The 102,416-nt window shown below is 39.8% G+C and overlaps 2 protein-coding genes across 6 annotated transcripts; both read left to right on the forward strand.

The window, feature by feature from the left end:
• The first annotated feature begins 14,327 nt into the window (after positions 1-14,327).
• ITPRID2 (ITPR interacting domain containing 2) lies at positions 14,328-55,097 on the forward strand. Of its 3 annotated transcripts, XM_065750939.1 has the most exons (19): positions 14,328-14,403; positions 14,541-14,833; positions 14,930-14,978; positions 19,960-20,009; positions 20,843-20,899; positions 23,559-23,595; positions 24,765-24,863; positions 25,376-25,584; positions 26,497-27,206; positions 29,885-29,957; positions 36,297-36,388; positions 39,321-40,565; positions 43,553-43,633; positions 44,043-44,170; positions 44,908-45,058; positions 46,212-46,277; positions 47,002-47,412; positions 53,080-53,204; positions 53,901-55,097. In XM_065750939.1, exons 2-18 carry the CDS (start codon positions 14,590-14,592, stop codon positions 53,188-53,190), a joined length of 3,813 nt encoding a protein of 1,270 aa, XP_065607011.1. In that variant the 5' UTR covers positions 14,328-14,403; positions 14,541-14,589; the 3' UTR covers positions 53,191-53,204; positions 53,901-55,097. The 3 variants fall into 3 exon arrangements, with proteins under 3 accessions (XP_065607011.1, XP_065607010.1, XP_065607012.1); XM_065750938.1 differs by having other exon boundaries at positions 14,541-14,978; XM_065750940.1 differs by lacking the exons at positions 14,328-14,403; positions 14,541-14,833; positions 14,930-14,978; positions 19,960-20,009; positions 20,843-20,899 and adding an exon at positions 20,909-21,055.
• A 2,901-nt stretch (positions 55,098-57,998) lies between these two features.
• PPP1R1C (protein phosphatase 1 regulatory inhibitor subunit 1C) lies at positions 57,999-102,023 on the forward strand. 3 transcript variants are annotated; one of them, XM_065750275.1, is made up of 6 exons: positions 57,999-58,087; positions 64,196-64,528; positions 66,693-66,753; positions 83,840-83,877; positions 85,650-85,710; positions 101,589-102,023. In XM_065750275.1, exons 2-6 carry the CDS (start codon positions 64,271-64,273, stop codon positions 101,675-101,677), a joined length of 507 nt encoding a protein of 168 aa, XP_065606347.1. In that variant the 5' UTR covers positions 57,999-58,087; positions 64,196-64,270; the 3' UTR covers positions 101,678-102,023. The 3 variants fall into 3 exon arrangements, with proteins under 3 accessions (XP_065606347.1, XP_065606346.1, XP_065606348.1); XM_065750274.1 differs by lacking the exon at positions 57,999-58,087 and having other exon boundaries at positions 64,136-64,528; XM_065750276.1 differs by lacking the exon at positions 57,999-58,087 and having other exon boundaries at positions 64,136-64,528; positions 85,650-85,721; positions 101,589-101,672.
• Positions 102,024-102,416: the final 393 nt, after the last annotated feature.

Here is a 102,416-nt window from a genome sequence, read left to right on the forward strand (position 1 = left end):
CAGAAACTGCGTTCATACTTTTTCGAACTTGAAGTGACCTGAGATTCTTTTCACTTCTCCCCCTTCTTTGCCACCCACTTGGATGCTTTCTTGGGGGGACTGAATGGTCCTGAGAACTGCCTGATCCATGAACAGTCCGAGGAGTTAAAAAAAAATTAAAAAAAAAATATATATATATATAGGGCTGGTGTTCTGCTGCTCAACATTTGCAAGGAATTGTCCTTGAACCTTTGATTGTTGCTGTTTCATGTTATAGTGATTATCTAGAAATGGGTGTTGGATATAACCTGTCAATGAATTTGCTTAATTCCATCACTCTGAAGTTAATAGCCTCATGCCAAGCGAGTCTGGTGTACAGTCTGCCTTTCTTAGTAGTGTCAGTCTTAGCATGACACTGGGAGACTATTCTGTGATGTCCTTCTAGCTGTCCTTTCCTGAAGTACCTTTACTTCTCTTGCGGAGAGAGCTGAAGGGTATTGTCCTTCTGTGAATGAAAAGAGGTGGAAGATGCCGTGCGTTCTTGCAATTGTTAACTGGCTGAAAGGCAAAGGCATGCTGTCTGCTATAGCTCTGCACATTTACTCAATCAGAGCCCAGTAGATGCTACTCAGACCCACTTGTATCCTCCCCGTACACCCATTAACCTAAGCTGCACACACAGCTTTGTACCTGCACTTTGTGTGCCTGTGATATGTTCCTCATTTAAAGTAATATAGAAGAACTCAAACTAGATTGCCTGAAGCCAAGCTGCAGCCTGAAGAATCATTTCACACATTTTCCTCCAGATTTTTCTCCTCTAAACTTTCTCAAAGTCAGAAGGAAGTATTATTCCAGCTTTCACAAGCAAAGCTTCTAAGAATTCTGTTAGGGCTTGCCTAAATGCACTGCTTTTTCCAGAAACAGGTAATCAGTTCCTGGTATTTTAATCATAATCCTGTCATATATATGTAGTTATAAAAATTCTAAAAATGAGGGGAGAAGGGGGGAACTGTCTGTAAGTATCAAAAAATGTTTTCAGATCTAAACATTTACTTGAAAATAATCTTGAAACCAACTCATAGAGACAGCAAGGTAGTCCCACTTGTGTTCCTTTGGTGCCTGCTAGTGCTGATTTTTATTTGTCCTAAGTATGTGAAATATAAAGATTTCAAAAACGTCTTTTCATGACTACCATAACAGTTATCTAAGTTGGATAACTGAAGGACTACAGGGCTCTGATTTTCATGCCTTTCATCCTTCACTCTCTGGTCTAAAGTACAGCAGAACTTTATTGAGCAGGAATTAAAGTGGGAGGCAGCATAGCTGGAATTTCTTCCAGTCTCCCACTACTTCAAGCTGTTTTCTGTTCAAGTGCATGTTCCGAACAACCATGGTGTTTCACTCAGAATTATATTGGACACATTAAGTGTACCTTAATGGATCTTGTGTAACTGATGGATCTGTAGAGGAAGGGAAGGCAAGGCCACTTTATCAGATTATGTACTACAGAATTTGTTTCTTGGAAAACTAAGTCATTAGGAGTAGAAATTATGCTGGAATATATTCCATATGGTATCTTCTCAGGTGCTGTGAAAGCTAACCCAAGTTAATGATTAAAATGTCCTTCTATTACGCTTCCCTTCTGAATGCTAAATAAATAAATAAATAAAGGAACTTTCCTTTTAATACCATGTCATCTCTTTCTGTAGCACTGCCATTGTCACCATAGCATGCTTGAATTTTTTGTTTGTGTACGTGTAATATTTCACCTTGGATACACAGTCAAAGCGGAGGATGATAGGTTCATTCTTTAAGATATACTTGTGTAAAAAAAAAAAAAAAACAAAAACAACAACAACAAAAAAAACCCACAATCAAACAAACAAAAAACAAAACAAAAAAACCCTAAAAACCAGTGATACTAGTGATTGACTGAGCATTAACAGAACTGACAGTTTTCTTTTCCAGAGTAACTCCAGAAAATAGCACCCACCTTTCTCCTTGCTGAACATCTTGATGTGCTGCAGCTTGGTCTGGGCAGCTGTGGTGTGTGCTGCCCTTATGATCAGCAATCATAGCAGGAGCTATTTTGGAATTTGGCCCCATCAGAGTGATTTTCAGAGACTGAAAGCATAACAGTAGCATGAAAGAAAGATTCATTTCAAAACCCTGTTTTGATACTCCTACACTCTTTGGCATGTTTAATGTCTTTGTTACAAAACAGGAGGTTTTCATTTGCCTTACTGACAGGATGCTGGGATCTCATGACCACTGAGTGGTCTATCCTCTGTATTAAGAAACCCAGAGAAGAGCCATCACCATTGCAAATACAAGAACCAGGTGTAAATACTCACTCTCTGAACTTAACAAATTAATGTATTTCAAGTTTGTTCATTTATTTTTTCCACCCCCGCAACCTTTTCTGCTAGGAAGAAAATGTCCTTGCGTAGCTCAAGAGATCATCCAGTGTCCTTCCCCACTATTACCAAACTAAGAGGAAAATCTCTGAGTTGACAGTTGCAGAAAATGTGAAAGGCAACAAAAAAATCAAAAGTAACTCTCCTCTGCCAGGCAGAACAGTTCTTCAGCCTCCTATCATGGGGTAAGGTAGAGCAGTGAAACTTTGCTTTCCTCTGAACTGCCACTCAGTGGCTCCAGGATGCTCCCACTCACCCAGATTATGAAGTTTCAGCTATTTGCCTTTGGCTTCCAAATGCCAAACATTTATTTTTACTAATTATCAAAGAACCATTGTAGAAGCAGGTAAGAAATTCCATAACATCTGTTTGCAGATGCTATCTGGAGTGGGATCCAGCCTGCTCCACATAGGCTGCTGGACTTCACAGTGTGCCGGAGATATTCATGTTCTGTACTTTGTCTGTTGCATGACTCAGATAGCTGTGGAGTTAATGGTGGGAGAACTTAGACCTAGAGCAGCTGTGCCTGCTGCTGGAGCAGCTGCTTTGTATCCCAGGCAGGTCACAGTGTAAGACAAAGTGCAGCTGTGCTGCCAGCCCATGAGTCTGAGAGCATCTGCCTTCTTGGGAGAAAAACTGTCAACTATGCCAATAGATTATATATCTTCGTTTCCAGAGTCGCTAAGGAGATGCTGAACAGTTCATTTTTAATTGGTGTTGTATAATGGTGTGATTTAGAATACCTCATAATGCTTTAAAGTGGGCAATAGTTTTGAATTACAGTATATTTTGCTTTCATTTTGTGCTTACATAAGAATAAGGAGCAAATTAAACAACTTCACTAATCCAACTTCACAGCTTCAGCAACTTATTACTGAAGATCTACCAATAAAGCAACTGAACCATGGAAAAATGCTTATTAAGGAAAACTGATCATGAACTTTTTTCTCTGATAATAATTGTTGATGGCATTATTTTGGTATGTGATAAAAGGGAGCAAATTGTTGTTGAGGTCTCAATATCTTTCTACTCTTCTGGCATAATTTTTTTAATATTAAAGAATGTTTCTAGTTGGAAACTCAGCTGTTATGGTTTTGTTTTATTTTAATGCTACAGCTATGTTGTCATAATACAAAAACAAAATCCTGAGCTGAAGAGACTGTGGATAGTCTGAAAAACATGGTGCATTCTTTCTTCATTTAGGTAGAAGAGATGTGGAAAGCTCGGAGAGGATGAGGGTGGAAGAAAATTTTGCCATTTACTTTTTTTCTGGAAACATGTGAGTCTGAAATATCACTGGCACTGAGATGACACCAATGATCCTTGATAGTTCAGATATGTTTTTAAGTATTTCTGTTGTCTTAACAGTTCCTGAAACCTCACGTGGTTTTGCCATGGATGAACTGGAGTTCAACTGAAATTGCTGAATGTATCTTCGTTGATTTTCCTTAGAACAGAAAGCTCAGTAGATGTGCTTACACTGTAACTCATACATAGATTCTCAATAACCGATTTATTAGGATACTCTGTAACATGCAATACTTGTAAGTGGCTACACTTTGAACGCTGTGAAAAAGCCATCTGTACTTAAAGCAATCTATTTCTTTTTCTAATTGAATTCCGTGGTGGTATTGCTTTATCAGCAGTTTGCTGCTGGCAGTGCAAGGACCTTTTGGGAAGCCGAAGGCCTCTTGTCCTGCAGCAGAAGGCAAGGAGGAGGCTCTGGGCTGCGGGACAATGCCAGTCTTTGGTACTGGGCGGGCTCCACTGCCCTTGAGGACAAGCAGAAAGCAAGCTCATGGAGCAGATTCAGAGTGTTTTTTTGGAAACACCACCCTTTGTCAGACAGCACTGATGCCCTAAGCACTGTGTGTGTTGGAAACAAACATGAACTCCTCCACTTTGCTTTTATTAATTGCTAATGTGCTTTGTGAAAACTAGCTAAAGGGTGTTACCAGCTTTAGCTTTGCCAAGGCAGTAAGGTGGAGCTGTGTGTGGGAATAGAGTCTTGTTTAATCAGGTTTTTTAATTACAGTTTTTGCTAAAGCATGTTGAGACAAGTAGTTCCAAGTTTAATACACTTACCGTTTAGTCTTAAGTTAGGTTTAAAAGGTATTGAATGCCTGCTCATTAAACATTCTTTACTATTGTGCATTGATCATCTACAAACATGCATGGTACCTCTGTTATATTTTTGTTCACTTTCACTTCTATAATTATCTTTAGGTATCAACTCTCCCCTGCAGTTCACTAATTTTTTAAATTAGGTTTTAACAGTGGCAACTCGAACTTATGAGAGAGCAGCAGCAGAGCTTTTCCCTCTCTCACATCATGGGTGCAGTTTGGTTTTAGTGTTTCCTTGATTGACCTGTCTGATATAGTGTGGATGTACACCCTCTGCAGTGAGACAGGAAGAGGTGATGTTGGAGAGAAACAGTACAGTGGTTTACAGGGGATTCATCTGTGAGCAGTAATTAAAGGTCTTTTGGCTAATATGTTTTGCGTTACAAAGCGGAGTTAACATTGCCCTGATTCTAGAGCAGGATTGACTCCATCTTGATGCAGCTGTGCATGAGACAAGTGCAGCAGGGCACCCTGGGGCAGACAGTGGCACTAGGCTGGGAGCAATAAGTGGTGGGCAGTGGGAAGTTTTCAGCTTTGTGTTTGTGACTGCGGGTGAGCAAACAAACAGCAAAACTGCATGTCCCCTTGTCCTCTTGGTACAGCAGTTAAGCCACTTGGTATTTTCCCGGTAGCATACCTGTGTTTTTGACTTTTGGTTTTAGCATCTCTAACCAAGATATTGCAGTAGTAGCTCTGAAAGATGGTGAGCTGTTTGTTTGGTTTTGCTATACTTTATGTAAGGTCTTAAAAATGTCACTTGAAGTGTTTTCTAGGGGAGAAAGAAGCACAAACCTTTCAAAAGTATTTTTTTCTCCTAAGAAAGGAACACCTCATAATTAGAAAAATCAAGAAACTTGTGTTTGTAACTAGAGAATTATGGTATACAACGTGACTTGACTTTTTTTCATATGAAAGCTTCTTTAGCAGCCTAAAATGGGCTTCATATGCTTAGACTATGATGAAGTTAATTGATGAAGGGTGAGCTATACTTACTTAAAAGGCACAGACATGGAAAGAAGTGCATTCTCCACAAGAGACTTAATGATTTCCTTTCAGAGGCTTTGAACACTATCTTAATTATACAGAAGCCTACGTAAAGGTACCATTGGATTAGATCCAATGAAAGCTAAAGCAAACAATATGACAGCAAAAAGGGCACATGCGTCATTTCACTTCAGCATTTATAATACAAACAATAACTGGCAAATAGAGAGCTTCTAAAGTGTGGTATGCTCAGTAGTGCCAGGATAATTATTCCTTCACATTTAATCATTAAAACAAAGAATGCCATAACTGAAAATACAGGGACAGTTTTCCTTCCTTCATCATTAGCCTGGATAAAAGCAAGGCCTCTTTCTGCAAGGAGGTGTGTTTCCTGTAGTGTCATGCTGCCTTAATGAGATTAATCACCTTTAAGTTATTAGCCAGTCTGTGTGTGATCTTGTCCTATGTTTGTGTGCGCATCCACCAACAGAAAGGTGTAGGAGAGGCTGGTCAATAATGCTGATGGTGAGATACAGCTGCCTCTAGCTTTGTGCAAGCTCTGAGTTATGAAAAGCGGCATATATAAGGTGGGATGAACATGAGGAAGTGCACAGGATTAACAGTTGTATGACCATTGATACTTGGAACATGTTGGATGTTAGCATACAACATATCTGGTCTCTATAGACACCAGAGTCCGAGACAGTAAAGGAATAATAGAATTGTAGAATTATTAAGGTTGGATTAGTCAGCTAAGATCATCTAGTCTAATTATCAACACATCACTGCCACCACTGAACCATGTCCATCAGTGGCATGTCTACAAGCTTCATGAACACCCCCAGGGATAGTAACTCTGCCACTTCCCTGGGCAGCCTGTTTTGGAATGTCTGCATTTTGGAAGCACTACAAATGGCAGGTTTCTATATACAAGGCAACTGCCTCAAACAGTGGATGGATCAAAACAGTTTTAAATGCTAACGCATTTTTTTTTAACATAACGTGCATGTTTTCCACTACTAGTAAAGCCTGGGAGATGTAAGAGCAGAGTTTGGAAGCTGCTTCTTGCTGGTGTCAGGGAGCCCTGGATGAAAATACTGTGACCCATTCTTCACTGGACTGAGGGTAGAAGCCTGTTGGAAAGAGGAACATGCTTTAAAAGAAGCCATCACAGTCCAGATCATCACTCTCTATCAGCAATAATTAGAGCCTCAGTAAAGATATATCATGTTCTTATCCCTTAGGTATTATGTTCTGTAGTATCAGCTCTAATCAAACTGACTTGACTTATTTACACAAATGGTAGAGTTCTTATCTTTAGTAGGGCAGTTTTTTTTCCCACCTTTTGTATCTACAGCCATTCCTGCAGTAAGTGACTGATTACTTAAAAAGAGGCATGGAAGTTAATGCATGTGCAGGAGTGCTCACTGGCTGAAGGGAAGTGGGAAGTAAGAGCTGCAGAAAGTAGGAGCACCCTGGGATTAGCCAGCCTCTTCAGGGGCATGCAGATATCAACTGTTTCCACTGCAAGAAAAGAAAGTCTTAGATAATTTTAAAGGAATTAGGTTTGTTTGTTTTTCCCTGCGTACTGCTGTTGGACTTACAGTTAATATTTTAATAATACAGTTAATATTACAATTGATTAGGTGGATGTGAAATTCTGTCCCAGTTCAGGGACTTGAGACACTTGAATTTTAATTACTTATTGATCCCAAAGACCGTATTAATTTAGTATCTAAATGGGCTGAACAGTTAAAGCCCTCTGTTTTAGCACCAGGAAGCTTGAACTTTGAAGCAATGGAGTAATTTCTCTGGGCAGCACAGATTTTGTCCCCATTTATTTTTGGCATTGCTTTTACCACTGCCAATTCTTTCTGTGCTTTTTAAGGAGCTATGTTTAAAGTTAATGATACCTTTGCACAAAGGGTTTGCCAGCCAGGGCTGCAGACGCCCATGAAGCATGTGATAAGTATAAAATACGATGCTTTCATGAGTTGAACTTCTGCCCAGTGGGAACCACTTCTGTTGACCACATCAAATGAATTCACATAAGTCACTAAAGAACTGCAGGCCAGGAGAGGCTGTTGGTCACTACTGTATCAAACTAGGCTCTGGCCAGTCTGATAGGGAAATATCTATTACTCTGAACACTGCAGAATTCATTTTTAAATGTTTAAAAGTACATGTAGCAAGATGGAGTTGTTATACTGGAATATCCTCTCTAGAATGATACTATCTGACCATTAGATGTCTACAAAAGGGATTTAAATGGCTTAGTGACTCATCAAGGAGATATTGAATTGGGAAAATCAATCTTCTAGATTTTTTTTATTGGTTTAGAAGAGCTCACGAAGGAAAATATGCCTCTTTAAGCGAATTCACAGAAAACTTCTGACCTTTATGGCTATTTTACTACCTTTGAGTTCAGAAGTGATGATTTTATGCATAAAAGAAGAAAACATGAATTTATTCTTATTACAACTTTGTATTAATGGAATCAGAGATTTATATTTTAAATGTAGATAACCTTTTTCTTTTGTTTCCTGCTTTAATATTGTTTAATTGATAATCTTTTGTAGTCCAAGTCTTAGTTCAAAGGAGTTTTGAAGGCTGGTTCTCTTCCACCCCTTCCTTCCCACCTTCACCACAGATGTAGGTTATACTCGGGCATTCTTCGAGCTATTGTTTATGCCAATGTCTCAGCACTGAGTGGACGCAACTTAATCTAAATAATATGAAAGCACCAAGACTGCCTATTGCAACCTACCTGTAGTTCTCTGTCAGCTCTCACTGTCTTTAATTTTGTTCAGTGTGTTTTGTCCTGCTGCTAGTTGCAACTGTAGAACAACTTGGACAGCACCTAAAAGTCAATACCATTATCGCTCTGGATTTTCTCATACATCCTAAGGAAAGAAAATGTGTTAATTTTAGAGCTGAGTCAAGCCCATGAATCATTGGGTGAATATATCTGACAGCATGCTTTTGTAACTGACTAGTCTTGAAAACCTGAGCAACTTAGGTCTGGGTGACAATCAAAAGGCACATTCTTCTGTGCTTGCTTATGCAGAGATGTTCTGTAAGCTTCTGATGAGGAACAACTACTAACTTCATATTTGGTGTTTCTTTCAATTTCCTAGGAAAAACAAACTATGGAGACTATTTTCCTCTTTCTCCAGTCTTAATTTATGAACTTGCTGAAATTTCAACTCTATTCTAGAGAGAATTTAATTTCAAGTTTCAGTATGTTTCATAAGGCAATTAGTTGAGAAGATGAATGGTGAAGGGTGCACTGTGAAGTCACTCATTAGACAACAAGAATCTACAGGAGGGATATTACAAATAGTCCAATGAGAAGATTTAATGGAAGCGACAGTATCAACCCACAAAATTTATATAGGACACTTGACATAATGGAGTTGATGTAACATTAACTGGTTCGTTGCAAAAAGAAAAAAATGAATAAAAATAAATTTGACTAGTGAGTTTTCTAAATGAATCTGCAAAGAAATATATGCTGTGCTGGTCTGGGTATGCTATGTTCCTTTGTTTCATTTTCCTCTGGATCATTGTTTGGCCAAAAGCACTGCAACAGCAACTCATGCTTCAATGTATGAGTATGTTGAAGAGTTACTTTTATTTAAATTGAGTTCTGCTAGGGATTCCAAGGAGAGATTCCATAGGACTCAAAATGCTAGTACGATTCTTCTGGATGTAGGTGGTAATATGAAGATTTTGTGAGTGCAGCTTTTTGTGTTTGTTTCTTTAGCCTGTTACACTAGGAGCACAACTACTGAAAATGATTAGGTAGAACTGTAATTATAAATAAAATGTCTTGTAGTTCTCAAAGTGTAAAAAGAGCACATACTACTGTAGCATAGGATACATGCATATATCGACGCTGTCTTATATGGATGTTGCTCAAAAGGGTATGAAAGTCTCTAAAATTAAATGCAGAAAGGAATGAGAAAATTCTGACTCAATTTTAAAACTAAAATGAAGCACACACTCAATATCCTAAATCTGTGCTATTTCTTTGATTAGTCTGCTTTCTTGGTGAAGATTAACATCTTCAAAAATTGCAGCTACCCACTAACATGTGTTCAGTGACAGGAATACATTTACATCTTGGACGATTTAACACTGCTTTTACTTTCCCCTCTTTATGGTGATTGTTTTCGTATGTTTATGTATAGTTGGGCCTAGCTGTCTCCATCTGATTTGGTGGCGCAGTTGTAATCCACTTCAGGACAGATATCCAGCTCTTCCTTCAGAAACTTCCTCTTGCTGTGCTGCAGTTCTTGTAAACGCCCTCACGGAAGTGGGTTTTTTCCTCCTTATTCATGCTGCAAGAAATTCTAGAAGTACAGGTCACTTTATAAGATAGGCAACGTTTGTTTTCAAGGGAGCCTAAAGTACTGGACTATTCCAAAATGTTGGATTTTGTATTTATATTAATGCATTTGTTTCTTACCTTATAGAAACATCATGCATATCATTCATATAAACAAAATGACTGGCAAAGCCATAGATGCTGTCTGAACATCTTAATTTATTAGAGTAAAACTGCCAGGTTACTTTCCATCCTTTCTATTCCAGATATTTGAGAAAGAGCATCTGTCTGGTAACAGTGATGGTTCCAAACATCCAGCATAGGATTTTCTTCTTTGTGAAGATAACTGAATGACACTCCAGTTTGCTTTAAATATGTAATTTAGAAAAAAATATATATTTAAAAAATGAAAAACAATATAGTTCTATGAACACATTTTTATTAGTATTTTATGGCATATATATATATATATATCACAGAGTGTGAGGAGAAGCTCTATTCTGCATTAGTGATGATAGCACCCATTAGCTGATTTAGGTTCCTGCAAGCCCTCATGGCATGGCAAAACAGTTGTTTCCTTTTGTAAATTTGTTGAGAAAAATCCTCAGAGATCTAAAATAGAAGATATTCTTGATGTGCTTTGTCAGCAGGAGAGGCAAGGCTTTTAGAATTCCTAAAATAATGTAAAGTGGCCTATGAGACCAGTGGAGGGGGATGAAGGGGGAAAGTGGGATTTCCACTGTCAAGGAAAAGGCCTGTAGATGCTCTATGGGAGAGAAAAGGGCTGCTCTGTCTCCTGCCGTTACTGGAACAGGAACTGGGTAGTGAGATGCACTTGGAAAACTGAGCATATAGGTATCTGCACCTCCCCCAAAAACATTGCCTCCAAGGAGCTCTTCAAATATCCATCTCCAGCCATTTGCTTTCATTTGCAGGGTTAGGATATGTAATGGAGAAGTCAGAAAAGCAAGCTGCTCATCTCTGCAGTGAGCCATCAGACTGAAAATGTCATGAGATAGTAAATAATCCTTCTCTTTCATACCCTATAGGTGTTTCTGATGTCTTGTCAGGTTGTTATTTTCATTTATAGTATAACAGATGCCCCTATAGACACTTTTTTCTTAATAATTTTTGCTCAGAAAGAAGTTGCTTAATTTAATGAAGTGCATTCCCTAGAATGGGGCTGTGGAAACTTTAAAAATGTATGTGACACTGGACTGTGTGTTTCTCCAGGCATTCTCTTGCTCTTAAAGTACACCCTGCCAAAGCAAACAACTGCACAGTATCACGGTTTTGTTACCATGTAGGAATATTTTCTGTTAGGATGTTTGCTAAGGTGACCTGTTTGTAAGCTCCTCCTTTCTTCTTTGTGGAAAAAAACCAGCACTGTGGAAATCCAATTACAGTCAGGATATATTACTGATCAGGAGCTGCTTGTCCCAAGATTGGACTTACACTAGGCAGCAGTATCAAGTTTCTCTTGTCATGAAGCCTGTTTTTGCTGCAGTTTAGAAGAGTGTTCTTCTTACAGGACCTCTTCTCTAAGGCATTTAATGGGCACAGAAGGCACAGTATTGGGACACACCAAACTTGTCCTTCAGGGGCGTATTGGGTTATGTCCTTGTGAACGTATCCCAGCATGAAAGTTCATGGAAACAAGGAATTCACAGCCAAAGATTTACCATTTCTAGTTAGCTGGAGAGTTTTGCTGGTGGATTTTATTGTTTCTATTTTGGGATATAAGCAGGTTCCTAATTACACTCTTTAGAATCTTCTGTATGTGTTATGTGATTATGGTGTCCTCACTATGGCAGGATTTCTGCCTGGACTTTGGGTGTTTGGTTGTCCCATGCATCCTGCTGAATGGCTGTCTTTGTAGGGTGGGCTTAGCTCTCTGCTGAGCTGGAAAACAGGAGAAACTGCTTCTAGATCTGGTCAGTGCAAACTGGCTCCTGCTTAACCCCTCCTCTGACACTGGGTGGCTGTGGTGATGGGGAGCCTTCTTTTGGATGCAACAGATGGAACAACATAGGTTTGTGACCTTGGTGCTGAGGGCCCATCTTGATGGCCTATAAATATAATTTTAACATCCAGTGGCTGAGGCATACTATATGTGAGGGTACAAATTGTGTAGCCCTACCTGAGCAGTTGAAGGGTCTCCTGATACTCAGACCCTTCAGGGAAGCAGTCTACTCTTGCTCAAATGACAGGAAACCCTCCAGCCACAGTGCTGTGCACAGAGAATATGGGTCCTGGGGTTAGTCTCCAGGGGATGCTGTGGAAGCATCTTGTTACCTCATTTATGTCTTCTTGATTATCATAGAAAATAATTTCATTTATTCATTAGTTCATTTTATTTATTTATTTATTTATTAGCTAATCCTGTATCTGAAAGAATACTATGGGGGGTGGGTGGGGATGAATTACATCTCTTTTAAACCTATTTGATTTGAAAATAACATAAATTTCACTCAGTGAGATTCTTCAGGTTAAGTTGTGTCTGTGTGTTCCTATGTATTTCTATAAAGATTTATATCTTCAGAGCTGATGCCCAGAAGATAAGAGTCCTTTTATTATTGTTTTAAAACATTTTGCTTTTTTACTGTGATGCCTGCTTATGGTGCTATGGTAATAAATGTGACTTTAGGAATCTGTAACATAGCTATTCCTTCTTACTTAGCTATAGTATTTTCAGAGTTAATAGTTTCAGAAGTAACTTGGAAAAAGCATGTTGGTCTAATTTCAGTGACAAGAAGAATTAATAGGATACTTTTTCCAGTTGCTTATTTCTGTGAAGTACAACTAACAAGTACCATCTGAAACAAGAGCTTTTGTTACAAAGCACTTTTTTTTTTCCTTCTCTACAAGTACTGAAAACAATACGCAGTCAGATACCTTTCCTTGGAAAAAGAACTACTTAGTATAGTGGTATGGTGGATATGCAATCCTTATTCATTTAGAGTTGTGAGAACTTTCTCGGGTGAGTTGAAGGTGCAAGGGTGCAAGTGAGAGCCCAGGCTGTATACAATAGGCACTGCAGGACTGCTCTGCAAATAGGTCCTGGCTGCTGTTTATATTTCAAACATTCTCTCATACGTGTTGTCACAACAGACAAGCAATTACAGGCAGTAATGTCAGTGATTTGCGGATTAAGAGCTCCTTAAGGATGCACTGGCACGGCAGACAGTAGCCTCTTTTAGCTTGCAACTGTTCAGCCGCTGCTGTGCCAATGAAACTGTTACTTCTCAGAAGCTTTTGTGTTTCCTGGGAAGGAGTAAAACAATGGCGCTGTGACATTCACTCCACCGCCCGTGGGATTCTGCTGCAGCCCTCGGCTGGGTGACTTAACCCCGTAGATTCATTTTCAACAGACACCTCTGCTGATGCACACACACAAACCAGGAATATTGCTATTGTGCTATGTGCTGGAGTGATGCTATGCTGGGTTCTTCGGACCAGACTCATAAAACTCTGTTTTTTAAGGCTCAGAAGCTGTAAATGCACCTGTGGTGACCTCAGATGAGCTCAAAGCTACATTGTGTCTGCTGGGAGGGCTGCATGCTGGCCTTGTAGCTCCCCTCGGCAGGGATGGAGGTGGCACGCAGGACATGGCCCAGATACAAGTGAGTGTATGTCTGCTGTGCAGGGAAAATGCTGATCACTTTGAGGATCATCAAGAAGGATTTAAGTGTTGTTTGCTCTTTTTCTAAGAAAATATCTGCATTTAAAAGGGCAGTCACAAAATACATATGGCAATTAACTCTTTTAGGGACAATTCAAATACAAATAAGCTTTCTTTGTGCTACTGTTTGACTGTTTTAATTTCAATATGACCAAACAGAAAATAGAAGTGTATTTAGGAAAACGGCCTATAAGCAGAGGAGAGGTTGTGTTTTATCTATCTATCTATCTATCTTGTGTGTGGGGGGGTAAACAAATAGCAAGAATTCCTTGAAGGGCTTGGGCTATATGGGCTATAAAGCTGTAAAATAAGAGAATAATACTGGAGTTCCTTATCCGCAGCAAGAAGAATCTAGTTATACACAAGATAGACTTCTAACCAGCAAGTATCCTGCATGCCTGCCTGCCAATGACAGCTGCACGTCTAGGAGGTCCTCTGCCTACCCAGTACCGTTCTGGGTGCAGGGGTACCTGGTGCGGGGTTCGTGAATGGCTGCTGGCACATCTCTAGTTTTAACTTGGTACTGCTGGTGCCCCCGTGCACATCTGCTTCTGCTGGAGCAGCGGTTTCTTGGTTTCAAACTCCCCCAACGCAGTCAGAAAGCTGTATGTTCCCAGTCGGGCTGTCTCCCTGCGCTTTCCCGCTCCAGAGCTTCGCTTCTCCGCGCAACAACAGTCCCGGCACCCTGCTGCTCCCCGGCCCGAGGACTGCAGGCGTCCACCCCGGGCCGTGCTGCCCCGCGCGCCCCGGCAGGAGGCGATGCCGCCAGCCCCGCTGCCATCACGTGGCCGCCTCGTTTTCTCCCCCAGCGGTATGAGGAAGTCGGATCCGCCGTCCGCAGCCCGGCCGGGCGCAGCCTCCGCCGCCGCCTGCCCGCGGCGCGCTATGTGAGTACGGCGGGACGGGGCGCTGGGAGCCGAGTGGGGCGGGACCGGGGCTGCCGAGCCGCGGGGCCGCCCGGGGGGAAGCTGGGGAACGAGTCGAGGAGGTGGTTGAGTGCCGGCATGGATCCGCTTTCCCGCAGGGTGGCAGAGCGCCGCGGCCGCTTCCCGGCGTGAAGTCCCTCCGGAGCGATGGAGGAGCCCGCGGCGGCGGAGGAGTGGCAGGGGGCGACCCAAAAAAGGAAAGCCTGGGCCAAGAGCCGGGACTCCTGGCAGGCGTCGGAAGCGGAGGATCTCTCGACGGCGGTGGCGGAGCTGGCCCGCGGCGACGACGAGGAGGAGGAGGAGGAAGACGACGACGAGGAGGAAGAGGAGGAGGAGGAGGAGGACCGGGACCACCTCGCTGGCGGCAAGTTGCCGCTGGCCGCAGAAGCAGGTCAGGGCGGGGGGCGGCGGGGCAGGGGACCCCGCGGGGCCGCCCCCGACAGCCGGACGGTGACTGACGGTCGGCTGTCTGCTGCTCTGCCCCCAGGCCACAGCGTGCCCAACGAGAAGATCGCGATATGGCTGAAGGACTGCAGGTGAGTCCCGACCTCGCGCTCCGGAGCGGCATGGTGCGGGCTGCGGGTGCGCGGGGAGCGGAGCTGAGTGCACGCACGGTAGGGGAGCGGGCTTTGCGCACCGTTGCTCACGTCGGTGTGTCCCGTAGCGAGGCTGAAGGCTTTCTTCGCTGGGAAGAACGCGGCTCGGGTGTAGGAAGTCAGCGTTGTTTTGGAAGCTGGTCTGTTTCTCGAAGAGGGGCTTCCGTTAATTAAGACCTCCTCTGTTGCCTGTTAGTGTTTTGTTTTGTTTTGTTTTGTTGCGAATTGAAAGGAACAGTGCCAATGCAGTGGCAGCCTCTTTGCTCAGAGGCCTTTAGGGAGCAATGACAGTGCGGGCTAACTTAGTTTATCTAAGCCCCTCAGAATTTGCTGCTGCATGAACTAATTTCCTTAACTTGAGATGGGGTATATATGATCTGTGACTGATCCTGCTTCAAAATGAACCGTGGGTGTTTGGAGCATGCTGACTGAGTTACTTTCTATTCAGCCTCAGTCGCATAAAAAGATAAATGCTTTTAAATCCAGTTGTGACTTTTGTCTCTTCCTCTATTCTGTCCTACTATCCTGCAAGGATGTTCTTCCCCCTGATGAGGGAAAGTGAACACTTAGCTTTCCCATAGTTAACAAAATATCAAGTTTTCTTTTTTTTGTGTGTGTGGAACTGCTTTAAGACAAAGATTTACCTCTAAGATTAGCTGTGCCTTTATGATCTTTTGATCTAGTAAGCAGTTGAGCTGAGCTTATTTCTGTGACTTCAGTCTGGACTGCTTTATAGCTACAGTGTTCACAGTGTAGTTTTCTTCATAATCTCTGCAGGCTCTGCCTTGGGAGGGGTGTTGGCAGCACTGGACTTGGAATCATACCACATCCCCAAAACGTGACAGCCAGCCATGACAGGCTGCTCTCCTAGAATGCCGAAATAAGTGATTTTTTCTGAGTTTCCCTGCAATTAGACCTGATAGAATATATCCTTAAAAGTTTAGTAGGAGAAAGATGTTACATATCTGGTGCTTTATTAAAAGCCTTTTCTTGAGTGGGGAGGGGAAAAATGGAGCAGTGAAGGGGAAGAGGTCTCTGAGGGAGAAGTGCTTTATAATGCTGCTGTAGCACTTCTCTCCGTGTCTGCAGGGTTTTATCTAGAACCTTCCCTGGCACTATCAGCCCTCTATTCTGGTGTGGAATTTAAGGAATAGCACAGAACTGCAAATTGTCAGCACAAACACCTTAATTGATGGTCACAGATCTTGAAGAATAATGCAAAGCTTGCTGTTTATTTCACGTCCTTCAGTAACTGTTGTTTAAAGGGGCTACTGGCACTTCTGTGGAATGTGTTTGCATCTGTGGCAGTGGATTCACAAAACATGGGAATCTCGTTCTGCGCTCTATTTCCATATTTTACATGTAAGGAAATAAAGTGCAACTTCATCCTTTTGCTAATGTGGAGGTGCAAACTTTAGTTAGTGCTTGTTTGTGAAACTCTTTGCAGCCCATTCATAGAGGGCTCTTGAAGTATAGCTCTACCATTGTAGAATATCAGGAAATTTTTGTTTTTCTCAGGAAAATGAAGCTTTTTTTTTTTTTTTTAAATCTCTTAAACCAAACTGATAAAGCTGGAGTTACACTCTGACTATACAGCATGCAGATACTGTCCACACCTGTGGGTGGTACCATCCCAGTTGCCTGAAATTGTACACAGTTTTTGTGTTTTAAGAGTGGGGAATGGATTAGTTTCTATGTATATAGCGCACATGGGGAGTGGCAGCTAGTTAAGTGCAGGGAAATGATTATTCAGCTTGCATTCTTACAAAGTGACTGAATGTATAGAAACCGTGAGCAGGCTGTATCTTGATAACATTGTATATAGGAAAAGAGAGTAGTTTAAAATGTAACAGAACAGTGCTACAAATGCTGTTTAAAAAAGAATGCTTGAAAACAACTGCAGATTCAAAAACTTGCAGTTGTCATCTCGGATAGTTATTGTTTAATAACACTGCTTTTGCTTTGGAGCTTTGCTATGAGGTGTGGGCAACATTCACAAACTGGTCTTCTGTTTTATTCGATCACGCAATGACTTTCTTACAAGTTCGCCCTGGTACAGAAATATAACTATTAATACAGATGTCTGACTTTATGTAAGCTTCTGTGAAATGTATATTGGAAAATAGGCACATCTTAAATCTCATTTTGAATTGGCAGTAGCAAAAATTAAAAAAAAAAAAAATCTACCCACTGAATAAATAGATCTGTTTATAAGATTTATTCCTTTGTTTGTTTCCAGAAGCATCAACAGTGTTTTAATCAGGATAAAAAGAATGACTGGCTGTCCCATGATGTTCATGTTAGTGATTTGGGGCTTTTATTGCTTGGCATATCTATTTCACATCTGCTTTGGAGAAGAGGGTACAGGGTTCCTAGTAGCCCATGCTCTTTGGTGGAGTCTTGGTTAAAAACAAACTAACGAATACAGCACAACAATACAACAACAAAACCAAAAAAGCGAGGATGTATCACACTGCTATGAGAATTATGGAGGCTTCAGAAATGCAAGACGTTACCCAGAGTTTCTGGTTTGCTCATGTTTTGGGAAGTGCATGCTTTTAAAAAAGGCATTACTTTCTTTCTCCTCGGAGGTTTGACAAGACTTCTTTAAGGATAGGAAAGCTCACAAAGGTTTTTAGTTTTAACTCCTGAAAAGTTAGAAGGGAAACAAAGTGTCTGTATTACACTGATAGAAGTGGAGAAACTTTGCTCAGCGTTATGGCGTGTGCTATTTTAATTCCATGTGTTTAAACTCCTCCAGTAGCACAGGAGGTGTCAGAGGTATTTAGGAACTATCTCCTGGAGATGTGCAGGAAATGAGTTCTTGAAATGCCTCAGAAATAAGAATATATTTTTTTCTTTGTTTAAAATAAACACTGCTCCTACCCGAGTCAGGCTGCTCAAAGCAGAGGGGTTTAAATGGCATTTATTCACCTCACAGAGCCCTGATCCTGCTGCTGCAGGCCTGTGGGGGCACACAGCCTGCATGGCACATCTCACCTGCACCCCAGCATTCATCCTGCTCTTGCGTGCACTGGTGCTGCGATAAGTCATTGTTCTAATATGATAATAAAGAGGTGACTCAGCTGTGTGGGAATGCAGATGAAAAACTGCAGGACTCATCACCCAAGCAGCCCCGTGGCTCTAGCCTCCCCGGGGCCCATGGTGCTCCCAGCCCTCCTTGTGCCCTCAGTGTGAAGGTGTTGGGGATGCTGCAGCATTTCCTCTGGAACTTCTGCATGCAGAGTGACCTCCAAACTGTCCCCTTTGCAGGGTGCCCAGCGAGAGGCCCCAGGGGCTGGCTTCTGGACCCTGCTGCTAGAAAACAGCCATACACCAAGAGGCAGAGCTGCTGCTGCCATTGTCCTCCAGTATTCAGGTGTCAGTGCTTATCTCTGTTTAAACTTGTATTACACCCGGTTCTTAAATGTGCTTTTCCCGAAGAAAAGCAATGCAAAGCAGCTGTGGAGCATGAGCAGAGAAGCAGACAGACTGCTGACAGAGCTGCTTTTCCTGTAGCTGCTGATGCACTGCAGTGCTAACGGGCTTCATTTCTCAAAGAAAGTGCCAACTTTGGTGCTTGCTTTCACCACTGTCTGCCAGTGTGTGCAGCCCTGAGCTTTGCTGACAGATTCACCACCAGTGAGTTTCTGTATGGAAAAGGTGGAGGTGCTGGGAGGGGTAAGAAGGGAATTGTGCCTGTCACAGCCTGCACGTGAGCAGCGGGCACAGGTGCTGTCACTGGGCTGGCTGGAGCTGGAGGGGCCGAGGCAACCTGCTCTAACTTCTTCGAGACCCTAAATGTGGAAGGTACACAGAAATTTTATCCCCACAAGCCTTGTTCTGTCACCTGCAGCATATGTGTGTACCTGGGTGATCCTGCTGCTGGAGCTGTACTCTTGCTGTGGCCTGGCTTTACTTTGCTTTACATATCAACATTAGCTTGCTCTCTATCAGCAGGTAGTGTGTGGAAACACTGTACTATTTTCAGAGGGGGAAAAAAACAATTGTAAAGTATGATGCCTGTGAGATGAGATGTGAGATGTCTGATGATGAGAAAGCAGGTGTAAACTTTCATTGCTTAATTTGGCTGAGACACCAAAACAAATACTGTATCAGAGCACTGTTTGCTCTAAGTTCCTTCATCAGGTTTATGTGTTTGTCTAATTAAAATCCCAAGTTAAATGTATGTAATATTGGCATATAAATTGTCTGCTTTTCTTTATGTGTATTATATTTCTGAGTTTGTTTTGGGTTTTGAGCATTATGGTGCCACTTAACAGTGACAGGTCTGTCTGGTTAGATATGTCTCGGGTACAAGGTGTAGAAATATCCAGAGAGTGTCAACAAATCTCATGTGAACATGGGCAAGGATTGGACCTGTTAGTTGTGTGATTTCTGCTGCTGATTCTGGACATGGTGAGATTTGCCAAATCTGCTAGAAGGAATACTTTCAAGAAATAGTGATAGCGGAGGTCATCCAAATCATAGCTGTAATGAGTCTATAAAATACCAGCACCCGGGACATGACAGCTAACATAGTTGTCAAGATTTTATCTTGTTTCTGATCAACAAGTACAACATTTCACCTCTTTTCACTCCATTCAGAACACCATACTCATGGTTTTAGGGTGTTCTTCTTGGAGGCTCATGATTTTCCTTGAGAGAGAGCTGCTGGTCCTGAAGATTTGCCACCAACTTGTGTTGCAGCATTACAGTTATCAACATATTTTGTTGTTTTTCCCTATTTGTTCAGAGGGCTGGGGATTGCTTGGGAAGTTATTGCCAGTCCTCATATGTTTGCGTTTTCTGGGGGCGGAGGGAGGGACAACTGCTGCTATCACAAGCTAGTTGCAGGCTGTAAGGAAGGACATGAAGCAGCAAGTTTTTAAGCTGGTATTAATCTCTTCTGTGGTTTCAGAACGCCTCTGGGAGCCTCCCTGGATGAGCAGAGCAACTCACTGTTGAAGGGTAAGGAAGGGCTTTACCTACTAAGATCTTCTTTTTTTTTTTTTTTTCCTGAGAAGCATGCTTTTGTGTATGTTCACATGAGACCTTGGCAACTTATCAGTGGTATGACAGCCTAGTCAGCACTGCTGGGTTATTCTCACTGTGAAGCAGCTGCCGATGAAACTTTAAATCTTTCAGGAGAGTTTAGTGAGTCTTTTAAAAAAGGACAAACAACAAGAACAACAAAAAAAAAAAAAGGGAAAATTTGTTAATTTTTCTCTCTAAGCTGGCAAGTGTTAGGTAGCCTCTGTGTCTAAACTCAGGTTGCCACACCTGAAAATTTTACTATCTGAGTAGGTCTGAATACTAAAGTTCAAAGTACAGTGAGAATTTGCAGGTAGTGACAGTGCAGAGGAGTTACTGACTTTGTCTAAAGTCTTTGCTTGAACTCTTAATCTGGGATAGAAAGAGAGAGAATGACTGAGCCGGACTCAGAATTCCCCTGGTAAGATGTCTGCAGGCTAATCCATCAGGAGAAGGATCAGATACAGTGGGTAGTGCCTCTAGGTTTGCACTCACAATTAGTTTGCTTGCAATCTGACTTGGGAATGCTTCTGAACACAAAAATAAAGCAGTGCTGGAGTTGTTCTCTTTCAAAAAAAAAAAAAAGTTCTTAAATGTGACTTCTAATTTCTTAGTGCATTTTTAGTGTATGAGTAATGCAGAGATTGTAGATATGGTCTAGTTATATCCTGTTGTATCAATTGAACTGTCTTGCTAGTATCTTTAGTTAAGCTGCTGAAAGAAAACACTACACCATGGTAATTGTTGAACTGCTAACTGTATGCTTTCAGGCATGCTGGTGAGAAATGGAGGAAGTTTTGAAGATGACTTATCCCTGGGAGCTGAAGGTGGGTGTGGCAGGATTATGACTTTTTCTATTGAAAAAAGAATTTTGTTCAGTCATCTGATTTTTATTTTGAAAGACAGCATTTCCCTTCTGGTCAAAGGCAGTTGGTAAAGCTGGCCAAAAAAACATTATGGAGCATGTAGGAAAATGCAAGAAGGTTTGCATTTGTTTTTTTTTTTATTAGGATATTGCCTTTGCTAAATGTGCTAGTCTAACCTGAAGGCCAGAGTCAACTCTGCGTTCTCTTCTGCCCTCACATTCTAATGCCCACAGTTGCAGCACAGCCCTGAGCACGAACTAGTGCTGTGTGGAAGTGCTTTCCCCTACTTGTTTGTCTTGTCCATGGGTTACTTTCGGCAGTTGTGCATGCCCCATTTCCACTGAAAGCCTTGGGAGTGGCAAGTGCAGGGTTTTGAAAGGAGGAATGGAATTCTGTCAGCCAAGAGGCAAACCCATTAAGAGCAAGAGCTTTTAAAAATGAAAATTACTAAAGCTGAGTAAGTGCTTTGAATCAGCCGTGTTATGTACTCTTCTGTCACTAGCTGCTTCCTTTCCTTTTCTTTCTCTTCCCTTTTTTAAAGGGAAGGAGATGTGGCTGTTAGTGCTGGACACATTTGTTTTCGCTAGTGCACTCTGTACTGAGGCAGATGAGTCCACAAACCAAGGAAGAGCTTTTAATCAGAGCATCCATAAATAAAATAGCATGAAACAGTCTCTCAAACTAGCTCCCAGTCATATCTGCAGGATAGAAGCTGTAAGAGCGTATCTATTATCAGCTATAAATAAATTCTAAAATACCCTTCAGTTTTCAGTGTTTTTTTAAACTACATTTTTCTGAGCATCATAATTTGCATAGTAGAAAGCCCTTTTGTGCACTGCTGTATTGCCTGTGATTTTGAAGTACTGTGACAGGGCTTGAAGAGATATCTCTAATTTTTAAGGACTTGAGCCTTCTGAGAAAACAGTTGATCTGATAATGACCTTAATCTGATAATCATGGAGAAGCAGTTCATTATTCACTTACTGCAACTAAAGAAGTAGAATCTTTTTATTTTTCATCAGTCTTTTTCACTTATTACCTTCTCTGCGGTATGAAGATTTCATAGGGGAAGTGTTTTTTTTTTTTTTTGTCATCCCAATTCTGAGCACATGACTAAGAATGCATTTTAGAAAATTGTATCACTTTTTGTTTAATTTTCTTTCTCTCTCATCATTCTTAAGGATTTCTGTTCTTGGGGAGCCTCTAGCACAATTCTGGCAGATGGTCATTTTCCTCCTGTTCAGGTGACCAAGTTCTCAGGGCTAGAATTGTTGGTTTATTTCCACTTGTAAGGACATGAGTGCTTCTGCAGGGCTTTACTTCCCATTAAATAACAACAGGTGACAGAACTGCTTGGAACAGTGCTGTGTGTCTCACTGTACAGACAACCTCTTTTGCTGTTATGAATGCCTCTTGTGCATCTCTGGCTGCCTGGCCCCAGAGACAAGCCAGAGCCCTGTGAGAATGGTACAGAGGGCACTGGACAGGATTCCGTAACCTCAGTGCCCTACTTAGCTGTTAGATCCCAAGGTTTAGCAGCTGGAACTAGTCAATGATTAATTCATGTAGATGGGCTTACTTTCATACTGTATGCAAATATATTAAAAAAAAAAAGATGCAGCTTCTGCATTTCGTATACATTTAAGTTCCTTTGTGATGTCTCTGAAGTTTATAAGGTCCCTATGTTTCCTTCCTTGTTGCTGACATTTTCTCTGAAAATATAGCAAATGAACATGCAAGGTTTTCCTGGCATTGTTTGACGCACCTTAGCTCGTTTTGTAGTTGATTCCAAGGCTTGCTATAACATATGTTTTCCTTGCCTGGCTCCTGCAGCAATTTGTTGATGTTGAGATGCCTCTTTAGGGGAACCCATAATTTAAGGTTGGGACTCAACTCCATGCTTTGGCAGGGAGTTGATATTCTGGAAGAATAATGCTGCCTCAGATGCTTGCATGTGGAGCTGACTTCCGCAGCTTCAGAAAGGGCCAAATTGCTGGCAGGACACAGGTGACCAGGTGCATGGCTTCTGTGGCTGGCCTCCCTTGAGTCCACTTGACTCCTTGCCTGGTGATGGGTCCTATCAGTTCCACAGGCTTGATGCAGCTTCTGTTTATGAATTGCATGGTTCAGAGAACTAGGGCATGGCCCTTTGTACAGAGCTAGCTGTGCTGGTTTAGAGGCTCATGTACACAGTATCAGTTACCTGGTCACGGGCACCAGCTGCTCTTCTCTTTGTAGCTGAGCAATCTTCATGTGACCTCATCTTTACTTTCTCCTTCTCCTTTCCATTATGACAAACCCTTCAGGTGGTTATTATGTCTTTGATTGTGAAGCAATAAATTATCTGTTTATACAACAATTACTAACTTACTGGAAGTGAAATTTCAAGTTTATATGATTCATTACGATATTGCATGGAGTATTTACTTTCTCTGTTTTAGACAAAGCCTGAGTAAACTGGACTGTCTTTATGTTAGTTGTTAGCTAGGAACACTTGACAATTGTATTTATATCGAAAGAGAGTATTCATAGAAGTGCTTATTGGCTGCCTTTTCATGTTGGTTGTGGGAAGTGTAGTTGTCAAAAGGTTTGTGCATAACATCATCTTGTTTCCCTACAGCTAATCATCTGCGGAGTGATACCCAAATGGAAACGTGGTAAACATCTTTTTTTTTCCTGTTTACTTTGGAGAAATATTTATGTTTGAGGGAGAGGGTACAGTGAAAGCCATGTACGCTACTTCAGAACTAGAGCTGTTCTGGACATGGGTATCTATGAAGGAGGGAAAGAGAAGATCTGGATAGCTCGGGAACAGTTAATGTGAATTGCAGAAAAAAATGTAGATTTTAATTCTTCCAGCAGATCTGAGGTAGATTTTTGAGATGATGGGTGAAAAGCAGAGAAGCGAGGAACTACAAGTAACTACAATATGATTTACCTTCTTTGTCTTGCTGGTCTGACTATTTCAGAAACTACAAGGCGAGACTGGCTTTACATTTTGCAGCAGATATCTTTGGGAATAGGGAAAAAAGATAGGAGAGGCTTCTGCTTCCTAAGCATAGCTTCTGAATGAAATGTGCTGTAGTTAAAAGCTGAAGGTTGGCTGGAACTCCATGGCCTGTGTGGGCAGCACCCTTGTTGCTCCTCCTGAGCCACTCTTAGGTGAATCCTCTGTCATCTTATCTTTCTTAGTAGTTGTTCCCACTGTGTGAATACTAGGATTTGCAAGATAAAATTCACATCTGGAAGATGGCTTACTCCCCAGATGTAAGTACAGATTTGTCTGTGCATGAGGTACCAGTGAGTATGGAGAAGCTAGCTAGTGTTCTTTCCAGATGTAGGAAAGAAATGGGTCTGCAGTCCCTCTTGAATATATCTCATTCTGTTTCCTCCAACTTGCAGCCTCTTCAGTTTCCCTAACCACCTGCTAGGTGCAGCAGGGGTGAGGCAGGGACATGATGTGATCAGATGGTCCTGCTGGAGTTAGCAATTGGCAGGAAGGAGAGGTCAGGGTGGCCTACCTGATGCTGGACTTCCTCCTGGTGCAAGAGTGGGATTGTGGAGGGAGGGTCACCTGGGGGCATTGGGGATTTATTTTCTCATTTTTCATTCACCTTAAAATCTTCAGTCTGTGTACATTTTTACTGAGATGTCTCAGGGGTCACTTCTGTCACTTTCAGTAGGTGACGTGGTTAATATAAACAAAATAATGCTGAATGGGGTAGCAGAAAATCAGCAGCATTGGAGACATGGCTCTACTCTGAGACAGAGGATCAAATCCTGAACAGAAGCTGTTTAATTGTAGTGGTCTCTGCTTTGTTGACAGCAATGGTATGCTGGCGAAGGAGAAAAGGCTTCAGTTTCACCAGAAGGGGAGAAGTATGAACTCTACGGGCTCTGGAAAAAGCAGTGCAACTGTTTCAAGGTAAAATAGTGCTATGCTTTGAAGGTCGTGGCACAGTTCTGTGGAATTTGGCTCTGTTTTGCTGGCAAAACTTAGTACTTCTGTTCCTCAGTTAAATGGACTTGGCTTGATTTATATGCATTGTTGCATTTAGTAGCTGAGAAGGGAATTTTCATTTGGTTGCTTGAAAAACTGTTATTTGTTTTCAATTGTGGTTTGCAGTAAACATGGATGAGCCTAAGCCTTAGAAATGTCTGAAATCTTAATAACATTTTAAGGTTGGAGCTTTGCAGTGCAACATCTTTATAAATAAATAACAGAATTGGATCTGAGCTGTGTCTGGGCTCGTGTCTCCGGTGGCATGAACCAAAACTTGAGATGCAGATATCTCCGGAATTATTTCCTTAAGTAGACTGAGCTGTAAGAGTCAAAAGTTCAATAGACAAAGCTGGCTAGTGGACTGAACTGAAGTTGGACAGAAGGCACTGTGTCCTAAAAGGAGATTCGTAGTAAACATCTTGTCGTTTGTCTAGTGTTTCTGAATTACTGGAGCTTTATGAGGAAGATCCTGAAGAAGTGCTCTATAACCTTGGATTCGGAAGAGATGAACCAGATATTGCTTCAAAAATTCCAGCAAGATTTTTTAATTCATCATCATTTGCCAGAGGGATAGATATCAAAGTGTTTTTGAATGCTCAAATGCAGCGCATGGAAGTGGAAAATCCAAATTTTGCTTTGACAAGTATGTATTTGATACAAAGTTTATTTTTAAGATTTTTAGCAATTTAAACGATCTCAAATGAAAAGTATCATATCTAGTGTTCTGGCAAAAAAAAAAAAACCAAAAAAAAAAACTTGTACCATCTAAAGGCCAAATTCCATTCAGCGTCTGTAATGAGACTCACGTGTGGTTTTTTAATATGGCAAGAGATGATTGCTTTTGTACACCTTGGGATTAGAGAAGATGATCTGTAATGAAGAAGAGAAATTAAAGGTATCCTGTAAGATGTGTATTCTATTGTCTTCTATTATATCTTTAGAGCATGGAAATGAATAGCAATATCTCTCCTTTTCATGTGTTCTTTAGAATTGAGTGGGAGTTGTGAAAGCTGTTGGCAGTGACCTACTTCTGTAGTTGTTGAAGTCTTTGCCACTATTGCTATTGACTTGTACAGGGTCTTTGTTAGGTCAGGAATAAGCATTTCTGAAACGAGGGCATAGCTGAAATGTCCTATTTTACTGGAACTGCTCTTTCCAACTACAAGCACACCTTTTCCTGATGGTACTTTGGAAATTAACTTGCAGTTGCATGTCTTTATTTCATTTTTACTTTGTGAAGGATTTCTGTGCTGTTGTGCATTTACTAAAGAGTTTTGCAAAGTTTTTTTTTTTTTTTCCCCATTTTTATGTACTGTGTGGTATTCCTTTCAGGTTACAGAATTCAGATAGCATTCATCTCTGTGCTTGATATCAGTAGAGAGAGATTTGATGAGATGGACATGTACAGGTTATAATGAGAGCTCCCTCTTCAAATATGAGGAAAAGAGCTATCACTGACAATTTGAACAACTATGTAGAGATGGATCAACAGTTCTGAGCTGTGATGACAACCAAGGTTCTCTTAAACTCTATCTCATATTTTGTTCTTGTGCAGGTCGTTTTCGCCAGATTGAAGTGCTTACTACTGTGGCCAATGCTTTTTCCTCTTTGTATTCTCAAGTCTCTGGGACTCCTCTGCAGAAAATTGGTAGTATGAATTCAGTGTCTTCCAGCAAAGAGGCATCCAGCCCTCCTCCCTTGAATCGCAGCAATACAGCCAGTCGTTTAATGAAGACCTTGTCTAAGCTTAATCTGTGCAGTGCACAGCAGACTGATAGTAGTGGTTGTTCAACACCTTCACCTGTTGAAAAAGGGAAGGGTCCAGCTGAGACAGAAAGTGAGGAAAATGATGCTAAAAATGACTCTAAGTTGCCAAAATTCTCCAAAAAAAAGGACTCTCCCTCTTTTTTGGCTACTGTAAAGGAGGAGATAGCCAATAGTCAGACAAATGATACAGACATTCACAGACTTGTGAATGTGCCTGCTGAAACTGATGATAAGCATGAGAATATTGTGGCTGGGGCTGATGTACAAAACAGCAGGCTGGTAAGCCCCCAGGACATACAATGTGAAGAGTCTGGTCTTTTGGACCCTTCTAGCCTCAGCAGCAGTTCCAACACAGCCAACAGCAGTCTGTCTGAAAGTGATGCCCCAGCACAAAGGCCACCTGTGGCATCAGTGTGGAGAGAACCCTGCACACGCCTTGCCAACCCCTCTGTAATGAATCTAATGCTTCAGCAGAAGGACTCCTTTGAGATGGAGGAGGTAGGTGGAAATATGACTGTTTTTGTGTGCAGTTTACATAGCTTGCTAACTGCCAGCAGAGGAATATTTTCTCCGTTGTAGTTGATAGTGTTTTTTCCAGGAATTCTTTACATTCTTTGAATGGTAGGACAGTTGTTGCTTTTTGTTTTTTAGGTTGCTCTAATTGCTCCTTTTATTGAAGTGTTGTTGATAATGATAATGTTGTTTCTGAGAGTCAGCATGAATTTTCTCATTCTTTTCATTGTCCCAAAGAGATTCTAATTCTCAGGTTTCTAGAAGTGGGTTGTTGACTACACTAGTAAATGTGCAGCTTACGAATCTGAAAATGCTTCTGTGTCTTAATTTTATTTTTGTGTAGGCTCACTGGTTGGATTGCAACATCTCACTTAAATTAGTGAATGGTTTTGTGGGCACTTCTTAACATGGCTGTTAACAATCCAAAAGCTAATACTTTTATGTATATGAAGTAGAAATGTAGATGAAGCACTGTTATTTATTTTAAATAAGTGAAGAAAGCAGGCAATAGGAAACTTGCAGAGTTTTACAGGAATAACAGACTGATAATTTAGAATATATTGTCTAGTGTTGTGCACTGCAGGCTTTTGAGTCTCTTCTAGATCAACTGATGCTATGGCTGAAGGTGCTCATTGAGGGTAAAGAAATAATCCAGCATCTTCTAGTTCCTGCCATTTGTTTTCAACCTACCTGTTGTGCAGCCATTTACTGAACAAGAACAAAGAACTGATCTAATTGAGAGGAAGAAGTGCAGTGTATCTTGATTTATTTTTCCTGGGGTAGTTTTCAGCTAGATTATTTTCTTGACGTCTTGTTGTGTAGCTGCATAGATACTTGTGCTGGCACAATGGGAGGGGATCTGAGTGGCAGTGCATTTTGCGTGTTCTTTATAGCTGGACTGGTTTTGCATATACTAGAGGAGAAATCTATATTTTGTCATCCTTAGGCAAAGTTGTAACAGCTTATAAAAGCAAACAAAAGGGCATATTTTTTTTTTTCTGAATAAGTTGGGCTATAAAGGATTATGAAATGAAGAACGCTTACCAAATTCTGCATAAGCCAAATGTAATGCATTTGCAAAGTTTTGGTTGACACACTTTGCAATGATGCCAGTCCATAAACACAGCTATTTTGGCATGATGACACATGATGTGAGATGGAGTTGTGGTGAATTTTTGTTTATACAGTCTAGGATATACATATCAACTGATGGAGGGATTCAGTTTTATTAAAAAAAAGCTCTAGAACAATGCCTGGCAGCTTGATTTTATTTTTGTGTGTCTCTTAAGTAACAACTAATGAACTGAATTAGCAATAGAAAATAACTCCTTCCAAAGTTTTCTCAGCTTGATATACGTAAGAAAGATGACAGATATATCAAGGAAGCTCTTTGCATGCTTATGAATGCACTGGAGGTTTGCGTGCCACTAGGAAGTCTGTTGCTGGGAAGATAGCTGGTGTGGAGTGAGTCAGGGCAGGATTTCCCCTAGACTCCCTCTCCTGAGATGACCAATTAGAGCATGAAGGTTGCTTACCAGTGTCGATACTGGCTGAAGGACGGGGCAGGACAAGTGCTTTGCACACTTGTTGGGGTGCTGTCTGTCAGCCAAGGACAGGAGGTGGAAGGTATTTTAGATGAGATGACACTTGGTGGGTTGGAGGTGGCAAATTTAGCCATCAGAAGCTAGAAGCTTTAAGAAAATCAAGATGTCTTTCCTGGAAGGCTAGTCTGATCAAAAGAGCTTGTTAGATTACTTACTGTTCCTACTATTGGTGTTGTATCTTTTTGGTTTTTGTTTGGTTGGTTTTACGTGTGTATGTGTGGTATTTGTGTGGGGTTTTTTTAATTAAAAAAGTACATATTTTTCCTGAACTTAAATGATGAACTCCTATACTCCACTGCTTTTGTCGAAATAATCGTTTAGCTCTTTCATTACACAGCCTTCATCTCATAAAGGAATAGAAGCTTTTTAGTTTTTTTTTATGTTGTTCTTTTTCTGTTTAAATAAGACTTATGCTGTTCACTTATTAACAGTGAAAAGTTCAGGCCAAGTACTTCTCAAGATCCCTGTCATTGAGAAAATGCACTTGTGTCTTCTGTACACATGATATTGATATAAATAGAGTTTCTCCTTTAGCCAGATACTTATTTGTGCTTCAAACCATTAGTATGCTAAGTTTGCATTTTTAATTTTATCAGAACTGGAAATGATAATGTCACTCTTTGTTAATTTTGAAAATAGATTGGGGGGGAGAGGGGGTTAGGGAGTAGTTGGATTGGGAGTTTTGTGCATGTAAACTTGCGTGTGAACCATGAGGATTTTTTCTGTTGTACCGACAACAGAAAACGTATGATAGCTTTTGAGTTAAACAAAGTCCTTCCTGTTGAAATGTTAAGCATATTCCTTTCATCATTTGAATGGCTGTCAAAGAGCTGCTTTCTTAATAATGCTGTTTCACAAAGTGATTAAGTAATGGGATTGATTTTCATGTAGTTTTAAGTTTCCCGGTTGAAATCTGCATGACTTTGCATATTATCTTTCTGTTTTGTAATGGAATACACAAGATGTATTTCCACAAGCAGTAATGTGGTGAAGCTTGGAATAGCACAGGAACATAATCCAGTTGGCCTGACAACAGTATTTCTCTCCTCTTCTCTATAGATCCAGAGTACAGAGGGGGATCTACCGCACATTCCAGCTTCTCACCAACTGGCAGTGACCAAGTCAAGGAAAGGTGAGTAGACTTCAACTTCCAGGAGACATCAGTCTGCTGAGATTCCTTTCCCAACTGAAATGTTGATTCATGTATTTAAAACTAAAAATTCTCTTTCAAAGGAAAAAAAAAAAACAAAACTGTGCTATCTTTTCAGTTAAATCACAGAACATTACTGCAAAGTGGCAACCAGATTACAGGCAAGATGACAGCACTGTAACCTCACTGCATGTTTGCACTTTTGTGCCGTTGATGATAGCTCAGAGAAACAGAAACATTTATTCAGATTGTATGGGATTTTTTCCCTAGCAAATCCTGCAATTTAAACTGAAATTATTTGTTTTAAACCTAAATTCCATGATATGTCTAGCTATTGCCAGTGTGCTACTGATCTATCTGCCTGCAGAGAAAGACTAGTATGCACATGGAAATTGTATTTGTTTGTGTGACAAAAGGTTCACTGGATGTTGTGGCTCACATGTGCTTTCATCTCTAATTGTTATTTATATTTTATTGTTTTGGAAGAGGGAAAAAGCTGATGTTTAATTTTGATTGTTACTGGCCCTTACCCAAAGTTGCAAAGTAAAATCTTCTCTCTAATATGTATGTCTAATTAAAGAACTAGAGCTTGTTGTGTTTACCAAGACACCTAGCTTTGGTGCAATGTCTTGGTGAAACTTTCAATGTAAGATGCTGGAGAGAGGGACAGAGAATTTTCTTAAGGCACAGAGATTATCTCATTTGCCTTTTCACAGATGAACTGAATCTTGTGAACTGTCAGCTGAATTGCATTATTATGGTTGAGCATGCTGTGGGCTTTTTGCTGAAGGTCGATGACTGGCTACTAGGGGTATGTTGTGCTACAAATTCAGCAGTGTTTTGTACAGCACAGCATTCCACACCACAATGATCTTCTGTTATCATAGAGTCAACAAGGTTGTAAAAGACCTCCTAGGCCATCCAGTCCAACTGTTCATTTGTCACATATATTTCCCTCTAAACCATGTCCCTTAGTTTAGTGTCTAAATATTTCTTGGGTGACTTCACCACCTCCCTGGGCAGCCCATTCCAGCACTTGACCACCCTCTGTCATGAATACAGGCTGGAAAGAAGGGTCACCAGAAACTGCATTTTTAACTGTTCCCAGCATTTCCCCCTTGGTGCTGTATTTTTAAGTTAATGATTACATGCTTTCAGGCAATTGTTTGCCTGTAGTTAAAGCCATCAGGTAACAGATTAGTGCAGGTAAAATGACAGAGATGCACTCTTTACAGATTAAGTCTCTTATTTCCTTGACCTTGGCAGTTATAGAAACAGTTTTTCCGAGAAGGGTGACTAATGGAACTAAGAGCTGCAGTCAAGGAGGATAAAAATACGTATTTTTCCTTCTTCTAAAATGTTAATTTTATATTTTTTGATTCCCTCTATATATCTTACCCTCTTCTTCCTCCATGCAAGAAAAAAACATTAGTTGAACCCATTTATGCCTGCTGAAATGTACTGAGCAGCTCTAGCTTTGGGGTTTCTAGTGTGTCAGGAGCAGGATGTGCTGGCTTCTATCTCCCAGCTAGTATATCCCATCTGTTTCTAATGTGCTTGGCAATGATTAGCTGTGAGAGTTTTTCCTCATGCTGGTATTGCCTATAGTTCTCAGATAACATACCTCACAAGAATGTCATTGTTGATGGTAAGCATGCATGTTTGCTAAAATCAGTTTGGCACCATTTTTTTTTTTTTTCACTTGGAAGATGTGAAAAGTGTATGATGTTGTTGTAGAAGGAATGTGTGTGGTGGAGAACTTATCTGAAACATGAAGGTAGTTATTTTTTTCAGGTTGTTCATGTGAATAGCATAGATTTCTGTTTTCTCAGAGAGCAGATGCTCAAATTTCAAGTAATCCAGTGTCAGTGGTCACTCTGAAAATGGTGGCTGTTGTGCCTGAATGTGAGGTTGTGCTCTTGCTAGCAGTCACTAGAGACGGGGTCAGCAAGAAACTGGAATGCAGGTTTTCATTTACATCAGATTTCAGCAGGCGATTCTCATGCAGACTTACCACTTCCAGTGCTATTGGTTCTACTGTAAGTAAGCATCCCTAACAAATGTTTGTTCCAGATAAATATTTCCTCTGTCAAAATAACTTTGTACCTTTTTCCCTTTAGAGGTACTTCTATGTTGATAAACATTGTTAGTTTATTGTTGGTCAGTACAGAATGTTACAAACCTTGCAGTGTGTAATTTTACTTCTACACAAAGGGCTGTGGGTGCTCTCTTTGGTGTTTGTAACACTTTGGAAGGCATTTTAAGTGTGTATGTACTAGGATATGAAGCATCTGAACTAAGAAAGGGGAGGGGGAAAAAAAAGAAAAAAATTCATAGAATCATAGATTGAGGTGGTAATACCTCCTTCAAGCATGTGGTAATACACCTTTTGGAGTGTATTACCACATGCTTGAACACCACTGTGGCTACTGTGGCTTAGGCTCTCCATTAGAGCATGTTTGTCATGTCAAGGTAGTTCTGGCTGTAATTTGTAGGCTTGTTGTTTCACAGTGGTTTCTAAATGGTTGCTTTGCTGTAGTAGTGTCTTTATTAAATACGTCACAGAGGTGCAAAAAATTCTGAATCATATTGATATACTTTTTATGTTATGTGTTCTGGATGGTGCTGAACTGGAGTAGTTTATTTATTATGCCCCAAACTGGCATTCCATTCTTTGTTGTTTCAGAATTCAAATGCATATATATATTCTTTTTGCTCACAGATTGTTTTGGGGCTTTTTTTAGGAACACAGCTTCTCATGCTTTGCACTGTAAATACACAGTGCTGCTGTTAAATGTCCAGCATTTAAGGGCAGTGGGGGAGCCTGGGAGAGAACCCTCACTCACCTCTTGCAAAGTTACCTGGAAGGAAGGCTTGTTAGTTAGAAAACAAATTTCTTCCTGACAAGACAAATATAGGAAGAAATTTGTATTCTAACTAAATATGTACAGAACTAAATATTCTCAGCTTTGTGATTTGTGAGTGTTCAGCTGCTGCCATCAGCAACAAATTATGGATTAACAGACCTATTTCATTTAAAGATTCTGACACATATAGTGAAAATCAGTAACTACTTTTGAAAGTGTAGTCCTTAAAAGTATAAAAAGAGGACCATTGGCACTTCCTTTCCTTCGCATATTATTGTATTTATGCCTTTTGGATTTTGTAGTTCCAGAGGTAGACTGTAGATGGGGGAGTGAGAAGAAAACATTTGGAACAGATTTACTATCTGAAGGAATCCATGTTTGTGTATCCAGAAGCTAAGAAATCCCTGGAGACTTTGAAGAGTTTCTGGTTTTGATGGTGCTGGGGTGCAATGTGTGATCAATACAAGGAAAAAAGAGTAGCAAGTCTTCAATCCTGGAATAGAATACTTGATAGCTATGTTGGGAGAGTCAGTTTATTAATAATTGCATGAAAATCAGAATGTATTTGGGCATTACCAATACTGTAGTTACAAGAAACGTAGATGCTGAAGAGCTTCACAGACGGTTTCCATGCATTTTTCCTCCTCTATCAGCAGCAGAGAGATGCAGAACAAAGGAGTATTTGATAAGACTGTTTGGATCTATGAAATTGTTGGTCTATAGGTAGCTGAGAATTATTTTATAACATACAGAAAATATAAATTAATCTATGTTTTCATGTTTTGTAAACAACAGACCTCTTCTTCATCATCTGCCTCTGCTTAGAACTTTGTCAGTGTATTTGCTGTATTTTTGAGTACCCACATTGCTCTGGCTTGCATTCAGTGCCTAAAAATATTTTGATGTTTTATGCAACTTAAAACAGTCATCCAAGGGGCATTTTCATCTCGTGCTCTGTTTAACTGCAGCATGAGTTTGATTCTTCCTTTTATTTTTTTCATCATGGATGGTTCATTTTCCCACACTTTTCTCCAGTTTTTTGCATTCAGGGTGAGGAGAGGGGAACATTGGCTGATTAACCACTTCTTTGTCTTAAGATTCTGTGCTGCTCGGGAGGGGCATTTTAATCAAAATCTTATTGTAAGTTTTTTAATTTAAAAATTATAAACTAAATGTTAATCTTTTCCCCTCGTGCTTGAGTCTGAGAGACATCCAAGTGATATGGAGCAGATCGTACTTCTGGGTCAAGAGTTGACAAGAAGGATGGATACCAGTATTTATCAGTGTATCTCAAATTAATAGTTGGTATTTCCAATTTTTGTGGAGCCAAACCTTATAATTTAACTTCTGAAGTAGTAGAGATTCCTATTTGTTAAAAGTTTTTACTTTTTACATGGTAGTGGTATCATGGAGAATTCTAAGAATTTGCAAGAGGCTAAGATATGGTAGAGGAAGGCTACTCATACAAACAACTGTCTTCTCTGATTATTTTAAACTGTTAAAAAAAAAATAATAGCACCTGTATAACAGGAAGGGATGGCTTCTGAGACAGAAAATTGCAGGTGTCAAAATTACAGGAATTGCAGGATACATTAAAGGAATGTATCAATAGATGGCACCAAGGCAGTTTGAATCTGTTGATGAAGTGCTAATTTATTACCATGGATAATGATGATGGGGCAGGTATGAGTGCCTGTAGTCTGGACTGGCCATTTTCATGGCACTATCTTTCAGGTAAGGTTGTCAAAGCATGCGCACAAGTTGCAAGCCCTGGGGAGAATGATATTAAGTACTGATTTTGACTTTAGTACACTCTTCCCTGGGAGAATAAGAATTATTAGATATATGTACATCTCCGTAAATTTTTCCTTCTTAGCTACATGTGTTTATGTACATATGTGAGTGTACGTATTTATAGATGTATGACTAAGAAAGAAATAGAAAGGCAAGTCAATATTTTTATTGAGTAATAATAGATTTCATGTATGTGAAACCAGATGCCAGTATATACACTTGTGCATTGTATTGAGTGCTTACTAAGAGCCAGGCCAGTTCAAGTGAAGTAATTCCTATTGTCTTTACTAGGAGCTGGGTGGAGATGGCTGCCTTGTGGTAAAAATTTGTTTATCATTGCAGGATACTGTGGCTACAATGATAACAGAGTAGCAGCACAATTTGAAAGGCACTCCCTAAAAGCTGTATGAAAACAGTGATGAAGAAGTTGAAAGGGCAGTTTCCCTGACCTGTTGTTCACCAGTTTCTGTGCCTACGTAGACTTCTGTTTCTGCACTGATAAAATATTCTTCAAAATTAATATTTTTTTCATATTAAAAATTAGTTCTGATCATCCAACAGCTTCAAAACAGTTTTCACAGTGCATTCCAATGTGTTGAGCTGTGAACTGGGCTTAATTATATGATGATAGTTGAGTGGTGGAAGGAATGTGGGGCAAAATCTTCTTTTCAGCTACAGAGAGTAGAACAGTGAGCTTCTATGAAGGGATGTGAAGGTGGTGAGGTCTGGAGGCCAAGGGCTCCTATAGCCAAACTCTTACAGGTTTTCTGAAGATTGGAGGTGAGATGGATTGCCATCTCCTGAGGAAGATGATCATGGTGGTATGAGGTAAACCCTGAACTTGAGAAATGCCACCTATGTCTAGTGGAGAACATATGCCATGTGGCACAGTACTGTGGTTCCTACTAAGATCTCCTGGCCAAGGCACTCTGTGGGACAGTGCCTGCACCAGAGGGCATCGCTCCTGGGTAGCTTCAAGGATTTGGGAGTCTTTTAGTCTGTTTAAACACTTCTCTACTGTAAGTAGAAAGGAGCAAGCAGGAGGATCTTCAGTGTACAAAATGAGTGCTGGGAATGTGTTTTGGCTGATTGCCATCAACGTGTTAGAGATATTTTGTATTTGACCACTAAACCAGGGAGGGACAGTCTCTAGCAGTTCTCAGGCCTGTGCATTGCTCTCTGCTCATCTCGTTCTCTTCCTCAGGATACATGAGATGGTGTGGGTTGGCAGTGAGCCCCTTAATCACTCTGATCAGGAGGGATAGCAGATCTGTACATGTAAATACAAAAGCAGCTGTTCCAATGAATGTATGTGAGTTAACCAGTGATTCAGTTTTGGTGGAAGAAAAACTGCCATAGTGACATCAATGAGTGTGTTTTTTCCACAGTACAGGAGAGAAAAGTATGAAAAAAGGTTCCTCTGCCAGTGCTGTTTAAAGTTTCACAAGCAGAGCTTTCCATGAGGAAAGGTTTTACTCTCAGTGTGATTGAAACCAACAGGTTGTTTTTATGAATAGTTCAAACATGAATTTGAAAAGGAGCAGGGTTATCTACTTAATGTTACTTTGATGTAAAAGGAAAGTATGTATTGAATGTGAATGACTTAAAGGGTGGTGATCTGTAAATGAACTGTAGTTGAATTTAACTTTGTTTTAAGCAGATCAGCTTTTACGGACTGCTAGTCAACACTCAGATAGCAGTGGCTTTGCTGAGGATTCTTCTACAGACTGTTCTCCATTTAATCAGCTTCAGGTAAGTCTTCCATGTTGCGGTTGACCTTGCACTGACTGTTGTGGCAGAACAGACATGGGGAGGGAAGAAGGTATACTGTGTTTGGCATTTTATTGTGACTGTTAGTCAAATTCTGATAAACTTCTCATTTTCAGAACTGGATCTGCTCAGTCCCTTATGCTGTGTTAAATTTTTAAAGCCTTTCTGATAGGAGAATATGAGTACACTTGGGCCTGGAATAAGCTCTAAATTCAGTATTTCCTGCACTATTTCTGGTGCATCTTTTATTACTGGCTGATGTTTCAGAATTGCAGTTCATTCCTCTTGTAACTGAAGTGAGATTAAGGTGATTAAATAATAAAACTCTCCTAGTGAAATTGTGAAATTAATTTTATTTTCTTGCATCATTTTTTTACTTCTTTTTTGGCATATTTTTTCTATATTATAGCTAGAAGCTGACAGAAGGAGAAAACAATTTCATACTAACTTTGCTGTGTAGGTATACTGATGTTTAGTCGATCTTCAGGCTCCCATGTTTTTCCCTGTTCAAGTTCCTTTGTTCTCAGTCCTGGAATTTACAACGGTACTGACCAGAGCTCTCATGTCTGAAGGGAAGCTTTTGTTCAGCTGGATGCTTATGTGACTATGCACATTTGCTCAGGAACTTTGTCAGATACTTAGGAAAGATGTTCTCTCCCTTTCCTAAGACATTCACTTAGTGATATGTCCAAGTTGGATCCCTACCTGAAGGCCATTGGGTAGCTTTTTGTGACCTGAATTGCTATGATACAAGAGTATACATAAGTGGGAGTTTGGAATATCGCCAGTAATTTCATTTCTGTGGCTTTCTGCTACTGAACTTTTTTTACACTACTGTGTTTGAGACCTCCCTTGTAGCACACGAAACAGATTCTAAAAGCTATTCAGTGCTTTCTAGGAGGAGGTTCCCATCCACCAAAGTTTGCTTCTCAGCTTTGGTACTGAAAATTGCGTGTTTTTATTTACTACTTTGTCAGTTGAGAAACAAAATGGAAGCAAAGAACAGTACTAGTCCTATTGTCTCCCTTAAGCATTGTTACATTTACCAAGGGTGACAGAGTGAATAATGGAAACTGTGAACATCAGTTTCTAGAATGAGAATAACCATCTGAGATACTGATTCTACTCTCAGCTGAACTTGAACTACATTGAAGTAAGTTGACCAACATGATAGAAGGAGTCTCAGGCTGGAGTTGCTCACTCCTGATCTTTATATTGGTTACAACTTGATTAAGTGTCCATTAAAAGTGTGTTGCGTCTAAACGCCTCTTCAGTGGAAGACTAGTGGAGTTTGTTTGTGTTGGTTGCAAAGAGATGAGATTTTTCTGCTTTCTATTATGCTGTTTTGAAAAGATGTATTGAGACTATGTGAGATTTGTGCCATGGAGTTGCTAGGCTCGCTTCTGCCACCACCACTCCTTTATTCAGGACAAGTACTGATCTGACTAGAAAATACAGTTGAATAATGAGGCTAGGAAAAAAGAACTTGGCAGCTAGTGAAGAGAACCTGTGAAAAGATGAAGGGAATACAGAAGGGTGTACATTTTGTTTTCTTAAAAGTATGGTAAGTTAGTGCCATCTACTGTTAAATTTACTCTAACAGCCTTAGAATTCCTCTGAAACTCAAGAGAAAGCTGGAAAAATGGAATTGCATTTCCTTTCATGCCCAATTTGACATTAAGTTTGGATATTCAGTAGGGAAGTTTCATGTTACCAAAGAAGTTAGGAAAATTCTCTATCCAAACACTTGAATTTTGCTTGCCTGACTTTATAAGTAAGCAGTGTGATGGATAATTAGATACACACACTTTTAACACATCTAATTTCACCCAACTTCTGGTCTTCTGTTCTTTCAATACATTTTACTTAAACATTATCTGAACATGTACATTATTGAATACTTATTTTAATGTAATCTTAAGTACATGATGACTTTCATGTCTGAAATTCAGTTCTAGATGGTGGAGATGGAAGTGTTGTGTAACATACACCATAAGTATTTACTCTAGAAGGAACTAATAGCAGAAAGAATAGCACAAGTTAGAAATGTGTAAAGCTTCTTTAAATTACCAGTTCATGTATCACCTATGGCAAATTTCCAAAACTGTACTCTATTTTTAGAAGTACATTTTCATCAGCCCATCATGCTGACCTACGGAATATGCTTTGCATTTTTTATATTGCTTTTTCTCCTTTCTCATGTGTGCATTTCCTGATGTTTATTCCCTATTAAATTAGAAGTCCACTTATACATATGCTCTAATCAAACATGTAGGGAAGCACGTCCTTTTGCAGTGTGGAATTTAAGCTGTAATTTTGAATGATAAAGCCAGGATGTATTAGGAAAAAGGAAAAGAGAAAAGAGTAGAAGTGCTGGATTCAGTCGTTAATGGAGATTAGCAGTTTAACATTAGATTCCCATTCTCAAACAATTCTACGACTGAAAATAAGATGAGCATATGGGCAGATTGTTCTTCCTATTCTTGGAGTCACGCTACAATCCAAAATTCTCCTCACTCCTCTATGTTGTTCCCTAATACCATCCTTGGTTTCAGTGCAGAGTATGAACCTTTCTGTATGGGAGGTGCCATGTACCACCCATCGGATAACCCTTCGCCATTGCTACCTAAAATTCATACTGTAATTTTATTGCTGCTGCATTTACTCTTTTGGCAATCATGTTTACTATCAAATGAAAAGAAGAGCGTGAATGGTTTGTCTGCTTCTTATTTTCCCTGCAAACCATCTCTGCAACTGGTCTCTTGGCTCTCTTTCATTTTCTCCTGTGTACTAACTGGATTATTTCACATTAATGCCAAATGAATATGAACTTGGACTGTTAGCCTGACTCCTGAGAAAGCAGTAGGTGGGTCTTCAGTATGTTCACTCATTTGCTGTCCTGAATCTTCCCTAGGTTCAGGAGTCTTTGCAAGGCATGGGAAGCAGTGCTGACAGCTGTGACAGTGAGACAACTGTCACATCACATAGTGAAGACCAGAAGACACCAATAGTGAAGGAACGGACATGTTTCAATAAGTTTGAGGAGGAAGATGATGAGGAGGAAGAGGAGGATGATGACAATGAAGAGGATGATATCTCTCAAGTAGAGAAAGGAAAGGTAGAGGTGTATTCTGAAAACATAAGGAGAGACGATAAAAATGTCGATTATGAAGCTGAACAAAATAATGAAGGAGAAAGTAAGTCATCTCGTGTATCTAAGATAGTTGGAGGAGAGGACAGCTCTAAAAATGAAGGTATTTCCAGTGAGCAGAAAGAATTAGAGCTTCTGGAGGAAGGCAGTGATGAAAGTGATCTTGACAATGACACTGCATTTGAGTTTCCTCAGTACCAAACACACCATATCCTCAAGTCACTGGATTCTCTGGAAGGTGACAGCTCTTGCCCATCGTCCTTGGACAGGGTTCATGTTGCTTTGCAAAGAGCCCGGTTGAGGATCATCGGCACATCTGACTCAAGGGCTGGGCGTTCTCTCCTGAAGTCGAAAGATCTCCTGAGGAAACAAAGACAGTGGTTGGCTGAATCAGGTTATCCTCTAAGGCGATCTCAATCTCTCCCAACTGCATTACTGAATCCAGTGAAAGTGGTGTCCTCAGTGAATGTCCAGTTAACTCCAGGAAAAGAGACTCTGTGTGGTCCTCCTTCTTTTACCTACAAGTACACACATGCGGAGGAAGATGAAAAACTGACTTCTGAGGATGACAAACAGGAAGATAAGGCAACTACCAACCAGCCTGTTTGCAAATCCACACTATTCATTGCAACTTCATCCTCTAAAAAAGAAGCGCCCCAGACTGACCTCAGGAGACTGTCTGAGGTGCCCAGCCCCACCAGGGGACAGAGCTGCCCATTACACACCCCAGCACACATGTCCCAGTCAACGTGCTCCCTGCATTCCCTTCCAGCTGAGTGGCTGGACAGACCGCTCTGTGAGCACATGAGGACGCTTAGCACCCACAGTGTCCCAAGCATCTCTGGTTCTTCCCTTGGTGCTTTGCTTTCACCCTTCAGCTGTCCCTTTTCTCCAAGGCACTCTGGATATCCTCATCGACCTCATGCCATCAACCCACCCTCCACTGTGGAAATGCAGCTTCGCAGAGTCCTACATGACATCAGAAATTCTCTACAGAACCTCTCACAGGTAGGAGAAAGCAAAGGGGCTTTATTATAAAAATAAAAAGTTAGTCTGGATATTCTTTTATGTAGCAGAGGAGATCAGGAAAAGTAACAACTAGTGCCTGTTTGGTTTGCTACTTCTTTCAGGAGCTTATGTTTAAAGTGGCAAGTGGTCATCTCTCTGGTGTACCACTGTTCTTGCATTTTAATATTTTTCATGTTGCCCTTGATCAAGATAATTAACTAACTGATTTTTTTTAACTTTTTGATGGTTATTCTTAGGTATGAGGGAGGAGCAGTTTATACCTCATCAGCTGTTATTTTAAAGTGATAGTCATTAGCTTTAGATATGAAGATACTTATTGCCTTTAATGGTACTCTAACCTGTTGCTTCTCTTTGATGTACTTCCCATACAACTGATATATATATTTTTTACACTGTGTATCCTGTGACTTCACTAATGATACTAGTGATGCTCATTCATTCTACCTACATTTCTGTGCTGTTTTATGCCAGTATTGTTCACATTCAACTCTGGGGCGGGGCTAGCTACATTATTTCAAAGCTATCAGCCTTTTATTAAGAGTCAGTTTTGTCACAATGTGTGAAATTTTGGTGAATGTCTGAGCCTCCTCAACAGTCAGAGAAGAAATATTTTAGAATGCAGGTGTATATATACACGGTTTGCTCCAAAAGTAATGCCTCCTATTTACTTCATGGAAATAGCACAGGTAAAAAAAGCACAATAATACTATTTGATAGAGAAAATTCTCAGCTGCAAAACACTGTTTTACAATGTAGTCACCAGTTAGTTATGTATTTTCAACTGTGGTGAACAAGAACCTGCATGCTGTGCTTGTAAAAAAAATCTGCACTGCCATCCAGAATGTGGCTTGTCTTTCACATCACTATCGCCACTGATGAAAAGTACCACCCACCACCTCACCATGCCAACATCCACTATTTGGCCTCCGTAAATGTTCAGCAAGTGTTGATGAATCTTTTTGGATGCATTTTTTTCCACATGGAGGAATTCACTGGCACACCTTTGCTTCATACCCACTTCCATGTCAGACACCATTTTGTCAGACTGCTCCTCTGCTGCTGTCTGTCACTTGGCAACAAAATGTAATGGAAAATGGGTGGAAGGTTCAAACTCTACTGCCCTATCACCAACTGCCACCTCTAATATTGTGGGCTGAAATAATAAAATAAGAAGCATTTCTTTCAGGGAAGCCCTTTTATATATATGTGTACATAAAATTTCATTTTATTTTATTTATTTATTTATTTTGCTGGCTTCTGTGATGCCATCTGGTCTTTTCCATTTGATTAGCAACCATCTCTGCTTCACCATCTCTGTACTGTTATTGTCTGAGGTGGTGATTCAACTTAGGAGCCTGGAAGCTGCTGCAGAACAGCCCTGTGGGCATAGCACGTGCAGACCCTGCCTGTTAATATACAAATACATGAAAACTATGCAGTTGTCAAACTTCAGAGTCTTCTGTGAGTTTTTAATCAAGGACAAACATCTGCTTTTCTGCACCCTATTGCTGGGGGTGGACTGTAGTGGGCTTTTTTAGGCATCCTTTTCATCTATTTGTGTTGTCCCTTGTCTAACACCTGAAGCTAATTGAGTCTGAATTTGGTTTTCTGAGCTGGTCCTGCTCAAGGTAGCTGACAGCATGCCCGGAAGTGAGTAGTTGCAGAATTTAACTTTGTAAAATTCAGTTGTGTGTATGAACTGCAGTCTTGCTGTGCGTAACAGTACACTTGCAGGATGCTATCTGAATCTGCGGATAAAGAAAACTCTGTATTAGTATTACATCCAGATCTCTTGTTCATGCTGGTTCAATAAAAATAAAATTGCTTTAATATTAGAGGGGCCAATAACATCTTGCCCACATGTTCTACTTCCAGAGTGATTTGTCTAGACCGATCTCATTCCTGGGGGATGTATTTCTTCTTGCTACAGAGTTTTCTGTGAAAAACTGTTGTTTTAAGTACATGATTCCTGGTGCTGTTTTCCTCTACAGACAAAATTGAATTTGTAACACAGTGTACTCAGCTTCCTGTAGAGAAATTTCAAATACTCAATCCAGTCCAGTGTTTTGGGGAGTGGTAAGGAAGAGTAGATTTGTTCCCAATGGAGCAGGGAACAAAGAAAACTGGGAGAGGAAAAACAAAGCCTTCCCTTGATGTGATCGTGTTTGAGCAAAGCTCCTCTAAGTGAATGGATATGCTTCAAATTTTTCATGGTGTGTCAATAATTCTTCTGAATTCTTTCAAAATTATATTGGACAAGCTGTCTTTTTCATGTTTGAAAAGGTTCATGTTTTTGCTTTTTCCACTGTTCTTCACTGTGCCACATCTCTACATGTAACAGCCTCTGTCTTTTATCTGTCACTCCAGATGTTGATACAACATGCAAATAGAAATTCTTCAACAATCTTGTTCTCATGGGAGATCATTAGCATGCAAGGGTCTTTGGATGTAGTTGGAAAATAAACAAAATCAGCATACAAAAAAAAACCAAACACCTAAATGCTGAGCAAAATCCCACAGCAAATGACTGTAATCATAATTGAAAATGAGCCACTTTAATTTACTCAGATCTATTTTCTGTGCTGTTCTTTCTGACTTTAGCTAAGGAAGTTGAGACTTCTGGATTTTCAGTAGTCTGTACCACACATTTTCTGCACCGATGTCTAGGGCAGAGAACCTTAGCTTTTATCTCTACTTATTCTATCCGACAGGGTTAATTTTTTTTTCCCCAGCTTAAACACATTTGCATTACAGAACATTGCATGTGCTTCTGTTAAGAGCTGGCACTCCCATTTTGTGAAGTTTCCTTTTCCTGTTGCAATACTGGCACTGAGAGCAGAAATCATAAGGCCAGGAAGTCTTTGCTTTAACACTGTCTGCTTTTGGACTATTTGAGCATTTGAGAAGATGAGTTCATGAAATAAACTGTTGACGTTTCTATTTCAAATGGTTTGTTTTTTCTCTAGTATCCAGTGATGAGAGGTCAGGATCTTTCAGCTGTCACTGGTTACACTACTCAGAGATCATCTATTCTACCTCTCTATGAAGTAAGTGACCCTTTACATACACTGGCAGTTAGTCAAAATAAAATAAAAGGAAACCTTATGTATGCGTTGTAGAGTGCTATCTTTGGGCAGTTCCCCATCTTTAAAAAGATAAGATGACTTTATTCTGAAAACAATTTTGGAAAGGAACCAGTCTAAATACATGGAAATACCTTCATGGATTTGTATGGTACACTTGAAAATTTTGTTTTCTTGAATTATTATGATACGATACATAACATCTGTATGCTGGAGTTACAGAGGCTCTGCTTCGCTCACAGGATACATTTCAGCCAATGTAGTTATAGACTCCACACTTAATTTAATTTTTTTTTTCATGTGCGTCTTTTCTTCTTCATTTTTTTAATTTCTTTTCTCTGCTTTTTTTTTTTTATTTATTTTTCTCCCTAAGAATACTTTCCAGGAGCTACAAGTGGTAAGGCGAAACCTAAATTTATTCAGAACTCAAATGATGGATTTGGAATTGGCTATGCTACGTCAACAGACAACAGTTTATCAGCACATGACAGAAGATGAAAGGTAAAATAATACTTCAAAAAAAGAGAAAAGTACTTTGAAGAAATCATCTGCTGTCTCTGAAATAAGAGGAAAAAAACTATTAGTTTCAATTTGAAGAGGGTTGGAGCTGAGTTTATTAAAAAAAACCAACAAAAAACAGAAACACTGTTTATTCTCATCCTTACACCTCTTTGTTCTAGAGTTCATTTTCCCTGTGCTTCTTATAATTCCATTGATTGGTATTTATTTCCTCACTTCTGCAAAGTGATTTTAGATTTGTGGGTTTTAAGGATTTTTTTATCATAGGATACTTGAGCACAGGGTATTGGAATGGAAAAATCTTAAATTCTTTCAACTTGGATTTTTCTCCTCCTCATCTGTGTAGATGTAAATAAATAAATAAATAGAACATTGCAGCATTCAGATACTTTTCCAAAGCACAGTGGCTGTGCAGCAGGTTACAGAAGACATTCGTTATTCTGGCTGTTCATTGACCATGGGTTGCAGCAGCAACTTATGTGGAACAATACGTGAAATTGCTGATTTATTTGCTTATGTTGAATCAGCTCATCACTAACTCACTTTAAAAGCAAATGTGGTTTAGATCTGTTGGCCTTCTTTGACCATTCTTCATGGATCAAACTGTAGCTGCTACTTGGGAATTCAGAACTATGTGAGAGAAGTAATGACATTATTGCACTGTTCTATGATTTTGGTTCTTTTTTGCCATTGTTCTTTATGTAATGGATTTTATGTAGGTATGAAGCTGATCAGCTACAGAGTTTGAGAAAATCTGTCCGCATGGAGCTGCAGGAGTTAGAGATGCAGTTAGAGGAACGTCTACTTGCCTTGGAAGACCAGCTGAGAAGTCTGCACATGTCTTCCCCTTACAGACCTCAGACACACATAGTATGTATTATTTTTTTCAATAGCACTGTAGCATTGTATACTTTCTCAGTGTAACATGCATCTGTGTAATGTTAATAACTCATAACTGTTAAAAATCTTACATTGGGATGGCATCTGGGAATCTAATGATGATTTGTGGATTATTTTAGTTTTCAGTTAGTGTCTTAGGAAAAAGATATGTGAATGGGGATTTTTTTTTTCCTATTAATACCTGTCAATATATATTTCTGGGGTCTCAAAGTTTGAGATTTCAGGCTTATTTTGGTAGTACTTTATTCTTTTTGTTCTGAATTTGTGTAGTTTTGGTAAGTAGTGCTCGTGTCTGAAATCTCTGTGGGGAAGTTATGATCTTTGTAGAGCTGTCCTATTCTGATTTTCTTACTAGTGAAAGGAGGGCAGTGAGAAGAAAGGCAGTGAGTTTCTCTCCCAAGAAACAGGGTGTGCTTCTCTCTTGCTCTGCTTACCCTTGGACCAATAAACAGGAAAATCCAGTTGTCATCTTCAGGTTTCTTCTTCCACTGCCTTTTGTAGCTCCTTCAGCTGAACGTGTGGCTCCCTGCCAGATGAGGAGTAGCTCTGCTTGTACAGACACTCCATTAGAAGCTCAAGCACAGTGGGGGATTGCTGGGCGGGAAGTAACTGGTGTCTGTTTATTGGTGGCGTGGCAATATACTTTCTCTTCTTTTTTCACTCAGCAGAAGACTGTACCTCTTTTATTTTTTCTGCTGCAACTCTGTCATCAGCCAAACAAAAGAAACGCAGACAGAAAGCGTCATATGTTTTTTATGGATCTTATTCCTCTTTCTTAGCCAGCTCTATTCTGTAGAAGCAGCACAGACCACATCTTCCTCTTCAGTATTTTGTCATGGGAAAAAAATTGAAATCCAAGAACAGGAAAATATGGTATTACTACAATTCCAAGCCAAACTTGCATTCTTTGAACCATATAAATATCTTTTTATTTGTAAATCCTTTTATAGAAGGAGGGACAGCTTTAAAAATGACTGAAATAAGCTTTCTCCAACCAGCTTTGCTTCCTTGTTCCAAGTTTCTGCTGTTACAGAAAGTAGTCTGAGACACAGCATGTTTATATATTAGATTATAACAGCTCTGAGAAGAATCCCCAGTGTATTAACCTGACTTAATTTTTTAGGGTATGTATGGCAGCAGAAGTGCTGATAACCTATCTTGCCCTTCTCCACTGAATGTCATTGAACCAGTAAGTAGTGTGCTGCATGTTTTATTAAGAAAATAAATAAATAAATTTCTGGTTGTTTTCTTAATGTGACCTTTTTTTAAAAAAAAAAAAGAGAGAGAGATGAGATTCATTTGACACACAGCCCTGGAAATAATCATTGAAGTAGTTCTTTAGAGAACTGTTGCATTTTCCTTAGAAGTTGATCATAGCTGTAAGGAGCTGTGGAGTGTTATTTGATTTTAAGAGGAATGTGAAGAAGTGGGACGTTTGCATTTAGTTGGTACAATGTCTATGTGGTGAGTTTTCTGGGGAAAATTTTATTTTTCTGTGAAGGTTATGCTAAGAGTCCAGAGTACACTCCTGAAACACTGAAAACAAGCAGTTCAAAGACTGCAGAGGGAAAAAAAAAAAGAACAAACTTGAATTGTTTTAGCAAAGAAAAAAAAATCAAACCTTTATGTGTGCCTCTGTCAGTGGCCCTGGCAGAGTGCATCTATGTTGCAAAAGTCAGTGGCTTGGGGAACTGCCACAAGTATTATTTATGTTGGCTTTCAAAAATACCCATTACTTTTTATGATCCTCTTTGTTGCAGTCATAAAGTTAAAGCATATATATACTTTATAGCCATATTTGTTACATGGAGGGAATGAGTAAGTGATTGAATAAATAACAAGAAAGCATAGCTATGTCTGTATGTGACTTTTTTATATGCTTATTCAGAACTGTTTCTTTTCTGAATCCCTAGGTCTCTGAACTTATGCGAGAGCAATCATTTCTGAAGTCTGAACTGGGTTTAGGACTGGGAGAACTTGGACTGGAAAATCTACCAGCAGAGGGTACAGAGTCTGTATTCTCGCATGGAAATTCTGATTCCTCCTCAGTGTGCTCCACTGCAAGTAGAAAAGCTGGTGTTGGATCCTCTGAGCTAACAGGAAAGTCTAGGAGTCAAAGCAAGAAATTATATAGAGCTTCTGTTGCCTTAACACCAACTCCGCCAGTGAGAGCAGCCACTGGACAGCAGGTGGAAAGCTCTGCAGAGTTTGTAGACTCCAAGCCAGAGATGGAGCGCAAACTTGAGAGAGTCCCTCTGGTGCCTTCAGTTGATGAAATCCACAAAAGCGTGGAGCAGGAAGAGCTGCAGCAAGTCATACGGGAGGTGAGGACAGAAGGGTTGAGATCTAAAATGTTTGAAGGGTGTTTACTGAAAATTAAAGATAAACCATAATTTGTTGCCACTGGAGTTTTCTATTCATTCCCAAAACAAGGCTCCACACTCTTACTGTCCTGTTTTTAAAGACTCAGAGCTTGTCATGGAACATCTGAGCCAGAGTTATATTCTCAAGTAATGCAGTAGAATTTTTGTTCAGTAACAGTGATTTTGCACGTAAATGAAGAGCAAGTAGCTTCTATAAGTCTGGGTGAGAAAAAAAATTACCTTCTCTACTTCTTGGTTAAGTATCAGTATTTCAGGTTCCTGAGAGAAAATTTCTGTCAGTTTTGCCTGCTAAAATGCCAGTTTGAATTTAATTTGATTGATGAAATACTTTTTCTTGAACAACTTTGCAGTAAATGTTAAAAATACTTTCCCAGTCCCTCTACTCCAAACCACTAATGACCACAGGAGTGTAAGTGAAGCAAGCTGAGCTGAGATGAAAAATTATTTCAGACATCAACTGATGTTTTTCGGATGCTGTTGGACCAGTTTCACTGGCAATCAATGAAAGTGGAGGGTGCTTGGATATTTCTCTTGTGGGACAAGATAATAAACAGTACTAAAATTGCCTACGTTGTTTCTCAGTGACATGATAAAAAGCCTTACGGCAAGTAGAATAAATGAGGAAAAGAAGTAAAAGAAACTTTTTCTCAAAAACAGTGCCCTTGAGGAAGTGGTGGTCTTTCCCTGATGGGAGTGCAGAAATGGGAATTGAGAACTTAGGACTTTTAGTCCTGTTCCTGCACTGGAGAAGGGTCACTTAGCCTTTACCTAGGGTTCCCTTAGCTTCTAGCGTATCCCTTGAAGCTTCAGTATGGTGCTGTTGTAAGCCCCTGTAAAAGAATCTGGGCATGCTGTGCTCAGGAATATTCAACGGGCCAAGTTGTAAAGCTGAGTTAATGCCCCAGTCTGCTTGCATTAAGGCTGTGAATAACTAGAACAAGTTTTACCTTTAAAACAAATGAGAAACAGGTGTATCCTGCAATAAAACAGAGGCTTTAATTCCAGAGGGATCTTTTGCCATTCCTTCAGCCCTCAGGTGCAGGAAAAGGCAGAGTATACTAGACCATGAGGTACCCTTTTCCTCATTATGTGACTGCAGGACTCTGTGGTATCTTGTCTGCAAAATGGGTGACTCGCGGTAGGCTTTACTACATGTAGGCACTTAATACTTGCACAGTAAGATTTGTGAAGCAGTGGAGCCTTACTAAGGGATGTTCTGAGTGAAGATGATGTCTGGAAGTATAACTTGCTTTGGATAACTCCATAATTAACCTGAGCTCAGACTGCAAGGAGTAATGCTTAGCCATAAGTATAACAGTGGGAAAACTGCTGGTGTTTGGCAGTGAGGTAGAAACCAGCTTTCAGTAAGTAACCTTGTATGGCTGAATAATACTTTTACCTACTGGTAGCCCCCTTGGAGTCAGTGGGATGAGCCACAGACAGTGGCATTATCCTGCAGAAGGAGGCCACTGGGCCTACAACCTCATAATTACTGTGCTCAGCACTGGGAATTGAATGTCTCCTGGCCATCACTCATCCTTATAGTGGAGCTTGTGATGCTGCTGTTTTACACCTCTGCTTTGACCCCCACCATCCTTGTGCTGTCATCTTCCCTTATGTAATCATTTTGGAAGAAGTCTTGGGAAAGGCCTTGTTTGTGAGATGTCATAAAATGCCCAGACTTCCCACATTTTCTTTCTGCTCCATTTAATTTCCTTTTACTCCTTTTTAAAATGATTTCTTACTTAATGTTCAAAGTAGACTCGGCATGAGTTGCTTGACATGCATTGTACTTTGCTGCTGAGCTGAAGCTAGGATGTTTCATTCGTATCATGTCCTTCTGTAACAGTCTGTATTTCACAAGTCATGGTGATGTGCTGCTAAACGAAAAACAGGTAGGAAAGAGAGAGCTATAATTCAAATGCAATGTAAGAGCAGTGAAGACAATAAGGGAACTGGAGTCAAAGTACAGTTATCTCAACTGATGTTTTATTTGAGGTTATCATATGTGAGAGTTCCTTTTTAATGTAATTGATAGCAAATAATGATGCATAGATTGTACTTATGATTTCATGGCTCTGAGAACTTTGTAATGCTAAAACCATCTGTGCTGAAACTGAGAGTCTATTATTCAGATACGAGTAGTCAGCAAATAACTGAGCTTGACACACTTTGTAAATGTTTGAGCACACTGAGTGATTGTTCCTCTGTTTAGCTTCATTGGCAGTCTGTTTCAGTTCATCTCTGATTCTGAACCTAATTTTTTTGTTGATTCTTAGCTCACTGTAGTTTTTGCAGAGCCGAAACTATTAAATACCAATCAGGAAAATCATCTGTAATTCATTAGAGCTAAGGCATAGCATAAACTGAAATGTCTTCCTTAAGTAGCTCTATTGTTAGCAAAGGAATTTCAGTTTTGTTGTCAAAAGAAAGAAGTCTGTCAGAAGGCATTCTTGATACACACACTCACAAATGTTAAACCGTTTCTTATTCCTCCCATTCTCTGTAGCCGTGTGACCTCATGCTGGGGAAAGAGAAGGCAGGCAGTGTTGCAGAATATGCCTGGGTGGTTGTAATGTATGTGAGCTTTGACCTACAACTACTTGCTGGCATTAAAAAAAACAACTTGATATTAACTTTTAGCATTAATGAACAAGGTCCCACAGAAAAGCATTTAACAATGTGAAATGTTAAATGCCAAACAGCAGCTCCTTGTTTCGTTGAAAATACAGTCTGACCTCCACTAGATTATCATCACGTGAGGTGCTTACTACTTGGCAAGCAGGTCACAGTGTGACTAGGAGCAAAGCCAGGCCCTTTCACTCCAGCCTTTTGAAATTTAGAAGATGCCATAGTTTTAAAAGCTTTCTGTTTAACAATAACATAGTTTTTATTCCATGAGCTGATGATCCCAATTATAAGTGACATTCAGTGAAATAATCCTTTAAAAACTGTATAATTTTCTTCTCTTTTCCATTTCCATCCAAAGCTGCATTAGCTCGGTGTAAATCAAAAAATATAAATATCTATTGATTGTTCACTGTTCCTGTTTGACTCCTCATCTTATTATAACAAGCCAGTGTTGCCATGAAAAGATGGCACAAGAAGAAAACTGAGTAGAAAATAGTACTGGAATGCATAGGTAAAGAGGAGTCTAAAAAGCCTTATGCTTATTTTATATCAATGACTGAAGACCCATCTCCAAAATAGCCACTGAGGTACATTTCACTTTCAAAGAGTTCATTATGAAGCAGTAACATAAGATTATGGTAATGGTAATTCTTTCATAGTGAGAAAGATTACTGATTTACTCTAGTAAAACTATACATGTGGAACTGTTATTAATAAAAAATTAGTGTTGAAGTAATGTAGTGTAAGTACCATAAATGAGTGGGTTTTCTCTCTTTCAAATGATCAATTTTTCATTCAGCTGCTAAAAATATGGCTGATGTGCTCAATGACTGCCTTTCGTCCTTTGTACAGAGGAAGCCTTGTGCCCTGTGCACCTTGCCCTAAATTGCTTGTAAGGAGGAAGACAAATACTGGCAATTATCATGACAGGCATATGGGACTGAGTCAGTGCAGGAATCGATACCGTGCCATGCAGGAATGACCTTGATGGGTCTCAAAAGGAGTGAGGAGCAGTGAAAAGCAGCAGCAGAGAGTGGTGACCTTGCCTGAGGAGGAAGGTGAGAGGCAGAGGGCTCAAGTGATTTACCAAGGTCAAGCAAAAAGTCTGAAAGAGCTGAGAGCAGAGCAGAAGTTGTTTCATTCCAGCCTCTGCCTCATCACGAGACTGTCTGTCATATTAGACCATTTACTTGCTAATTTGGGAAGCTTTTATTTGCTCATTCTGGAAAGTGATATTTATTTCTGTCTATCCGTTGAGAGGAGGGCATAGAATGCCAGCTTTTAGTGTCCTTGGAGACCCAGCCCTTTTGATGCTGGAGCAGAACAGAGATATGCAGAGCTTTACACGGCTGAGACATGGCTGGATAGCTGGGCTGTTGTGTGCTGTGGGCTCTCAAAACCCGCTCCACCTGCTGCAGCTGGTCATTCTGTATGATGTGTTTCCTTCTACCAGGGTTTCCAAGTCTGGGAGGCACTTACTGAACTGACAGTGGTCCTAAAGCTTTAGGCATGTGTGCGTACGTTGGCATAGATATCATCAGGAATTGTGGCTGTCAATAAAACAGGTCCTGTTGAACTGTTTTTTCTTTTTGTGTCTGATAAACACAAGCAGTCCAGCTTTAAACCTGCTTCAAAGCAGTGTTGTAGTGTTTGAATTTCATTTGATACAAAGTAGTAATGAAATGAGGAACATTGCCACTAATGGTTTAAAGATTGAATTGCTTGCCAATGAGGACGAGGGATAAATAACCCGTTGCTAATTCTGCTGCCACCCTTCTGACGTTGTTGCTTAATCCTTTTGACGCACCAGGAAAAAGACAGACAAGAATAATTGCAAGATGTTCACAGAGATGGTGAGAGCTACGCAAACGTGGCAAGGCCTTTGGGAAGGCTAGATCTGAGTAAATATTGTTCCGTGGTATTGGTGAGGCATCAGAACATGACAGGATTTGTTTCTAGTAAAACTGGGATTAGAAATTTGGGCTTTTACTTTATTATTTTTTTTTTTTTGGCATTGAGTTTCACATTCATTACAGCTCCTCAAGTACTTGAAAGCTACATCTGAAGTGACGCTGAATGGTATTTTCTTTAGTCTGAGAACAATTATTTGTGCCAGGAAATTATTTGCCCTTTATAATGAGGAAAAGAATACGGTGTTGCCTAGCTGGGCTGGTCAGTGCTTATGTGACTGGCCGTGGCTGCCAAGCTGTCACCTGCCTACATTATTCCACCATCTTTCTCCTCTTTCTCCTTTCTGGCACAATAAGCTGTCATAGAACTAGTTTTTTATTCTGCTTTATTTTCTTTTACTGTAGCTGCCAGTTTTCCGTTCCCTCTTTGTTATGGCCTCACTCACAATTAGGAATCTGCTTGTAGTAATTCCTATTTGTTTTATGTCAAATGTAAATTGTGTGGAAAGCAATCTTCATTGGCATGGGTAACATCCTGGTGACCAACAGATCTTGTGAGGAACTGCTGAAGTTCTCTGTTTTTGCTACTGCAAGTGTGGTTAGGATTAGCCTCCTCTTAATTTGTATGAGGACAGAAGCCTATCTTCATTGACTTGGACTTTTCTTGCTTTGTAATGCCTCTGTGAAGTAGATAGATTCCGCTTCCTTTTCAAGAGTTAATTCATGTTAAAAACAAAACAAAACAAAACAAAAACAAAACAAAAAAAACCCCACAACTGTATATTGCATAGAAGTAACCCTGAATGGAAAATTCAGGTATATCTACCATCTGGAAAAATAAAACTACTCTGTATTTATATGATTTGCAACAACTTTAAAATTGCTAACAGTTATACTTCCAAGGGGAGCCCTCTTATATTTTTCATTTTCTTTTTTTTTTTTGAAGTTCAATTTTTGGTGTTACATGTTTTCATATGTTGATAATGTCTGCAATATCAATTTGTTTCATCTGTTGCCTCTGTAACTTTAACTTACTGACCTGAAAAATTCCTCTAATCCCTTTCAGATCAAGGAATCTATTGTTGGTGAAATAAGACGAGAAATAGTAAGTGGATTGTTAGCAGCTGTATCGCCACAAAGCAGATCCACAACTGGAAGGCAAGATGCCCAGCTGTGAGATGGGTACTAAAGGTAATCTTTATGAGTTTGCTGGAACCCTTCAGTAGTTCACTGATTATTATTTTTTTTCTTTTATTTCTTATCATGTAGAATATCATTGTGAACTTAAACCTTGTTTTCTTGCATTTTTCCCTCTGAAAGAGAAGCGATCAGTACTAAAGTTTATCAAACAGGATGTTGATAATCCTGGATAGATTTAGAAAATCAGTTGTTTTGTAGTTTGGTCCATCCTACTATCAGTGTTCATGTACAGGTCCTGTGGTTTTTTTTTTTTTTTGTTTGATTTTATGTCCTCTGTGATGACTTCAAGCTCAAGGAGGGAAGGTTTAGATTAGATACTGGGAGAAGTTCTTCGCAGAGAGAGTGGTGAGGTGCTGTAATAGGGCCGCCCAAAGACACAGTGGATGTCCCATCCCTGGAGGTGTTCAAGACTAGGTTGGATGGGGCCCTGGGCAACCTGGTCTGGTATGAGATCTGGAGGGTGGTGGGCTTTCCTATGGCAGGGAGGAGGGGGTTGGAACTTGATGATCCTTGGAGTCCCTTCCAAACCAAGCCATTCTATGATTCACTTGTGAATACATCATGTGAGAAGATTTCTGCCTTTTGCCTGCCATAGACACGAATATAATCAAAATACATACTCAAGCATAGCAAGCAGACTTCCAAAAATCTAATTTAGATATTCATCTTGCTTTTCTTTTCTGTAAGGTTGGCTGTGGAATGCTTTGGGCGGCATACACTGGTGAAGTGTCAAGTTGGTTTTGCTTCAGGAGATGTTAAAGCTGCTAAGATAGGCTACTGTACTGAATACTGGGTTCTATGATGTGTTCCTTTCCTTGAGTTCATATATAAAGACTTAGATGTTTCAACTTGTTTATTACTTTTCATAAAGCATCAACAAAACTGTGTCTCTCTGAGAGGTTTTGTATTTATTTGTATTTCCTTGTAAATTTTTATGTTGCTAATTTCTTTTAGTGATGCATCATGAAACTTGAAAATTTGCAGACTTAACCAATTTATAAATAACCTGCTCACATTCAGCCTATCTTAAAAAAAAAAAAAAAACAAACCTACAGAAAACCACCACCAACAAAAAACAAAACAACAAAAAAACAAAACACTGACCTCTATGAGGTATTTATTGTGCAATAACTGATACACTTTGAGAGCTTGAAACAACCAATAATTGTTTCCACTGCTGTTACTTAGTGCCACTTCAAAAGAAGGAAAATTTCCTGTTGTAAAAATTGCTGTTAGTTCATGGAGCGGTTACTATTAGCAGAGTGGTTGGATGACATGAGGTTACTTAAAACTACTTAAAAGTTCTGACACTGAAGCCTTATCTTTATGTAAAAGCAACTTTTAATTAACTTTATTTGCTTCTTTACTGTTTGCCCATCCTTTAGAAATGTGCCTTATTTTAAGCACTGTTTTTTGTTTTTGTGTTGACTGCTCTCGGTCATTCCAAGTTCTCTTCTGCTTCATATTAACAAAATGCAATAAAAAATGCTGATATTCTGAAAGCAATTAGGACGTGTAACATGTAATGGACCTTGTTTGTGTTATGGGGAAAATGGAAAAAGATTTGTTTCCTTCCCTATCCCTCACATATTCTATTTTCAGTTAGCCTAGAGAACATGTGTTTGTTACAATGGAGAAAATTGGAAGTTGTTGGAGATTGTATGTGGTCAGATAGACATTTAGTGGATATGTAATATCCCATCGTGCTGTGCTAGGAATGTATTTATTCCTTTGCCACTTCCAGCAACTAATTCTTTATACTGTGTCAAGGTCTTTAATCAAGAATAGTTTGAATGTAACAATATTATATGATAAAGGTTATGATTTTTTAATTGTGTTAGGAAGACACACAAGGGCTGATTTCTTTAAAAAAAAACAAACAAACACCACCACCAACAACAAACAAAAACAAAAACAAAAATATGTATATTAAACCAATAAAATATTTATTTTGCCTATAATCTGTGTCAGTGTTTTCCTGTAATTTAGTGTGTATGTGTTCCTCTTAAGAGAATTAAGTTATATAGATTTGATCACATTCTATGTAGAATGCGGAATGGTAGAAAGCCTGGGACTTGGGTTTCAGAAAGCTTTCACGTGTTCATGGAACCTGTACTCTTTAGAAATGGGAGATATAAACTGGAGAGAAATATTGGCAGTTAAAAGCAGACTCTTGAAGTTGTTGGCTCCTGTTGTGCCTCTCAAGAATTTGCTTGGGCTCAGCTTCTCCTTAGAATTACTCTGAATAGCACCAGAACTTCCTTGAAAACCTCATGGTGAAAGTTAAAATATAAACTCCAGCAACACTTACACATGGTAATTTGTAGAGGGTTGCAAGTTGCAGTAGATTTCTGCTTTCCTTTGCAGCTTGTGTGAGCTTGTAGTTCTGCTACAAATGTCATCCAGAGAACCCCCAGCCAGACCCCAGTGCTGCAACAGAAGGTTGCATATACACAAAGCCAAAACATTCCCAAATAACTGGAGCTGCAGAAGCTCCCCTTGCCCCCCAGCCAGATTAGTTAACATACCCTGTGTTAAAATGAATCCTGTGCCCATCCACTACCTGGTGGCAATTCCAAGTAAAGTGATAGCTATGGCTCTGATGGAGAGTTGGAGGACAGCATTTCAGGAGCTGGTGACCATCAAGGAGGGGCTGCCAGCAGCATCTGCTGTGGGTGAGGCAGCCTGGTCTCTGCCTTGATGAGAGAAGTTGCTTATATACCAGATCCCAGAGTAGCTGGGACTCACTGGCTTAAAGCTCACAAGAATATTCAATTCTCAGCATCTTAGAGTCTAATGTTGAATATATTCTGAGATACAAAAGCTAGTGCCAATTTTTCATTCAGCTGATGGAAGACAGATTTGTGAAGTTCTGGCGTAATTTAAAATAAACATACTTCGTGCTTCAACCAATTGAATATGCAAGCATTTAATTTTCCATATTCCATAAGTAGTAGGTTTCTGCCACTCTTAAGGACACCACCATCTAATATTTTGAGAGGCATTTATGTAAATACAGGAATGCCTATTAACACCTATTTTAAAACAAAATTGTAATGCTCTCCTGTCACGTTAAGCTGAACTGATATCAAACTATTGATACTTAGTGCCTTAGGAATAGCTGTCATTATTATTGGACACGTGTCTAACCTGGATGCCCTGCCCTCTAGTAATGTTGATTCAGCTGTAATGATTTTCTGAGAAAAAAAAATGTTTTTTCTTCTGTTTAATGATTGAAACTGCTACTTTCCCTACAAATTAATGTTGTCTTTTTTTCTGCCAACCTGCAATTTGATATGAATTCATGTAGTTTGAAACAGCTGCTTCAGTGGCTGATAAATATTGCTCAGTCAAATTTGCTATGAATAAAACCAGCGGTAATGCCAGAGAAATTTTGGATGCCTTTCTAAACATTACTATGATGGCAGTCTTTGTGACTGTTGCTGGGTGCAGGAATGTAAGGCAAGGAAAATGCAAAAGCTAGCTGTTTTCTATGGGTACTGGACAACTCCATCACTATTGGTAGCACAGCAAATAGATTATTAGTCTGTTTGACCTCTGCTGAAACTGAGTGGTGACACCTTGGCATCCAGGAGCTGAGGTGAGCAGCTGGGGTCACAGACAGAGCCCCACACATTGCAGGCCCGTGAGCTGCTGTTGTGCCACACATAGCACTGCATGCAAGGCCTGGGATGGAAAGGACTGAGGATGGCAGGCAGCCTTATTATTTGGCTGGGTTTAGAGCAGGAAATGAGGCTTCTGCTGCTGGTAGATTCTGCAGCTCTGCTGTGAGAAAGGACTCAGCGTGCTCCTGCATCTACTAAAAGGGACTCCTGAAACTTTTGCAAATCTTTCTGCTGACAAAGACCTTCATAGAAAGGAGGCTGCCCTTCATCTTCTTTCTCTCAAAACATGTGGTGTGCAAACCAAGAGATGATCAAGATGCTCTGAGCTGCATACTTTCAAAAGAGTGTTTTGCTCCAAATGCAATCTCTTTTAAGGTGAGAATTAAGACCCTCATTGATACAATCCAACTGCTGGTGTTCACTGGTATTACTCTACTGGGTCTTGCAAAGGTGGTATTTGTACTGCCTCTGGATTTCATGTACTGCTGAAAAAATAACGGCTTACTCTTAAAATGTTGCATGGGTTAGAACATTTTGGTTCATCTATTTTCACAGATAAATCAATTTCAATTAAATTGGCCAAAGGAAGATACCGATGAGGGAGAGAAAACAGAATCTCAAATTAGAAATAAGTAATTCAAGACATAGCTTTCAATGCAAAACAATGTTGTGCCTAAACGTATGGAAAGTTCCTCTTTTGGAGGAGCTTCTTCAGTAGGAAACAAAACCCAAACTCATAGAAAGTGGATGATGTTGTGAAGTAGAATAACCGCTGGCTTTGGCCCAGTATGCTTTTTTTTTTTTTTTTAATTAACATGGCAGTGTTAAAATAAAACATCATTTGATTTTCAGAAAAACAAAAAACAGATAATTTTTGTACAATGCCTATTGACTTTGATATTTGACATGTGAATTTAGATGTGATAGTAATCCTTTATATTCAGGCTTTAGAATAAAAATGGTTACAATTGTTAGAAGAGAAATTGTAACAATGAGACCAATACCTTAATTTCTTTAAAAAACAAACAAAAAAAAAAGCTTGCTAATTCCAAATAAGCTGTATATCTTTCAGTTCTGTGTAGGTATTTGCTGAGTGATGCAGACCATGATATACAGAGACAGGTATTTTGTGGGGTTTTTTTTTAGGCATTGTAGAACAGGAAAGTCTGGACAATGATTAAGTGATTAAATTATAGCAATGTGAAGATGTGAAGACAGCATGGCATAAAGTAAGAACTGTCTGAGCAGGTGAGTGTGAGTGTGGTATAGACACCTACTTGTATAACAGTCTTTTGTAAATCTGTAAGTATTTATATAATTGCATAGAATTTATCTTTTTTCTGTTTTTAATTATTTGCTACTGCTCATTAGGGAGTTCTGGAGTCAACTATTTCAAAAAGAAACTACAGAAATTTCTGTTTGGCTTTAGTTTTACATTTTCTTATAAAACTATGAAGGCAAAATAAGTCATTTTGAAGACTGATGTCCCATGTCAATGTTCTGTCCACAGATTAAACAAAGCTTAGGGTGCAATTGCGTTTATTAGTATTTTTTTAAGATGTACTTAATTAAGTATTGCTGTTATTGGAGGTGTTGCAGGAAAATTTATATGTAGTCGTGTTTTCACACTGACATAAGCAATGGAAAAAAATCTTAGCAGTGCAGGCTCATGAGATGATTGGAGCTCAGTCACAGTTTACAACATAAGAGCAACCATAGCAGATGAAACTTGAATTCTGGCCTGTTCAGTGTCTTCACTCCCACAGTGACCAACATCAAATATTTGAGAAGAACCGAGCCTGAGGAGGTGTGAGGTGTGTTTCCACCCTTCCTGCTGTTAGCACTTTGTGGCTCTGGATTTCCTGGCTAGCAGTGGTATCCTTGATGGATTTCTTTGCAACTAATTGCCTTTTCTAGTACACATATAGTTTTGGTGTCCACAGCATCCTGTGTTGATGACTTTCAAAGTTTAAGTCCACCTTGTATGGAGAAATGATCATTGTCTGAAACAAGCTCTTAATAATTCCACAAGGTGCCCTCTTGTTCTGCTGCTATTTCAGGCCGTGTGGGGCTGCAACCTATTCGTGCTAGGATCACCTTTGATTTCTAGCTCATCCCCACTCATGGAGCTGCCATATTCCTTCTGCTCCTGGTGCTCATGTACAGAATAATGAATGATGGTTCCTCAGCTCCTGAGAGTTGTCCCAGCTGGATGTGTCTGGGTGATGCAGCTGCTGCCATGTGGGTGCTGTAGACATCACTTCCAAATGTCACTGTGACTTCTCTACATCTAAAACATCATCTAAAGTAGAGGAGAAGGCAATAAAAAACTAAAATATTAAGTATCTCAAATTCAAAAATAACAATTTTAAAAATACACGGTGAATTTGGCATACTGAGCTTTTGTAGCTCAACTGATGACTTTCTGTTGTCATTACAGCAGCCTGTGTTCATACAGTGAGTTTTCTAACCCAGACGCTGAAACTGTAAGAGCTCATTTCCTGTTCAGCTTCCCTGTCCTCTGTATTTTAACTTTTGCTTAATAATATAATGGTAGAAACATAGTTTTATATTTCAGTTGTTTAGTTCAGTGTTACAGTCAACTTTTGCTTCAAAGGCTTAATATGGAAAGCAGCTTATGTGATTTCATTGTAACATGTATGTAAGCTGTCCACAGTAGTTTTGTTTATTGAAAAAATGTGTTAGATTTACCCGCTCCTTGACAAGGAAGTGAACTCTGACATGACTTCCTTCTGAAGTTCCTCTGTAAACCCATTACCAGAATGTTAGTCTCTGCACTATTGAACTACAGTCTGTATTAGATATAGATCTTCAGACTGCTTAAACAGGTTATGTCCGTACCATTAATGCAGCCTGTTTCCTGTGCTTGAGATGGGCTGATTCTATGGACAGCACTGGAGAGCATCTACTAGTAAATGTACGTTTTTTGATAGCTAGGAGAGCAATGAGCCCTAGTGAAAGTCTTGCACAGGTAGTGTCATTTCTTTCTTCCTCAAGTAAAGGTACCTTTAAACTGGTAATGATTATAGTCACACTACTAAGGAGCTATCATCTCAAGTAAAGAGAAATTATAAATAAAATTAGCTGTATTTTTTACTTACTGGGCTTTACAAACCCATGAACACTGTTAGTGTTGACCAAAGCCTGGTGTTTGATGGGTGAGTACTGGCAATGGAAGTCTGTGTTAGGCTGTTAGTAGGCCAATAGCTCTTCTGGTTCTCCATCCTGACCTGCGTGCAGCAGCAATTGCTGCTCACAAGGCAAATGTGATCTCATACATTCACATTTTCTATATATGAGCATCAGACTGTTTCCAGCTGTTGAGTGGGAGCCACTCTGACAGCAAAACCTGCATTTAACTGTTTGAAAGGAAACTTTTGGATATGCTAGTGCTCATTCTTGAAAGACTTGCATCTGATTTTAGCAGGTTGACTTCAGATACAGCTCCAGGTCTCACTCATCTCCTGGTGGGTGCTGCAGTATTCCCTGACCACAGCAGAGAAGCTGAGACAGATGGCTGACACTGCTGAAATGGTGTGGAGTGTAGGACATTGCCCACCAAGTCCTCTTCCCAGCAGCCTGAGCCCTTGGCTATGAAACAATTAGAAGTGTGTCCTTACGCAGTAGGGAAAATAGGAGCTGAGTGCTATGGCAGCTCATCATGACAGCAGTCTATTAAAATGTTGTGATCCAGAACCTAGTGAATGACATAGAAGGGAAAGATTATGGACAGTTATTGCTTTTGTTTTTCCTTTTTTTTTTTTTTTTTTTTTTGTTCCGTGATAGTTTTAGCTGAATCATGAAGGAATTCAAAACATTGTGGAGAGTGCACTAAAAACAGAAGATGAGCTAAAAGGATTTGGCAGCACTTAAATGCATTTCATCTCTTCCCCAGACTGTGATGCAGTCTATAGAAAATGCAAGCGCACTTTGCCTGGAGACCATGCTGCAAATTAGGTGTAAGAGTGAGCTGATGCAGTAATCCTGAAATGCTATATCTGACTGCTCTCTGAAATATGCCTCTTCTACTATTTTAAAATTACTTTTATTGTTGTAGTGAGGATGTGCGGGCAGCCAGCTCCCAGGCAGCACAGAGAGGAGAATGGCTGAAGTTGGCACCTCTGTGCTGCACTGTACTCCTCTCCCTGCTAGGCAAGGCAACCCATCCCTTTGTCCTGTCCTGCCCTTGCTGTCTGCCTCACTTGTTTCTTGGACGCTGGTGCTAGCAACAGCTTTGGAATGCAGACAAGAGCTGAAATGCACCTTATTCAACTTTTCAGTCATTTAATGTTATAACATTCTTTTCAGTCTGAATGGGTGTTTTTTCACCTGAGTTTGTCATTAATGTAAGAAATTGTCTTCATGATGTAACAGTGCCATTGCACTGTCATTGTAGCATACTTTAATATACTGAGTTTCAGAGACATCTACAATAGATATATTTAGGGTGAAGAATCACCTCTGTTTGATGCTGACACTGAAATTAGTGTCATGTCTGCTCATGAGGGGTGCAAATAATTAGACCATCCTGCAAACCTTCCCTAACTCTTGGACTTGGTGAAAGCTGCCTGTGCCTCTCTTCCTTCACCACCATCTCTTAGCTGTACCAGCAGAACTGCCGCAGTTGCATTGTCTCTTATTGTCTATCTGTGGCAGTCTATGGAACAAGGGATTTGATTTAGTAGTTCAGTGGGTAGGGATGGTGATAGGAGGATGGTTGGACTAGATGATCTTGCAGGTCCTTTCCAACCTAATGAACCTATGAACAAATTGTGACTGGTCTTTGTAGAAGCAGCAAAGGCTTGATCAATTTTATGAAACACTGAATGTTCCTGTTCTGTGCATCTCTTCTGTTTGTTCTGGTAAGCAGAACTGAACATTTTGCCTTAACACTATAAATATTGCAAAATTAGCTGAGAGAGACCAGGCTAATCTGATCTCAGGTTCTTCCTCAAGAAGCAGGTGGGAACAAGTACCTGCAGAAGTCCCCTCCAAACAAGACTTTTCTGTGATTCTTCAATTCTGTTATAGCACATAAAATATCACATTCAATCTAATGGGAAAATCCCCAGCAATGATGCACACTCCCTGAGCTGTTCAGTCTCGTCTCTAGCCACCAAATACTTTCCATCCTATCAGATGAGTATGTTCTACCCATCAGAAAACTTGTGGATGTTACCTATCACACAGCTCAGTAATGAAAGTCTGTCTTTGTCACTGCAGTTACAGCTGTAAAGCTGTATTCATTCAGGCAAACCACTCAAGGGTTAGGGGTATGAGGGCAAAAGAAATGATTGTAGCCTGGGGACAAAATGTGGGAAGGTAGCATCAGTGCAAATTCATTACATTCTCTTTTATTCAGTCTCAGGAAAAAGGCAATTTTTTAGGATTTCAAATTTTATTAAATAAGTCCAAGGATATATTGTGAGAGGAGAAATAGAGCAGAATATAAAAGCAATTATTTTTGGTTAGATCTGCAGTGCTGAGCTCCATGATTGTGTTCTGCCCTCTAAACATCTACTGTAAGCTCCTAGCTCTCAGAAATGGCTTGTGCCAACCAAAACAGAGCATCAAGCAAGTTGTCAGTTAAGTTGCTGTCATTTTTTCCAGCTACTGGCCACCAACTGAAAAGCACTTTGGTACAAAGGAGTTCTGATTTGGATGAGAAGGGAAAATTCACTGTGTGTTGTATTTGAGTCAGCCAGGTCATTAGTTTTAGTGTGCTCTCTCCTCTTGGGTTTGACCTAGTTCTTCATAAACTAAATTACTTGTGTACTTGCCTCTGTTCAGGTACTTGTTGGTATTCCAACAATGTCTTAACAATTTTCATTTACATAAATTAAAGCCTTGATTTTCTGGTTTATTCTGTTGCATACAGCTTGTGCATTGTTCATGCACAGGATCCCCACTCCTTCCCCCACCTCCCACACTGGCACAGATGGGGAAATACTCAGTGGTTCTAGAATAAACCCGTGATGAACTGTGGAAATCCTTAACACTTTCAATGGCCTGAACCAGAAGTGCATTTTCAAAATCCTTTGAGTTTTGCTTATGCTCATCCTCAGCTCTGAATTCTACTGCTTCTCTGTTTGCTTACTGCAGCCTGTCAAGGGTAGGCTCAGGTTGTTATTCTTCTCCACGTGTTCCACCTGTTTGCTTTTCATCCTGGCTTGTTGATGATCAACTGAGAGTTTATAGGTCTCCCAAAAACCTGACAGAAGTTCACCTGATCTCTGCAGGTAGCCGTATCCCAGATGAAGCACATCCTGACATACCTGTTGGGTTTTCCTTCTGCACCTCATTTTCTCTTTTTTATTTCCAATGGATACCAGAAAATTGACCCAATGCTCTTTGGCTGTGGGCCTAGAGCTATGCTTACAACATAGTCCTTTGACCTTCCTCCAGCATTTTCTGTTTTCTGTTTTGGAACTAAGCATGATTTTGCTGCACAAGCTCTGCTGTACTGTCTTGTAATGGTTGTGAGCTCTAAGATCTCACTTTAAAGAGACTCTAAGAGACGCTTGTAATTAAGATGCAATAAAAAATGAAAATCAGGTACATTCAGAGAGCATTGTTTATATGATTGATCATATTATTTTTATGGTCTTAAAAGAAAGCACAGATTTTACCCTAAAGTGAGATCTAGATTTCTGAATTTTAGCCTGAGTCAGCTTTTTTTTTCCTAGGGTTGACAGAGGGAAAATATAATCTCCAGTAGATGCTGTATTCCTCTTAAGTGAAGCAGGGTGAAATGTGTTCTGATATATCAAGTAGGAGGGAGACCAGATTGCTGGTTTAGAAGTGGAACTTCTCAATATCTGAAGTTGCATGAGATGAATCCTAGCAGGAGAGATCACAGCCTAAATCTGAGCTAGCCTAAGGTGCAAACTGCACTTAGCGCACCAGATATGCTTTGTGAGAGTGTGGGTATCTATGTAGTGTCATCATAAAAAATCTTCCTGGAAGAAGTTTAGAAAAGGATTTGGAAGAGCAAAGGCAATTGTGTGATACGTGAGAAGAGGAGAGCAGTTCTGGCACAGTGTAACAGAGATGGAATTACTGCATCTACCCCTCCTGCTACCTCCACCCCCAAAAACTGAAAACTTCCTGATTTGCGTTCATCAATAATTAAGAGCCCATCAGCAATACTCAGAGGGAGCTTGCATTGCACTTCTGAGCAGCCAGTTAGTAATGTACAGCGGAGAGATCCTCTCTTTCAAATCCCAGGGCTCCAGGCCATGCAATGCTGGTATTGCATTTTCAATTAGCTTCTGAGTGAATGCTTGGCATATGCAGAAGTGAACTGGTACACAATTACCTTATTGTTCCTTTCAGCTTTGTGCTGAGAGGATCTGAAGGAGTGAAGAAGAGAGGGGGGAAAAAATAGCCAAGCCAGCGGCATCTCTATGCATGTGGAATAAGGGTGCTACTCGACTCACACAGATTCACTTGCTAAGTCGGGAATTACAGCTGTTATTGAGAAGCACGCGGCACGGCTCTCAGGAGGGCGCCGAGGGAGCTGCAGAATCAGGTTCTGTTCTCAGGCACTCCAGACTCTGCGCTCACCCACCTCACCTCAGCACTGCCATGGAGCCCAACAGCCCCAAAAAGATCCAGTTTGCTGTGCCGCTATTTCAGAGCCAAATAGACCCTGAAGCAGCCGAGCAGGTAAGGACAATGAGTTTCTATTGCTTATTTTTGAGAGAATGGGGTGCATGGAGGCAAGTATAGGGTGGTTACAGGTAATATGACCTAAAATTTTTCCTAACTTATATTAGTTTTGACTACAGACTAAATGCTTTGGAGATCATCGTGATATCTGTATACATGCAAAGAGAGGTGGGTACATACTCCAGGCAGAATAAACTTTCTTTGCCTCAGGAAGGTTTACCCAGTGTACATTTGCTGTACCTTCTCTGTAACTGGACTTCTGCTCTAATGTATACCCTCCACTTGAATATACATTCTCAATCAGCTAAAGAACAGTGTTTTTACAAAAAGCAAAACATGAAGTTGATAATTATATCAACTATATTTCACAGTCCAGTTAGAAGACAACTTATTTACCATTTATTTTACCTTGAGAAAATGAGAGTTACGTTTTCCGTACTGTCATCCCTTTAGATATCTCCATATTGCACATTATTATTACCATCTTCTTTATGTCATTCTTAACATGTTTTAAATATCTGAAATATATATATGGAAGCGTAAGAATGTTCCTGGATATAGAATTATGTATGTATGAAATTAATATGCATCCTATTTATGTTTTGAATCACGTATACACATAGACATAAAATATATATAGCAGTACAGCAGTCTGTGAAAGAAAAGATGTCTGGTATTCTGAACAGCTATGTACAGATGTACATAAAGAAGGACACACACAGGCTTAGAAGAAACACTGGAGAAGTCATAATTAGGTCACCCAGAATATTTCTCTCAATGCAAGTACTTTCTGACACTCACTGCTATTTTGGTAAGTCTCCTTTTAGTTGATACCAGGGGAATATTATAACCTTGACAGTTCTGTGTTAGTAGCTATAAAACTGTTTCCACCTTTAGGGCAGGTATCTTGTTTCTTGAATACTTGGATGTCATTTCTCTTTAAAGGCAGCTGCCTTTGCTGGTAGATGATGGATGAGTGACCAATAAATGAAGAAGTGCTGGAAGGGAGTAGGAGAGTATTGCTGCACGTCTTCATTTTGTCCATAGGTATTTCTGAGCTATAAAATGTCTGTGCTTGTGGAAAACTTCTGCAATGAATTCAAGCAGAATGTGTTCTGATATTTTTTCTGAAACCCGTGAGAATCTTAGGATTTGGATTTTGCTGCATACGCCCCAAATTTTGCTTGGTATTTAAGGACAAGATTGTTTGTTTTTCATTTAATGTTGAGAGATTAATTCCAAGTGCCATGGGCGTGTGAGGAAATTAAACTAGCAAATACTGCTGCCAGCTACATTTGCTCTAATCTGGAATAACCCTATTACACTCGATGATGTAATTTTCCATTTACCCCTTTGAAAGCAGAATTTGAACCCAGCTCACTACAGATGTTGGGTCAGCAACTGAAAAAGAACAAGTGCACTGACATTAGCATTTGTGTCAGGATGGTTTCTGGCTTGAATACTCCTGGTTGCTCTTTTAAATTCAATAGAATATTGATAGCCTGGAGGTTTTAGTGTAGCAACTTTCAATGTAAGTTTGTCCATTACCGGAAGATAGTCCAATATGATGTAGTTCAACCAGTGTTAATGGAACAAAAAAGCCTAACCAAATAAACTTTGAATAAGAAGAACTGCATACAGTCCCTATTCAGGATTATATATTGATAGGTAAGTATGGTAAAATGCTCTTTGGAAACGTTTTTTTGGCAGTCTTCAATTGAAGAAATCTACTCATTTTACTCATTTTAATAATTGCTTATAAGTGTTACACCACCAGTAGGAATTTGAACAAATAAAGCTCATCAGCTACTGCAGTTATTTTTGTGCAGCAAAGTTGAATGTCCAGATTTTAAGATATAATTGAAACACATCAGCAATACACATCCAAAAACTCATTCAAGGTGACTGCAAATCACAAATGTATTTTGGAGGGCTCTCCCTCATACTTGGCTTTCCATGCAGAAGTTTGCAGCATGACTTCAGTCACTGTCAGTCCAGAAGAGCAGTGAGAAAGACAGTGAGGTTTGCTGTTGTTGTTATTTCTGTTCTTAACTTGACCTGATTCACTCTCAGAATGACATGAGATGAATTGTTTGCTTTGCTTTGAGAGTGGAGTGGTTGGTGGTCCCTGATGGCTCTTCTTGGTTTGTGCATGCTACAGATCAGGAAAAGAAGACCTACACCAGCATCACTCGTCATCATGAATGAGCATGTGCCCCCGGGTAAGTGCCAGCGTACCATCTTAGCTATTGAATATGTATACTCTGTTCTCTGCAAATTGGTTGTATTAACTACATGATTTTAAAATCCACCATTAATTTCATAGCACTAAATATCAAATAACGGATCCTAGAACTATTTGGAGTAAAATCCATGAACCTCTGTGGATGCTGACTTCTATATGATATCAGTATTTTCAGGATTTCAGACTTCCTAATTTTCTACAGTCTGTATGAGAAGAGTAAACAGGACCCTGATGAAACACTTCTGTCCACAGCACTTTTCTTTCCCTAAGTGAAATCTGTGGAGATGCATGCAGTTGTAGTGTTGATTTTTCAGTCTCTGGAGATGCTAGCATGGATCCAAGGCTAATTCAACAGAGGAAATTTCTTTGTGGAATAGGTTGTTCTCCAGTTTTCTGATGAAGCATGTGATGTCTGTTCTCACTATTCCTTTACAAATACAAAATATATATATATATCTTCATCTGAGACTCTTCCCAGAAATTTTCCTGCCTTACCTCTTTATCACCTGACTTTTATTAAACAACAACAAATGCCTTGGGCTCTTTCTTACTGACATATTTCATAGATCATTACTATATGCACTGGCATCTCAGTAAAATTAAACCATCTTAGATCTATTGGGATCTCCACTTACTGAATCATGCTGACGGTCTCCTGTTCTGATTGATAATACCAGTAGCTGAAATCGTGAGGACTGTGCAGAAGGAAGCATTTAGAAAGCCCTGTTTTTCTGCTTGTAATCATAGCAGCATAGAGCAGGTTAGGGATGTTCAAGCGTGTCATATGGCTAACACTGTATTTTTTTGACAGTACAAGTGACTTGTACATTTGTTACAGGGCTAATGCTTGTCCTAGTTCAGAGAGTAGCACTGTGGCCCAAGTTTCAGGCAGTTCAACTCTCAGTTATGAAAGATTTGTCTCAGATTGTCTTTTCTTAGGTTAATGGGATCTATGATGCCCGTGTTGCTAGGACTTAATTTAAAGCAAATTCACCTTGACTGTTAATCTCTTTTGCAACTCACTTTGTACTGTCATATTTCCTTTTATAAACAGATACTTGGTACAGTACCAAATCAAAACAAAACAGAGAATAAGAACTCTTTTTAATTTGCAGGAAATAGTAGTGTAAACAAAGTGGTACATATCTGTTATCTCCTTTCCTGCAATGTTCATAATAAACCTTTAAATAAATCATTTTTATTATCACTTAGGATTGCTGCAAGTATCAGTCAATTTCCATGAAAACACAAGAGCTAATATTCACTCTCTTCCCTTGCATATATTTATTAATTTATATATTATCCCTCTAACTTAGGTACTGGGCAGTAGTATCAATGAAAGTGTGTTTAAATCTTGCCTTGTTGCTTTTTAAAATTTTCTACATAGTCAGAAGAAAATAAAAGCTTTGCAAGTACCTTCTTTTTCCTATACCACACCATGTGGTTTATGCATGAGCATGTGTGTACATGCTTCCACATGGTATGCTTGATATGGACAAGAGTTTTGAGAGGAAGGTGCACATGCAGCTGTGTAAACCCACTGAATACAAGATCTGCACTGCTAAATTGAAGAGGCAGACAATAGCTTTAGAATGAAAGTATGAATAGTAAAGTCACTAGGAGCATGATCTCAAAACATGCATGGCTACTTCCAGAATTATTGCATACCTTCAACATTTAGAGGAGTCAGCAAGTCCTAGAGGCTCTTGCCACCTGTCTGATTAAATCCCAACTGCTAGTCTGCTACTGGGTTTTGAATCAAGTTCAGTAGTATAATGAATAATGATTAATCTCCAAAAATGAGTAACTACATGTTTACAGACAATAAAATAATTACAATAGTAAGAGTGCAAATTTGACACTGACATAATTTTCATTAGAAGCATGATTTCCTGAATCACTGAGGAAATTGAGCAGTAGAAAATGGAGATGATATTGTCAAAGCCAACAGTTAAATCAGAGCTGGGCTACACTAAAATCTAGTCTCCTGAATTTGATGCACTGAAGTGCTCCAATTCCCTCATCAGTGCAAACAGTTAGAAAAAGATATGCTTCCAAGTCTTTGAAGTGTGTGTTTCAGTGCAATTCTAAATGTTTAGATGCAGTTGCGAAGTTTCCTCAAATTATCTAAACTTATTTTGTTTTATAAAACACAGAGAGATTTTCTAAGAAACTGACTTTTCTGTATTCTTCTTTGCATCTGCTCTTGATTTCAGCATGAAAAAAAAGCAGCATTTCTGTGGTATTCTGGTTTTCTGGATCCAGAGCCATCTGGAAACCAGAAGAGAGTAAAGTGTATTTGGAAGTATAATAAGTGCAGTTTGAGTTGTGCCATAGATAGATCTCAAAGTTGTTTTCTTGTAAATCTTCTCATCCATCCCTAATGTCTACAACAGATTTGACAGAAATCTGTCTTCATGAATGTAGATAAGAGCTGTTTTGCCATTAAGTGAAGATGGAGTGGCTACTAAAGACAAGTCATTTTAAGCCGATGACAGCTACTCCAAAACTGTAAGAAAAATCTGCTTGGCTTTCTTGTTTCCAGAGAGTCAGTTAAGTGCCAGACCACACTGAATGATTGGCATCCAGATGTGACTGCAGAGGCTAATATTCAGCCCAGTGTATTGGTGCATTCATTGGTGCATTTTCTCCTGCTCACTTTGGTTGAAATCATATATAATAATTGCAAAGTCAGCAAAAGAGAAATTTGAATAGCAGCAGGACTATAATTATTGCAGTGGACAAAATGAGCTTGTGAAGTAAACAAAATGATGAAAAAAACTTTTCCTCAGAGGTCTTTTCCAGCCTTAATGATTCTATGATCTGAACAGAGAAGCAGATTATGAAGTTACTTACCCCTATTGTGATTCAGTTGCTATCAACTGAGCTATCCGAGAATCTGATGTTTGATTTCATAATATCTAATTGGTTTTAATGTTATCTGAAATTACAGGATCCTTTTACTATCTATGAGAGCAAAGATAAATGTTAGTGGGAAAGAGTTAGTAGAGAAACATGCAGCATCTTTTCCTTTGCAGGGTGCCTGTACAGGCTACTGGGATAACTCAGTCACATCCTGCTATAACCACAGTTGCTTATCCCTATGCTTTAAAAAAGGGACATAAGCATGTGCTTAGTTTTAAAAGCACATTTGCCTATTATCCTGCAGAAGAGCTAAATCCAAATATTGCTAAAGCTCTCCTGCTTCCTCTTTCGCTTGGAGTATCACTGGAGCAAACCAGCCCTGCAGTCTTTTCTCAGGCAAAAGTTTCAATGAAACTTGAGTCTGCAGAGAATTCTTGGTCTCACAGTTCATGAAAATTGATATGTTTTTCAAAAGCATGAGATCCTGGTAGGACATACTGCTTACTTTGGTTCAGGAAATAGAAAGTGAGCAAGCCAAAGAGCAGCTGTTTTCAATTGCAAATTTAGACTTCAAACGTGGTAATAAAAAAACTGTCATTAACTTTTTTTAGTCTAAGTACTTGGCCATTCTATATGCTAAATTTGAATACCATTTATGCATATTGTTTTTATTGTAGTCTAGGACTTTGTGGATATATGGCAATAAGCAATGGCCACAGGACTGGTACAGCTCATTACCACTGGCACAAAGATGCTCAGAGATCAGGCTCTGCTGGTCAGGGCCATGCACACCTTTGTGTTCCTCAAGCCTGCACTGTGAAGGGCTGGCTGACACAGTGAGACAATGAAATACAGAGAGCAAACACTGCATGAGAGCTTGAAAGTGACAGAGGGACTCCTGAGCTGGAAAGAAAATGTCAATGCTTGAAAAAGCTTGTTGTTTGCAGGCTGATGTGGGATTGCAGATGTTCAGTGGCAAACTGCATCTCTTTTTCTTGCCCATTTGCACTGTACCTGTATGCTCCTTAGTTTGGGTTGGTTTGAATTTACTCTGGAGTTCAGGATCACAGAATCCCAGGGACAAGTCACAGCAAAAGTTCCTCACACATAGGCTGCATGAGTACAGACTCTGTGATATGACCCAGGAAAATAAAAGTTCATAGTCTTAAAATAAGTAAATGCATAAATAAATAAAGACAGGAAACTGTGCTTGAGTTGTTTTTAATGTGGCCCAGAAGAAACAGCTCATAGGTTCCAAACAGAAGCAATGAAATGTCTTTTTTATATTCTTATGGAAAAAAAAAAACAAAACCCTTTGCGTCTTTCAGAGGCAGAAACTCCTGCACAGGCATGGGCAGGAGGCATGCTCTGCTTTCAAGAGAGGGTGAAGATTTTATGACAGCCAAAGGAGTTGTTGTGCTGCCTGCAGTATGGTACAGACTGTATGCTGAGGAGCAGATTTTGTTTTGGCTAGGAGGAACTGAGAGCTGCTCTGCCTGAACTGGAGGTTATCACAGAGGCAAGCAGATGCATTTTTGCTGCTTTATTTTGAGGTCATGACCATATTGGTTCACAAGTATAAACATTACTGGGGAACAGTTTACACATTGTGTAATACATATAGTCAGGAACAGCGTGAAATCAGTGTTGTTCTAAACAATGCCCAAATAAGCTACACGGTGGAAAAGAGCTCTTAGGTTCAGGTCTTCTGTTGTTCCAAACTGTTTGATTTCAGGTGACCACCAGGACAGCTTAGCTGAACCAATGAGGACCTCAGGTCAGTGTCTTGCCTTCACTCTTCCTTTGGCTCTTGGAGTCATTCCTCCTAATAATAATATATTGTGCCTTTAAGAGTTACGGTAAGTAAAGCAGGCTTTGGATTGTTTTAATTTGCATGGAGGAGCTGCTATGGTACAATGACTACAAAGTGTTGCCATGCTTCATCTTTGGGTGTACCATGCAGTCCTCAGCTCCAGCTCAGGATGAGCCTCTGCCATTTGCAGCTGGCAGCCTAACCCCAAGCTCACAGTGCTGGCTGCAGTCTACTGGGCTGAATCAAGAAAGTTTCTAGTCAAACTGAGACAAGTTCTTGCCTTCCCTCCCCAAAAAGGAGAAGCACTGGATGAAAGCAAGGTCAAAGAAAGCTCTGGGTTATGGAAAGGATGGAGCCTGACTGCAGACAGGTGATGAAAGTTGGACATTTACAGCCAGAACTTAAATTTCATACCTAGATAGGAGGACAGGGGTAGCTGAGGGGACAGGAAGCTCATGCTTAGTTTGGACAGAATTCCAGGTCAGAATTCCATTTATCCATTAATCTTGTTCCTCAGATACCCAGCAGATGAATTTACTTTCTTTGTTATTTACCTGTGCATCTGTGCTGCTAATGTGCACTATGATGCTGCTTGTTGCTCCTGCCCCCCTACCTTCTGTTGGTTTTGCATTTGAGGGGTCAACGTCCATGGAGCTATCTGAAAGAGAAGGAGGTATTTTTAGATCTGAACCTTGTACTATTCATCTGTTTTCCTTGTTCCTTATACAAAAGCACCATAGAAACAGCCTTCTCCAATCCCAGAAGATTATTTGCAAATCATTTTTAACATACATGGTTTCATGTTACGGATCACCAGTTCCTTGGTTATTCAGTGTCATTACTGATAAGTTTTTGGACAGTTTGCTTCTGTTTTCTTGTGTACTGATGTGACAACAAGGTGTGCCATGGGTAGAGAATAGCAGTGTGGTGAATGACGGTGTTGTGAGAAAGTCAGTTTGAGAGCTTCCCACTTTCTAATATTCATAAAGCTTAATACATCTCTAGAGGAAGCCTAACAGACTTGCTTTGTACCAAATACTTTTATATTTCATTCAGCATTTTTTGGTGAGAAATGACAATATATGCTGAATTTGCTATTTAGAATATGAAATATCTAAGTATATTTAATGAATTCTTCCAGTCAATGTGCTTAAGCTGTCTTTAGTACAGCTACGTGACTCTACAATTATTATTAAATGTTGGTGGAATTTAGATAACTTTTTTAAAAAAACAAAATGGGTTCAGTTTAGCCTGTTGCAAGACATTCTGTTTGTATTTTGAGGGTTCTTTTTTAAAAGTAAAAAAAATAGAGATAATTTGAAATGTAGTCTGTTTAAACACAATGAGACAGAATGGCTTGAATAAGAATATAGAATGTTTTGGTTTAAGACTGTCTAAACTATAATTCAATCATTTGATATTACTAATGCTTTCTATTTAAACATGGGGTAGAAACTAAAATCCATTAATACATGTTTCAGCTCTGCTGAGGAGATAAAGCACCGCACAGTTTGCCTGACCACTACTATTTAGTACTTAATGCAGCACTCATTTACCATGGTGACGTATGCAGAATAAATAGATAATGCAGACAGATGAGAGAGAATCCAGCTTTTAGCACTAACCTCATTATGTTTAGAATATTGGGGAGGAGTTGCACTTAAAGCATCAATCGCCTCATTTATTGAGCTTCCAGAGGGGAAAAAAGACAATTAACTATTTATGTGAAGTAGCTGAAGTTAAAGGCTCACTTCAAAATCCACCAGAAGTAGGAATTCAATGAATCTGAACTGAAAACTAGTAGAGAGTGTAAGCAAAAAGCTGCTATCAGTTAGGGAATTTCTCATCAACTGCACGATGCTGGACTGATGAAAATTAGAGAGTATATGGGAAGTGCAGAGCTTGGCTTCCCTTTCCTTGGGCCACAGCTGTCTGTGTCACCAGCGATTAGGAGCAGCCTAATCTTCTTTTACAGCCATCAAAGCAGCTGTAGGGTAGAATTATACTGTATGTTTACTGGAAGGAGCTCTGTTTCCCTCTTCTCCTCCTCAAAGCCCTAATCGTATGTCTGTATTTAAAATCATAATTTCTAATATTTTTCTTAAATATCTTTACTGTAGGATCTGGAGAATAAGACACCAGCAGAGTGAAGTTGCATGCAGTCTTTCTTTGTGTTTTCCCTGAGATACCTGGGACACGAGCACTGCAGAGTGAATTTCTTGACATTTTTTTTTTTTATTTTGAAGGTCAAGCCACACATACAGAAGCCCAATAGCAGTACTGAGTGCACAAGTGTGCATTTTAAAGGCAGTTTTTTCCTGATTTCCATATCCTTCATTCTGACAACATATCAGAGGAGTCACACAGAACAGTGCAAGAGTTTGGCTTACCAGATGAAAAGTTTAGTTAAGCAGTAAGCTCTACTGCATCCTCCAGTGCTATTTATCCACATAATAGATGTCCAACAGCCTAAACATTTCAGCAGAGTCTCCATCGCTCAGAAGAGAAAAGTTTGTAGTGGTAGTGTTCCCTTCAAGTCCTTTGAAATCTTGAAGTCCTTTGCCTTAGCAGTGCCCTGGCAGTGACTAAAATCAAATGTGTAACCGAACATTTTCCTGCTTCTTCTCTGACCACTAGGAAGCAGTAACCTCTAGTACCAACCACCACGCACCTGCAGCATGTCCTCTGCCTTCTTCCTGTCATTCTGGGATCCACAGGCACAGAATAGGAGAGCAATGCAGCCCGAAAGATCATCTGATCTCATATTCTTCAGTGCTTTTTTTCTTTTCAGAGTGGAATTATACTGAAGAACTAAAAAGTGATAGGGTGGAGCATTGTGGAAAGAGAATGTAAGAACTTTATTTTTAAAGAATTGTGATCCAGATGTTTTGGTCCAGATCAACATTAGTTTTTTACTTTCTGTTTTTGAAATAAGGTAAGTAGACAGCAGAGCTGTAATTGTTCAGAAATGTGCTTTCAGACTTCCTAAAATGCTGATGCTAGTGAATGACTTGGGCCTTAATGTGTATAGCATATCCTGTAGGTGGGTGTGGAACAATTCATTCCACATGAATCACAGTCATATGCTGCAGTGATTGTGACAGTTCAGATGAAGATATACAACACAAGACACAGGATCCCCTATTACTCTGGTATTTAGTGAGGTTAGTAGAAATTCTGCTAAATGTCTTTGAAAATTAAAGGCTAACTTATTCCAAGTTAACAAATAATCACCCTGTCATTTCCATCCTGTCTAGCCATGTTCATGGTGAGAATGAGATTATGGAACATCATTTTGTTGACTCTGAAGAATTCCAGATAGTAAAACAAAAAATGAATCTACAAAACTGACATTTGCATAATCTTCTTGTAAAACAATGATAAACTCCAAGCAGCACTATTAATAGTAGTTCACTTGGTCTGAGCATAAACTGACACATGTATGTGAAGAGTTTTATGCGTGTGCAATCTCATCGTAGGAAAGCAGAGCACTTGGCAAGGACTAACTTTAAGACACATTTTTACTGAAATCCTTGAGATTAATCCAAAAGGAAGGAAACTGCAAAGACAGCAATAACAATCAGTGGCTAAGGAAGAGTTTTATTTTGTATTTTTTTGTTTGCCCTTGACAAATGTCACTTTCCAGGATGTACAATACACAACTGTCCAGGTATGAGTTTTTATTCTTTTATAGTTTCATGAGCTTTCACAGCAAAGAAATGTTTGGCTGTTTAGTTTTTAGTTTTGGCTATTGGTGATGGCTTTTATCTTAGAGCTTAAAATGCTCTTACAGCTCTTAGCAGAGAACTTAGGCAACTTCTCACAGAGGTAGCTATAGCAGCTGCCACTCCAATACAAAGACTGCCATTGGTGGATCATTCTCCTCTGCAATTGATTCCTCTATATGAAGCTTTTAGGAAATAGTTTAAATGCATATCAGAGGATTCTCTAATTATGTTATTTCTATTAATCATGGATTTTTCGTTAGGAGCTTTGCCTCAATTGTATTTAGATCTTCAACCTCTTTGCCATCTCATTTGAACATAGATTGAACATAAAGCAAGCCAGGAAGTAACACGTTATTGATACTATTCAGATTTTCGCTAGTGAATTCATAACTCATTGTCTCAATGTACTTAACCCTTTGTATTTGAAAATATTTAATGAACATGCTAAACCTCTTCACAGATTGACACATTGCCTTGAGTGCCTGAGTGTTTGAAACAATGCGCAATCTATTTGGGAAGTTTTTGTGAATGTGCTTTGGTAACACTTGGTAAAACATTAGCCTCTATTCACAAATATTTAACAGTTTGACAGTATATTTTGCTTGGACACGGTAATTTCAGAGGGAAGTTTCTGCTCTTTGATCCCATTTCTCTGAGTATTTGCTGGCAATCACTGAAGAGCTCTGGCCCTCCTCAAACCTCTTAGAAGCAGTCTTAATCTTCACTTCTCCCTTAGTGCCTTCATGCATATCTTCTATTTCTTTAACTGTTATGCTCCAGGCTAGGTATGGTTATTCTTTGAATCTGGAAATTGCCCTTAACCTATTCAGAAAAGGTGTAATCTTAGTTGACATCTTCTTTTATGTCAGAATAGGCCTGTTTTCAGTATAGCCTTATCATTAGGTAAATCTCCTACTTGTTGAGACAAATTCTGAGACAATGTCCATTTTCCAGTCCTTGTCCCTTGCCTTGTTCCATATCTCTGTGGCACTCTGTTTTTCCAAGGTCATCCTGTACTTCACTTTGACCCTCCAGCATCTCCCAGCACCCTGAAATGCTGGCTATCAGGTTCTCCTTACGCTGCAATGACCCGGAGCCACCAGAATTTGTGCCAGAAAATCAGTGTCACCCTGATTTACGTACATTTGCTCCACAAAGAAAGGTGTTTTTCTTATCTATATTTCAGTCTATAAGTGAGTTAAGTGATCATAAGGAAATACTCACAGAATAGAAGTGTGTGTAGGTCATCATGCATCTTTTTGGTATCACTTTATACACATTTGAGACTTGAGCTTACAACTAACCTTCATGCCATAGGCCAAGTAAATTAAGTTCTTCATCTCCAAACACAGCAGTTTGCTTTGTTTTGACTCTATTTTTATTTAGTTAAATGAATTAACCTGGGTCTTCAAAGATGTCGTGACTATCAATTTGGCTGTCATTATTTAGTTCAGGTATCAAATAACAGTTCAGAGTAGGAAGCCAGTTGAAATATGGCTGAAGCCCTTTCCTAGTTGCACTAACTAGGAAATAGTTAATTAAATTACAGAGTGATTCATTTGGTTTTTTGTTTGTTTGTTTTTTACCAAACTCATGCTATAAATCTTGGATAAAATCTTGACTTTGAAATCAATGGTAAAACTTCCTGTTGCTTATGACCTGAAGTCAGCAGTAATTTTTTTTTTTTTTTGTCTTTCACATCTCATAAATTCTCCTTTTCCTCTTTTGCTTTGCTGATGCAGACCTTAGATTTGACATAGTATCTACACTGAGCAGCATTTAACATGTTTTGAACTTCAGTGCTTGAATCGTTATATCTGGAGCACTGCTTGCTTCCCTCTATGCAAAGTTAAAGCAGGCACTGAAGTACCCCCCTTTTTCAAGTGGGCCAGTGTGTAATTGGTAGTGCAATGTGTGTACACATGACAAATAACAAAGATTTGGGATTAAACTTACCTCTGTTTTGCTATAAATGGGAAAAAAGTACTTTGTACTTAATTAGATGACATTCTTTCAGAAGGAAGGAATTTTCTAGAGCTCTGAAGCCAGGTGTGGGCCACCCCTGACCTGGTACTCCTGAACACAATGATACCTTGTGGCTTTGTTGGAGAGGTCTCTCAGCCTTAACGCCGTAAAGTCCACACTGGTTGGCTACAAAGTATATGGAAAATTTACCTCAGAGTAATTCCCAAGAATGCAATGAGATATTTATACTGGGACCAGAAAACGTATTATCTAAGAGACCAAGGGGAAAAACAAGACTTTGACTTTCCTCCTTTTTATTCCATTTATTTAGCCAGTCATTCTTTGAGAGCTCTTTCAGTTTTACTTAACCCAAGTCTGTGGTGCTTAGAAGGCAACTCCAGGAAAGTAGCTCCAAGCCTAGCACTGATGGAAAGCCAAGTCAGTTATTCCACCAGTCATCAGTTATTCAAGGAGAATCTCTTCCTCTGGAAAGAACTGCCAAGTCTGTAAGTGTCCCCATGTGACTGACAAGGAGCTTCTGGGCAGGACACTCTTCTCCAGCACTCGTTGCTCACTGGGCTCCTCAGAGTGGGGCCACACAAGAGGATACATGGGCACAAGAGCACTACCTTGTGCTAGAGGAATCTCTGTGAGGAGGGACTTTCTCATGCAAGGTTTTTCCACATAGCCTTCTTTGCCTTCTAGTAAAATCACAACAGGGCTGGCTAGTTAGTAAAGTAATGAAAAAATGTATAAACCAAACAAAAACACAGACAGCAAAACCTACTCACATAATACAAGATGCAAGCTGCAAGGAATGTGGCTGTGCTTTGCTTATTGCATGATCAGAGCATCCAAGAATGCAAAAAGACCGATTCAGTTGCTCTTTATTCATTACTATTTATTATTATAAATTATAAAGGAGAAGGCAAAAAATGAAATTTATATTATTTTTGAAGGTATATACGTATTTTTGGAATTTATATTTAAAAGGTTTGGACTATCATAGGGAGGGGAAAACAGAAGATTGACAGCAAAATGCTTAAGAGGAATTATTTTTTGCTGCTTGTTATTAACAATTCACAACTGCTCTCTGTAAGGCTGCAGAACTGATTTGTCACTGTTGCATTCTAGTTTAATGCCAGTGAAATTAGAATAATTTCCATGGGTCTGGCATGAAACTTGAACAAGAAGCTGGCAAGGAGGCACTGTAATTCCCTTCTGAGATTTGTGTGATGTGAACAAATGCGTTTAGTTTCACATTTGAGGTTTGTAATGTCTCCATTTTCTTTCAAATCAGATTACAGTATCAAAATGTGCATTTTAAAGAAATTTTGATCTGTGTAATTCATGAAGTAGTTTTATTTCACATTCTTATGGCTGTGCAGTTGTAGGTATGTCCTTGGATGCTGTCTGTGTGGTGCACAGTGATGCAGATACTGTCTGGGCCAGATGCTGTTGCACTGGTAGAAATATGATCATTCTCTTTGTACAGAGACTTCAAGCAATTACAGAATGCATTTGGACTAACTAAGGAGATTCCTGTCCATACTCAGTACTTGAATATTGACAGTGGGAAATACAAGTTATTTGAAGTTATTGAATTATACTAATTTACCTGGTAAGAAATTATACTGTGTTGAAACAGTTGATTTGTCTGGCCCATGGTATTTTAGTGAACTATGTAAGTCTGTTTACAGTTTGGTGCACTAGATAAACTTGGACAATGCTGAGCCAGCTTCGTGTAGGAGTCAGTATGAGCAAATACTCTTGAGCTGAAGTAGCTAACTGAGTTATAAACTCCTGCAAGGGCTCCCCATGAGCTCAAAACCAACCACAGCTGCCTCCTCACTCTATTCCACATGCATATTTCTGTCCAGCTTGTCCCCTCTAGTTCCATCAGTTCAATCGTTCTCTGTCCATTCAGCCAGGACAACATTTCTGTATTGTGCCAATATTTGGCATATGAAAGCCAAACACTACAGTGGTCTCTAAGCCAGGGTGGTTATCCAATATCCCCTGGTGCTGTCAGGGTAGCACAGGATCTTCCAGAGGATGCATGCCTGTGCTGCAGGCACCATACAGAACAACTTTGCAAAAGCTTGTGTTTGCAGCAAACTCCACTCTCCCCTGTTTCTATTAACAAATCTCTTTATTTGTGTTCCCTAAAGGAACAGACAGTAATTTAGATGCCGATTACTGTGTGAAATGCAGCAGAACTGTATTGAACATACTCTCCTGTCAGCATTTGATTGAGGTGGGAGAAGACCCTCTAGCTATTTTTATCGCAGTAGCTGCAATACTGGAGTTTAATGATATGTTTTTGCAATTAGAAGATTTTCAGAAACATACTCATGCCAGGAGGGCTTACCAGGATATTTTTTTGTAATTAAATATAATTACTTTCATACTCATAGTCAATTTTTCATGGATAGATACAGACAAATAGAAACCAACAAGTAAAAATCAAATAATTAACTACATGAGCATTTTTTGGTTGCCTTACTGGACTATTTTCTATCTCCTACCTCAGTGGCTAAAAGCTATGAAATTCTAGCTAATCCAGCAATGTGTGGTTAGTGTTCTGCCAGAAGTAGAGCATGAAATGTGTTTTGATTTTATTTTGTCTTCTGTAGGAAAGGAAAAGTAGTTTTGATAGCAGAAAAAAAAGACCACTAAGTAACATTACAACAAATGCTTTCTGAGTCAGATTTCAATGAGCTTGTTTTACAAATACCAGTGGCAAATGCAAGCTGTGATTTTTATCTGAAACTCCTCAGCTTTGTTTTCTTTAGGAATATTCCAAACTCTCTACATGAAGCTTTCTCCAACAATTATACCAGCCTCTTACTGAGTTTCCCTTGTGTAAAAGCCAGCTTCTGACCTGCTCTTTTTCTCCAGGGCCTGACTGAAACCCTACAGAAAAGGCTTTTATTTGCTCTTGACAGTGAGGAAGAGAGTGGGGTACTTAGCTAGATGAGACGAGCTTTTACCGGATGACTCCACTGCAGATTCCATGAGTGATGTCAGAGATGAAGTCTTTCAAAATACATCACCTCTTGCCCTGCATAGCTGCTCCAAGTGCATTAACATTGTCCAGTGGGAGACAAGAGATAGATGAATTTTGATCTTGAAAACAACCATCAGGTTTCCCCCAGCATGACCTTGCCATTTACTTCATAATGGGGATTTAGGGGAAAAGTGATAAGCTGCTTCTGTTGGGCATTATTCTGCATATAGACAGCTTTCATAGGCTGAAATCCTGTCAGACCTCAGAGAACAGCACCTTATTTCTGACTCTGTATAAGGATACCTTTGGAGTAGTTCAGTATATTCTTTCAGCTTTGTTGGGTGACAGTGCTAATTAATGTTAAAATGAGCTAAGCTAACATGAGTGTGTGGGAGACAAATCCCCACTTTGCAGAAATTTGGGTATGTACAAATGTGTTCTCAGCTCTTCTCATATGATTTTAAATACCACTTGAATAACAAAAACATAAAAAAACCATCAAGAAATGACTTGAGTATTTGATTCCTGTTAGCTAATTAAGCCAAGAGTCAAACTGGAAAAATGCCATGTGTTCAGATTTGTAGTATAATACAGTAGCACTGTGTAAGCTATGTTACAACCCGTGAGAAGAAAATAGAGCAGCACTAAACAGTCTTCTTCCCTCTCTGGCCTCAAAAGTAGTACTTGGAGAGAGAAGTTATCTATTGAGAGCAGGGGTTTTGTTTAGTGCATGAACAGAAATACCTGATCAATTAAGCTTATATTCTCTGCAATTGCCTGGTTATAAACAAGACAAGAAAAATTTTCATTCTTTAGGAATAGGAGTTTTTTATGAGTAGAATCCTGACCACACAGTCTCTGAGGACTGAAGGAAAGTGAGAAATCCAGGGGTTCCATTCTCCTTTGTGAATCAAGTCTATTTCAGGTCATTTCCTCACCCTTCTCAAGGGAACTTTACATTCAAAGAGTTTAGTAAAGAAATTTTGTTTTTCTAATTGTAAATGGATTTGACAGGGGTTTAAAGGTGGGAATTATTTGTCTTGTTTGATTTCAGTTGAGTGGATATGTTGCAGCAGCTGACTGATCACGTTCTTTCCTACCTTGTATCATCCATTCCCATCATAAATTTTGTTGTCTCAAAAATATCTCCTCATGCCAGATCTGAACTTTTGTGGTGAGAGCTTCAGTTTGGATCTGAGATGACTCTTATGGGCACTCTCTTATTAAGAACACATTTTCACAACATTATTTGAACTGCTTTCAAAGCAAAAAGGGTTACAATGGAAAAATGCTACTTATATCCAAGGGAGACTTATCACTCAAATATAAATGCAGTCCTCCAGTTAGATCAGTATGGCTCAAGGTATTTCCTTGGGCAGAGAGCTTGTAATCAAGCTTCAGCGCATGCTACACTCCTGCTCTGCTCTCTGTCTTCACTAAATATCTCCTCTAACTTCTGCTATAGCCCACCTACCTATGTCTCTCATCGCTACCTCAGCTATAAACACAAAAGCAGCACTGCTTTCATCTTTTTCTGTCTCCCTTGCTTTTCATCTTTTCACTTTCCTCTACAGACAGTGTTTTTTGTCTATTTTCTTTTCCCTGCCTTGTTCTATGGCAAGCAGTGATCTCAGCTTCTCTTCCTACTTCTTGTCACCTCTCTTTGAAGATCTATATTCTCTGTTGAGTCTTTTCTATCGAAATACCTTTCAAAAATAAACATGGAATGTTTTTTATGTCCTCAAAACAAACACCTACCAAAATGTACTGTTGACCGAAAGATATCTCCAGCCATCTCTGCCTTTCCTTTGATCTCACAATACGTATGAAACACTCCACACCTGCTGCTTCAGGTTTGTCTCCTTTGGTCATTTGTGCTTTTTTTCTGGATTTGAAAAAGTGTTGGTGTATTTTTGTATGTCATTCTTGAATTTCTGCATTGTTTTTTGCTATTTGTTGCCACTCTTTGCCCTGCGGATATAAATGATTTCTCTAACTTGACAGGACCGGTTTTGTCCACAAAGTTAACTTTACTTAAGGGCTGCTGAATGAAAGGAAAAACTGGAAATTTTCTGGATCTCATAAATTCAGTGTTGCCCTACTAAGAGGAATACTTAAATTCCAGGCCCAAAGGGTTAAAGAAATGTAAGTCCTTGGGAAGAAGAGCTGAAACTCAACAAGGCTGCCAACTGCAGCAAGACTGACTTCTTATGCAAGCCTCAAGCTGTTTTCAAAAAAAGTACTTTGAATCTGGACAAGCCTAGTGTTACAATATGGAATGGGACATAATTTATTTTCAATTGTTCTCTGCTGAAAGCTCTCAATCTATTCAGTTTTCAGTCTCCAAAGTAAATCCAATAACTTGATGTAAAAAATCCGGTGCTGAGTATTTGAAGTCTATGTCTCTCTGTCATACTTCTAATAAGATATATTACAAGGATTTAATAATCACCCATTTAGCTATTCAAAAATCTTTAAAAGGCTACTAGATTCTGCTATACTTATTTACAGGTAGGGAATTCAAGGAAGAGATTAGTCAGCTTCAAGGTCTTAAAAATGTCAATGGCAGGAACTGGCCTCCTGATTGTCTTGTCTAATTCCGTAGCTGTGGTACCACACTGAAGTAATCAGTGCTGTTTTGAACCACATTTTTCAACCCCGAGTTTAAATCATATGAAGGTCTCTCATTCAAAACCTATGTGAAATCCATGCTTCAAGAAAGCTCAGTAAGTCAGTATTTCGACATACATGGGCGTGAGAGTAAGGAAAACAATAGGAAATACAGGTAGTCTGCCTGGACTGGTTCTTCCTCTGACACACAACAAATTACAGGCAGCTGATACCTAGATACAGTGTTGGATTAAGTGATGTTACACAGACATACTTCGTCCTCCAGATCTTACACTCATCAATAGAAATTGCACAATTATATCTGCAAGTAGTGGCACAGTAAGACCATTAAACACAACAAGACAACACTAAAAAATAATTTTATCTCATGCACAAACTGATCTAGAGCAACAGTTAGGAAAATTTTCAGCTTCTCTGCTTCATGTCATTTGACTTAATTTTTCAGGTAGGTTTCCAGAAAGCTTATTTTCACTAGAAATTTCTATTATTGTCTATTATGTTTCTGTCATGCCTATGCTCCAAAACAAATAAAGGCAAAAAAGTAAGCAGTACCAGGAAATATTTCACAGCCTTTTCTAAGACTACAGTAGTGATATCATTAAACTTTTGAGATGAAAAAACAGACAATTGCACTTTAGTTTGCTGATTTTGCATGTTACTGTTAGTTGCTTTTGAGTGTCATTACTAGTGTATTAACAGCTGAACAGAGGTGGAGGACTTGGTGTCCACTGGAGCTGAGCAGAGCCCTAGATAAGCCTGCTGTGTGCCATTCTGCAGCCATGGCACAGAGATTAGGTATCACAAGTTGCTGGGGCATGGAGCCCTGCTGCCAGCCCAGCGGACAAAAAAATGGGAGCAAAGGTCTCCAGACACAATACTAAGGATTGTGGAGCCTCAGGTTTTCTGAGGGACACAAAGGAGATACTGCAGATCAGCAGAGTGACTTCTTATTTACAGGTATGTTCTAGGGCGCAGGGCAGAGCTGCAAGACTTTCCACTGAGAAACACTTTTGTACTAACTTTTCTCTTTTTGTATCTTTTCCTCCTCTAGAAAAAGATGAGAAGAGAACAAACATCTCACAGGCAGAAGTAAGTGAATTTTATTTTTTTTTCTTAAAATGTATTCACTGTTTGAATAGAACTACAGTTAAAAGTGCCTGCAAAACATCCTGGTTCATTATAGCGGTTGCCTACACTTACATGCTCACATGCGCCCAGTAGCACAACCAACCCAAAATCCAGCTCTGTCTCCTCACTCTCCTGCCTTGAGCAGGGAGCTGCAAGCAGCTGTGGGGCTGCAAGACCAATGCAGCCTCCCCTCCACCTGTCCTTTGCTAAGCCTGCAGTAGGCACAGGACTGAAAATGGCTCCCCGCTTCTCATCTTCTCTTGCATAGCTTCTGCAGTTCCCGACCACTTTCTCCTCCATGGACTGCCCAGAGAAGTCATCAAAGCTCTAAAATAGCAGCAGGAGGTATTGATTGTTTCAGATTTGGATTCGAACACAGACAAACACAGTGATTCACTGGGGTGAGGATCAACAGCCTATCCCACAGTGATTATAAATAGCTTTCACTTTCAAAAGAAGACAATCTTTTATTTATAAATGTCATCACTCCATCCATTGTGATATGGTAATAGGATTGGTGGCACTCGTGTGGCAGTGTTTTTCTTAAGAGTTGTCTCCCATGCTCTTTGACGAGATTAAAATTCACTGGTGATACACCAGAGGAAAAGTAGAAGGCAGCATCATTATGAGCAAATAAAACTAAAATTGATGAGAGAAAATAATACTTGCTCAGGCATAGCTTTTTTACATTCTTCTTGAGAATGTGTTATGTCTTCCAAACCTAGCCATGTGAGATATTAGGTGGTTTTAATATCTTCTGTATATGGAGATATTCCATGTTGGTACATATACCAATTGAACTTTTGCAGAAATTGCACTGCCTTAGCACTGGAATACGTTTCAGTTAGTATATGTTAATGTAGTCTTGTCACTCCATGTGTAATTTTACAGCTGTCATTTTAGAATAATTCATCTTTTGTGCACAGATGTGATTTTTGGTTCAAAAAGTAATACTGTCTCTAAAGGTATCCCCAGGCTCAGCTGAAGGCTGAGTTGCTGATGGAGCTGTTTAAGGAGTATTATAATCATTGAAAAATTGCAGGGAGATGGATTTTCCATTTGTTTCCATTAGAATGTATGTATTAATTAGTTCATTGTTAGCTTACTTATACATGAAGTCATCCTTTATACTGAGGTTAGTTGGAATATTCATTAAAGTAACTCCTGTAATATTTTAATATATATAAGTATTTATTTGCCTTCCAAGAGTCAGTTACACAAGCTGTTAAAAACACAGGCTGCCTTAACTTTATGTTTAATAATATCTTTTATAGTTAAGGGTAATTTTCAGTGGTATTGTCTCTGTTTTGCCTGGAAGCTATAAATGTTATCCATTAAGCATATTTTGTCTATTTAATTTTTCCCTGTGTTCATGAAAGCCCATGAGCTGGCATCAGATTCACACAATATCATTTCCAAAGATGTTTCTCATCACTCCTGAACTAGGAGCAATGCAGAGCATTGCTGAAGTATATCCCAAACCTGCCTATAATTGGTGCCTGTATTCAGGGCTCTCAATCCAGCCTTCCTGAAGCCATAAGGAAGTACCACTTAGTCTGAGAAGCACCCAGGGTAATTTTGAGTATGAAACAAGTATTTGCATTGGGGCAAGCTACCTCAGAGAGTTTTCAGGTACAGAGAGAGAAGAGCTGTGCAGTATGACCCTGAGCTGCCATGCACAGAAATCTTTCCGCCTGTGTCTTACCATCTCTGTCTCTTTTTTCAATCCCCAGTCCCAGAGCTCATCGCCAAAGCAGCGGAAGCAGAGTGTGTACACCCCTCCTGCACTCAAAGGTACTGTCCAGGTACTGTCTCTGCCCTGGGAGCACCCTGGTCCCCCTGTGCACAGGGAACACCCAGCACAAGCCATAGCTCTGTGCACCCACAAGCAGAGTGCAGGGGCTGTGAGAAGCTGGTGCTTATCTGTCTCTGGTCTCTCACATAGGAGTTGCTGCTTGGCAATCGCTCTTTTCCTGATACCGGGCTGCTATTGGGCCTCATGACAGTTTAACAACAGTGGGAAATCTGTTAAAGGTCTTGTTTCTCCAGAGTCTTGCTCATGCTCACCAGTAGGCAAAATCTATGGGGACACATCAGCTCCTCAGACTGGCACTTGTCAATACAGGACAAAGCAAAGTGTCTCCTGGTAGATTATGTGTATCTTCAATTTCCATTCTTTCTACTCATAACAGTTTACTACCTGGCAAAATATAGGAAGTAGAATATTTGTAGAGCGGACCACAACCTCTATTGTTAGGTAGTTTACCATAACAGTCAGCTCTACTAATATCTAATATCTATCAATAACTTCAGTTCTCCAGCACTTAGCAACACTGAACACATCACCTAGGTGCTGCTATTTGTAAAAACTGACTAAAGTTTGTTTACTGGATAGTAGAAATAATCTTCCTATCATCAGTTTTAATAATTTATGATATAAAGTTTTGCGTGGGTAGCAATAGCTCTTATGTCACTTCTGTGTAATTTCCCTGTAGAAGTCTAAATTAAACATTGTAAATGGAGAGCTCTGTGAAAAAAAAAATCCTCATAGTCCTAAGGCTACATCCTACTCAGTGCTACCCCTGCAGGGATCTGGGGAAGTTCCTGGCATAGTTTGCTCCTAAGTCAACTTAATTCTGAAAGGAAGAGACTTCCTAGCAGGAAAGACAGCTCACAGATGATCAGAAATAGCTTGTAAAGAGAAGAATGCAAAGTGGAAAATGCTTCTCCTTTACACCTTAACTTCCTAATGAGTGTGATATTCCTGATGCACAGGTAGGCACCTGAAAGTTGATAACTGCACTGTAAACAGGCTGGATTGCCTCTGTAGAAGTCATAAATAGAAATCTTTTTATTAAGAAAACTATCCTGGAGCAGAAAATTCATTATTCCTTCCACTTCATTGCTATGAAAACATTAATGTTATTTTGTTTGGACTGAGATTAGGAGGCATATGTAGCAATCCAAAATACACAGAGCTATGAAAAGCATTACTGTGAAATAGAGAATTTTGTAAAAATTCTTTCATGATTAAAATAATTCTCTTTTTATATTTAGTTTGGATTTTTTTTCCCAATATTTCAGAATATTAGACTTCCTGATTTCTCATTATTCTCTCAGCTTTGCATGTGTTTTCCCTGTGGGCTGTTTCTCCCTCTGTACTTACAGTGTACGCATCAATATATAGAAAAGCATGAGATTCTGGGCAATGAATATTTTTCAGTAAAGTATCAGGACAATAGTTCTTGTTACATTAAGTATTCAAATACATGAAAATATTTGAAATGAAATAAATGAATGAAAATGCAGCACTACTGATGTACCTGTCATGGGAAACAGACGGAGAGTAGCTTCTAAGTTAAATGTAGATATAGTTTCCCACTCTGTCATAGTAACAATCTAAACTGGAAAACAAGGCTATTATTTTCTAACATTGCTCCCATATGCTTTGGTTCCACCCTTAAAATGGCTTGCTCTTTTCTCAAGGTGGGTTTGCAGTTGCTATAGCAAGCTCTAGCAAAGCCATGTGTTCTGCAGAGTCAGTGTCTAGTTAAAGTGCAACAGGTAGTTTTTAATTCCTATATATGTGTGTGTGTACTTTGGTTTCTGCTTTTATTTTCTTAAATGAAAATGCAGCAGCATCTCTGCAGACATAGAAAGCAGCTGACGCATCTCACAGTATTGTTCTTTTTACTGGAATGGTGCGCTGGAAAAATCAATGTGAGAGCTATTGATTTAGGTGGTAATCTAGAGAGCAGATCAGACAGCAAAACAGATAACAGCTCAGTGCAGAGTTCTTCCTAGTATTATATTACTATGTCTGATGGATGGCAAAGAGGTATTTTGCTCTCAGAAACATATTTTTGCTAATGTTGCCACACTACATTTTGTTAGTTCCACAACCTTACACAGTATACAATGTTGGCTAAAGTCAGAACCTGAAGATTGACACCAAATTCGTAAGATTTTCAGTATATTATAATTTACCTCATCACGTACCTTGTCCACACTTCTTACTGAGGATAGTAATGATAACTAATGAAGGACTGAACATAAGGAGGGCAGAAATTTCTTTCTGTGTTTCAGGGCTGCCCTAATGTCAGAGTCTGAACTCTCAACTCTACTAAGCTTATACCAGCCCAGATCAGTTATACGTTTATCCCATGCACTTTATAATCTAGTAATTTTTCTACTGTGTTCTGAGTTCATCATCTCTGTTTTGAGTGTTCGCATCCCCTTTCTTCCCTTTCTCTTGGGTTTTTATATGGGAGCTTCAAGTTCTCCCTTCCTTCCCTAACTTCCACTGAAATGGAATAACCTTCCCAGGCAGAGAGGTGTGGTTCAGACTGTGCTTATCCCTGTTAAAGGTACTTCCTTGGCACCTCATCACCACCTGAAAATTAAAAGAGCATATTTTAGACTCAGAGCTACAGTGGCAGCTTTCAATCTAAAGACATACTTTGTACCAAAGCAGTTTTCCTTTTACCTAGATACAATGTTTTGTTTCAGCTCATTCTTGAAAGGAAGCACATACTGGAGCGACAGGAAACAAGGTTTACAAAGATAAACAGAAGACAGTCTGAGCTGTTCCCAAATCTGCATTGCTCCCCAGAGTTCCCTAGTCTCCACATTATCTACCAGCCCCTCTGCTATTAATACTAGCAGCTATTTAAATACCATCAAGGTCTTCCCTTGAGAAGGAAATGCTCGTTCCTGAGTGGTTTGAAGACTTCATTAGTAGTGATTTCACTGGTGTGGGTGTGCTCGAGGTCAGGGAAATAGGAAACCTTCCCTCATCTGAGTTTGCCCTCCAGGAGGCTGCTGGGGCCAGCATCAAGATCCTACCAATCCCAGTGGGCTTTAAAGAAAACTCTTGCTACTTTCTGTGTTCTCTGGACCACCTTTGCAATTAGCTGTCATCAGATCATAATTGAAGTCCCTACAGAAGTGAAATGTATCTTTTACTCTGTTTTCCCTCTACCCTCTGGGAGAGCGCATCCTTGAAATTCCCCTCTTAAAGTTTTTTCTTTGCATAGAAGCCAAGATTTTTTCTCCCAGCGACAACATTTGAAATGGGATCAATTCTGAGTTGTTATAATCCTAAGGAACATTTAAAGAAATCTTTTTGGTTTGATTCATTAAAACAACCAGAACTCAATGGCTGTTCCCAGAGTGTTCAGATCCAAGGAACTGATACATGTGTAATTCTGGTATTTACAATGATGGCTGATATTAAATGAGCTCTTTCTAGTTTCAGCCATGAATTTCAGATGCTTCTGGGCTTGTTTAGTACCTGCTCATTCTCTTCTCCAAAGGAAACAAAATGCAGAATAAATTATTAAAATCGTGATGTCCCTCCTGAAATATGTAATTTATTAGAAGCAATTAGTTCAGTATATGGCCCCCATCCAAATTTGTAACCCCTTAGGCCAGCTTGACGATGTCTGGTGCATCTCATTACTTTGTGACTGAAGGTTAACAAGGAACACAGATAGAATCTGGAGACATAAATAGCTATTGTTACTGCGGTAGGTATTGAGTTCAAAGCTCACGAGAATCATCACAGAGCAGAAATCTGAGGTTAAATTTATTTCAAGTGGCAGAGAAGTGAAGTTTGTGAGACTCAGGCAGCCACTACAGCAAACTGTGTTGTTTTATGGCTTGCCTTCTTATATGGCAAACTGACTAGCCTCTGTCATTAACTAAATACATCAGGGTAAAAAATAGAAATATTATGCTAAAAAGAAAAATACTTTGCGTGATTTGTGCTTCATAAACTGTCTTAGATTTAATTTTTAGATAATTAATATTACCCACAATCTTTTACATATCTTGTACCGCCTTCTGAACATCATGGTAGATTTGTCAGAATTCACCAACTAAGCTGGTGTTGTTCATATGCTTTTCTTGTGTGGATCAGGGTATTACATCTTTCCATTTCTACAATTATGACAAAGTACCTATTACTTTTTAAATGTGATTGTAATACATATGAGCCATGAGATTAAAAAAAAAAAAGCATCCAAGAATCTAGTTTTCCACTATTCTCTCAGACCTGAATGCATATTCCAGGCTTCTTTGCTTTTCCAGTGAGCCAAGGGGCTGAGATAAATTCTGGACAGTTGGCTATGACTGTCCAGATTGGCTCACAATGAAGGCTCAGGTCAGAACTTGAAGTGATCACCAAGGGTGGGACCAAGTCCTTCTCAGATCCCTTAGCACAGATGCAGTATTCTGGTGCCCATTCTTCAATCCCTTCTTTTTAGGTAGAAGATCTATCTCAATAGTTATTTCTTGGAAGAAGAGGGCAAAGGCCTGCTTCATTAATTCTGCATGTTGCTCATGTTTGTCAATGTGTTGTGATGTGACATAGCACCATGAGTGTGTTTTGTTTATGGAGTGGAAGCCCCACAACTGACTTGGCTTCCTGAAGCAATGGTTAGAGAAAATTCATTCTTCAATCTTGTACAATTACATCATTTTTCTTTTGCATAATTAGATCACAAAAGAAAAGTGAAGCTTTGGTTTCCAAATTGTTCTTTATTTATTTATTTATGTACATATTTCCATTCTTATCCACATTTTAGTTACAAAAGCACCTTGATACAACCACATCACTTTATATAGTATGACCTTGAACAAATTTCCTGGCTCCACTTCATCTAATGTATCAGACCTAGTTACAGCAGTGGTATTATGAAATTCTGAAATATATACTTCTGCAAGAAAGAACTGGAATATATGTTTTTGCTGTTCTTTCTCAGGATGCTACCTTCCACTGCTTGGTCTCTTTCTCACTCTCTCTATTATACTTCTCTTCTGCCTCAGACTTGTACAGTAGTATGATGACAGTAGATATAATTAAAAAAAAAAAGAGCTAATTAGTGAACCTCTGACTAGGTGAATGGGATGCGTTAGATTGGCAGATACCACTATAGTCTGTATTTAATACCTTACTGCTGGCAGCACTGAATACATTTCATTTCACACAGCTGGCAACTTCTAATTCAAAATGGCTGTGGCCCTGGCTGAAATAAATACCACATTACCGTTAGCGAGACTGAGGTGTTCAGTGGAGATTAAGCTTGACATCTGCTGTAAGTGAAAATGGGGCATTTGTGCTGCAGCTTGTCATCTGCCACTGGTACCTGGCATATGAAAAAGAAAAGGTGGCACTGAGCACTAATATCAGCCCCCAAATCACATCATCATGTGTGGTTTAAGGCCTGATCCAGCGCTGACTAAAATCTGGGGGAACGTTTCCACTGAGATCATTCAGTTTAACCTGATGTTCCTATATCTGACAGCTCCTTCTAACCTTCACAAAATGAATGTTAAACTGACCTCTTTCTAAGGACAGAGCCTTTTATAAATAAAAGAGAAAAGGACTTGCTTTCATGATAGAAGGGTAAGCTTACCAATGTCTCTGAAACAGCATTTCTGGCTTGGAAGTCATATTATTGCATATTGTCATATCAAATATAGAGTGTAAACACCATGGTACCAGTTGCAGTAACAGAAGACATTAAAAAGTAAAAAGTAAAAGTGATAAGAACATAAAATATTACAGAAAGAGAATGTGGGAGATTTAGTAGTTATTTTCAAATATAAAGTAGAAAGCCAAGGAAGCCAATGTGTTGTTCTGGTTACTCGTGCCGTAAGCCATTTTTATAGTTAAATTCCAAATATTTTGGCAGGGCTGTGCTCTGAATTGAAACAGCTTTTAAAGAAAAGATAATATTTCTGTATGAGAATATGCTAGGTTCCTGTGAAGCCAGTCATCTGGCAGGGCATTAAATTTTCTTGCGTGGCTGTAGCCATATGTTCTGGGTTGGAGGTTAACAGCCAAGCCCCAAGGCAGACACTCACTTCAGTGAGCCCTGCTGTAATAAATAATTGCCCCTTTGTTCATCTCGAGCACTGAAAACCTTGAGTTTGATTCCAAACAAGCAGACTAAATAAACCAGTAAGGCACCTGTGCAGCGCTTGACCCCTCCTTGGCTCCTGGACAGGAACTGCAGGACTGTATGTACAGGTTGGATGACTTCGTCAGATACTTGTCATCCCCAGCTCCATGCTGTGAGCCAGCCTGCTGGGTAGAGCAGGTCTCTTTCTGGGAGGGCTGGCCCATGTGCTGGGGGCTGTGGGTGCAAAGATAGGAGCAGTTCAAATAGGGGTCAAGGAATCAATAGAGATACCTCCCTAGGAAGAGCTTTTGCAAAGAGCCTCCATGAGATGTGGGCTCACCTCTTGCCTAATCTACTCTTAAACAAAAATCCCCCCTTGCATTTTCATCTGATTTCTCATCTTGATAGTACCTTCACATAGCCTTGAAATATGCTCTTCTAGGGCAGTTGTTTAGCCTTTGTTCTTTTAGTTTCTGCCACCAGGTTTCACTTTGACTGTAGCAGAAGCCCAAGCAGTACACTACCTTTGTGCCTCTGAACAACGTGGTCCTTAGTTCTGTGATCAGAACAAAATAAGGCTGGGAAGACTTGCTCCTTTTCTTGATAGCAACTGTGTTGGGTTCCTTGTGATAGGGATGTTGCCAGATTTTTATGACCTGATTTTTTTCTTTTTGGAGTGGATGCCTGGTAGTCTGAATTTAATGAAAAGCAAAATATTCTCTAAAGATGGCCATGTGGTTCTCCTCCCCTCCATAATTTCTCCCTTTCCTCACCCCTTGGGATGCAACACTGCCTGGTTTGGCAGGAACAGAGAGTTCCCAAAACCCTCCACCAGAGCTTTGGCATGGAGACAAGAACATGAGCAGCCTGAAGATTTCAACCACATCCTTTTCAGCCCATGGCTAGGACTGAAAACTCAAATGAATTATGTGTGTGAATGTGGCCAGAAAAACACAGGAAATACTGCCGCAAACATATGGATCCGAAAAGGGGATTCATTTTCCTGTGAGTTGCATGGGCCAAGAGGAAGTTGTTTAAAGAGCTCTCATTGGTTTTAGCTGGTAATTATTCCTTAAACTCGATTTTTCATTTTTTTCAGCTCTCACCCAACCTGTGAACCAATGTTATTCTTGTCATCTTTACCTGGAGGAGATGGTTAGCAAGCTCTGAGCAATCTTCAGAATAGTTACTTTCAAGGACACATTTAAGAGGGCTCATGGGCTTTAAAGACCAATCAAAAGAGAAATTAAAATAATAATAATAAAATAAAAGGCATAAGAAATTTGCTGTGATTTTCTCAGCCCTGGGTGCATTCAATTTTATGTGATGTGCACAGAGGAAGAAATCTGTGTGAGATCAATACCAGACAGAGAGGCTGGAGAGTGGGCTGTGCAGAGCCAGCAGCCCAGAAACACCCGGTGCCCAAGGAGTGGCCTTCCTTGCAGAGACAAAGGTAGGCAGTGCATTGCTCCTTTCTTTTCGGGAATGAGGAGAGTATGTGTAAATTCAGCATTCTCTTCCACTGCCTCACGATCCCAGTGAAAGCAGAATTACGTAGTGGCTCAACGGAGATTTTTGTCATTAAAGCTCCCCCTGGTGACACGCAGATATATTTTCTTACCACTAGAACTGTTTTTCTAAAGAAGCATGTTGAAATTTGGGGGAAACTGGCAAGTAAGATTATAAAGAACTAGTGGAATTATATCGAAGTCCACCTACAGTTTATATTTCTCATTTAAAGTCTCTTAGGTTACTACAGCATTTCACCTGCATGTTGCTGGTTTTCCCCAAATCCTGCAGTGCTCAGAGCCTGATTTTTCCTTCAAGTTTGATCTTGGTAAGATCGAAAGTAAAAACAGTTAAAACTCAGTTTTACAGAATCTGATATGAGGTCTGAAATGAATGTGTCTAATCATGTAGATACGTGTCTACCATTTCTGCTCTTTGGCTATAGTTTCCACTGTGAAACTGAGAAAACTGATATAATTTCTCATAGATTATTATTTGCACTTTCCAGAAAAATTGTAAGCACAGTTCCCTTGGTGACATGGCTCTGAAAATGAGGACCTTGTACGTGTTGTGAGGACAGGAGTCAAAGGGCACAAACTGAAATGGATGAAATTCAATTTAACATACTTTTTTGTTTGCTTTTGTTAGAACAGTCAAACAGTGGAACAGGTTGCATAGAAAGTTTACAGTCTCATTCCCTGAAAATATTCTAGAGCTGGTCAGACGTGGTCATGGACAACCTGGTTGGACTAGACAGTCCCTTGGGAAACCACTCCAGCCTCACCAATTCTGTGGTTCAATAGCTGTTTTATTTACCATTTCTGAATTGTAAATATTTCATAGTGTGGTAATGACAAGCACGATAAGGACTTCACCATGCAGCTGGTCATACCAGAATTTCATTTTTGTTCTGATGAATGACATCTTTTGTGGCGTTATTTCCTACTTCTACAAGAGCACTCTCTAAAAGTCAGTGTGCTTGGTCAATACTGTGGAAAATGACTCAGAATCAAAAGTTAGAACTAGTGCAGGCTGGAAACCCAAAATCTCTAGCATGAGAAACACCTCTTTAGTAACTAGTGTGTTAAAAGAATTGAAGGACTGGACTGGCTCTGGTCTCCCAGAAGAGCTCCAGTGCTCTTAGCCAGTCAGGCTGACTTGGTTGTATCTCGCTGTGTTGAATTTGCTTCAGTTAGCATGAAATACATGCTGCCTGGGGCTACAGGAAAGACTGAAACCATGTTCAGCTACAGCTTTCTGAAGCAGATCCCCACTGTTTGAGGAGCTCGTGAACAATGCTATGGTGAAAATGTAAACATGGACCTATCAATCACTTGTTCAATCATCACTATGTTTTTGTCATTTTGAAGGAGTTTATAAGATACTTAAATGAACAGGAGAGCTCATTCCAATGTTTACAATATTACCAATGTCAGATTATGTGGATGCCAAAATTCTATCACCTTTGTCATCGTAAGAAGGATCACAGTGAAGACTGTAATTACAACTCAGTAGAGGATTCATCAGCAAATTAACAGAGAAGCTTATAGACTTCTGACAGAAACCAAACAGACCAAATTAATTAAAAGTGAAAGCCACACAGAATATGGAATTCTGACATCAAAATATGGAGCTGCATTTTCCTGACCAGCAGAGTTGTTGGTCCTGTTGTTTTTTAAAAAGTACAACTCATTGGAAAGCTTTCTATCTGCACTCTAAAAATCTCAGGCTGCAAAGTTCTCAGCAAGAGATTTAGATCTGCCTCTAACAAACCTTGTGTTGCTTTTCTAACAGAAAGAAATGATACTCACGAAAAGAATGTCAAAATAGAAACTATGGATCCGGAAGACAAACAAAACAGAACAACTGGGGTCCTCTGCCATGATTTAGGATGAAGCAGGGGAAGCCCTAAAGCACTGGAAACCGCTCAGCCCTTACATTCAGAACTTCATTCATCCCATCTTGGGCTCAGCCTCCTGCTTTGGAGCTCAGCTGCTCCCCGCCTCTGCCAGGGATTCTCTTCCCTCAGGATGTGGCAGTCATATTTTTCTCATCTGTTTAGGTTTCTTGACCTCAGAAAAATCCCCATGTCAGCCAAAATACAAAGAAGTAGAGCCACGATACTATTGTCCAGAAGAAGAGCAGCTGGATAATTCTCTCTGCTAACAGTGAAGTCAGATAAGAACACCTAGATAAAACTGAAACACAGCTGCTCAGAAATGTCTCATGGAGCCTAGATTTTCATGCAAAAAGAAACTGGGCAAAACTGAATGGTTTTACACCACCAATATAAAATGTTTTGGTGATATTTTGTTCTTTATTCCTCATAAAGGATATCTCTTACTTTCAGGGTTTTATTCCTAATCTCAGGCAAACAACAACTGTAAAGCTCCAAGCAAGAGCAAATATTCAGCTGATGAAGTCTGCTGCTGTCGTTTTCAAAAATGCTTTGGCCTGACTGCGTTCTGCTTACATTGTCAGTCATGAAGTTACCCTGGCAGTGCTACATGCTGACAAGTGAAGAGTTAAACATTGGGAGTCTCTCTGTTGACTGTGTGAACACTCGGAAGCAGCATTGTTTCTCTCAAAATTATGCAAAGGTCAGTGGGCATCTGTGCACTCTTCACCCGGAGTGCCATAGGACATCCCACAGAGGAGTTCTGTATGGTGCTACAGCTGTGAGCAGGAAACAAGAGAGCAACCTAGGAAATGGAGAGAAAGTGAGGATGTTGTTGATGAGGTTAGCTTTTACAAAGTATCATCATCACATCATGGAGGAGCATCACATATCTTTGCACAGTACCCCAGGTGAGACCTCACCAGAGCAGATTACAGGGGGAGGCTCACATCCCTTGACATACTGGCCACGCTCTTTTTAATGCACCCCAGGATATTGTTGGCCTTCCTGGCCACCAGAGCACACTGCTGACTCATGGCCAGCCTGTCATTTACCATGACACCCAGGTCCTTCTCCCCAGAGCTCCTCTCCAACAGGTCACTCCCCAACCTGTTCCAGTGTATGCGGTTATTCCTCCCTAGGTGCAAGACTCTACATTTGCTCTTGTTAAATCTCATCTGGTTCCTCTCTCCAGCCCACCTCTCCACCCTGTCCAGGTCTCACTGATTGGCAGCACATCCTTCCAGCATGTCAGCCATTCCTCCCAGCTTTGTATCATCAGCAAACTTGCTGAGGGTGGACTCTATCCCCTCATCAAGGTCATTGATGAAGATGTTGAACAGGACCAGACCCAGCACCGATCCCTGAGGAACACCACTAAGTACAAGCCTCCAACTGGACTCTGTGCCACCAATCACAACCCTCTGTGTTCTGCCCATCAGCTAGCTCTCCAACCACCTCACCATCCACTCATCTATTCCACACCTCCTCGGGTACCACATCTCCTTAAGCCCACAGTACTATTCAGTACTGCAAATATACATAAGCCCCCTCATTCCTTCTGTACAACTTTTAAAATCTTCCTTGCTACAGTTAACAGTAAGATATACACATTTAGGACATACAAACATATCTTCTAACACAGGTGAGTTACATTTTGCAGGGAAGCTTACTGAGTAAACCTTACCTGCCCAAAGGAGTGGGCACTGGAGCTATGTTACTGTACCAGGGTAGTACAAATATAGTTGATCAGCCTATTTATGTTTCAAGTTTATATCTATAAATGCCCTCAGGATTAAAATAACTTTCCTTGCCTTACAGAGGGACAACCAGGCATTGAGTATATATACTTATATATAAATAGCTTTTATTTATGTCAATTTGCTTTGATGGCCTGCAGCTCCTCGGCTGTGTGTGCTTCAGGATACACAGGCTGCTTTAGCTGTCCCACCATGAGCACACTGGATTGGAGCAGACGGCTCTAAGCCTCTGTCTGAACGGTGAAAAACTGGGATGAGAAGATGTCAGCTGAAGAATTTCAGCTTTCCTTGCTGCAGGCCCGGCAGCCCAGCGGGCCCGTTGTTATGCATATGGGAACCATCTCGCCACATTTTTCATCTCTTGCTTTCATTGAGGCATTTGACCCAGAGCCATCTTCTACAGAATCAGCTGAGAAATGTTTTCTAGCTTTCCAAAGAGTGAACTAGGGATGGGCTGAGATTGTTACAATCTGAAACGTCCACGCAGCTGACTGCAATGGCTTCCGCTTTCCATCTGAGCCCTTAGGACTGGCTGATTCCTGTTAGCAAGGGAGAACCAGAAAAGGAGATGTTTATACCCCAGCAGAAATTGCCTGGAGCGATGAAAGCCTCAGTTGGCTACTGTAAGCGAGGGATGCTGTCCCTTGATCACAGCTCTGCTGACCTCTGTCTCCGGTGCATGATCCGGCCAGCCTGTGAGGGCTTAACAAAGCATTGCTGTGCTGAAGCAGCTCCCTTACACTGGAGTAACAGAGTCTGTTAAGGGAGAGGAAACTGGAGTATAAAGTGCAGTGTGAGAGAATAAAACAGAATAAAGCTGGAATTTTGCAATGTGAATTTGCTGCTGTCATACAGTTTTCATTGTGCCAGTGTAACACTGGGTCTTTTAACTGCAGAGAAAGCAGCACAAACCCCTAAATTTGTCATTTAAAAGGCTCACCATGAGGATTAAGTATTGTATATCTGGAGCTAATAGATGAATTAGTAACAGCCATCAGACATTTTGAAAATTAGGCAATCCTTGTTGCTTGCTATCAGAAAGGTCATTCATAAATACTTATGAGGCTGTGGTGACCTGCTGGATATGCTGATGATCTGTTCCAGGTGTTACCTACATGAACCAGTTAGATTTGCCAATACTTCAGATCATTTATTTTCATTTGGTTGCCTGTGTTTTTGAAAAATATCCATGTTATTGAGAAGGAAAAAAAAGTAAATATAATAAGAGATGAAGAACAATTTCTCTTCCAGTCTAGTGGCTTGAATACATGACTTTTGTTTTGATATTTCCCTTTTTGCTGAAGGAACTAGAGTGCATTCCATTTAGGACTGGCATAAGGTTGTCACTTTTATTTGGCTATCACCCTCTTTGGCTGAATTTATTTGCTTGATAATTTCGAAGTGATTTAAGTTCTGAAAGTCTGAAAATCAGCCTGCTTTGTCTGTGGCTCAGCTTCAGCTTCCACTACCTTTTGAAAATTTGGATATCAGTTTTCAATAGGGAGAGGATAAGTTCTAAATCATAAAACTAAATAACCCTCTAAACTTCGGGGAATTCAGATTGCCAAGCAAACTTCAACCCGAAGTTTCATAAATGTCAACAGTGTTCCTTGGGCAGTGAAGCAGAGTGAAGGGAGAAGTGTTAAATAGGATGGGGAACTGCCTTAATTACATGAGATGGAGAACTACCTTAATTACCTTTTTTTTTTTTTTTTTTAGGAGAAATTTAATTCAGGAACGCTTGGTTGTTTCATATCCTAGCCTTTTAATCTGATGCTCTGGTCAGATGGATAGAAACAAAAAGCAAGTTGCTGACTGAATAGCATAGTTGCTATTATGTGACTGTGAAAAATGCCAGGAAGTTGTCCCATTTGCACTCGTAATTTATAAGTAATCTAGAAATATGCTTTGAGGCAGTGACTTCATCTAAGAAGAATTAACAGTTCAAAGTGTATTAGTGCGCATCTGCTGAATATGGCTTGGCATTAAGGGTTTCTTCATCAGCATTAATTGGATTAAATTACCTACAGTGAAATATGAACTCTTTGAGGAAAAGCAATTCTTGTCGTGCTGGCTTCAGAAACATAAAGGAGTGGGGGAGAAAAAAAAAGTCAGTGTTTAGACAGGCTTTGTTTTAAGGCAGAATACAATTATTTTGATCAACCTGTGGGTGTGAGGTTGTGATGAGTGTGTAGTGAGAAGGTGAAGTCCCGTCCAAGGGCAGTGAGCAGCAGTGGGGCTGGAAGGGCTTGGCTTTTGGAAGAGCAGAGTCCCAGCTGGAGCAGGGCTGGGGTCTCACCAGGGAGATGTCCTGGACCCCACAAGCCACCCCCACAGCAGAGCAGGAACAAGCACCCAGGCTGAGGATTGGCAGCGAGAGACCTTGTGGGCAATGTGCCCACAGGTTCAGGATTAACCATTGTCTGCAGTAAGGAGCATTGGTGAGATGGAGGACTCATTTGTGGGTCAGCATCTGCAGTCCTCCCTGTTTGCAGTTATTAATATTCTCAAGTTTCCATGGTTTATGTGAAAACAGTGACTTGATGCTTTGAACTTAAATCCTCTGGATGTTCAAGCAGTATCTTCTAAAATATCCTGGTTTGGGGTTCATGTGTTTTGTTTTTCTTTTCTGGTTTTTGTTGTTGTTGTTTGTTTGCTTGTTTGTTTTATGGAGTAGAATTTCTATCTACATTTATTGTTCATCTTTAATGCACTGCTTCATCAATGAGTAGGGACAAACCCCAAATAACATTGTTTTGGTGCCTCTTGATTACTGCTCAGGGAAACAGAGTGATGAACTGTGTTTCACAGTGGGATGTGCAGGAAGAGTAAAAAGACTAAAAAGAAATATTATCCTTTTAATTAAACCAACATCGCCATAGTAAGAATGGTTGGAGTGACCTGAGTACTAAGTTTTTACCTATTTCCAGTCAAAATATAACCCTTTAGCAAACATATATTGCTAGACAAAGATGCTGGGTATGAATAGATCTAACTTCTTATCAGCTGGCTTAGAAAATAAAGTGCAGAGTGCGCAGCTTAAGTAACCCTGCTGGAGTGGCACCTGAGAGCCACTGTTGGCTCTTCCAGAGCTGAGTGCACTGAGCAAAGCTGAAGGTGAGCATGGCAGAGTGCTCCCACATGCTCAGCTCCTATCCCTGCAGCTCACAGTGCAGTATTATATGGAGAGGTCCCTTTTAATCTAAGAACATGATTGATGCCACTTAACCAGTTATTTCTCTTAACCCAGACGTATTTTGTGCAATAGAATTCTAACATTTTATGGACAATAACTTTCCAGAAAAGCCACCAGCTTCTGTCATGTATGTTCACGCAGTACTGACAGAAGTTTCAAGGCTTGTATGTCAATTCATGCTAACTTCCTTCATTGCACAGCCATCTTATTTCATAACAGCTCTTGCAAGATCCAATAATTCTGTCAACCTCCACCACAGCATTACTGAGGTTTGTTAATGACAGCTTTACAAGTCTTCAACATGCACTGGCCAGTGTAGGAAATGCTGCAAGTCTGTACATCTCAATGACTGGCAAAGGGGAGGGTAGGATGTAGTATGGAGATTATAAAAAACAACTAACAGTGATACTGGCCTGGTACGTGAGAATTTCATCCTCAGAATGCTCCCTGATTCCATGCAGTTCCTATCTGAAATACTGAAAAATGTATGCTCTACAGGTACAGTGAATGCACAAGAAATGACTCTGCAAGTTCAGAGATAAAAGGAGATTTGCCGTACATACACTGTATCATTTTGAAATGCATGTCCTTTTAACCTTTAGCTAAGTGTAATCATATTAAAAATATTTGTTTCATTAAAGGGCATTGCTAAAGAGACCAGCATGGTGGTAGTTGAGCACTCAGAGTGTTTCTTCACTTATCATCACAGTTACTTAATTGGATATGTGTTGATTATTTCAGGGCACACTTAACATGTACCGTGCTAGGAAGCATTAATTTATTTCCATGTTTTACATCTGAACAACTGTTTCCCAGGGAACAAAGTGCTGTTGGAGTGCATTTGAAAGACAAGGGACCCCGGAGGCCAGCACTGAGCCAAGCTGGGTTCCTGCTGGATGCGGAGCAGACTGTACTCTCCTTGTTAGAACTTCTATGAGATTCTGCTTTCAGCTGTTTGTAACTTCATTAAACTCGTATAACTGAAAATTTTCCAAGCAATGAATTTAGAAAAATCTTCCCATATTTTGGAATGAGCAAGGACCTTTAGCAGATCAATCTCAGGAAAAGACTCGAGTGGAATGATTCCTACACCTACTCTCTCAGCCTTTAAAACTCAAACCTTACTTTACAATGACAATACTAATCTGATCTCCAAAAATAGAAAAGAAGCTGTTCTGTTCCCACAAAGTATGATATATTTCCAAAGGATTCAAGGAAGAGAATATTTCTGTTGGAAATATATCAAAGTGCTCTTTGAATTAAGATTTTTTTGGGAAAAGGGGTCAGTTGGGCACTAGAAATCTTTCTATTCATTTACTTATTACTATGTTTCTTTCATCATGAAAAAAAATATTGCTGATATGAGCTAACAAAACTTTCAACCATTACTTTTATATTTTCAGGGATAAAGCATCTGAAGAGTCAGAGTGATTCAGCATTCCCAGAGGAGGAAGAGGGAATTGGTGAAAGAGAAGAGGAATGGGGCCACTAAACCATGCAAATCTGCCTGGGGGCCAGGTACTGCGATGTGACACTGCGTGTGTGTTCCACCATTCGCCACCAGTAGTGTTCCTGCAGAGCAGGGTGTGCTGGGGGCACACCTTGACTGGGCTTTACGGCCACCTGCAAATCCATTCTGTGAGCCTTATACCCAGAGATGAAACAGTTGTTTTAACATTACTCTTCTTTAATTTTCTATGACATAGAAATGTCGTTGCAAACATGGTAGTGATCTGATGGCAGTACTGCCAGAGCTTAATTTCTGTGTGTGAGCTGTGTTCTAAGACCTGTTGTAAATAAATCCCACTTGAGAGCTACAAAATAAATAATATGTTCCTTTAGACAAGACTATATGTTGTACCGTGGGTTTGTCTAGCCTGTGGAGAAGTGTTTGTATAGAATGACCCTGTCAGTTAAAGGCTGCTTTTACCTTTACAGTAACAGTAGAGTGACCTGCTGAAATGCAGACAGGAACAAAATAAGCAGAGGTGCCTCTTTAGTCCAGCGAAGAAGTATGCAAAGATAATCTTCAGTGTCTCCTGGATACACAATGGTTAAAGTACTTTTCTGGCTTTCAGATTAGCTGTACTTTTGCATTAGCTAAGTTTGATACAAAAGGCTTGATTTCCCACTGCTTTCAGTCACTCTTAGAGGGCTGAACTAGCAAAAAAAAAAAAAAAAGCATATAAAAACACAGAGCCTTCTGTCTATGCCTTACATGATGATTTCAC

This window comes from Cyrtonyx montezumae, unplaced genomic scaffold (assembly GCF_038088225.1).
Source record: "Cyrtonyx montezumae isolate F1298 unplaced genomic scaffold, pur_monq_1.0 scaffold_7, whole genome shotgun sequence".
Lineage (NCBI taxonomy): Eukaryota > Metazoa > Chordata > Aves > Galliformes > Odontophoridae > Cyrtonyx > Cyrtonyx montezumae.

Bases quoted from the DNA above. Each gene is read 5' to 3' on its own strand.
- ITPRID2 (XM_065750938.1), top strand. From the start codon at position 14,590: ATGGAGGAGCCCGCGGCGGCGGAGGAGTGGCAGGGGGCGACCCAAAAA. The intron at 20,900-23,558 runs GTGGGTGTGGCA...GTTTCCCTACAG, and splicing joins CTTATCCCTGGGAGCTGAAG to CTAATCATCTGCGGAGTGAT. The intron at 24,864-25,375 runs GTAAAATAGTGC...TCGTTTGTCTAG, and splicing joins AGCAGTGCAACTGTTTCAAG to TGTTTCTGAATTACTGGAGC.
- PPP1R1C (XM_065750275.1), top strand. From the start codon at position 64,271: ATGTGGAATAAGGGTGCTACTCGACTCACACAGATTCACTTGCTAAGT. The intron at 83,878-85,649 runs GTAAGTGAATTT...TTCAATCCCCAG, and splicing joins CAAACATCTCACAGGCAGAA to TCCCAGAGCTCATCGCCAAA. The intron at 85,711-101,588 runs GTACTGTCCAGG...TTATATTTTCAG, and splicing joins CACCCCTCCTGCACTCAAAG to GGATAAAGCATCTGAAGAGT.